Raw genomic sequence first — 144,179 nt, 5'->3', positions numbered from 1 at the left:
GTTGAAGCCTTACAACAAAATACCATGGCAGATTCCATTCTTTGTGTGTTATTTGGAGAAATCATAAAGATTTCAAAATGTTTTGGTTCATATTCTTTTATTCATGTTTATAGGAATGGTAATATGACAGCTCATTGTCTTACCCGTAATGCTTAGAATGTAGAAAATATTGAAATGTGGTGAGATTGTATTCCAGACTTTCTTTCTCAAGTCATTTGATTTGATAAATGTCTGTAATCTTTATAATTAATCATATTGTTTGTTTCCTATAATATATATATATATATATATATATATAAACGTGATTCCAGGGGAAAAAAAAACACAATATTAATTGTGATTAATCTTGGGCTCAAAGTTTTGAGTTTTGAAAAAAAAAATCTTTTCTTTTTTTTTTTTTTTTGGATTAGAAACTAAAGTTTTGAGTTTTAGCAAGAATTTAGTACGTGTACGTTTTGATATTAAAACAAAAACCATGGAGTAATATTGTAGAGATTTTGGAGAGTGAGAATTAGGGTTCTTTTAAAGGATTAGATATATGCGTGCGTGTACGTGCAATGTTTGTACGTATGTATGTATTGTTTTATATATTTTAGAGAAAAAAAATGAATTCTCTGCCATTTTTTATCCGATGATCTTAAAAAGAAGTCTACAGGCAAATGATACACATAATACAACTATTTTATGACTCATTTTATATATCAACTAATGCAACCATCCCGTTTCATTAAAAAAAAAACACTCGATTTTACAATACTACTTTTTATTTAAAATAAAGTTATAAAATAGTTGTTGTTCGATAGATTTCCTGGAAAACACTCGTAATTCTCTCTTCCTTGCACACCCGGTCAGACACCTATTAATTACTAGTTGGACGGTGCTACGTCCACTGCTCTTAGCTCCAATTGGGAGCTACCATAAGATATAATTAGTTTTTTTTTTTTTAATATATATATTTTTTACACTTTAAATATTTTTAAAATAAATAAAAAAAATTATAATATTATTAAAAAATAATTTCTTAATCATTAAGTAAAAAGCAAAATAAAAAATTACAGCAGTAACAGTAACACTGAGCTGTAAGAACTAGTGGTAAGAGTATCATTTTTCTTAATTTTAGAACGGCACTATAGCCACCACTGGTTCCCGCTAATTATTTTGGTGTGTTTTGTTTTTTACTTTTTTTTACATATATTTTTTTAACACTTTTAAATACACTTTTGATTTACAACATTATTAAAAAAATATTTCTTTAATTATGAAGTAAAAACCAAAAATAAAAACAAAAAAATGCCAGCGAGAGCCGGGAGCGGGAGGACTATTATTATCCTTAACTAGTTAAATGGCACAAGAATCTATCTACATGTATCTAGATTAGAATTAGTGTAATGATATCTACACAACATATTTCACAATAGAGTTTTATTACTCATCATCTCTACATATGCATCATACTTTTTTTTTTATTTGTTTTAAATTTTTTTCATTTCTTTTTTTTGTTTTATTTTTTCTAAACTAATTAAATTCTTCTATACATTATCCATACATTATCCATTTGTTAAGAGAAAAAAAAAATTAAAAAATTATGTATGATGTGTAATGTAAGAATAATTAATAGAATTTTTTTTCATTATAGATTTCACAATACATATTTTAAAATGAAAATATTTTTATAAAGTGATATTATTTTTAAAAATAATTTTATTAAATTATCTCTCTTACATTTTATAATATAATTGTGTAAAATGTTAAAAAAAAAAAAAAAAAGCAAGCCGTGTTTATCATTTTTGGATAGAATTATAGTAGTCTTTGACTCTTTGATGTTCAAGACAAATTCATTACGGAGCCACACATACACTAGTGGCGGCAGAATAAGTAGTCAGTCCCTGCTGTCGAACCATATGCATTAATGCTCAAATCATTGACTAAAGATAAGGAATTATAAGGTACGTACGTGTGTTTCCGATGTGATTGAGATAATCATGATGGATAAAGAAGAAGATTGATGGGTCCTAAAAGTAGTGAATCGACTCAAAATTAGGTGCATCTTCTTTTTCTTTATTCAAACGCAGAATTGGATGACAAAATGGGAAAATTACATTTTTTTTTCTTTTGTTTTGCTCTTCTGAATTTGTAAAGGTTTCTGTTTTGAGGGCCTATTAACCTAACCTAACCCACCTATATATACACGTGATCATGGAAAGTTTCTGCAAATTATCAGAGTGAGTCGTGCATTTTGGTATGGTTATCCATATTGCATGAATATTATATGCTTTTCGAGGTGAAATGGATCAAAAGGTAAAAACGTGAAGGCGTAGACGCACAGATCAATTGTTAATTCAGGAGAAATGATAATAAGTTTGTGATAGGGAGAGATCATTGACTACAGTACTAACACTAGAGATAAGACGTGCCTGATGCAGTGAAGTGAAGTGGGTCGGCTTGAGTTGACCCTAATGGTCAATAATTAATTAGAATTTTGTTGGTTTCCTGGTGGTGTTGATAATTATAATGACGAAGAAAACATGGGGACTGAGGAGCCACGCGCAGTGCGTCGGCTTGACACTCCTGAGCTATTATTTTGTTTTTGTTGTTGTTGTTGTTAATCATGATGATAATCAATTGGGTTTCCCTTTCTTTCTTCTGTACAAGACTAAGATTCAAGGTATGATTTGGGTTCCTACAATTCAATGATGCTCCTCTCTAGGGTTTAGATTAGGGTGTGAGAAAAACATTCATCAAAATGTCTTATAATTTCATGTATGACTCATTACTTTATATCTATCTATCTATATCTATCTTGTAAAAAGAAAGAGGAGAAAAGTACTCTAGACGACTAGGAATTTACATGTAATGATGAGAAGATTGACAAGCAAAGTCAGGATTACTATGACATGCCCATCTTCCCAATAATTGAGTTTTATGCACTTGATCACACATCTCGTAGATATGGGGGCAGTAAGTACTGGGTTTAAAGGATAGGGCAGTGTTCTTTCATACGAGTGCTTCATGTTTACCATCAAGTATAATATAAATGGTGGGAAAAATTAAAGAAAAATTCTTATTGCAGTCTCCGAATGGGGAATGCGTTTCAAGCATAATGAAATGCAGTGTTTCATTACTAAATGAAACGGTGGGATTTATATTGGGTGATTTTGTGAAAGAAGCAGGAAGTGTGATTTTGTTGGATTTGGTGTTAGATGCCATGCCTCTCATGGCTTCCATGATTGCTGAGGAGGCACAACCGATTAAAAAACTTGGGCAACAAGTATGGAATACTGACGAGAAAATACATGTCCTTCTAGCGACCTAAATAAAATTTGTTTTCTTTTTCACACTTGGAACACTTTTCTGTGACACCCTACAAAACTTTGTTGTTGTCTTTGCCTTGACAGAAAAATGCAAGTTTTCCTTGGGCGCAGCAAAATAAAAAAAAACCTTGAGGAAAACAATGGAATGGGAGCTGTGCTTTGCTTTAATTGTGGACAAGAAGTTCGTCGGCAGTGAAGTATGTGACTCCGTCGATGGTGAAGGTGGTTGTTCCAGTGATGGTGGAGGAGATTAAGTGGTGGTAGCCGACAATCTCAGCACAACCGATTAAAGAATTTAGGCAACAAGTATGGAATACCGATGAGAAAATTCATGTCCTTCTAGCGACCTAAATAAAATTTGTTTTCTTTTTCACACTTGAACACGTTTATGTGATACCCTACAAAAATTTGTTGTTGTCTTTGCCTTGACAGAAAAATGCAAGTTTTCCTTAGGCGCAGCAAAATAAAAAAACCTTGAGGAAAACAATGGAATGGGAGCTGTGCTTTGCTTTAATTGTGGCCAAGAAGTTCGTCGGCAGTGGAGTTTGTGACTCCGTCGATGGTGAAGGTGGTTGTTCCGGTGATGGTGGAGGAGATTAAGTTGTGGTGGCCGACGATGGTGGGAATCCGCTGGGGCGCGTAGCAGAGGCATCAACAAAAATCTGATTTCAAATGTTTTGGCTTGAAGAAAAAAGAGAGGTAATGTAGTCAATTCAAGCCTAAAAATGGGGACAATTTGGTATTTGACACACTGGGACTGCAATACAGTCCTCTATAACGCACTGCTCAAAAATAAAAAGCACAAGTGAACAAACCATTGACGAGGAATAAAGATAAAAGAGAAGTGTCCAAATGATGTTTGCCAAAAACAGATAAAAGCACAAATGATGGGGAACAATTACAAACGTTATCAAATTTATTTCCACTCAAATAATGGGGCATTTTCCTTTCGGTGAACAACTTCAAGGTGACAATACCGACATTCAAAGTAAAAGCAATTAGCACATCAGAAAAACCTCACCAAATTACAACTTCAATCCTATACATGATCCTCTATGCTACAGAATGAATGTGCACGTGTAAGGGGAGCAGATAGATAATGGAAGAACGGCCACTTTTTTTTCTTTTTTCTTTTTTATCTTCAACTTCGAAAACCCAAACTAGGCCACCTCTTTGTCACTTCTTTCTTTGTCTTCTTTGAGGTGGGATCGATGAGGTTTTTCAGTGACTTGGCTTTTCTGTCTCGGGTCCTGCCTGCTTCTTTCAGGAGCTCGGCTAGCCTTCTTTTCTCATCTTCAAAGTCAGGATTAGCAATTCCAAGCTTTTCTTCTCTTAGTTTAAGGACATGCTCCAACATTTCAATTGCATCATCCACTCTGAAATAGTTTGATAAAATTGTTAAAAATCAAAGAATAATCATAGGAGAAAATAACCACGTTCTTGCTTTAAGCATGAATGGTAGTACTAATAAGAAACAATATTTAGAATTACGACAGTCTGCAATGATGAACCATGGACCTTAAATAGCAGTAGTTGACAATTGAAAAAGAACACGCAGATCAACTTGATGGAAGTACTGGAATAGAGAATGAGCCAAACCCAACCCAAACCAAAAAGAAGGCTATCGAGTAAATCTGATCATCTGAGTTATGAGCATGTAGTGCAAAGGTGATTGAATAACGGAACAAAATTGAGTACTTCAAATATCAATCTATGAGAAAGCCCATTGCCAAGAAAAAAACACAGAGGAAAAGAAATGAACAAGTCGAATACAACTCAAGAAAGGCTTTAAGAACACATACCTAACATCGTTGAATTATTCCAATTGTTAAAACAGCAATCAAACTCAGGAAGTGAAAAACACTAAATTAGACCATGTTTCTAATTTGTGTGGCTATCTGGAACACCCATATCTAGGATTGCTACTTTGGCTGATATGACAGGTAACACAGGTTGCATAACACAATCCTTACTGTTACTCTATTAAAATCAATTCACAAGGATTGCATGCTTTCAGTTGCAGAGAGATGAACCCTTTCTTTTTTATTAGTAGATGAACACTTGAAAGCTCATCATGCCAAAAATTGAAACTCAACTGTTGGCTCAGAGGATCAGGCAAGTCAGCCATGAGCAAGCCGCTTACACCAAAATACAGGAAGAATAAACTGTCATAAAAACATGCGGAAAGAACAAAATAAAATGATTTTTTACCTTCCCATAGCATCGTAGGTTGCTGCAAGATTACTATATACTCCAAGGGTATCTTGATGGCATGGGCCACTCTCCTGTTCCAGAATCCCCCTCGCTTCTTCAAACAACTCAGCTGCCTCATCTATCTTGAACAACTGGACAGAAGCCAATCCCATTTGGTTCAACACAACCCCAAAGAAGGCCGACTTCCTCTCACCACTAGCTCTAAGTTTTGCTATAGAACTTTCAAAAGAGTCCCTCGATTCTTCATACCTTCCAACCATGTAAGACATCACTCCCATTCGTGCTTCTATTCCTGCAATTGTGCTTTGCTGTCCTGGTTTATCCTCCAACATTTTCATTGCCTTATTCAAAAGCTTCAGAGCCTCCTCAGGCTCATCCACAGACTCATAAATGGCAGATATTTCAGTCAACCCCCCAGCAATGTCTTCTGCCGTGGTTCCAGGCACAGGCTTTGCATATATCCTCAGGGCATTTTCACAGTAGGATTTGGAGTCTCGGAGCTTACCTGTTCTATGATATAGGTCAGCAAGGCGAACAAACACAGAGGCAACAGATGGGTGGTTGTCACCCTTTGATGATTTAAAAACGGTAAGTGCCTTCTGGTAGGAAAAGAGAGCCTCATCATAGCGACAGAGAAACAAGTAAATGTTTCCAATGCTGACATCAATAGAGGCAACCTCACTCTCTTGTCCATTTGCAATCATTGCCATGCTGGCAAGGACGAGGTGCTCAAGGGCTGTTTCATAGTCTCCTTTTGCCTCACATATGAGAGCCATCAGCCTTCGGTCAGCTGCTTCTTCAAGAGATGCTGGTTCACTGTGCGCACGATGAATTTCAAGCGTTTTTTTGCACAACTCTTCGGCTCTATCAAACTCCATCGCTTGAACATGGGCCTCAGCTAAGTATCTGCATTTTCAATATCAAATAACATAATTCATCCACCATACCAAGAGATTAGGCACAACACGAATATATTTCAAGAAACCCAAAAACTTGTAGGCATTCTACCTTAAAGCAAACCCATACTATGAACATGATGGACACATGAAGAAATATTAAAATCTGTGAAAGCAATCTACCATTCAAAATCTCTGTAGGGATAACATAGAGTTCCAGTTGGCCACTAAACTGACATGTACATTCAAAATCTCTGAAGGGCTAACTTGAGAAAAGAGCAACGATACGCCTACAACCCTCTTACAACTTTTTTACGACCCATTTCACAATCAACCAATGCAATCATGCCACTCCATTAAAAATTAATTTCAATTTTACCAAGCTACCCTTCACTTAATATAGAGTTGTAAAAGATTTGTAAGAGAGTTGTAAGTTAATCCTTTTGGTACTCTTATAAGTAACAAGACATCTTTTAAAGAAGCAATCCAAGTACACACTAAGTATAAAAGAAATACACATCTAGAAGCAGAAAAACATAAAAGAAAAAAGATTAACTTCAAACCGGGTAGTGTAAAAATCATTTTTACACCATCCAATACAAAACTGGCACGTCATACATCCATGAAAGAAATTTACATGCCTGCCTCACACAATTTTACCTCCCCTCCCCTCCCCCCAACCCCGCATACTGAAAAGTGTAATTTTTTTTCTCCCCCCCACCCTCTCTCTCAAGTGAAACTCCAACATTGGTCTGCACTGTCTCTCCCTCCTCAAGCCACCTCACTCTCTCTCTCCTCAAACAGATCCACATATCCGAAACTCTCTAACCTCTGTCAGTCGATCTCAGTCGGTTGTAAGTAAAATTTATATTTGTTGAATCTAGTGTATTTTAGGGATTGATGTTGTGAATGTGGTTGTGAATCTAGTGTATTTTAAGGGCTGATGTTGTGAATAGGGGCTGGTATATTTTCTGTATTTTGAGGCTGATGTTGTGAATTTGTGTAATTTTTGTGGACATACTTTTAATTTTGTTGTTGTGCAAATCTGGGACCACCAGTACCTAATATGATATCCTTGTAAATAATAATAATAATGACTGGGATATGTTTTTTTTTTTTTTTTTTTTTGGGGGGGGGGGGGTAAAATTGTGAGGCAAGCATGTAAATCTTCAGGGAGCTATGATGTGGCAGTTTTTAAGACTTCATCTGGGCCGGATTTTTTTCCGGCCCGGTCCGGAACCCGGTTATCTGGGTTCCGGTTCCGGTTTTCAGCCCGGGTCAAATACGGGCTGAAACCCGCATTCTTATAACCGGGTTCATCCGGTCCGGATCCGGGTATGAAACCCGGGTTCCATAAAAAACACCCGATACCGCCCGGGTTTGTATAAATTGGAAGAGACGTAACCCTAGCCGCTTCATCTCTCGCATCCGTCTAACTCTAAGACTCTCCCATCCATCTCTCTCTTTCTCTCTCTCGCTGACTCGCTGAAACCGTAGCGTCTTTGCCGAGCAAAGTTCTGTCGCTCACCGAAGAGAGTGAACCTAAGCTCTCTTTCGGTGATTTCGTCTTCTTCTTCCTATTTCTTTTGGGGCTCGAAGGTCTTCCCTCAGTACCGATTGAAGAAACCTTGTCATCCTCGTGACCTCATCGTCGTCGCCGACTCGTCGTCATCCTCTTGACCCCAAGGTTTGTTCTTTGTGATTTGGGTAACATTTGCTTGCTTTCTCTGCAACAATTTTTTTAGGATTTTTTCCTTTTATTACTTTGTTGATTTGGGTCTATTTTGATAAAAATGTTTGAATGAAAAAATCTTTGATAGATATGGGTTTTTTTGTTGTTATTTTGTTAAACATGTGAATAAAGGATATGCTGTTCAACATGGGTATAAGCTGGTTGCAGGGGACTTGGTTGTGTTCTTGAGAGCTGAAAATGATTGACGGTTATGCACCCTCCTGTCTGTGACTCTCTAGCGTAAATCTCTTCTTTGTATGTTGGTAGTGAAGCTGTTAAAACTGATTGTTTTTTATTTATTAAATTGGTGTGGTTTATGGTTGACAGTTATGCACCCTCGTGTCTGTAGCATGTGTATAGCTTTAGATAGCAAAGCATAGCCCTTTGTTTCTTTTACTTGCATTGTTGTGTCTGTCTTTGTGGATAAGGTCGGATAAACTATAACTCTCTTTTGACATAACATGAAACTGACTTCTATTTCTACTTATCGCTTGCAAGAATTGTAATTAATGATAATGTCATAAATTATAATGCTTCCTATGGTCATCTAAAGATAGCATCATCTGCCATGATTCTCTGCTTATGTCCCCAAAGGTAAAAGTATTCCATTTCATTTCTCCATACAAGTACATGGGTTTATTCTGAATTGAGAGTAGATTTGTTTTGTGATGTGTGACTCAGATTTAATGAATTGTGAACCTAACCTGCTGTGTCTATCCTGCATTAGGTGGGGATTCCTTTCACATGCAGGTCTGTGGGTAAAAGCCATTTCTTGCATTTTACGCCCTTCATGTATTTCCGTTCACAGGAACATGTATTTGGAGTATCATGGCTTACTGAATTGGTTTTGAATTGCTTTATTAAATGGTTTGGTTGATAGATTGAGTTTGATATTATGCATTCTCTTGTGCAGACCTTGCTCTTGATTCACATTCGTATTACCAATCTCAGTTCAATGGGACTGCCATTGAGAACTAACCGCAACATTTGAGAACTAACCCCAAAGAGCCACTGAGTTGGAATACTAGATTAAAAGTTGATGATGGAAGACCATGCTACTGATTGTAAAATTCATATTTTGTAATTTTTGTGTTTTATAATGTAATGTATAAATATAAAATAATGTAATATGTAGTGCATTGTGTTTTGCATGCATTTTACATGATGAATATTGTATTTATTTTATTTTGCATGCATTTAGTTAAAATGCTAATTAGGTTGTAACTTTAGTTATTTTTTACATAAAATTTAGTTTTCCATTTTGATACATTTTCATAGTTATGGACAATGTTCCATTAGTATTATGCTTTTTAATAGAAATATAGGCTTTTAGATAAAATTAAAAAAAAAAAAAAAAAAACATTATGCTTTTCAACATTACCTTTTTTTTAAAAAAAAAAAAAAGAAAATTAATAACCTGGACTTTTGTTAAAAAAAAAAAAAAAACCGGGTAGAACCCGGAACCCGGATTTCTGGGTTTTAAAAACCCAAATTCATCCGAGTTCCAACCCGGGTTATAACCCAGCTAGTCCGGGCCGGAACCCGGACCGGGTTTGAAATCCGGGTTCCGGGCCAGGTATACCCGGATACCCGGTCCGGGACCCGGATGAACAGTCCTAGCAGTTTTGTATTGGATGGTGTAAAAAGGATTTTTACACTACCCGGTTCCTAGCGTCACTCAAAAGAAAATCAAGAAAGTTAAGCCCATTAAAATCTATTGCAGCTGACCGTTAAAGTCCATGTTCTAATATATTGTTTCATCGTTCACTAATAATTTCACATGCGTTCAGGTTGGATAATTGTTTTGTCAGAAATCACGTATACACAAAATCTGAAGAAACATGATACGCAAAGTATTCAAACCTCAGAAAGCTGCTACAATCCCTGAATGCAGCCACTGAAGAAGATTGGAGTTTATTTCGCAATGAAACAAAAATCAGTTTAAAAATATTTAAACGGCTCCAGTTTTCCTATTTGTACAGTTATTTTCTTCAGTTATCAGAAGGATAGTATAGAAATTCCAGAACTAAACATAAAGAAGCGGAGCGGGTATGCCGTTTTCTAGTAATTGGCGGATTTCCCAATTTCTAGCCCCAAGTCTCAATTCTCAAGAAATGAAATAGATCAGATACCTCCCATGTTTTGATATCCTAAAAACTAGCAAACAAAATTATAAAATGATAAGAAAGCCAGCGACTGACACTAATTTTTAAGGAAAATTTTCGGGGAAATTCCACTAATTTCGGTCGCATTTACGCTTTCCGAATAGGATTAGAAAGATCTTAAATTCGGCATTTGTAGCACATAATATCGAATTGGCTTTAAACGAGTTTTTTGAAGGAAAAAGAAAACACCATCTATGTGTGTGTGTGTGTGTATATATATATATATAAAAGCTCTCTAACATACAAAGGCGAGAACGAACCTGCAAGTCTCTCCGACCCTCGGATCGGACTCCCCCAAGGCATCGATCTGGATCTTAAGCCCTTCTTCGTAGCAAAGGATGGACTTATCGACCTGTCCGAGCATCGAGTATGTGTCCCCCAGCTGCATATGACCCGAGAACGCAGCGAGCGCGTGGTCCGCACCTCTCGGAGGGTCGGGGACCCGGATCGCCCGCTCCAGGACTGGCACTGCCTCGTCGAACCGCCCCAGGCTGCAGTATATCGCGGCCAGAACGTGGAGGCTCATCGCGAGGTCCAGGCTGGGCTCCCCGTCAGCAGGAGGGCACCGCTCGAAGGACTGGGAAGCGCGGAGAGCGTAGTCCAAGGCCCTGACGGGGCCCTCGCCGGACGCGATGGCATCTCGAGCGAGCTTGAGGAGGAAAGGGCCGAGATCCGGGTTCTCGAGAGCAAACTGGGAGTTGGGGTTGAGATCAGGGTTATGGTTAGGGTTGGGGCTGGAGGACTCGGGCGGGGGCTTCCTGGGAGAGAATTTAGATCGAGAAGGGGAAGGAGAAGGAAGCCTCCTGGGGAGCGGGGAAGGAGGCTTGGAGTTAACGGGCTCGGATCTCTGAGGTGGGGTATGGGCATCGGGGACGGAGATACGGAGCGGCGCAGAGTCAGGCGGTGTTTTAACGGATACCAGGCCGGGCATCGTGACCGCCAATCGTATGAGTAGTGGGAAAAGCGAGAGGCGGTGACTTGTAGAAACGGGGAGAGAGTGTGATAAGAGGAGGGAAGGCAATGGTAGTAGTGGAGGAGAGGATTAGAACAGATTTCGTTCAGCAGTCTGGAGTTTCAACAAAGCCATGGATACTGATTATTCAGAAGCAGAGTGGGAACTTTGGAAGAAGATGAGATGTCTCAGTCTCTGTGTGGCTGGCAAAGTGGGAGGGAGGTTTCAGAGTTCCGAGTGGTTCTGTAAAGGACAAAATGGTAGTTTTGGGGGTTCGGCTAAAGAGAGAAATTGGGAGTTTGGAAGGAAGGGAGGGTTGGGTGGGGGTTGGATCGTCAACTCAACTTACTCCGATGCTGAGTTTCCATCTTTTCCTCTAAAAGCAAAAACCATAGGCTTAACTGGATTTTGATTCCGTATCTTTTTCTTTTTCCCTTTTGGTCCTCCAAACATTCAGTATTCACCTCGAATGGTCCTTCTCATCCAATGAGAATGAAATCTTCTCGCACGTAATGTTGGATATCGTAACATTACCAGAAAGAAATGTTATATTTTATCCTCTATTTGATTTTTTTCATCATATTGATAAATCAATTATTTAAATAAAAAAAATTAAAAATATATACTAATTAATATCATTGAAAATTATCAAATTTAAAATACATTAATACTTAATAACAATAGTCATTAAAGATCATGAGCATTGTGTAATTTCAGTCCTATTAAGAAAAAAAATTCTACTCATCATTCTTATACCATACACTACATATAATTTTTTATTTTTTTATTTTTTTTCTTAACAAGTATGTGGTGATTTTACATATTCTACAGGCAAAAATTAAAGAACCCTAAAGGATATTAATCTGATTATTAATATTCATCTTGTACGTGAATATGGCTATATATGGCTATGACAAATATTCTAAATATTACCTACAAAAACCCGGCTCGATGTCTTTAATTTGCACTATTTTGTAATAAGATGAAACTATTTCGAGAATACATTATAATTTTTTATGAAAATTATTTTTTTCTTTAGATGGTACAGGAGTAGGAGCCAATATAGAGAGAGAGAGAGATCAATCTCTCTAGACACACAAGTTAAAGAGATTAAAGAGACCATATTGGTATAATAATGGAATGATGGAGTCAAATTAATGTAATGGTATAATGGTATAGTACCTCACCTCCTCTGGAGGAGGAGAATTGTTTAATTTTGTTTTTATATAGCGTTTATAGAAGTTAAGATAATGTCCGTTACAAAAAACTTTGTGATCAGAAACCCCCTAACAGATGAGTAGTTTGGTTGGTAGTCTGGATTTTTTCTGTGTTGATTAGACGCAATTGTAACTTCGGATTCATTAAATGAAATGAAGTTTATTTCTATAAAAGAAAATTAGAAATCTTAACTAACAAGATTGCAGTAATATTAAATATATAAATATATATTTGAGCAAATTAAATAAAGGATGGGAAAAATATATAAATAAGTCATAAGCTGAGTTTGAGGTGGATCATTTGATATAGGTGAAACATTTCAATCCATAGTTTGCATGAATCAGACCTCTCATCCAAGCCAAAGATGCCAAAAGAGAGTCCTTGATCTTGATCTTGATCATTCTTTCTACGCGCGGGACTTATCTTGCTTAAACTGCATGCTTCATTAAAACAAGCATTAATTAAGGGGTTTATATATAAGCCATTGTGTCTCTCAATATCACGTACAGTTCTTCCATAGTTCCATGGATGTCGGTCAAACTGTGAATTCAGGATATATATAACATTTGAACGAGATTTCACCATTTCTGATCAGTTGATCCTTGAACGATGGCCTGGTTTCAATTTGCATGCACTGTATTTTAGGACCATTAATGCTGAAATAATTGGATCTCTTTCTCTCCCCAAAACCAAGTTTAGAAGCAGAGCTTCAGAGTTCAAAAAAGAAAAACCACTTCCCTAGATGATTAAGATTTCCATATTTATCAAACCTCGAGACTCGGGTTCTGCGATTAACCCAAAGTACTACATATATGCAAATGATTTTCGATCCAAACTTTATTTATCTGTTCATTCTTTTTCAATGTGTTCATGACTACAATTTATATAAGCACTCGTTCTATGGCCAAGTACTTTTAGGGCAAGAAAATTTTCATGCCATTCACAGCTATATAATATATATATATATATATATATATATTTATAGATGACAAACCCTTCAAAATAGACTCGATCACGTGCATCTCAAATCTCTCTTGATCAGCGACACCATTCTCACAAAAGATTAAGGGCCGTAAAACGAGCCTCGAGTTTGTCAAGGATTATTGCCTCATCCTTTCCCACCAGGGCTGCCTTTCTTCGGTTCATGTGCAGGATTGGCAATTGGATCTTGATAATCCAAGTTATCCAACGGTGTATGATCAACTCGGATAAGCTTTCTCGCCTTCATTTGGATCATTGCCTGAAAAGTATGGCATCCATGAGGTGATTATTTTTAACTCGTATATAAAGAGCAGAGGTACGTATATATATGCACTTCCATGCCAGCAGCTAAGCTTACCTCCAGGCTTGAGTATGTACTCATTTTCATTCCAAGTCTGAGGCCATGATCAGCAGTACTGCCTACAAGGAAGAAACATGATGATATATGTTAACCCGGCCAGCTCTATCCATGTTTTTTTGGAATTATTTATGTTGTGAAACCTACTTACCTGAAGATGAGGAAGCCAGGCCGAGCAGGAGAAGGATGAGGGTAAAGGCCTTGATCCAAGAAAGCATTGCTAGCTGATTTCGCTCTTGCTGTTGATCAACTTGCGATTTAGGTTTGAGGGTGGATTCAAGTATATATGGTTTATATTCTCAGTGGGAGAGAGTGCAGCCAAAAGAGCCTGTCATGATGAACTTCCCCTACAGCTTTGTGGAATAATTGTAAAAAATGCAACACCCATTGTCCACAAACTCAAATAAGTCAACTGCACTCAATTATATATGTGGTATCAAAAGTTCAGCCTCTTCTTTTATCTGCAGAAGCAACAGTACTGTGATCTTGGGATGATTTTGTTCACTCACACCTTTCAGAATTCAATCCCTCCCCCTTTGATCGATATCTATATATCTTCTTTCTCAGTCTCCTTTGCAATTCCATGGGCCAGCAGTTTGGCAGTACTTTCTCAGCTTGTTAGGTAGCATTCAATTTAAAAGTCTCCATGCACTCACGTCCTTCTCAATATATATAGTGCACCTTGAGATCATCATATACAGTACAAAACACCCAACCATATCAACATGAATCAATCGAGAGGCAAACATAAATTATTATTATTATTATTCTGCAAATGAAATCATTATGAATGCACGCACTAATTACTTGTGAATTAATCTGGGAATTATATAATAGAATATGATCGATCACAGATATTAAATTAAATTAAATCACCTTCCAGCTGGAGGAATGTCTGTGGATAATGTTAGTGTTGTTGTACAGCTAATTTGTTCAGGATAATTGAATGATGAAGATTCCGTTCCAATGCTTGTACATGCAACTTGAGGTTGTCGGCAGACAAAATAATTACGGCCTACTAAAAAACTCTATTTGACAGGACTTCTTCCAATACCGAATTTCATTGCATCCAGAAGCGATTTAATGTAGAAAAATTTTTGAGATTGCAGTGCAAACGATTGGAATTTATTTTGCAGGAATGAGTTCGAAAAATCCTGTCTTAAAGAAGTTTCCAACATCCAAAAAAAAATATATATATATATATATATATATACACACACAAATAGGGGCTGTCAAAATTAGGGAAGATTCAGGCTCTCAGGACGCCATAGATATTTATCAGAAACAGACTGAAAAGTTGTTTAATTTGAGTTCAAGTAGTTGGTTTTCTGATTATATTAATCTTATATAGTTGTGTTTCTTTCGATATTATAATTAATTGTTCTCTCTGGTACTTTGGTACTTTTCGGGCCTCTAATATATATATATATAAGAACTCATTGTTGTCATTTTCGCTTTAAAGGCTCTAGTTTCTTTAGTATATATATGCATTCTGATCAATGGATTACATAACACTGATCAGATCGAAGAGGTGCGTGAAAAAAGGAAAAAAAAAAAAGTGAACGAAAACGTCTTGTCAGTAAGTAAATAATTGTACGTTGTTAAGCAAAGACATACTACATTAATTACTTGCAAGCTGACAATTAAGACGATGAAATTTCTTTATTTAATTTGTTATAGAATTTCAAAAAAGTAATAAATATATATATATTGGTAATGATCTTAATCTTGATCTATCGTCATATTTGGCTGTTAATGAAGGAGCTAGCTAAGCAAACCCAGTCTCCATAGATGGTGGTGATTGGTGTCGCTTTGGCTCCCTCAATAAAGACGTACGTACGTGTCCCCTTTCATTGTGTTGTTAGACAGAATTGAGATGGTGATGGGAATGGACCCAAATTTGGCACTGATCAACACTGATGAAAAAGTAGTACTGCATTCATGCATGCATGCAGTTCCTGCTTGCATTCAGTACTAATTAGCTTCTAGTGCCTAATAATTCTTGTGAGATTTCTTTGATCGATCTGCAACAGATATCTATGATTTTGGGGTGTGTGTTCAATATTGATCAGGTCCTCATCATGACCTCTAATTTCCTGATCTTATATTTCTCTTTCAAGTAAAGAGGAAAAGAAACAGAATCTGCTGATCATGACCTTGAGAGTGCAATATCAATATTGAAGGGTAAGTACGAGGAAGATGATGAGAACAAATTAAAAGTTCTGACCATTAGGCCGATTCATGGTACTAGGGAGGTGTGCTTATTCTAGGTGGGAGAGGGTGAAATAATGAGAGAAGTTTTCATGGTGCATTGCATGGACTCCCACCCATCAAAAAGCTATGTGGAATTGAATGGAATGATGAGGAATAAACAGTACCCATTACTGAGATCGCTGCCACAAAGTCAATTTAAACAAACTAATTCTGTGCATCGAACCTAATATTGACTTTTAAGCCATTGATAGCAACTTTGAATTTGGATGGAAATTAATAGCCGTCTCCAGTGCCTTTGCATGGCCCAATCTTTTCATCTTCTGCTTTGGCTTCTACTCGCAATCTTGTCAACCTAATCCTTATCGATGATGACATAAGCCATGGCACGACCCAAGTTTCAATATCCCCCACCTTCAATTATTGCTCTAATTTCTAACTATTAGGAGTAATTTATGATAGAGGAAAGAGATATAAATAAATAAATAAGAATAAATATAGATAAAAATCACTATTAAGAACATTCATTTTGCACACATGATGTGGCATCATCTAGACCACACATCTCCCCAAGTGAATATTGAGAACAATCAACTAGAAGCAGTCACGCAGTAAGTGCAAAGTGTATACTGCTATAATGACTTCTCTATAGTATTACTCAATAAATAAACTGAAAAATTGTAAGACCTATTTTTTATTAGTGCCGCACTTTGAAGGGATTGCCACCCTTCAAAGGGTTAGGTCACACAAAACGGGCCACTTCTATTCATATTCATATTCATAGCTGAATATGAACACACAACACACAAATTGATTAAGCTAATAAGATCAGCATGCCTTTTTTCTCTCTATGTATTAATAATTTATGACAGCTCCTTCTACATCTATAGTATGGACAAAAAGAAATGAGTACAATATATGTATCTAATCCAAAAGGATTTATGGCTCCTAAAAACCAAAGCAGTATCATTTCTATCAGGGCCTACAGATAGGTTTTGGCTCTCAAAAGACCAGCAGGAATTGGTGGAGCTGGATTATAAGGATGAATTGCCTACTGGTGTGGGTCATGTTACAAGGAAGCAGAGTCATGATAATATATCAGATAACTATAATAATTAAAACACCAAACAATTAGCACCTATATATATATATGCTACTATTAAAATTCATGGAGCAGGAAACCATCACACACAATGGGGGATAACCCACTTTCTTGCCTGCTGTTGAATGTATATATTCTCATTGCAATTTCTGAGTTGTTAGTGTAGTTCAACTAATTAGGTGGGAAGTGGATCATTCTTTGATCGGCTCCCCCATGACTTTCCAAATGAAATGAGCTCAAAAAGAATAGAATACAATGGAGATACACAAAATTCCATTCTATAAGTGCTTTCCCTTACTAGCAACATTTGTTTTAAGTGGTGAAAGCATGACATTATTGAGAGCAACAAAAGTCACCATCTTCATGCCACAGTCAAGTACAAAGAAGCATAAGTTCACAATAAGCCCACCATTTTAAAAAATATGGAAAGGCAATAATGTATCATGATACACTAAAATAGCTCTTTCAGGGGAAAAAAAAACTAGGAAAAAAATAATTTGAAAAATAAGGCATCACTACACATTTCACACCACTGGATCAAGGCTCATCAAATTATGTATAGGTTATTAACATCAAATGTGGTAGAAGTATTTTTCTTCTTTCGCCTTGATGGTGCAAAGAGATGAATCTTGTTTAAGAATATGCAAAAGTCAGTCCATCTTTCGTAGCATCCAACATGGAAGACAGGTTAATATCACCTCCTGAACCTAGCTTGGATCCAAAAATATTGGCATCAGACATTTGTCTCACAAAACGAGTAAAACGAACCCAGTTCTGATATTCGAACATGTTTTTGTCCATCCTCATGAAGTTAAATGAGAAGGAGGGCTTTTCTAGACCATTCGAATACAACTTTGACATCTTTAGCACCTGTTGAAACGAATCATCATCCAAACCAGCTGCAGAGTTCTCACCTTCTAGGGGTATATCACATACCCTAGCTGCCAAGAGAAGCTGTCTAAGAAAACCTTCTGGGCTGCTGTCTGGGTTCATCTGTTTTTCTTCTGTATCTCGCATTTCAAAACATGTGCAACACATAGAAAATCCATACCTACCAAACATGCGAGCGATTAGTAGATATCCATCTCTGTTTAAAGTATTGTAATAGCCAGCTGTTAACTCTGATGGATGGGATTGGGTGCCATAATGCCAGTGGATCCCAGCCACTTTTGCTGATGTATTAACTTGAGTACCCCTGAAAATAGTTTCAGCTTCTCTACATATCCTCTCTCCATGCAGCAGCAGCAATCCTGAGTACCATTCAAGAAAAAAATTACCATATGGCGTGTTCCAAGATCCATCACCACTTCTGAAAAACTCAGTGTGTTCAGGATTCTGCATTAGGTTGCCTGCACCTATGGGGCCCCCATTTCCCCATTCACGCATCCCAATCTTTCGTGCACAAGCATTCAGAGATGCAAGCATATACTGACAAGAGCAATTTGGGAAAAAAAAATAAACGAATCAAATCAATACGACAGTTGATGATATAATCTTAAACATACAATCTGGGTGTCCAATCTTCTCCCAGTTACAGCAAGAGATTTTTTTAATAGGTAAAGTTACAGCTAGAGGTTTCAAGAACAAGCTTGTAATTAAAGCTGAACTTTCTGGATACCTTATCATAGCACTGAAATTCTCCAAGTTCACGTGAGCGCCAAGCCCATTGTAGCTTCTGGGAAGGGCATGAAGGGTATCTTAGTTCACCAGCAGGACCCAGCCCAACTTGAATTCCCTGCCAAGTGAATAGTCAGTATATTGAGCACCTTTTTGGTTTCAAGGGACCTATACGACTATGTCAAGCTTTCATGGTAACATCTTACAGTTATGATAACCCCAAGAAATGGTCTAAATGTTTCTCTGAAGTTCCTCATAAAATCTGTATATGCCTGAATTGGTGATCGGCCCCGTAAAACAGGAAGAATGTCACAACCAAGGGATATATATTCCATGTTTCTTCTTCCAAATCTGTCAGAATATGCTAAATCGGGATCTTTGTCAATCTCTTCAAGTACCCATAGAGGAAGGGGAATCCTTTAATATAAGGACATGTTTCAGAGTTAGTGGCCATAGATAACAGCATTTGAAGAAATAGATCAAGAATGACGCCGCCAAAAATTTAAATCATATCAACCAAACACCATATAAGAGCCACGAAAAAAATACAAAACAGGAAAATGACTAACAAGGAATCATCATATTGACACCTACCATGAAACGAAATATCTATAGCTCGTGCAACAAGGACTTGAAGACCTCCTCTCAGAATGATAGACTGATGACATAAATTATCTCAAAAAGAGAAAAAAAAAAATGCATAAATTCGAGCATGAAATTCTGAACATGCAGAAACTGACCAATTACCAAATGAGATCAACCAAACAAGTTCCAAATGATGCAATGCCCATAACAAGTGGCAAAATACAACTTCGAGTTTTATGACGAACTTTGAGAAGATATGGCATTGCACCACCTGTCTTGACCACTACGCAACACATTTTAGGTTACTAAATTCATAAAATGGCTCAACTCTCCAGTTATGCAAAGCAATCAGTGCCCCGTATTCCTTACCTGCACTATTTGATACATTAACATCTCAAGGCATCATTCTAGCTATTACAGTTTTAAATAACGGCAATATCAATATAGTCATTCCTTGCATTACAGCCATCAACAAGGACAGGGAGAAGATCAAACGGTACAAGGTTCTTAGAATATGAAAAGCATACTTCAATTTGCAACCTGATCTCCAAGCAAATTGGAATGACATGTATATATATATGAAAAATTCTAAACATAAGACCCACACTCCTCATATATGAAATATAAGGATAAAAAAGTAAAATTATGTGTTTTTAAGTGATGTGCAGAGCGTGGGGCTTCTGTGTAGCACGACTAGATATATATATATATATGTATGTATATACACATAACCCTAAGCCAGTATGGGGATAAGAAAAAATCTGGCGCTGAATTCATTTCAGAGGAAGCAATCTAACTAGCTAAACGAGACCTGAAGCTTCAAAGCCATTCTGTCTTGCGGCTTTAAAGTAGACTGCCAAGGTCTATTATTCGAAGCAACATCTGAAGTAAACTCCGTGATCGGTTTAAGCTTAAGAGTCTTTAATTCATTAATATCACACTAAGTAATGCGAATGAGGCCGCAAATTTTGAATCATTTAACTGAAAACTGGTTAGAATTTAAGAACTCGATACAGCGAAAATTTAAAATCCTATTCCGCCAAAAATTTCGTAACCTAATCCGTACAAAGAATATCACTATCTTCAACAGCAATAAATTAAGCCACAGATTGAAAAATGGAAAAGACTATAAATTAAAATATAAGCATAAAAATCAACCAAAAATGAAATGGGACCGACCAGTAAGGATCGCCGGGGCCAGTACCGCACACATGAAAAGCCATGACGGCCCGAACCTTCAGACCGGACCGCCTAGCGAGCGCCACGAGCTCTAAGTACCCTTGCCAATCGTAAACCCTAGGTTCTTCCCTTTCCACCAGGCCCCACCATACCTCCATGACCACGCCCTCAACTCCGGCCGCCACGAGCGCCCGAAAAGACTGCGACATGGCCTTGGGCCTTCGTAACTTCCCGGCGGGGCCAACCGTGTCCACGGGGAGCGTGACGAACACTGGCGGTCCTCGCCTCCTTAGCTGCGGGGAAAACTTGTGGTAGAGCTCATACTGGTGGAGGTCCCCGTTGTCAGGAGAAACGGAGCCTCCGGGACCGGAGGGCTTGGACGAGTTGAGCCGGGAAGAGACGGCAAGTCGAGGAGCTAGCGGGTGGGGTTGGACCACCCGGTGAGCAAAGGAAACGGAGGAGAAGCGAGAAAAAGGAGGGGATTTAGAACGAGCGCAGCAGAAGGAGGCCGAGAAACTTGGCGTAGAGGGAGATGCGATCGCCATTGAAGGAATCTCACGGCCTATGTAGCTATTTGCAGAGCTGTGTTTGAGAGTGAGATACGAATTAAGGTTACTTTCCGAAGAGGTTAGTGGTCTCCACTATCCAGATTGGCAGATTCTCTATATTTTTTTTTCCTTAAATCCTAAATAGTGAATTTATATTTGTTGGAATTATAAAATATATTTAGATAAAAATTAATAAAAAATACTTTTATACAAAAATATTATATAAAAATAAACTTACAAATTGATATGACTTGATGTAATATATTAGATTATGAAGTCATTTTTATTTTAAAATAAATTTAATAGATTTCATAAAATTATATCAATTTGTAAGTTTACTGTTCTCAAAATTAATTAAAAATGACATATATAGTTCACTCATTATAAAAATAAAAATAAAAATACTAAATAGAGATTAATAGTAATTAATTGATTAAAAATAATGAAAGGTTGTATGTCCAAATAATTACACCGACTCACAAAATTATTCCTTTTTTTTTTTTTAATGCAAGTTTCATTAGCATAAAACATAACTTGGGAGTTTGTAGCAGTTTAATTATACATTAATAGGGAGATTTTTACCACCATGAAAATCAAAAACACATTTAGGAATCCAATTTAGGGGTATGCTTCCATACACTTGGTTAGAAAGTTAGAAACTGTCCATTGTGCCAAGTTTTGCACACATCAATTTTGTAATCGATCAATTTTTTTTGCAGTCCACTGATCGAAGTTGCTAAGCAAGTGTTGAATGTCTCTAGTGGTTGTCTACATTGCCTAGTCTGTTGCTTGCATATTGTTAATGGCTACTCTTGCTTGAGCCAAATCCCCAACATTTGGATTTGTATTGTGGATGAATTCTGCTTGTGCAAACACTAGAGTGCCCTTGTCAGATCTGTATAATATAGCTATGAAACTTCTATTTTGTCTGACAGCTACATCGAATGAGAGTGAGAAAACTCCTGCTAGTGGGGGTTGCCACTCAGGTTCCTGCTAGGTAGATTTTGTACTCCATGTTGTGAGGTATTCTTTGAATTTTTGTATGACCTTTGTTACAAACCAGTTAATGAAGGGACACCATGAGTGATTTGATTCCTGAGGAAACAAATGTTATCCATGGCAAGGATAGCAAAGATTTGAAAGGAATGGTTGTCTTCATGGATTATTCCTAACTTGTGGGATTAAGGATGACAGAGGCACAATTATGAATGGGAAGATTTGTAAAAAATGATATGTTTATTGGCCATCTAACTCGTCTCCATAGTATTCTTGAAAAATGGTAGTTAAAAAATAAGTAGGACAAGTTTTATTCCTCAATTTTACACGATGGATAGAGATCTTAATTTTCCTCAATTGAAATTAATCTTTTAAGATTTGTCTTTGTGGGGAGAATCTGATGCATTACTTTCCGAAGGAAATATTTTAATCGATCTTGGATTTTTATTTTCTATAATTTTTTTCAAATTTAATCAGAAAAATTCATTTGATTGTGATTTTGAGAGTAGACAAGAGCTGTATAAGCTGATTGTGACTGAGAATTTGATACATGACTAACAAAATTATTAACCAGTACAATAGTGTGTTTTTTGTTTTTAAATATTTGAAAAAATTACAATTTAATGTATTTTTTCTTAACATTTGAAAAAACAAAAAAAAAAATCAACTAGCGGTCAAACCCTGCGTTAACTTTTGGACGGCAGAATAGTACAAGTCCTGAACTTTATTAAAAGGTAAACATCACTAAAAAATAATAAATTTTTTAAAAATAAAATCCACTTCTTTTACAAAAAAATTGCGTGCAAAATTTATCTTTTTAAAATTTATAAAAATCATTTTTCATATTTTCTTATTTCTCATATTTAAATCGCTTACAATATTAGCATTTCCTACTTTTTAAGATGCAGTTTCGATAGAATGATTAGTTTGATCAATCCCACGACTTCAAATAATTAAATGCTTAATTAAAAACTATAGGAAACATTGACAAATTCAATATCTAATACATATGATTATAATGTCATGTTAAGGTTTTGTTATGTTAATTATATTTCATGTCTCTATCTTTTAGGCTGCATTTGAATACTGAAATAATTTTAAATGATATGAATCGATTTATAAATAATAAAATTTTATAAATCTCATTGAGATGTATTTAAATATAAATAGATTGAAATATATTTAAATGTATAAAATAGATTGAGGTATGTTTAACAATTTTATAAAAAAGTTAAAAAAATAATAAATCTCATTAATAATTAGATTGAGATGAATTGAATTCAACAACCAAATAAAGCCAATATAAATAATAAGACTGTGTTTGGATGTTGAATTGAGTTGAGTTGAGTTAAGTTGAGATGATAAAATATTGTTATAATATTATTTTTAAATATTATTATTATTTCAAGATTTGAAAAAATTAAATTATTTATTATATTTTATATTAAAATTAAAAAATAATAATAAATTGAGATCAGTTTAAGAACCAAATCAAATCAAGTCATTTTACTCATTATTTTTATATAAAAATATATAAAATATAAAAAAATATAAAGGAAAAATATAAAAAATAAGAATATATATGATTTGTATCTTAAATAATACGTGGGATTTGGATTGTTAAAATGAAATGATTTTGGATGATGTGAACGAAAGGGTCAAGCAATGGAACAGAAAGATGGGACAGGGCATGATGGGCACAGGAACTGAGGAATACGTTTGACAGGTACTACACACACGTCGACCAAACCAAAGGAATGGCCTGTCCATTCGAAGCTGAGCCGCTTCATCAAAGCCTTCTCCCACGCACACAAAATAGGGGTGCCAATGGGCGCGTGGATATCGCTTCTTATGTACCTGCCTAATCAATGAGGAAATATCTCTGTCACAACGCTTCCATGGCTACAAGAAATATAATAATTAAAAAAAAATAGAGTAGGAAACGAGGGATCTAATAAACACTCCAAGTAAAGATTAAGGTTTCGTTTGGTTGATGAATTCTTCTTAACTCATTTCAACTCATCATTACAATTTTTTTAAATTTTAATACAAAATATAATAAACAATTTAACTTTTTCAAATCTCAAAATAATAATAATATTAAAAAATAATATTCTAATAATATTTTATCATCTCAACTCAACTCACTTCAACATCCAAACACAACCTAAGACAAGACGTAAAATTTATATTTTATTTTTATATAATTTTTAAATTTTTAGATAAAATATAATAAATAATTTAATTTTTTCAAATTTTAATTTAATTTTTTTAAATTTTAAAATAATAATTATATTAAAATATAATATTTTAAACTTTCAAACAAAATATAAAATTCTCATCTCACATTTAAAACCTGCTATTATTGTAGACTATTGCATCATAATAGGCCAGAAAAGGGAGACATAATCTCATGCTATTGAACAAAAAATAAAGAAGAAAATTTTTTTTTTCGAAAAAGACTACCCCAAGCGACAAATACCCTCTCTTTCTACTCTAGGTGACAAATCCTCTCAGTCGTTCTCTGTAATTCCAGCCCGTTCACTGGAAGAAGGGGGGCTGGAGTGCCATAGCCAGCCGTAGCAGCTTTCTTCCATTTCACGTTTTGTCAATTTTTTCTATTTTCTGCTTTTTCTCCACAACATCCAAACAAGTTGATCTTCTGCCTTTCGATATTCTCCGACCAACACGCGCCACCTTTTTTGCATCTTCAATCACCGATCTTCAAGTTCGTAGAAGGATTCCGCTCTTTTACTTTGCGCGTTTGTTGCACGAGTGACTTATGCCGTGTGCAACAACCACGTGCCACCACATCCTGGAGCTGCTCCTGATGACACGCGTGGCCTCCCTGACATAAGAGGCTTTGTACCCTCCAGATCTGACCCTTTGTTTCACTCTTAATGACAAGCACGGGGCGTCCAGCATACATCCATGTATTAGCCCGCGCATTGACATGCACGGGACGCCCAGCATGTGGGTAGGGGTGTAAACTCAAACCGAAAAATCGATCCGGACCAAACCGGACCGGTTTTAAACCAGTCCGGTCCGGAACCGATTTTTAAAATGTAAAAACCAGTCCGGTCCGGAACCGATTTTTAAAATGTAAAAACCAGTCGGTTCCAGTTCCGGAATTTTTTGGCCCGGACCAAACCGGACCGGATCGATTGATTAAAAAAAATAAAAAATAATATTTTTATATATAAGTTTTATATAAAATATTTTTTATATATTAAATATTAATATATATATATATAAGTTTTATAAATAATGTATAACTATAAATTTTAATGTGAAATTTTATATATAATATATATATTCATATATGAAATAATTTTTTATTATAATTTATAAATTATTACATAAAATGTTAATACTAAATCACTAAAAGTTTATAACAAATACTAATATATAACTTATAAGTATACCAATATTCTAATATTAATACTATTATATAGTTTAATATATTAATAAAAGTATAAAACAATTTTTTTTAAATCAAAAATTTTTTTTTATAAACAAATTTTTAATGACAAATTGTGAAACTTACATTTTAAACAAATCGAAAAATCGGACCGGACCGGAAACCGAAAGTACCGGTTTAGGAAGGTAACCGGTGCGTAATCGGTTTTGAAAAATATAAAACCGGTACATACCGGTTCGATCCTAGATTTTATCCAAAATCGGACCGGACCGGACCGGTTACACCCCTACATGCAGGTCAACGAGGTTAGTGACCTTGGCATGCACACGCCTATGCGCATGCCCAAGCGCGCAACACTACGTCGCGCAAGGCAATGCGAGCACCATTGCGTTGCACGCCCATGCGCGTTGCAATGCGCATGCCCCTACGCCTTCCTATCTGTCTCGTGGCCCTACGCGTGCGCCCTTGTCAGCGCCCAGGCTGCCACTCAGCAGCACGCCCCAGCCCACCTGCCGCACACTAGCGAGGTTAGTGGCATGCCCTCACAGGCATGCCATCTAGCGCAAGGCTCCAACCCATGCCTAGTGGGCATGTACCTTGCAGGCAAAGCCAGTCATACCATTAGGCATGCCATCCAACGCATGGCTCCAGCATATGTCTTGCAGCCTCAACACCCAAGCCACCAGCTTGGGCCATGCAAAGCCAACGCTCAGGCCACCTGCCTGGGCCATGCAACACGCACACATGACTCAACACCAATAGGCCTTGTATGGCACCAGGCCATGCCCAACAACAAGCCATGTTGTGTCACTTAGTCATGGATTAGCCCGAAGACCACCATGCACCATCCTAGCCCACCATGGGCCCATGCATGCCACAGCCAGCTTGTCTAGGCTACTATCATTATTTATTTTATTTTATTTATTTATTTCCAAGGGACCTATTTATTTCCAAGGGACCTATTGGGGTTTTCAATTTGTATTGTTTATAAATAGGACATCATTCACTTGCTTTAAAATCTTTTGGCAAATACCCTAGAATGAGGATTATTGTTTCAGAGATCATAAACAGTGCCTTTGTATTTGAGCTTTTTGGGTGAAATTCTTAAATCTCAAAGAGAGGATCACACTTTGCAATTCATTGAATAGATGTAATTCATTTATCTTGTTCTTGCAACTTGGTACAATCCGTGAATCCAAGTTATTATCTTTGTTTTTACCATTTGATCAATATATGAGGTTTATTCAACTCTTGTGCAATTCGTGAATCATTTGTTCATTCAAGTTCATAAGTATTTTACTTTGTTATAGAGTGTTCATCATTGTGTTCTCCATTCATTTGCTCTTCCAATCCATCCAAACCACATTTTCGACCAACCCAATTGTTTGTCCACTTTTCATAAATCATTTGCTCCATCCATTTTGCCCTAGCCGAAACACACTTTTCTTTTTTATTCAAATTCAAATTTCGACTATCATTTGCCTTATTTGAATTTGCCTAGCCGCCCATCACACTTTTCATATTAGTGTTCCTACATTTTGGGAACCTTAATTGCTCCATCTTATTCCCCATAGCCAAACATACACTTACCAAATTGAGATCCAAGATTTTAAGAAATCTTCCTAAAATCTTTCAATTATCCAATCAAGCCTTATCTCATTGTGGTCTTCCAATCCATTATTGTTGTGCGCCCCTTTCACCCATTGGAGCCCATACACTTCATCACTCTTTCCATCATTCCATACACCAATTCCTAAACACATAACCTCACATTACCAAAGTTGTCATCTTTGCTACCATTGTTCGAAAATCAAGCAAGAGAGAAATGGGCATTCGACCATTTCAAATAGATCCTAGGCGTGGAGATCATAGTGTTTTGAGACTTGACTGAAGTCCCTAACAACATGACCTGCATGCGTCGTCACAACTTGTGTTAGTCCTCCGCAGCAACTCGATTTTGTTTGGGGCTACTATCCTATGTTTTCGCTTTCCCGAACAAAGGATCTAGTAAAAATGGATGTGACAATCTCTTCCAACCAGTCCAAATCAACAAGTCGCAACACACCTCCCTTTACTGAGACTTTTAGTCGTAATAATAGTTTGTTTTATCAAACTATACAAAAACCACTTAAAGCAGCATCTCCTAGTGGGACATGGATGGAAGCCAATTAATTGGTCCCTCTTTTTTCTTTTTTATGTGATGTATCTATTGATTTTGGAATGATTATAGAGGATTTCCACCCCACTGAAACTTGTATCCTGTAATCGTTTAGTTTATCTATAAAATGTTTCCTTTAAAAAAAAAAAAAAAAAACAGAGAAGAAAGAAGCAGCAGCTAAGATTAAATAGAATGATGATGAAATATGACCAATGCATGATATGAAGCTAATATCATGCTGTTCTCACAAATCCCACATAATGACCAAGTATGCGTGAGTACAGCACAGGCAAAAGATACAGAAGAACTCCATGAAAATTAACATGTAACAATGCAATACTTGAAGACACCGAATTTTGGTGAGGGAAGAAAAAAAAAAGGCCGAAGGACTAAAAAAAAAATGCAGGCTTTTACATTGCTGCTAGAGTACCCCCAACCCAACTCCCAACTAACTCCGGCACCATAGACTCCAAACAAATAGAACAACCGTAACTAAGCCCGTCTGATGAGGCAGGGTGTGATATGGGATCTAATGTATCACATTCCTCCCATAACAAACTAAAATGAAGACAATTACAGAAAGTGACTTCGCGCTGCTGGGTGAGAATACTGACACCCGAACAACCCAAACATCTGGCTCCCAAAAATGGTGACGTCCTGACTCATTGTATGTATGCAATCCCAGACCCAGACCCCGACTCAACACACCCAACTGCATGCAAGTAGATTATATGAAGTAGCAGTAGCCTCAAATAGAAATGGCTCGACTGATGGCCAACTTGGCCCATTCAGCAGATTCTCTAATCAAATGGTCATCAGACGACAAACATTCACTTAGAAAGTCTCTGCTTGACACAGATTGCTGAATTAAGGGACCTGCATTACCACCCAGAGTATCAGCTAGGTCTCCGAGAACCCCAATTGCTGTCTTAGACACCGCATCATCCCTAAAAGAAAAAACACAAGGTCAGAAACTGCCCATTGTAATTTACAGATAACAAAGATAAAATGGAAAATTGAGGTAAAGAGTCCAGCATATCTTACATGTCCTTCTCCATATACAAACTATCCAAGAACTGTAGAATGTGAGGTGCATAAGGCATCAATAGCTGCGTGTTTGAAGAGCCCTTAAATCCCTGGAAGATCCCTGAGTATGCCTCCAGTATTCCATTTCTCAGAGAGTTGGTGTACTCTAACATGTCGTCATCAGCACCAGATATATGGGCAGACAGTTCTGCTGCACTCTGAAGCATGGGCATAGCATACATCAAGTACTTCTCAAAGTTTTCCCCAATTGCCAAAGCAATGTCACCAAAGCATGAAAATATGGGAGGCTTCACAGACCGGTGTAACTGATTGCTTGACAAATCCTTGAGGAGCTGTGTCATTATTCCATCACAGTACGGCAATATCTTATCCTCCAGCGCCCTGCATATATCCCCGACTACACCAACTGTAATGGCACAAACTTGGTAGTCCTCAAAATTTTGAAGACCCATTTCCAAATACCTATAAAATTCAGGCATGTATTTTGCAAAGTCAGCACCCGCTGCATAGGCGAGAGCTCCAATGACAAGCATAGCCTCCTCATGAGCTGTGGCACTTCGAGAAGCAAATACTCTTAAGAAGAGGGCCATCATCTGGTCAGCATACTGCATGAAGACATATTTCGTTGGCTCCGCTGACCCCAGCTTCTGTATAATGACCTGCAAACAACCACAGAGCAAGCCTTGCAATTCATTTTGCTTCTCCCTTTCATCAGATGAAAGCTTCTGTGCCTCAAGAGTCTGGTGGAGCTCCATCATAATGAGAGGAACTAGTTGCAGTACCATTGGAGCTGTCTCATCAGTAGAACATCTCACAACTTCATTCAAAGTCTCATAGGCAGCAGTGCGGAGGCGTGACTCTCCAGCATCTTCTCGGTGAGTCGCAGTGAGAAGAGCTTGAACAATTTCCTGGAAGAAGGGAGTCAGTGGAGAAGATGAAGACCCCGCATCCTCATAACCCTGGGCCAAGAAATAGAGAGCACCACATGCTTTTTCAGCAACATTCGGTACATCTTTCATGCTCTGAAGCAGAACAGTAATAATCTGTTGAATATTTGTCTGGGTAATTATGGGTGTCTCCAAAGCTGACCCATGCAGAAATTCAAACATTCTTCCAAGAGTCCAAGCAGTAGTGTCCTTCACATGGTTATTTGGATCTTTCATTAGGGCAGTAAGCATGAAGTTCAAGGCTATGTTAACAAGAGGAATGAGTTTGTCAGGCGATGGTCCTTCCAAAATGGAACCAAAGGCATAAGTAGCAGCCTCCCTTTGCCTCCAATCTGGTTTTGTTATGTTCTCTTCAATGAATGGCATTACAAGCGGAACAACATCATCTCCAACCGTCCGTGCAACTAAGCCCAAGCAAGTACCTCCAGCCATTGCAATATTCCATGCCCCCTCGTCTTGATCCTGATCCTCTTCCTGCTTAAGTAGTGTCTCTAACAACAAGGGGATAAGAACAGGGAGAGCCTGCTTAACAAAGTAAAAGCAGGGAACATCAGAATCTGCACTAAATTCACCACCATATTCCTCTAATATATCTATCTCCTCATCACACACTGAACTCCAGAACTCAATGGCTTGAAGAGCGACTGGCTCCTCATCTTCTTTCACAGCCTTCGCAGTGATGTTAAAGATATCTTGAATATAAGGGGCCAACTTCTCATAGTAGGTCGAAGATATAGCAACCAAACACTCAAAAGCAGATTGTCGAATCTTCAGCTCTGGCGAAAGAGTAGACTCACAGACAACTCTCATGATGTAATCACGTTCCATATCATTGGAAAAGTTTGCCCGAGCAAAACCTAGAGCATTGAACAAAGCTCGAGTAGCAGCAAGCCTGACATCATTGTTACTCTCGGAAGAGTTCATACCCTGAACTACAGCAGTAAGTATCTTGTTTACTTCATCCTGCTCTACCACATCTGGGGAAACTTCTTCACAAATGTACCCAAGAGTTTCCAGTGTTGCCTGCTTGGTATGAGCCGGAAGCTGATGAATATTAGACAAGAATGTTCCAATCAGTTCAGGCCATTGTTTATGGGGCAACTCAATGCCTGCAACCTTTGCAATGACTTGAGATGCAGTTGATCGAGCATCAAGAGCAGGAGAAGAGAGCGTCTTTAACAAGCATGCTTTGATCTGCGACTTCAAAGAGGTGTCTAATGACAACCATCTCTGCACAAGCTCATGTTTCCTGTGCTGTTCTTTGGCATCCAAGGCGTTCTTGAGGATCAAACCTGCTAATTTACGGCTCTCAACAGGCTTATCATCATTGGATAATTCCCCAGCAAGAGAAAGCAAGAAACTAGGAAGATTTTGCTCCTGAAATTGTTTTAGATTTTCTTCTGCCTGGTTGCGCAGAGTGCTATCTACTGCTTGTGCATTTAAAAGAATTTGAGTGACCTCCATTGCCATTTGAATCTGGGGTCAACAAATTGAATCCATAATAAGACATAATTATATGTTATCAAATACCAGCCATACATTAAACCCAAAAAAAACACATTCAAAGTAACTTGTCAAGTAAACCTAAACCCTTAACTGATTAACCAATATTAATTTGAAACAAAATCAAATAACTAAAATATATGCGAGGTGGAGGAGGAAGAAGAAGAAGAAGGATCAGAAGAAGAAAGACTAAACAGTCATGGCCAAAGAATTAAAATATAAGAAATCAAGAACACTAATAGACTCAACTGGAGTTACGAAAAAGCTCTTGCAGAGAACATGAAGAAAGTAAGACATTTTCCTACAAAGAAAACGCAAAACAAGACCTATTACACCGTCCATACAGTGTCGCAACAGCCATATGCCAATAAAATTGGTAACCCCCGAACACTTCTATATATGAATCAGTTCCATTTCTAATATAGCTGGAACAAACACAAGCTAATTTGAACTTCATTTATAGACACACAACTTCTGGTGAGGCAAATGAGGAAACAAATATTTTCTATCTTAACTTCACATACTCTTCTATATTTTTAAGTGTTGAGCCACAAAGCTTGAAGCAGCTTCAAAAAGTTCCCACGATATCGCAGCAATAATTACTGAAAAGAAGTTACTCGATATGCGTGATAAAAAGATCGTTATTACTCCAATAAAAGTACACCAACCAGCTCTCTTTGCATGCCTTCAGTGACCATCAGCAGCAGCAAGTCACAAGCGATAAGAACCCCAAAAAAAAAAACCGACCCGGTAAATCACCGCGATCAAAATTGAAGTGAACCCAAATCCAACATTCTGTTTGTTTACTAAGTAAACGGTATGATACAAAGGAAAACCACGTCTTAGATGGTCATTCCCAATTTCTCCACAAGTAAATCACTCTGGGAGTAAGCATCAGGGCACAGTAGCGTACCCAAAAAGAAAGAAAAAGCACACAAGGTAAACCGCAAGCTTTCGTGTGGATTTGTTTCTCCAGGTTCCCAGACCGAAAAATCAGATATCTAAGTTTCCAAAATCTGAACTTTCCCCAAACTTTTCTCACCAACCGAAGAAAGCAAAACTAATTCGACAACACTCAATTAAAAAAAGCAGTGCAACACATAAAAATGCTTCTGATCACGAGAATAAACCAACTCACCACAAAACCACACAGATAAACCCTAGATCAAACTTTTTCAGATCAGGGATTTCGGACTGTAATCAAAGCACACGACACTTCGTATGAGATTGAATAAATTTCTTACCGAGCTCGCGAGTGATCAAAACGATAGGGGAGGAGGATGAAGAAGGAGAAGAAGAAGCGGCGAGTCCGAAACCCTAGCAGAGAGAGAGGTGAGGGTAATGCAGAAACGCCAATGTAAAGCTGGGGACCAAAAGAAAAAACAATCAAATTTTCTAATCGGTCTTCAGGTGCTACCACGCGAGATTAAGGAGCGTGGGAGCGTGGTTTAATAAAGGGTGGCGATTGATCCGAGTAGTGGGGCCAGTGCGATTCGCGAGTCTTGATTTTCGGAGGGGATGCTATGATTGGTAGGATGAGCGACTTCAGGCTGCGTCGGTGTGGGTGGGTGTGGTAGTCCGAGGATTATTGTCACCGTTACCATTACAATTCAAACCAGTTCAAACGCGAGATAAAATTTAAATGAATTCAAAAGAATAATTTTTATTTTTTTTTCATTTTCTTTTATATTTCCTTTTTTTTTTTAATCATTCGAGTTACTTGAATTAGGCCATCCACATCCGGGTCGTCACGAATTTATCAAAATACGAGAAAAAGTAATTAATTTTGGACAAAAATAATTTCAAATCCGACTAAATTTAAGTTTATAAACAGTATGTTCTTAAAATTGTTCATTATTGTATCTCCTCAAACCTATTTATTTTAATATTTTATCAACCCAACAAAATTATTTTAAACTTTTCAAAAAAAAAAAAATTTCTCAATAAACTTATATGAATACAAATAAAAGTTGTGTTTTATTAAGAAGAACGAGTCCACTTGTTTATACATAGATTATGATTCTGTTTGGATACAGAAATACTTTCAATCCATCACAATTCACATTTCATCTCATCTCATATCATTATTATAATTTTTTTAAATTTCTATATAAAATATAATAAACAATTCAATTTTTTTAAGTCTTAAAATAATAATAATATTAAAATATTCTAATAATATTTTATTCAACATATATAAAAATATCTCATCTCATCTCAATATAAAAAAGTCCAAAGATTTTAAAAGTTTGACCATTGAAATAAAAGAAAAATTTTGGTTAAAGTTTAAAATATGACTATTAGAAAATGGAAAAAAAACGTTACTATTAAAAATGTTAAATTTTGTTATCGTTGGAATTTGACAAAAATGTTACTTATGAGATGATTCGATTTTTCCTAAAACTTGGTCATTTTAGAAAAAATATATATATTTTTTGAAAATATTATTATTACAAAATTACATATTTTAAAAGCATTATCGTATGCAATGGATAAAGAAAAATTATATACATAAGTCTCACACTCCTGCACACCACTTAAAAGTATGTGAATTTATTCTTTTACCCTCATGTTTCATGAAATATGAAATATGAAATATGAGGATAAAATAATAAAATCACATATTTTTTAAGTGATGTACAGAGTGTGAGGCTTACATGTAGCATAACTCATAGATAAATAGTTTAGAGTTCTTTTTAAATCGTTGGAGATGAATTGTTGAAAGCATAAGGAAGACAAATAACTGAGTAGTTAAAAAATGTGAAAATAAAACTTAAAATAGAAAAATATGATTTTGAGTAAAAATTGGTAAATTTTAAGGAGCCCAATGTCATTACTGTTACATACTATTTTTGTTTCTTTGAAAAATCTAGATGCGGGTGATTCTCATGGGGAGCTCTTGTGCCCAAGTCAAAAATAGTGGTTGCACAAAAAATTGTATGTATATATTATTTTTTTTTTTTTATTATTATTATTGCATTTTAGAGTGAGAAGGCAAGATTTGTGCATTTATGATGTTGTCCTTTTATATTGAGTGAAGAGTTTTAGGTTGCATCGAATTGGTATTTCAAGTTTCATGTAGTCATCTTGAGAGTTTTCATATAAGAAAAGTGTTACAGTCATTAAAAAATATCATAAAAATAAATTTATAAATAGATATAATTTTATATGATATATTAAATATATTTTATAACAAAAATAAATTTATAATCTAACATACCACATCAAACTATATCAATTTATAAATTTATTTTTGTGAATTCTTTTTATATCTAAAGTATTTATTTTCGTATGAATATAGTTTTTATAAGATAGGGTAGATGGAAACCTTTCGAATCCGGTTTATTCTACTTGAAGGCCTTCAAGGTGGGTGTCCCCATCCGGATGTCGGGGGACGAGTTGCCGCCGCCACCACAGTCCAACACCACATTCTTTACCAAAAAGTCCAACAAAATCGCATAATGCAAAGTTACTAATCTTACAAATCAAAACAAAAACCAAATCAAACTTACAAATAAAAAATATATATATCACAAACCCAACAAAAAACTAAAACAAACTTACAAAATTACATATCAAACCAATCAAATAAAAAAAACTAAGTAGTAATCACATAGATTTTCATATTTGTGCACATATCCTCGGAGATATATGGGCATATTTGTATGGCCCATGGTCACAACCATGAGTCATAAAATTCGCAAACCTGTCACCCATAGTCGTAGTCGTGGGTCTCTAACTTATAGATCCATGGCAGGGACCATGGTCTTAAGTTGTAGAGACCCATGGCCAAGCCGTTGTAGACTATGAGCTATTGTAGACTATGGCTTGGCCATGAGTTGTGACCCACGATAACGAAGAGAACTCAATAGCCAACTTAGAGAAGGATGAGAAAAAGAAAGGAAGAGGGAGTATAAGAAAAATGAGAGAAAGGAGACGATAATGGCCACTGAGTTGTGAAATATTGGAAGGAAGTGGGAGAAGAGAATAGGGGTGAAGAGAATAGGGGTAAAGAGAAGAGAAGATAAGATAAGAGGGGAGAAGAGAAGAGCAGTGGAGGACGGTGGCTCGAAATGAGAGGAGAGAGAAAATATGGTATTTATAGTTAGGATTTTGTTATATATATATATATATATAGGGTTGGGCAAGCCCAATCCAGCACCCACCCCGGGCTTTCAAACATGCAAATTAAAACCAATCCGCCCGTGGTATGTGTGCAAATACCTCTGCCCGCCCCAGGTGGGGGCTGAACTAGGCCTGCAACTCTACCAATCCAGTCTGTGTTTAGGCCCGACTCGATTCAGCCTGATAGCCAAGGAACATAAACCGACCCGACGCAAGTCAACCCATTATTATTTTTTTCAACAACGCCACATTTTCCTTTTCTTACACTTTCTCAGAAACCAAACAACAATAAGTATCTCTGGTAATGAATTTAGATAACATCTTGAGAGATTCGACACACTTTCGCACAAAATAATTTTAATTGACCAAGACATGACCCTAATTCTAAGTCATCTATAATCATAGAAACCCAAACCTCCTTAGCCCCCAAAGCTGTAGACAGTTTTGCCCTGCCGCTTCAAGCCGTAGACGATGTCCATGGCCGTTACAATCTTGCATTGAAGTACGATGACATCAAACTGATCGTAACAGAGATAGGTTGGCCTTCTAACGGAGACACGAATTAGATAGGTGCTTCAATACAGAACGCCGCTGCTTACAATGGAAACATGGTCTATAGGATCCTGAATGGTGGAGGAACCCTGTTGAAACCCAAAGTGGATTTGACCGTCTGTCTCTTTGCTCTGTTCAATGAGAACCAGAAAAACGGTCCCACGTTGGAGCGAAACTATGGGCTTTTCTACCTGAACGAGCAGAAAGTCTACGACACACCATTCATCGTGGAGGGGTTGAAGAATTACCACGACAACCGGTCACCTCTACTTGGCCAAGAATGAATGACGACCCCACCGGTGAGCGACAGAACATGAGGAGTGTCGACGAGTTCGGCAGGGAATACTTGGTGCATGGTGAAGGGCGAGGTTGGGAAGGAGAAGCTACAGGTGGCTCTAAATTTCACTTGTGGCGAAGGTGGAGCGGACTGCCAGCCGATCTAGTCGGGTTCCACGTGTTACGATCCCAACACGCTTAATGCCCACGCCCCATTCGCCTTCAGGAGTTATTACCAGACGTAGGGTCGTGTGGGCGATTCTTGCAGAGAAATGGGGAGGGATGGCAGCTAGGGTTTGAGATTTGGGGAGTTGTTAAAACTTGTTAGGATCGAAACTGACATTTAGCTAGTTCGACCCACAAGTTTGTTCAAACCGTTTTTTATCAGTCGGGTTGGGTCGAGGCTAGGAGCCGGACCGAGTCAGCAAATTTTTTGCACCGGCCTAGGTTGAACGCAGACCTTTCTTGCAGCCATATTTCTACTTACATTGAATATGTGCAATTATCCACAAATCAATACTCTCTAAGAATAGAACCATGGAATCCCAAAATCATTAAAATTAGTTTTAGATGCCTATTGCAATTTGCGACTGTAAGAGCACTCCCAACCGATTATGTAAAACTCCTATTTATGTATAATTTGAAGAAAATGATCCAAAAGTTGCATCCAATGAATTATCTATTTCATCTCTAGTTTACATTCGACTACAGTGTTATCGCTACATCTAGCAGTAACTGTTCATAGTTGTAAATTATTTTTTAATGATTTCTCTCTCATCTACTCATCTCCTACGCATTGATCTGCACATCCAATGTTAATTTTAATATGAAATATACTTCAGTATCTCCCACTCTCCTCAGCAAGGCAACATTAATTTTAATACCAAATATATATATATATATTTTGGAATTGCTACATATTATACAAAAATATCAAATATATATATATATACTCTCATCGAAAGAAATGACCCTCTAATTTTGATTAATTTCATTATATAATTTTTTTTAATTAATTTATATTTAGTTTAGTTTATAAATTTAGATTAATTTAAAATATAACATAATTATATGACATTGTATATGGAGAGATATTACAAATATCAAAAGGTACGAGGATATCATTGATAGTTTAGAGAAAATATTTGAAATAAATAAAAAATATTAAAAAATATAATATTTAAATGATATGAAGAAAAAATAGATAAGCTAATGTATAGTATATTGTAAAAGTTATTATGTAAAATAGAAAATAAGAATTTTGATAATATATTTTAAAGAATATGATGAAAAATCTATTGAGAGTACTCTAACAAACAAATCCTTCATGTCTAGACTTATATACACATCAGATGATATTTTGGTAGGGGAAGCAATGGCAGTCAAGAGCATTAAACCTTGGTGTGGACAATTTGACTATAAAAAGGCAATCAAGATATGTAAAAGTGTCGAGTATGACCTCGTTAGATAGGCTGTATCCAAAAATGTTGCTCATCATTCCCGTTATATCTATTTCCCTCCATATTTTCCACCCTTCTTTCACGACAATACTTAGATTTATGATTTTGGTCTTTATTCATGTTGTTTTTCGTTTGTCCATCACAAAGAACAAAATCCAAAGTTTAGACTCTGTTTTAATTGTGTAGCCACTTACATTTATATTGCAATGAGAATTTCCCTTTACCAATATACAGTCTATTGTGTCATTATACTTGGACATGACTATAATCCTCATACTAATTAAAAATGAGAATTAATACAGACACAAAGAGATTATATAAAAATAAACTTACAAACTGACATGATTTTACGTAATGCGTTAGATTTACTTTACTTGCTCCGTTTGGATTCAGAGTTGATCTTAACTCATCTCATCATTACAACTTTTTTAAATTCCTACACAAAATATAATAAACAATTTAATTTTTTAAAATCTCAAAATAATAATATTAAAAAATAATATTATAACAATATTTTATTTAACTTTCAACTCTCATATCAACTCAATTCATCTCAACTCACTATTCAAATCTCACCTAAAAGTAATTTTACAATTTAACATATGGCATCAAACCAGGTCAGTTTGTAGATTTATTTTTGTGTAATTCATTTATGATTAAAATATTTCTCATTGAAAATAAGTGAAAAGTATTCAGTTCACGAATATATCTTTCAAAATAAAATTTATAACTTGATGTAGTTAAATATAATACGTTAAATTTATTTTATAATAAAATAAGTTTTACAATCTAATATACTATAGAAAAATTATATTTATAAGTCTCATACACTACACACTACTATTTTTATTATTTTTTTTAATTTTTTTTCTTACTAAATGTGTAATATATGGATAATAAATAGAAAAATTCAATTATTTTAAAAAAAATAAAACTAAAAATAATTTAAAAAAAAAAAATTACGGTGTATGGGATTTATAAATATCAAAGCTATATACTATAACATACCACACCAGTTTGTACCACTTGTGAGTTACACATTAAAAAATCTCTTTACACATCAAATGTTCATCTAATATAAAAGGGGCTTAAAGGGTTGGTGAGCATTGCAATTTGTACAGTGTATATACCATTCTAGGATTGTCGTTCTTGAAGGGGCACGGACCGACCGCCGTATCAAGGGTCTTAAATAAAAGAAAAAATCTACACAATCTTTTCAATTTTTATATATTATATATTTTTTAATTATTATTATTATTTTTTTATCAAATATTTAATATATAAATAATAAATTAATAAATTAAATTATTTTAAAAAAAATAAATTCAAAAAAATTATTAAAATATTTAAAAATTAAAAAAAAAATATAATATATAAAAGATGAAGAAATTGTGTAACATTCTTCTAAATAAAAATGATAGAATTGTAATTCACGTAGGAAAGTAGCAGGCGAGTGGGAACACCATTCTAAAAATGAACGGCCAAGATCGTCCCAACACGAGACCTAATCTCATTGGCCAGGTGAATACATCCTCGAAACGTGATTGGTCCACATCACCAAGCATGACATGTTCTCACAAATAGCCTTGGGTTTGCGTAAGAGACGGGTGCAGATCGGTAGAAGAAATCGGAGGAGTCTAGACGCAGAAGCCACTCTATAAAAACGCTCAGACCTCTCATGCCCGGTTACACTGAGACCTAGCAAAGGCAAATAAGCATAAGAACGACCCGGCTTGAACACCCCTTTTCTCGAGAGAGTTCCATTTGGATCGCAAAAGGCGAAAGAGAGAGTAGAGAAAGACAGAGAGAGAGAAAGAGGCTACTTATGGCTGGCTCTTGGCGAGCGCGCGGCTCTTTGGTCGTCCTGGCAATTGTTGTCTTCGGTAATTGATGCTTCTCATGGCTCAGATCTGATTTGGTTTTTTGCCTTTTTTTCCTCCCTTTCTGATTTTTGGTATGCTATTTGAGTTTGGTTGGAATGTAGTGGAACCGAGTTGATTTGATAGTTTTTTTATTCACTTAATGACTCGGAAAAGGTTGAAGAAACGATCATGCCGTTAGATCTGATCAGATTTTGATAGGAAATTGGTAATTTAAGAGATCTTAGAAGCGTAGAATTGATAATTATGTGAGATGGTTGGCTAAGTCTGTAGTTGGGACTTGTTGATTTATTCCTATTCAGTTTATTGTGAATATTGGTCGTTACGTTGTTCTCATTTTTAATAAAGGGAAAACATACACTCTTCTGAAATTGTAGATCACATGCGTAATTGCTTGAATTTTAGTAATAATATGTTTCGTAGGGAAGACACTTCTGTTCCGTGTATTATGGTTGTCAATCAATCCATCAGGTTCTCGTAGGTATCGGCACCTATCAGAATCGTGTAAACTAACGATGATCACAATCATGTAAAGGAATGATGCCGGGATGGGCATACATATTTTACATTTTAGGTGGTTGTGTTCAAAATACAGGAAACCTGGTTCGCATATTACTTATATATTTGCGTTTGATTTTGTGCTTGTGTTTGTCTCGCACCATGATGAACGTTGCATTAAAACCTAGACGTCGAGCAGTCTATATCACATTATGATGATTTTTCTTTTCTTCAATTCCCTCCTAGACTGAATATTTTCGGAAGGCCCTTTTACTAGTAACTAACATTGAAAACGTTAAATGACAGGATGTCTGTTTGCAATTTCCATTGCGAAAGAGGAAGCGTCCAAATTGGGAACAGTCATTGGCATTGATCTTGGTACAACTTATTCTTGTGTTGGTGTTTACAAGAACGGTCATGTTGAAATCATAGCCAATGACCAAGGAAACCGTATCACCCCTTCATGGGTTGCTTTCACTGACAGTGAGAGACTGATCGGTGAGGCTGCAAAGAACCAGGCAGCCGTCAACCCTGAAAGAACCATCTTTGACGTCAAGAGGCTTATCGGAAGAAAGTAATTCATCCTTCTCAGCTTGTTGATTTCTGATTATATCCATTTGTTTGGAAATAGTAGTGACAGGCTTTTCTATTGACAGATTTGAAGACAAGGAGGTTCAGAAAGATATGAAGCTTGTTCCATACAAGATTGTGAACAAGGATGGAAAGCCTTACATTCAAGTGAAGATTAAGGATGGTGAGACCAAGGTTTTCAGCCCGGAGGAGATCAGTGCTATGATTCTGATTAAGATGAAGGAAACAGCTGAAGCATTCCTTGGGAAGAAAATCAAGGATGCCGTTGTGACAGTTCCTGGTGAGTAAAGAAAGTAACAACTGTGTACCTAATTCTTTTACTCCATTGGTATAGAGTAATTTCTAGTTTCTCAAACCCTGTCGTTAATTTCAGTTGTACTCACAGTTTTATTTGTTCCAACATGTAGCGTACTTTAATGATGCCCAGAGGCAGGCTACCAAGGATGCAGGTGTCATCGCTGGACTGAATGTTGCCAGAATTATCAATGAACCAACTGCTGCTGCCATCGCTTATGGTCTAGACAAGAAGGGTGGTGAAAAGAACATCCTCGTTTTTGACCTTGGTGGTGGGACATTTGATGTCAGTATCTTGACAATTGATAATGGTGTTTTTGAGGTTCTTGCCACTAATGGAGACACTCATCTTGGAGGTTAGAACATATATTCTTAGCCACTATATTATATCTGTTCTTGAATGTCTATTTAAAATTTTGATTCCGTCTGAAAGTTATCCTGTCTCCCTCGATTTATTCGAGTGATTCGACTACTTTGACTGCAACAAACCCTAGAGGGTTTGAGATTGTGTACTAAACACTGTTGACTGATTCAGTATATTTTATTTATCAAAAGAAAGGCAGATGGAGTATTTTGCAGGCAGCGCAAATGCCAAGTATCTGTTTTTTATGAGACGAAAGTGTTTGTATTAAGCTCCCTATAAGTTAAAATTTCGTGCTTTAAGGAAGGTCTATTTCCTTGCAGGTGAGGATTTTGATCATAGAATTATGGACTATTTTATCAAATTGATTAAGAAAAAGCATGGCAAGGACATCAGCAAGGATAACAGAGCTCTTGGGAAGCTGAGGAGGGAAAGTGAGCGTGCCAAGAGAGCTCTTAGCAGCCAACATCAAGTCCGTGTTGAGATTGAATCACTTTTTGATGGTGTTGACTTCTCTGAACCACTGACCCGAGCTCGATTTGAGGAGCTGAACAATGATTTGTTCAGAAAGACCATGGGGCCTGTTAAGAAGGCTATGGAAGATGCCGGATTGGAGAAGAACCAAATTGATGAAATTGTGCTTGTTGGTGGAAGTACTAGGATTCCAAAGGTTCAACAGCTTCTTAAGGATTATTTTGATGGTAAGGAACCGAACAAGGGTGTGAACCCAGATGAGGCAGTTGCTTATGGTGCTGCTGTACAAGGAAGCATCTTGAGTGGAGAGGGTGGTGAAGAAACCAAAGGTACTACTTTTCTTTTCAAATTATTATGTTTGCAACTATGTTATCCATGAGGTGGTGCTACCGTAATGTAGCTGAACTATATGGGCAGCACTGACAATGTGTCTTGTGGGATTCTTGATGCAGATATCCTTCTCCTGGATGTGGCTCCACTGACCCTTGGAATTGAAACTGTTGGTGGAGTGATGACCAAGTTGATCCCAAGAAACACTGTTATCCCAACAAAGAAATCTCAGGTTTTCACTACTTACCAGGATCAACAGACTACCGTGTCCATTCAGGTATATGGTACTTGCCATGCTGTTTATTTTTCTTCCAGCGCATGAAGTATGGACAAATATTTTCCACAGTTATGTGTTGCTTTCTAAAACTGTTAATCTAAAAGTTGGGATGCTCCTATTATGAAACCAGGTCTTTGAAGGTGAAAGGAGTCTTACAAAGGATTGCAGGAACCTTGGGAAATTTGATCTAAATGGAATTCCTCCAGCTCCAAGGTTTGTTCTCTGCCGTTTTTAAAATGTTTTATTAATAGGGTTTTGCATCAACTGCTAGCCGGGACTTGATATTAATTCATTCCTCGATTCAACAGGGGAACCCCACAAATTGAAGTGACGTTTGAAGTTGACGCAAATGGTATTCTGAACGTTAAGGCAGAAGACAAGGGCACTGGTAAATCAGAGAAGATTACCATCACAAATGATAAGGGTCGCCTGAGCCAGGAAGAGATTGACCGAATGGTTCGTGAGGCAGAAGAGTTTGCGGAGGAAGACAAGAAGGTGAAGGAAAAGATTGATGCCCGTAACAGCCTCGAGACCTACGTCTACAACATGAAGAACCAGATCAACGACAAGGACAAGCTTGCCGACAAGCTCGAGTCTGATGAGAAGGACAAAATTGAAACCGCAGTGAAGGATGCCCTTGAATGGCTGGATGACAACCAGAGCGCCGAGAAAGAGGACTATGATGAGAAGCTCAAAGAGGTGGAAGCCGTTTGCAACCCGATCATCACTGCTGTATATCAGAGGTCAGGGGGTGCCCCCGGTGGTGGATCAGGGGAGGAGGATGAGGAGTCCCATGACGAGCTGTAGACATCTTGTTATTTTATTGAGCACTGCTGAGAAAGCAGGAAAAGCTAAGTGGGGGATATGAGGATATAGACTTTTTTAGGCAACGAGACTTCTGTAATTTTTATGATGGTTGGGAAGTTACGGGAGAAGAATTTCCCTTACTTCGCATGCTTTATTTTTGGGGGTGAAGAGATACTTTTTCCAGGTCTTTTATTATTTACTAGTACTATGTTCTTGTTTATGTTAAAATTTAAAACAAATACTTTTTTTTTCCCCAAACGCCTTGCTTGTGATTCTATTCTGCCTGCTTTGCTTGAATTCCTTCGTATGTGCATGCGTGCTATCTGGCATATACATGAGGTGAATGGTCTTGAAACTCATTTTTGGAGCGCTTTGTATTGAGCTCCATTTCTACCAAAGAGCGGTGCAAAATTATTCATTGAATCTCAACGAAAATATTAGACCTCTCAGCATTTTCTTATTTTGTTTAGAATTTTATTGTTCTCTTAATTACAACACCAGCATTTTCTCTTTCACTTCTTCAATTTTTAAAGTGATTTTATTCATTCTATAAAAGACCCTTCAAATTTTAAAACACTTTCAGAGCTTTTGGCTAGAGTCCAAACCAATAGAGATATAGTTTCCATATTAGACTATCTATTTAAAAGTTAAAATAATAATATAAAATTATATATTTTAATAATAATATTTTTAATTTTCCTTTAATATTTTGTAAATACACATTTAATTTCTACAAAATACCTATCATAAACCATTCAGCAACATTCAGCAAATACACAATATATTTGCACCAACATTCAACAACCTTTGATTTTATTTTTGCAAATACACATTCAGCAAAATTTCCACCAACATTTACACCAACAAAACAGTTCATAAACTAGTTGTTACCCAACATTCCAACCAACAAAACAAAACATCTATACAGATTTTCACCAATTCAGTATCAGTACCTAGCCAAATTGCTAGCAGTAGCAGTACACAATATACCAGTAGCAACAATTCTGTCCACAATTTTCACCAACTTCAGACTATACATTTCAGTCTATACAAAACATCTACTGGACATAAAAAAACATTTCCACAAAACATTTGACACCTAGTTGCTACTCAGCCACATGTTTCTCCAGCCCACATGTGGCTGGGTAGCCACTAAAATCAAAACAAAAAATAACCTCTATAGCCAGTTACAAACCTCCATAAGGTGTTGATGGAGATGTAGATGAACTTTCGGAATAGGACTTCGATGTCTCAAAAATTTCCTTTTGAATATTAAGGAAGTATTCTTGCTGCATGGCATTCATGCCAGCAAGATCCAATCTCATCATCTTTGCCTAAAACTTTTTCTTTTTTAGTTCAATTAAGCACATCTATCACAATCTGCCTTCAACATAGCTGCTTTCAGCTCTACCATGCACCGGTGTCTATCGTATGCCATTCAAGCTAAGACCATGTTAATCTCGACATCATGGCCTTCCCGGGACTTTCGCTTCCTCTACCTTTCTTTCTCAGTTTTTTTGCCTAGAGGTCTCTCACGAAAAACATCCACGTTCTCCTCCACAGTGGCGCCCACAACTTCACTTTCCTACTCAATGGTTGAACGTTTATCATGTGGCCATCTTCTCGTACCAAAGGTGGAAATGTGTTACTGTCATTTTGGTTGGTGTCTCAGAAGACACCAACAGTGTTCCATTGTAAAGCTCGCCTTCTTAATCTCTTTGTATATAAATTTTGTCTTCTCTATTTACAAAAGTGAATGAATATTGTTAGTTCATAAATTAGCTTTACATAATTGCATAATTAAAGGAAAATGCTACATATCTTGTCTTGCTCTGTTGCACCACTCGGGTGCAATGATTTTACATATGCTAAAATGCACAAAACTTATTTGTGCATTTCTGAATTGAGGACCACCGATTCATCATTGCATCAAAGAACCCACAAAACGGTTCATTGTGTTTGGTTTTTTATATTCATGATAAAATATAAAATTTTGTCTCACATTTGAGTGGATTTTTTTATCAGTACCCTTTATACCCTTTATAGCATCAATGCTAATATTGAGCTAAACTAAGACGAGGTGGTTATCCTCCTCTACAGTGAAATATGCACATTTTTGAACTTTTTTTTGTAGGTGGCCTCTTTTCACAGTCAATGAGAGTTGCTTGAACGACAATATTAGAATGTTGCGTTGAGGGTGCTATTACAACTTTCTCCTCCACTTTGTAAGAAAGTAATGAAGAATGGGTCATCATCGAATGGTCTGTCCATCATTGAAAAATATTAAAGTTTTAAGGTGTCAACCATGAACATTCAAATTCATCACATCTAACTCATTGCAAATATATGCCTAGTTCAATATAAAAAACCAAACCAAGTAATAAAAACTGTCTAGCCATGAGCATATACACATCATCAAAACTGTCTAGCCATAAGCATATACACAAGTAATAAAAATTGTCCAGCTAGATCATGATCAATGAGGATCAGTGGAATGTATGAGTTATAGGCAATGAGTATAAGAAAAAATCCAAGCCACGTTTAGTATAAAAAACCAAACTTAACTCAGTGCAAATATATGTCATTTCCAAACCAAACTAGTGCAAACTTAACTCAGTGCAAATATATGCCTAGTTCAGTATAAAAAAACCAAACCAAACTTATACATGTTATTTCCAAACTCAGTGCAAATATAAAATAATAGAGAACATAAATCCAACCCACTATACATGCCAGCAAATCAAAAATCAAAACTAAAATCAGTAAACCATCACAAATTTAAAGCAAGAACACTTTAACAAAACATATATATATATATATACATAATTATTGGTAAGTTTGTGTTTTATATATTCTTTTCTATCTGTATTGTTATTTGGTCTTTGATGCCATGGCCATCAGGAATTGGATTTTTTGGTTGAGGGGAAGAATAGCGTGAAATGCTTGGATAACTTTAGGAAGCTGTCTCCTCATATTGCAGACTATGTATATGCACAAAAGGTATATTGGAATTTAAGTACTTCAAAGTTATTAACCATGAAATTTATGGATGGTGCACAAATAAATGATGTGAAGATCATTCAAAGGCTTGGAATTCAACCAAATGAAGTCGCAAAACTAGTAAGTTCATGGGTCTTATGAAGAAATAGACAGTGTTTGAAGAAATACACACTAATGTACTTTATCAGGTTAGTCAAAAGGAGCATTCTAGGTAAAGCTTTCTTGTTCTAAAAGTGGAGGCATATTTTTTGTTCTAATATACTGTTGGTTTAATATTTTAGTTGTGATAATCATGAACCTGCCTAGTCCCAACCCCAAACCATTGATTGGAACCGTTTTAGGCCCCTTTTTGCCTTTGTGGGCATATCATCTCATCTATAGTAACTGTTTAATGAAACATAATACAACATTATATGACCCTTAAAGCTGTAGTTCTTTTGGATGATAAACAAATGCATCAAACATATTTTCCCTGTGAAAATCAAGTGCATCAAAGTAGTAGTAAGGGGCCTAAGGGCATATTTTGGTAACATATCACATCTAGTAGCAACCTGCCCCAAGGCACCCAACAAGAAGTTTACAAAATATGAGGTAAGAAACAAACCATCTGAACTCATGGATTTTGTATTTGACAAGTTAATCATAATAATAACCATCTCAACATTCTTGCTATACTGTGCACACTGATATTCACTTCTCTTGCAATTTGAAAACTTCCTCTTATTTTGAACTTTGACAAATCCAAAAAAGATTTGTTTGGAAATATACTATAAACTAATATGTTCTTCAAACGTACAAATTCAAATCACTTATACCCCACGACTATTTATATAAAAACCACTCGGCTAGTAATTACATTCTTGTTCTTTTTGGTAGAAAATTAGTTTTGCAAATATGGACATGACATATTCAAGACAAATCTCTGTAGAAAAACATGGACATGATAAAAAAAATCAAAACCTAAAACATTGACGTGTTTAGGACAAATTTTATGTTTTGATCACAAAATCAAAACCTAAAAGAAAATCACTAAAATACAACCTTTAAAATCAGCAAAATACAACCAACAACAACAAAGATCAACACAAAATCAAGTAAGATCAAAGAGAAATTTTAGAAACTTTTACCCTTGCATATATTGAAACCGAAAAACATAGTCTCGGAGAGGTAGTCTAGGGCTTTAGACCAAAGTTCCTCGGAAGGCGTCATAGCATAGGCCGGAAGGAAGCTAGCTGCCGATTGTTGGTGTGGAACAAACACAAAAGGCTACTGTTTGGTCCTTCACCCAGGCTAATGAAAGGACAATGGTTGGATGGAGAGAGAAAGGGACAAAGAAAAAATCCAGAGAAAAAAAGAGAAACCCACTGCCAGATGAAGCTTTACGAGAAAAAAGGAGAGAAAGTTGCCGTCAGGCTCGAGAGAAGGGAGAGAAACAGAGAGAGAGGGTGTTAGGCTCGAGAGGAAGGGTGGGAAAGGGAGAGGAAAAAAAACAAAAAAGAGAAAATGAAAGAGAAATCGTGGGAAATTGATTTACCGTTATTGATTATTTAGAAATAAAATATGGGTTCATATATGAACAATATCTCTTCAAATTTAGATTTGATTTTAGAATTACTGTAGTTCAAAACTTAAGCTAAACGTTTTTCATGATTTCAATGCAGGTCATTTTGGCAAAAATTATCTATATTTAAGATTTTATTGATATTTAACTAATCCAATACCGTTGTTCTAAGGTAACCTAGTAGCAAAATGGTTCTAAACATTTAAAGAAGACCTTATCGGTTCTTGGAAAAGCAGAGATGAGAATTAAATAAGACATTATAATTATGTGAATAGTAATAAAATAATTTGTGAATAATAGTAAAATGATTTGAGTTAAAATATTTTATTGGAGTTTTGGAAAAGCAGAGAGAAAAAATTGAATAAAAATATTATAAAGTTAAAATATTGTTAGAATATAATATTTTAATATTAATTTTGTTTTAAAATTTAAAAAAGTTGTATTATTTTTTATATTTTGTTTAGAAATTTGATAAAATTGTAATGATAATATGTAATAATTAGATGGAAAAACTGTAACTTTGAAATTGAAAAGTGTCTTTATTTGAGTGATATTTGAGAATGCATTATAAAAAATTTTGAAATAAGAGGAGATTCCATTTTATTTCCAAACAAGCCCTTAACAATGGGGCAGAAAGAAGAACAGTCAGTCCCGCCCCCACTGTGTCGCTCAATATTTTTGATTCGAACTACTTGGTTGAGTTGAAGAAGAGTTCTCTGGTCGATCTTTCTTACCATCCTTTTTTTTTTTTTTTTCCTTATAAGCTGTCTTTTTCCCACTTCTTAAAGCTGCGTCTCATTTTTCATTTTTCTGTTTTTTCGAGTGTTTCGAGAGTAGAAAAAGAAAAAAGAAAGAAGAAGAAGAATAGAACCCAATATATAGGCAACTAGATCCCAAATCCACTTGTTATTAACTACATGAACTAGAACTATGATATGTTAGCTTTAAGATGCATGAGAGAATGGCTTGAATGTTTTTTATTTGAATTATTGAAAGAATGCAGAGTAGCCTATACATACATTAGGCAATACTGATAAAGAGTGTAAGGGGTAACAATCATCCATGATATATGGATTTGAGAGGTCACAATGTAATTACATAACCCAGCTTGATGAGAAATAAATTGAACATATCTAATTTTCACCAATTAGGTTCACATGTAAGGTTGTATTTATGTCAATTAAAGACCAACATTTGGGTTGCCTGAGCCTGCTGCAATAACTCCCAGACCTCCACCATGTGACATAGGTCCCAACTTTTCATGGTCACTTGATTCTCTGATGGAAACTTGGTCACCATCTAATTCTCGCACAAGTTCATCAATCTTCCGGAATTGATATGGCCATCTTGTATTGTACAGGAATTGGCGAAGATCAAACCTATTATCCTCTGGTGAATAACTCTGCATATAGTTCAGAATAGTGTCAGCTCTTACTGGATTTAGATATATAGAATACAAGATTTATAAGAAAATCATGCTCTACCGACCCTTCAAACTATCACCCCGTTTGCAACATGACCACCAAACTATCAAAGTTGTCATTTTCCCCTACAAACTACCACATCACTTGTAATTTGCCCCCTCCTTTAAAATCTAATCATAAGATTGTGTTTTGTCACCTATTTTTTTGATCCAACGGTTAGATCTTAAAGAGAGTAAATTAATACTTATGATAACTTGGTAGGTTAGTGCTAAAATTGCAAAAATAGTTGTAGTTTGGTGGGAAAAGTGTAATGTTCCGAAGATTTTTACTAGAAGTTTCCTAGCTGCACAAATATATGATTTTGGTGTTGGCTTTTTGAGTTCAACTTACCTCAGCATGATAGGAAGGTGTCAATACAGTCATTTTATGTCGATTGATGGAATAATACTTGAAGAAGTGTTTTACTTTATCAGCCACCTCCGATGGAGTTAGTCTTGCACCCCATCTGTAGCAGAGATTCTGCAAGGAAAACAGTATGGAAATAGAGAGGAGTTCTTAATTCTTATCACTAAATGAGCAACAAAAATGCGATAGGATCGAAGCACCAAATACGTTAGTAATGCAACAAGTCATCCTTCCTCTAAAAGTGCATGTAAAGAAACTGAACACATACCAACACAATTACTCCAATAAGTTTGTTCTATACTTTCTTTAACAAGTAAATGTACAGAAAGATGATAAGGAGGCATAGCCCAAGTATACAAGTATTATATAATGGATAACCACCTCAGAGAAAAGCCAAAACTAAGAATAAAATTAAAAAAAATTAAAAATGAGGCAGTGTCAAATCTACCATCTATGTGAAAAGACTTCATCTAAACAAGTGAGCTGAAGAATGAAAAACACAACCCTTCATAGGCGTCAATTTATTTATTTATTTACTTTTCATGCCAAGGCATCAAAACAAGCATACGGGAGGGTTTCTGCAAACAGCCAATAACAATTTTCAGCCAATAAACACCTAAAGCGACAAACTGTTCATGGTAGAACCTTAAAAACTCGAATGAGATTTAACGAGTCAATCTCACACTGCAGGATCCAGGTAAACATGCCCCTGCAACAATTTTTAAGACGCTTAACTTATACTGCTCCATTCTTTTATCTATTGCCATTATGTTTTAGTGGAGATCCATTCTTTTGATATTGCAGATTGGATGAAGTTTAATAATTTCTGCTTTCCCTACAGATCACCATAAAGATCTGTTTAAAGAAAAAACTCAAATAAGAGGCATTCCAGAAAGAGTATTTCTTGATCTTCTGAAGCAAGCAAGAATAACAAGACATAAAAGAGACCTTGAACATAGATACTGGACCACATCGGAAGATTTTCCGCAACCTTCCATAGACTGAGAGTTCCTCATATGTCATTCCCATGTCCACTTCATCCAGCTGTTTTACACAACAAACAATTAGGCTTCCAAGCAAAAACATAGCATTGACACAACTTATGATTTGACCCAAAAATAGAAGACAGAGATAAAGGCCAAGGATATGAATGAAAATTTGAATACGTTAAAGTGAAGAATATTAACGAGAGTAGCACACTCAAAAGCATACTATCAACTAGTTGATGACACAGAGTATTGATAATAATAATAATAATAATAACAAAACCTACAAAGATTTTGCTACAACAAAGTTGACAGTCCTTATAATCTATATTGGCATGTTGGGGGATGGACATTTTAATGCAGATATAAACAATCTAGAAAACTAATTATAAGACGTACACATCCTGACAGTTACACTATGATGGAACAAAGAATGTTTTGTGGTTATTCCTATCATGCAACTCTGTTTACCAGGAAACAAAGGTATGCGGATGAAAGAAAATCCATTACCTGACTGTAGTCAGAACGTATAGGCTCCAGTTCGGCAGTTGGTGGAGCTGATTCAATATCTGCCAAGGATGAGTAACCAAGATGGGTGGCAGCCCATCGCAGAAATGCCCGGAGATCCTGCTTACTAATACTTCCGATTGGATTAATATCGGCTGCGCTGCAATCATACTGCATGAAAGTGAAACACAGGAGCTCTAATTTAATTAAAATATAACAGAATAAGATCAAAGATAAACATGAGTTCCAATATAGTTAGCGATAACATATATATATATATATATGAATTAGAGAAATCCCCTGCAACGAACTCAGTTTTAAATACAGGCAACAAGTTGAAATTAAAACTTGAAAGAAGTTGAGGGGATTTGTTTCTAAAAGCAAATCATATACACACTTCGTAGACATGGATCACCATTGAACATATAGAAAAAAATATTATTATACAGTACCTTTGTTAGATAACCACGCAATCCTTCATCCACATTGGAGCTACCCAAAACAAGATAAAATCCAGGTTTGTTATGCACCCAAGGCAAGAGTGATGCTAACATAAAAGCTAGCACCATTCTGATTCGAGCTTGAATGTTCTGCAAACCTAAGTTCTCGATGTTAGATCCACCATCTACCTGTGGAAATAAAAACCAGATTGAAGAGTAGTTACTTGAACATTATTCTGTACTCCTCTGAATCTTGTTACTTTAGGTAAAGTAAAACCCAAGGTACCGCGTGAAAAGCATAACACAAGATCCCAGATAATTGCCCCCTTCCCCAACAAAAAAAGTACTAATTTAAAAGGAGAAAAGAAAACACAAGCCCTCTATAGGATTAGATCATATTTGATAACCAAAATCACTGTGCATAAAACAAATAATATACTTGGGAGGCACCATAGCATGCCATGAATAGCATATTTTACCTTATAGCGCAGTCGCTTTCCTGTAAGTGTTTGAAACAAAGATAGAAGAGAAGAAATAACCCCATCTATGGAAACATCAAGATGCCACGAGCCAATCTCATCTGCTAGTACCTTTGCACGTGATTTTGTGGCTTCAGAACTGCCAGGAAACAAAAGACCCTGTTAGGATTATAGTGGATGAATCTTGAAATGTGACATGTGCCGCAACAAACAAGGGAAACTAAGAAGTTAGATCAAAATTAATTGTTGTTTTGCCTAATAGTTATGGATGACATGACAACAATTAATTTATATTGAATTGAACTACAACAATCTCAGTGTTTAACACATATATTACTGCAAATAACTTTTGTGGTCTGGAGGTGTAAGCCCATTACTATCACAATCTTTTCTGTATTATCATTTATAAGAAATAAATCCCAGTTGTCTGTCCTTGGAGATCTCATGCAGCCTGATCACAACCTGTAGTTTTAGAAAGCATGCATATGCACTCTTGGATGGGCCTCGAAAAGGTAACATGTTTCGTGGGCCAGCCAATGATAATCTGATTTTCTTGTGATATATTTGGATGGGCTTTGAGAAATATAAGCCAAAAATAAGATGGGTTTTGCTACACATCAGCCACTATTCACCCCCACACCCCACACCTGACAGTTTTTTTTTTCTTTCATAGGGTTTGGGGTAGTGAATAATGGCCGTTGAGAAGAATTATTCAAATAAGATTATCAAGAGCTATGAAACACAGTGATTTCAAATATAAGCAACATGAGAAGTTTATGGGACTTCTCTTCAAAATGTCTTTTTTGTAAGTAAAAAAGAATTTCTCTTCAAAATGTTTTGTTGTCAAATGTATGATCTGCAAAAAATTTAAAATATTTATAGTAAGAACTCATGAATGATAAAGTTGTTAATTGTCCTTAACCGTGGAATGCTTAATGTGAAAGTTAACATAATTACAACAGCATATGAAAACTATAAGAGCATTGGTTTTGTGTACATGGACCCACCTGTTCTCAGATCCCATAAATACTGTGTAAAATATGCGTTTAGCAAATTCTCTGCTGTCGGTAGGAAACTGTCCATCAGTGTAATTTCCAATTCGTATTGCATCAGCTTTGACTTGCTCATCTCCATTTGCAATTTCTGCATGCAAATGTGCATCACATTTAATGATTTATAATCAAACCTTTTGACACTTGATTCTGGGTTGTAAGATATGTCGAGCTTTCTTCCTGCCTCTGCTGAACCCACCAGTAGTTAAGGAGGTAGGCAAGGAAGTGACCACCTGGAACCCCTCAAAAGTTAAACTTTCTCAGTCCTAGAACAATGGTTTCAAGCTCTGGAGAAAGTTGGAAATCGACTCGATCAATTCAACACAAATTCTCTCCATAAAATGGGATGACTCCTAACGGCAACCTGTACTTTCTGTTACACAGCTTCATATTACCAATCCTCGCTAAAATAAACATACAATTATTATCTTTCATATACACCCTTTGTAAAATATTTATAAGCTTCACTTCCTTACGCACCTAGTTGAGTTCTGTAGTTTGCACTCAGTCATCTATGGGTATTAAATAGCCCTGGCCACTGATTGGCTCATTGAAACTCTTTCTGGCGTTTTAACTTTTGACGAATTTAGGTATGATCAACTGTAACACGGTATTATGAGAAATGAAATTGGAAGGCTAACAAATAATAGATCTAATCTTTAACAAAAGCCTATTAACAGTCACCTGCCCCAGCCATTCATCTTGAAATAATGGTCCCTTTTCACATCTAATGCAGCATATAGCCCGTCTAATTTTTAAAATGAAAGTTGATCAAGAAAAGAAATAAGTAATGTACAATACAAGATTACAGCATCGATACGCTATGTTCACTACCACTGACCTTTGACAACCAGCTGGCACATGCAGCCAACTATAGCAGCCACAGAGGAGCTATCTGCTCCACCAGAAAGAGGAAGCAAAAAACCAGAAGCTCCACTCCTTCTTAAATAATCCCATAACCAGCAACTGGGTCCAAAGGCTATTTCTTCCTCAGGACAGTGATACTTGATCTGAATCATGTTAATTTTAGTAAGAGCTTGGTGGTTAGAACAGCCATACAATGACATTTTTTATTCTTGTTAAAAGAATGCTGCCCATAAACTACATAATCGCCTATAAAACCAAATTAAACTCATTTGTAGAAAATCTCCTAGTCAAAACAAGACTACTAAATACATGCCGTTCATTCAATTCTAGTAAATCCTTGATCCCATGAGCATTGAATTGGTTAAAGACCTCTTTCTGGACCAGGAACCAACCTCAAGTGGACTGGAAGGACACATCTTTAGGTTAAAAGGTTGAGAAAGCTTGTATGGTACTGCCACTGAAGGAACTTTGGTTTTGCAGCTTGCTTGCTCTTGAAAACTACTAATAGATCCTCTAAGACTAGCAACCTGCCATTAAGCAAACGGGTTAATGAATCAAGTCAATTACTTATATTTACAGCACAAGAGTTAAAATCACAAGAAATGCCACGAATTTGAACTGATAGAATGAATAACAGACTAACAGCATGAGTATCCAAGAAGCCAAAGCAGACCAGTTAAGTTGTTTGCATTGAAAAACTTGCTAATAAACCATTAATAAATCATTTATTAAAAGGGTGATTGGTAGATATAAAAGTTCTTAGTGTTGATGCAATACATAATTGCCATTAAGGATGGAGGAAGAGCAGCAATGGATGATTCATTTTCCAAGCGGCAAATTAAGTGATCAACCCAAATTGCACATTCATGCACTAGTGGAAAGTATTTTTGTGCATCAATTAAAGTAATTTAGAAACTACATAGACACAAGGACCTGTACACATAGACAAATGCACCTGTACATGCAACACAAGGAGTGCAAGATGTTTCATACCGCATCTAGATCTACTTGAGCAACCGCAATCTCAATATCCTTCAAAGAAAATTGTGAGCCTTGAGCCACCACATCTCCATTTACAGCAATGCAAGAACATCCATCTATGAGAGTAAAATGTTAACCAAATTAGATAGAAGGAAATTTTCACATAAGAGGAGAAAAGAAAAACTATATCGAATAGTGGGATTAGCAGAAGAGGCAAACCAATAAAAGCACAAAGCACAAGGTAAGGTGTCCATGATTGGAAAAATAGAAAGCTGGAGGTATTCCATACTAAGTAGAGAAACTGCAACACAAAAGTACAAGTGAAATTTCCAGAATAGTTAGTATGTACCATAGTAAAGGCGGGCACCATCACATCCCTGCTGATTGCTGTACATGTAAACCCCTCCGCGAGTATGAGTAGCACCTTTAATAGCACTGAGTCGAATATCAAGCTTTCTTAGTTGGTGGTGACTTCCACTTGCATTCATGAACACCTCAACTCCATTCAATGCAAGTTCAGCATGAGGAGGAAGAGGAGTAAAAAGCTCTTCACAAATTTCAGCCGCAACAGCTCTAACAATTGGAAAAACGCTTGAAATTTAACATTTCATCAAGTGTCTGATAAAGTGATAAATCCACGAAAGTTATCAATTTATTCATGCATCCTAACATGCATAAAAGCATACAACAGTGGCAAATATAATGTGGAAACTACGGCAACTTGCATCCCCACTAAAACTTCTTTTATATCGTCCATGGGTTTTGCAATTAGGTGATGATTTGGTGCATACAGGATATTTTTTACATAGATAGAAGTAGATCGTGTGTCTAAAGGAATTATCTGCAAGAAAAATTTCATCTGAAGAATGAGGATTGAAATCTTGAATCTATTATCATGATATGAAAAAAATAAAATAAAATTAAGGGCTATTTGCACTGACACAATTTCCTATATTTACACTCGCACATGCCAGTCCAAACTTGCAGTGCATGTAACTACAAAAGGAACAGGAGGTAGAAGTTCCTAGAAAGACCACACCTAGTAATCTTGTTACTTACGTGTCCAAAAACTGAATGAATCCATAGCCAAAAGGTACTGTTTGCTGTGATATATGCTCAGAAATTTCAATTGGGAGCTGAAAGTCCACAAGTTGGTCTCTTTGCTTCCATGCTGTGAACCATCGAAGCTCCCTGTAATTTCCATCATTTGCAAGCCACATCTTCGGGCGTATCATAACAATTTTTCTGTTAAAACACAGAACTTGACAATTGTAACGCTCGGACCCTTTTATAATGGGCATACCAATGCTGCAAAGGATGCCATCAGTCCAATCACCAAGTAATATGTCTTTCAAACACTCCCATCTGCAAGCACATCAAACACTGCAATCAGGAAGTAATCAAAATATCCTCTTATGAAAAAAAAAGCGTTTTTCGTTTAAGCTTATAGCATCTGAACCCAGCTGTTGAGGTGTCATTCGTTCAATCATTCATCCATAAAATTCAATAACGCCCTCTTCTATTTATGTTTCTTCAAGTAATATAAACACTTGCAAACATAAAAATTCTGATATAGATTCAGTAGAATCTTTTTTTTTTTACCTCTCTTACCGCACCAATTAATATATCCATTTCATTTGACAAATTAAAACAAAACAATATCTTTCCACAAATTTTATCATATACCAAAAAAAAACACAGAGAAAACTTACGCATGAGTAACGGTATCCAGCTCCAAAAAATGGTCCTCGCAGCTATAACCGGTGACCTCGAGCTCGGGGCCTAGCCGAATCACTGCCCCGGCTTCCTTAGCCATTACTATGGACTCTTTGATGTGCTTCAAGTTGGAATCAAAATCCATAGCCCACTGGTTCAGATTACATGTGGCCACCTTCAACAGCCTCATCTCGAATTTGCCTTCTTCTCTGAACTCAAAACCAAACAACTAAAAGCACAAAAAGATGGAAGGAAGAAAGAAGAATTCAGAACCAGCGTTGGCTAGTTGAATTACGTGTAAAAGGCCGAACTTTCTTTCACGCTCTGTTTGGTTGATGAGAAAAGATTAGGACTTTTGCTCACCTTGCCGATGTTTGTGAAGAAATCGTGCAATGTGGAATTGGTTTCTGCTCGAAGTTTTATAGCCTTTGAACAACGACTTGGGTAGTACTTGGGAAGCAGAGTGCCCGACGGGTTAGATTCCTGGACCCTTTTACGGGTAAAACATGGACCCTTTTACGGGTTAAACATGGAACTAGCTAGGCGATATTTTGGAGTTGTGACGACAAAAGTCACAAAACAGTCGATAACCCAAAACGCTGTTGCTAATGAACTCGAAACTAACGTTACGAGAGTTGTTATTGTAGCGAAGCTCTTATTTCAACGGCGACATTTAGCGCCTCTATAAGCCTCGATGGAGGCCACTTTCTTTCCGTAAAGAAATTGTGACGCAACTTTCTACGTTTATTTGGGTCAATTGGCTTTACAAGTTTGGAAATTCAAACAATATATTTTATATAATTTTGACCGCGACATATTTGTTATTAAGAAATTCTTTATACAACCGAAATGCATACCCACTGCGGCACCGGCTGACGTGATAGCATGCCACATCATCGGGTAATATTAAAAAAAAATGCGCAAAAAAGGAAGGGAAAATCAAAAACGAAACCAAAAAGGGTGATCAAGAAAAGCTGCTTTGGGTTGGATGCGTTAGTGCGAAACCAGAGAGGGAGATCAAAACTGAAAGAGGTATCTGTCGTGCATTGGAACCGTCTTTTATCGTTGTAGTGCGTTGGAGGGAAATTGAATTAAAAGAGCTACTTTGGGTTGGATGTTGTGGAGGGAAACCAGAAAGGTCGCTATCGTGCGTTGGATCCGTGTTAGACCCCCACGTCGAGTTGCCTCTAGAGTTGTCGCACATGTTTTAATCATGATGGGGACATAGCCCTTGGCTAGCCCACAAGCGTGTCTTGGCTCATGTCGTGACACGCACGGGGCGCCCAACATGTATGCATGCATGCCTTGGCCTGAGCGGTTAGTGACCGGGCGTGTGCATGCCCATGCACGCAGACATGCGCCGCATGCCTATGCGCACTCTTAGGCGCACTCTTAGGCGCCGCGTGGCCCTGCGCCGCACAACAAACATTCCTGCGCCCATGCACTGCGCTGCACTATCGGCGCCCAGGCCTCCGTGGGTCATGTCGCCCAGTAGAACGCCCCAGCCCACCTGCCGCACACTAGCGAGGTTAATGGCATGTCATCCAGTGCACGGCTCCAGCCCATGCCTTGTAGGCAAGGCCAGTGGCATGCCACCATGTATGCCATCCAGCGCATGACTCCAGCCCATGCTTTGCAGCCTCAACGCCCAAGCCACCAGCTTGGGCTATGCAAAGTCAGCGCCTGAGCCACTAGCCTGGGCCACCATCAGCAAGCCATGTCGCACCACTTAACCATAGACCAGCCTGAAGACCACCATGCACCAACCTAGCCCACCATGGGCCCATGCATGCCACTATCATGTTTATTTATTTTATTTATTTTTAATGGACCTATTAGGAGTTTCCAAATTGTATTGCTTATAAATAGGACATCATTTACTTGCTTTATGATCTTTTGACAAAATTTATAGAGGGAAGACTATTGTTTAAGAGATCATAAACCGGTGTCATTGCACTTGGACTTTTTGGGTGAAATTCATGAATCCCAAAGAGAGAATCACACCTTGCAATTTTTTGAATATGTGTAATTCATTTATTTTGTTCTTGAAACTTAGTGCAATCGTGAATTCAAGTTGTATTATTATTGTTATTATCTTTTTATCAATATATGAGGTTTATTCAACTCTTGTGCAATCCGTTAATCAATTGTTGAATTATCAATCTTTGTTCATTTGTTCATTCAAGTTCCTAAGTATTTTGCTTTTGTTATTGAGTGTTCATCTTTGTGTTTTTAGTGTTGTTTATCCATTTGCTCTTCCAATCCATATTTCGATCAACCCTAGTATTTGTCACTTTCCATAAATTGTTTGCCTTATCATCTTTTGCCCTAGCCGAACACAAGACCCTTGCCATCTTCAAACCCATTTTTGGCAATCACTTGTCATATTGGGATTTGATCTAGCCGCCCACTTCCCTTTCCAAATTGTAGTTCCTATAATTTAAGAACCCTAGTTGACCCAATCCACTCCCATAGTTGACCATATGCAATTCCTAAAATCTCTCAATCAATCAAACAAGTCAAACCCCAAAGTGGCGCCAACCCTAGTTTCACCCATTGTTGTGCACCCCTTTCCACCATTGAAGCCATACACTTCATCATCTTTTCTACCATTCCATACACCAATTCAAGCCTAAACACCTAACATCACCATACCAAAGATGTCATCTTTGTGATCATTATTCGAGAATCAAACAAAAGAGGAATGGGCTTTTGGTCATCTCAAAGAAATCATAAGCGTGAAGATCATAGTATATAGGGACTTGACCGAGGTCCCTAACAATTCGTCTTTGGTCGTCGTCATGCGTCTTTGGTCGCTGTCGTTCATTCCACTTCATATCTTACAAAAAATAGATTTTGTGATGCACCCTACTGTATAGCGAAATCAGAGAGCAAAACCACAATGATTCGGTTGAAGACCCAGTCCACCAAACATTATCGTGAATTTCTTCAGACATTGATCAGATTTCATTTTAAAAGTTTTGTCAATGAGTAGCTTTTGTATTGAACAAGTTGTTGGGGCTTTGTGGGAAGGGGATTTCAGATATGGGTGGAGAAGGAAAAAAAAAAGGGCTTCATCAATTTGTGGGTGTAGCTCTATAGTTTTGTGGATACGACGACGAGAAGAGACCCATTGTAGGTTCGATGGTGTTTGTGGTTGTTTTTGTGAGATAGAGTGATGAAAGTGACAAGAGCTCATGGGTGGATGTGGCTTTCTCTAAGATGAAGGGTAATCGTGACAGAAGGGAGAAGAAGAAGATGAAAGAAAGAGAGAGAGACAAAATGTGGGGCGAAATGGGGAGACAAGATGCCCTTCTATCTTAGAGCTGTAGTATTGTTACGAAACGACACTGTTTTTAATTTTTGCTACGTCGGATGCAATGCTACAACGGAGACACATGGTAGTTGTATATATATACTTTTTTATGTTATATATAGTTCTAAAGTATGCAAGTCTCATGCATTATATTTAAAAAATTGTGACAAATTAAAAAGTTCATTTTTTTAGAAATGCAACGTAGACAAAGATATTTTATAAAAATAAATTTACAAATTAAAGTGGATTCAAGTAATATATTTGATCTACTTTACAATAGATGTAAATTTATAATATGACATACCACATTAAATCACGTTAATTTATAAATAAATTTTTATGAAATATCTTTATATTTAAACCATTTATTATTTCATGTGAATTCTAAAATTATCATTATTTTATGACTGCGCCGAGCTTGCAAATTGTTTTTGTAATGAAACTTACAAAGGGGGTAACTATAGGGTTAATCGCTTTGTTTTTTCTTAAACTTTCCGTGTAAAGAAAAAGAAATTGCAACGATGGTTCATACGTGCTTGTGTTGAATTTCCATATAAATCATGAACTAATACGGAAGAAAGATACACAACTGCTACAAGGGATAATGATAATTCGAATAACACATTTTCGTATCAATAAATAAACTTATCCCTTGCATTTTGCCTTACAAGAACAAGAACTGTGGTTTTGACCTGAGACTGCACGTTTGCTAAACACACACATGGGCGTAGGAAATGTCGAGATCCCAAACGGTACACAAATTGATGCCTCCACTCATAATATAAACCAAATCACTATAAAAGGCATCTCCAAAGGACCAAAATAATAAAATTATTATATTGTAGAGTATATTATTTAAATAATAAAATTTTATTTATATAGTTTAAATTTTAAAATTTATCTTTCAAATCAAACTCCTCGTTTGTATTCACAGTTCATCTTAATTCATTCACAACTATTCACTACTATTCAACAACTTTAACTCACAAATCTCACTATTATTCATAACTCATCTAATTACTATTCACTACTCATCTCAACTCATTTCGAATCCAAACGACAAAAATTGTATTATATGAAAAATTATTCTCATCAGTTACTGTTTATCACTCCACACCTTATAAAAAATATTTTTATACCCTATAAAAAATATCTCCATGTCATATGAAAAAAATATGTGTATGAGGTGTGAGAGTAAATAATAATCGATGCATAATAAATCTTTTATTATATATATTCTATAAGATTGTAATGCGACTTGAGAATATAATTTTTTTTCAATAATTTCACACCTTGCAGTAATACTCTGTGCGCGGGATGCGTATATCAGAGAAATTTAACAAGAGATAGGGAGGGAGATTGTGTAACACAGCAAACAAACAGTCCCCTTTGATCGAACGTCGTCGTTTCGCACCCCCTGTCTGTCTCCACCTAGGGCTAGAGAGAGAATCTCGCATATAGCAAAAGCCGAGCTTTCTCGTTGCTCCGAAACTCTGCCATTAAAGAAAGAAATCCCCCTATATATATTCATATATCTATCTATCAGAACCGTCATCTGGGAGGTCGAGCCAATGACGGAAGTCGCGAGCTCAGTGGTGCACGAGGTATTGGGCCGGAGGGCCCAGGACGTGGATGAGCCAATCATCGACTACATCATCAACGTCCTCGCCGACGAAGACTTCGATTTTGGCGTTGATGGTGAGGGCGCCTTCGACGCCATCGGAGAGATCCTCGTCAGCGCCGAATGCGTCACCGACTTCACCGAGTGTCGATCGGTGAGAGTTTTTTTTTTTTTTTTCTCTTGAAGCTGTTGGCTATCGTCCCCGTTTGGTTGCTCGGAAAGTGCATTAAGATACAAGAAACTCTTAGGGTTTGTGAATACTGGATTTCACATTGTTTGCGCAGCTAAAGCATTGTTTTTCTTTCCGCTTTTGGCGCCCGTTTGGTTACTCATGAAGATTTGAGATTTCAGGCTCTATGTTGTTAGATAAGTTAAAAATTTTGGATTCTAATTTATTTCTCAGTCTCTGTTTTTTTTTAAAACTTCCATTAAAATCTAATTTGTTGGCACAATTGCTTTGCCGAGGCCATGAAACAAGCTCTATGTTTTTCTTTGCCTTATTGTAATGTCTGTGGAAGTCTATGATAGGTTTGCAGCACTTTGTCTGAAAAGTTTGGAAAGCATGGGTTGGTTAAAGCTAAACCAACTGTGCGGAGCCTGGCAACTCCATTCAGAATGAATGAGGGAATGGATGAGGAGGAAGTCCCGAAGAAGAAACCTGAGGTGATGGATGGTCCTGTGCTATCTGAACGTGAGCGAGCGAAGCAAGCAAGAGACAAGCGGAAGGAGGAACGTCAAAGAGAGGTGAAATTATTATAATAAGAGGTTTTTTTGATCTAGTATGCCTGGCTGCAGCTCTTATTGGCAATGCATGAGTTTGGTGTCGTAAAGGCTGTATTTTTTCCTCATCATTTAGCCTTGCTGAGTGCTGATATTTTTAGATCGAGGCTGTGATTGATCCGAGCCTATTCGGTGATGACATACATTGACCAACAAATTGGGTATTTAGTTTTTCTCTTGTTCTGAGTATTATCTCCTAATTATCCAGGTACAATTCCAAATGCATTTGGCAGAGATGGAAGCAACAAGAGCAGGGATGCCTGTTATATGTGTAAATCATGATAGAGGTGGTGGACCAACCATCAAGGATATCCATTTGGAGAACTTTGATATCTCTGTGGGTGGTCGCGATCTCATTGTGGATGGTTCAGTCACACTATCATTTGGAAGGCACTATGGTGAGTTCTCTTTCTGTTACTCACTAAGGTCTTGTTTGTTTTCAGAAAACATTTCATCTCATCCCATCATTACAACTTTCCCAACTTCCAATATAAATAAAATAAACAATTCAACTTTTTCAAATCTCAAAACAAAAATAATATTAAAAAATATATTCTAACAATACTTTATTCAACTTTTTAACTTTAATCTCAACTCATTTCATCTCATCTGCGAAAACAAACGAGGCATTAGTGTCCCAATAAGAGAGAAGGAAACTGAAATTGTGTAAGAAGAATAAAAAAGTATGCATATTTTCAGTGGAGTGTTTAAACTAAAATTTATTCTAGCATCTACATTGTTGATAACTTTTTCATTCTGCTAGTTGACACTTGACATCATGTGTAGAGAATTGTATAAAATGTTTGTTTGAGTTGGTGATTTCCTTTTTGTCTCTTGCTACCATCGAATCCACAATAATGATGAGTCCCATTTAAGTGATTTGTGTTCTCTGTGACACACCTCCTGCCCTGTGCCTACTCATCCAATTGGTGAAGTTTCTGTAGGGATATGAATTTAGGCTTAAACCTGAAGCTTGTGAATTTGTGATTGAATTGTGTGTTTACGTTTGGTTTCCCTTCCCATATAATTTAGCTTTGAATTAAACCCTTATTATCAGATTTATCATCACATGGATTCCTTAAAAAGATGAAATTCACGTGAGAACATGCACCTTATAATCCACTTCAATATTTTTAGACAAATTTGCTTATCATAAAAAAAAAAAGATTTTGAGGCATTCCAAAATCTTCAAACTCAACCTATTCAATCTATATATATAGCTTTTATCTGTGCTTTTACACACTGCGATTTGGATGTAGGCCTTGTAGGAAGAAATGGTACAGGGAAAACAACCTTCCTTAGGCACATGGCTCTGCATGCCATTGATGGTATTCCTAACAACTGTCAGATACTGCATGTTGAGCAAGAAGTGGTTGGTGATGATACTACAGCATTGCAGTGTGTTCTTAACTCTGATGTTGAGAGAACCCAGCTTATAGAAGAAGAAGCTAGTCTGCTTGCCCAACAGGTTGAATACATGCTGTTTCATCTTGAGAACTGCATAAGTTCTGAGATTTAGCTTTCTAACTGCCTCCTCTTTGTTGTTCCGCTTGTGTTGAGGTTTATGTTTTTTAGTGGACCCTGCTGACAATTTTTGTGGTTTTCCTGAAGAGAGAGTTGGACTTTGAAGATGCAACTGTAAAGGAAAATGGGGATCTGGATAAGGTGATTGACAAAGATGCCATCTCACAAAGGCTTGAGGAGATATACAAAAGGCTTGACTTAATTGATGCTGATTCTGCAGAGTCACGTGCTGCCTCTATTCTTGCGGTCAGTTCATAACTCTTTTGTGTTATTGGTGGCTTTTTAAATATGCTTGCTTAAATTTAGCTTGAACAGGTATATAGCTTAAATTTAGCTTGAACAGGTATATAAAGTGTTGGAGCTGCAAATCAGAACTAAATTCAGCTTTACCTTAACTTAATCAGAGGATTGAGCACTGAAACCAAATTAATAAAGTTGGTTTACTGTATGGGTTGATGATGGATAAGAAAAATAAGTGGGATGTGGTGTTTTACGTGTATGTTTTCATGAGAGAGAGGGTGGGGTGGGGCGGGGCGCACCAAGTGGTTGTTGCTTATTTGTGGTGAATGAAACTTGATTAATATACAATTGGGAGACTGGTAAAAGAAAACAATAATACTTTTTAGCTTTAATATCACATTATCTGTATTAATGTCACGGTGTCCATTTCTGGTGTGTGTTGATTCACAAATTTTCCTCTTATACAAAGTTTATTTACTACAACCTCTTTTTAGCTTTAATATCACATTATCAGCTCTTTTATGAGGTATTATTGTTCTAATTTTGACTATTTTCAGGGCCTGAGTTTCTCTTCAGATATGCAGAAGAAGGCCACTAAAACGTTTTCTGGAGGATGGCGAATGAGAATAGCTCTTGCTCGTGCATTGTTTGTAGAGCCCGATTTGCTGCTACTTGATGAACCCACAGTGCGTTCTGTTTTATGTTTTCCCTTCCAGATTTTTCATCCTGCTCTATAGGATTTGGTACATACTTTTTTACTTGTATTTAATCATTGAAATTCAGAACCATCTCGATCTTCATGCGGTCCTATGGCTGGAATCCTACCTGGTGAAATGGCCAAAGACAGTTATAGTTGTTTCTCATGCGAGAGAGTTCTTGAACACGGTAGTACCCATCACACCTTGCTGTAGTAATTGAAAAAATTAGAATTACTAATTAATCTGGTTACTTTCCTGTGACATGTCAAAACATTGTTTGAGGTGTCTTTTCAACTTCACTACATTCTCAGGTAGTCACAGACATTCTTCATTTACATGGGCAAAAACTGACTGGGTACAAGGGGAATTATGATATATTTGAGAGGACGCGAGAGGAACAGCTTAAGAACCAACAGAAAGCAATTGAGGCAAATGAACGTTCCAGAGCTCATATGCAGGTGTTTTTTTCTCTATAACGATATTAATGTATGAGTTTATGTTTGTGGGCTAATGTGTTCACTGTCATTTTAGTTATATTGTTAGAATCCATTGCATCTCTCTCTCTCTCTCTCTCTCTCTCTCTCTCTCTCTCTCTCTCTCTCTCCCCCAAGGCGTTTCCAAACCATATTAACTTGTATTTGCATGCAAATATTTTTTCTTTGCTATTGCAGGCATTTATTGATAAGTTCCGCTACAATGCAAAGAGGGCATCTCTTGTTCAGTCTAGAATCAAGGTACTTATTGTTTATTATTTTTTTTTGTCTTTAAATCAAATGCTGGAGACTTATGACAGCTGTGAATCCTTGATGCATTTTGTTTGGCCTGGTGTATATCAGTTAAAACAATTTCGAAATTAGTGTGACAAGTTTTTTCTTATGTCCTTTAAACTATAGCTTGGTTATTTGCATCTTGTGTCTGAAGAGAACTCATACGAATATGCATTTCCTGTTGCTTTCTTCAGGCATTGGATCGGTTGGGTCACATGGATGAAATTGTCAATGACCCCGAGTATGCACAGATTTTCTTTTATGGTTAAATTACAATGGCAGAATTAATACTTTCCATGAGTTTGCTCTATGGTTTACTTATAAAAAAAAAAGTTTGCTCTATGGTTACTTTTTACCTATATATAGTTAAACTTATTTGACATATTTTTTTGCAGCTACAAATTTGAGTTCCCAACTCCAGATGACAGACCAGGTCCCCCTGTGATAAGTTTCAGGTCTGCTGAGCTCAATTAGCAAAAGAGATTTTTTCAAAACTTTATGGGTTATAGTCCACTCTTATTATTTGAAATCCTATGCTTTAATATTATTGAAGTGTAGATATTCGCTGCTGAATACTGATTACTGAATACTCTTAACTAACTTCTAATTATGTAGAGAGTTGGTATTATTATTATGATTTTTGCCTCTGCACACAATGTACTGTAGGGCCTAGAGTAAGAGAGATAAAGACACATGAAATGGACTCCAGAACATTTATAGTTGCCCGAGTGAATTTCTCGGGCAGCATTAAATGCCTAACAATGCTATGGAGCCCACTTCATATGTCTATTTCTCTCTCATTCTAAACCCTGACCGAACTCTAGGGGGTCTCTCTCCGTTAGATAATGTGCTTTTTGAATTGTTTTGATGTTTCTTAAATGTGATTGCAGCGATGCATCATTTGGCTATCCTGGGGGGCCCTTATTGTTTCATAATTTGAATTTTGGAATTGATTTAGACAGTCGTGTTGCAAGTAAGTATGTTCGTCCCAAAGAATGCTTGTGTTCTTACCCTTTATCTCATAGATACCTGCCTTTTTGGTTTATACCTTAATGCATAAAATCTTCTGTATTTCTGGTGGAAAACAGAAATTCCATTCCATTGTTTCTCTGTTACTCTTTTTGAATTTTTGGGACAACTCTTATAACAGCAAATATAACTTTTTAAAAAAAAAAGGCAAATATAAGCATTACTCGTAATTGTATAAGAAATAAGCCCCTTCAGAGCATTGCTAAGCACTCTTTAATCTGGTATATTGTTATTCCTCATTTCACATTCGGTATTTCCTTTTTCAATTCGTTTTGCAGTGGTTGGCCCCAATGGCATTGGCAAATCAACTATACTCAAACTAATTGCAGGGGAACTACAACCAAGCTCAGGGACTGTTTTCCGTTCTGCTAAGGTACCTTGCATCGTTGTCTTTGTATGACCAGTATTAAAGAACAATCTTACATTTTACTAATTTCAGATCACAAACAACATGTAAAAGGTTTCAAACATGTAACTGCATTCTTTTCATCTATATTACCTTCTTTGTAAGAACACAGAATGCCTATTGTTCATCTCCTCAACTAATTGCAAGATTGCAGTTGGGTTTATCTGCTTTTATCTGATAGGACTTTTGTTGTTGTCCACAGGTCCGAATTGCTGTTTTTAGTCAGCACCATGTTGATGGGCTTGACTTATCTTCAAATCCCCTTTTGTATATGATGCGTTGCTATCCGGTAAGTTCTCCATGTACTCTTTTTTTTCTCCCCTTCCTGGATGAGTTCGAATCCACTTTTGGGTAAGGAAAGATTTACATCTTGACATCTTTTTTTTGACAAGTAAAAAGAGATATATTAAATCATGAAAATATGCAAGGCCCGAGTACACAGGGGGTATACAAAAGAGCCTAGATACAAGCTAAGGGCTGCGAATAGCAGCGTAGAGATCATTGAAAGAAGTGCCATTCAGTGCAATAGAAGAAGCCCAAAGTAATAAAGTATGATAAAAAAAAGTCCCTAAACCCTTCCGGTGAACGCTCTTTCTCCTTAAAACAGCGACTATTCTTTTCGTTCCAAGTGCACCACATTAGACAAAGAGGCACCATCTTCTAAGTAATCGTGATTTGCCCCTTACCCCGGATTCCTCTCCAACACGCCAATAGCTCTATCACCCTTCTAGGCATTACCCATGGCATACCTAGCCTTGTGAAGATGTCATCCCATAAAACCTTAACTACTTCACAATGAAGGAGTAGATGATCTGTTGACTCACTGTAGTGTTTGCACATGAAGCACCTGTCTGTTAGGTAGAGGCCGCGCCTTCTTAGCTTATCGATAGTCAGAATACTCTCGTGGGATGCTAGCCAAACAAAAAAATCCACTTTTAAGGGAACCTTATATGCATTTCCAGGGGAATGCATTGGAGGGGTGTGTCGATAGTACCTTGTAAAAGGAACGCACTGAGAAGCTCTTGTTCCTTGAGGCTGACCAAAGCAAATGATCCTATAGATCCAGCGCATGTAACGCGCTGTAAAAATTGGAGGAGCTCTCCTAGCTCCCAATCCTATGCCACTCTAGTGAATCTCACTGACCAATGGGTGAAATTGGAGGAGATGTTCAGATTGTTAGCAACTGTAGCTTCCTTATCGAATGCAATCTTGAAAAGAGAGGGAAAAGTGATCTTCAGAGCAACCTCGCCACACCAAGTGTCGTGCCAGAAACTGACTTGAGTGCCTCTACCCACTGCAAACCTACAATTAGCAAGAAAATCTGCCCAGCCATTGCGTATAAATTTCCACAAACCCACGCCATAGATCCCTCCTACTTCATTGGAGCACCAACCTCCCCGCATGCTTTCATACTTAACGTCAATAATTTCCCTCTAAAGGATGTCTCTTTCCCTGTGATACTGCCATAACCATTTACCTAATAGAGCCTTGTTGAAAGTTCTCAAGTTGTGAAGCCCCAATCCACCGTTAGGCAAAGGTGTACATACCTTTTCCCACTTAAATCAAATGGAATTTTTTCGTGTCCTCCAAATTGCCCCATAGGAAATCGTGAAAGGTCTTCTCCAATCTATGTGCCACACCTGCAAGCAAGGGGAATAAGGAGAGAAAATATGTGGGTAGATTAGAGTGTGCTCTTAATAAGAGTGACTCTACCACGTTTGTATAGATAAAGACACTTCCAACCCGCTAGTTTGTGCTCGATTTTCTTGACAATCCCATCCCACATTGCCTTGGATTTATGAGGGGTCCTTAGAGGGAGACCAAGATACTTCATAGGCAAGGATGACACCATGCAACCCAGAAAATCAGCCAATTCGCTTAGATTATCAACCGCACCAACTTGTACAATTTCAGATTTTGCAAGATTGACCTTGAGACCAGAGACGACTTCAAAACAAAGCAAGAGAGCTCTTAGGGAGCGAATTTGATCAGGATTTGGCTCACAAAAAATCAGCGTCTCGTTAGCGAAGAGAAGATGAGAAATTGAGAGATTACCATGAGTGAAGCCACCTACTGAGAAGTCCGAGATGAAACCCCCATCCACCATTCCATTCAACATTCTACTTAAGACATCCATTACTAAGATGAAGAGAGGAGGTGATAAAGGGTCTGATTGCCTCAATCTCCGAGAACTTTTAAAGAAGTCTTTAGGAGTGCCATTCACCAAAACAAAAAATCTGCCTGTAGTGATACAATGCTTCATCCATTGGCACCACCTTTCCCCAAAGTCGTACCTGCCAAGTATGTGCACCAAGAAATCCCAATTTACATGATCAAAAGCTTTCTCCATATCCAACTTGCTTAAAATACTTGGAAGCTGGCTTTGACTCGACTTTCCAAACATTAATTAGCAATCAGGACCTGTCAAGTATTTCCAAACATTCATTACAATTAGGATGTAATGACATGTACGGTGGTGGGGGTAGGCGAAACTTTATCTTCATACCTGAAGAAAAGGAGGGCAATAGATAGAGATGGAAGGGGGAGGCCTTGTGGGAGTTTATTTACGAAGGGAGAAACACCTACAAAAGACCATTGACTGTGGTGATTCAACTGCAAAAATGCTCATACAGGGAGGCGCTGATTTTGAAGCAACCTTGTGAAACAAGAAAAGGGGACAGTGGCATGGAAGCTTAGAAAGGAGCCGCTGCAAGAAAGGGCAACGGACATGGTGCTGGCAAATTTTCTCGTACTGCACATTGGCATGGTGGCGGTGGCAGGCCTTCTGTTGACATGGTAGTGGGGGACGTACATAGTATGTTGATGGACGAGAAGGCACAGTTGGCTGGCCTCCAGTTTAAAGTAGATTGGCTAATATGGTGCGTAGAGGATAAAGGAGAATCGAGGGTGGGCCTGAAAAGACGTGGGCTTAGTGTGGGCCTGGGAGAGGAAGAAATTGGCTTAATTGAAACATCAGATGGGCAGCGTAAAAAGGGCTTGTGTTCGGAAGTCATTGGACCCAGGAAGGCTTCAGCAGCGTGGTGGGACAGAGCAGCTTGTGCGGGCCTAGCAAGGTGGGTCAATCGTTTGGGCCTCAACCCCGTGGGGCACAACTCGGGAAAGGAGAAACTCGGGGCCCAACTTGTGTGGAGAATCTGAAAAGGGAGGGGGGTGAGTGAGGCTTATGTAGTGGGAGTTTGAAAGCACATTAGACGAGGGTGGGTTTTTATTCGCCATACCAAAAGGACTCTAGAATAAAATCTCGGAGTGACATATAGTGTGGAAATAATGCCCTAAAGGACTCATTTTCTTCAGTTTTTTCGAGTTGCATGTGATCAAGCTTCTGTGGTGGATCTCATAGTGTTATCGAGAGATCAAGTCCAATGAAACATCACTTCAGTAGGGCGGCACAAGAATGAGAAGTTGGCAGCTTCGAGGACTTTTTTAGCCTATTGTATTATGCGAAACTAAGTAGACAACGAGTGTACACGTTGTGGTGGGTACCTGCAGGTAAAGGTACATTCTCGGTTCGATCCTTGTACAAGTCCTTCACACACTTGCCCCAAAATCAGTTTCCATGGCGAAGGATTTGGCAGAATAAGATGCCTCCCAAAGCGGCATTCCTTACTTGGACAGCTTCCTTGTATAAGATTTTGACAACAGATAACCTAAGGAAGTGCAAGGTGATTATACTAGATTGGTGCTATGTGTAAGAAATCCAGCGAGACTGTGGATCATCTCTTATTACATTTTGAGATTGCTAGAGCGTTGTGGAATGATGTTTTTGGCCGAGTTAGCTTGGATAATGCCCGCCACAGTGGTTGAGTTTTTGGCCAGCTGGACACATCTAGTAGGTATTCCACAAATCAAAGTTGTGTGGAATATAGTACCTATCTGTATTATGTGGTGCCTGTGGTAGGGGTGAAATGATCGGATGTTTGAAGATAAGGAGTGTTAACTAGCATTCCTATGGGCCATAGCTGTAGACTTTAATGGTCTTGATTTTCATGACTTTCTTGTTTCTATTGCTGCGACCTAGATATGTCTTATCTCTTATATACCATCTTGTGTATTTCGGCTATGCCTATCATTATTAATACAATTTTTTACTTATAAAAAAAGTAATATTGCCTCTCTTGCAGAGTTGTTGGGTTGTAAAATCCCTTCCCTCCCTATGAAATATCTTGGACTTCCCTTGGGGGTGTCATTTAAAGCAAAGAGTATTTGGAATGGGATGGTAGAGAAGATTGAGAAAAAATTATCGGGGTGGAAGTGACTCTACCTATCAAAAGGGGGAAGGATAACACTTATCAAAAACACTCTTTCCAACCTACCCACTTACCATCTTTCTCTCTTCGCAATCCTGATGGGAGTGACAAACCAAATCGAAAAGTTTTGAACTTTCTTGTGGGGTGGCATGGGGGAGGATATTAAATTTCACCTTGTTAGTTGGCAAAACGTGAGCTGTCTGATTGCGAACGGCGGGCTAGGGGTGAGAAACTTGAGCATCTTCAACAAAACACTCCTAAGAAAGTGGGTGTGGAGGTATCATATGGAAAGGAATTCGTTCTGGAGGGAGGTTATTGACCATAAGTATGGTAGTGAGTTGGGGGGGGGGGATGGTGTTCTAAGGAGGGTAAGGGGTCTTATGGAGTAAGTCTGTGGAAATTTATTAAAAAGGGGTGGAACACATTTGAAAAACATATTAGGTTTGAGGTTGGGGATGAGGCAAGAACTCGTTTCTGGTTCAATACTTGGAGTGGTGAGAGTCCTCTTTCCATTGCCTTTCCAGCTGCATTTAATTTGGCTGGAAATCAGCAAGCTGCAGTTTCAGATGTTTTGTGTCGTGCGAATGGGACGGTTACTTGGAATGTACGTTTACTAGAAATGCTTAGGATTGACAACTTGATAAGAAGGAAGATTTTTAGTTACTTGTATGCAACAAAGTTAGGAGGAAATGAGGGTGACCGTATGTTGTGGATTCACATGGGGATAAAAAATTTATAGTTAAGTCCTTCTACAAGGCTTTGTCAGGCCAACTGTCCACATTCTTTCCGTGGAAGAGTATTTAGAAGGTCTCGTCTAAAGTTGTGTTTTTTACTTGGACAACTGCGCTTGGGAAGATCTTGACGATTGACAATTTGAGGAAGCGGGGTATGATGGTCACAGAGTGTTGCTATATGTTTAAAAGGAATGGGGAGTCGATAGATCATTTGCTTCTACATTGTGAGGTGGCTGGAGAGTTATGGGATGGTATCCTCAATAGAGCCGGGCTGAGTTGGGTCATGCCTAGGAGTGTGGTGGAACTACTAGTGTGCTGGAACAAGAAGCATAATAGCGCTCAACAGGCAGCAGTGTGGCGAATGATACCTTCGTGCTTAATGTGGCGTATATGGTCGGAAAGGAATGATATATGCTTTAACAACAAGGAGCGTGCAGTGGGGGAAATCTGGAATTCTTTTATATTTTCTCTTTTACAGTGGTTTTCTGCTATTGTATTGAAGTGCAGGAATGTCCATGAGTTCCTATCTTCTTTTCAGCTTAATAGAATGTAATTAGGTGTCTCACTTTATATATTTCCTGTATACTTGAGCATTGCCTAGTTTCATCCTACTCAATAAAGATTCTTATTTACTTATCAAAAAAAAAAAAAAAAAAAAAAGATTTTAACCTTGCGTCCAAAAGATTCAATCTAACTAAAAGAGATACCAAATTGCTTTCCTCCTCTAGTGTCTATGGCATTGTTAACAGGATACTTGAAATTAAGAAAAGGGGTAAATTTTCTCTTATTACTGTTATTCAATTAATTACAGGTCAATGTTAAAATTCTTAGATTCAGTCCCACCCCGGAGTTTAACATTGAGTTTGACTTAGGCCCGGTTTGGATATAAGAAGTATTTCATCTCATTATTACAATTTTCACAAATTCTCACACAAAATATAATAAAAAAAAATTCAACTTTTTCAAATCTCAAAACAATAATAATATTAAAAAAATAATATCATAATAATATTTTATTCAACTTTTAACTTTCATCTCAACTCACTATCCAAACGACATTTGTGGAGTATGACCTACCCTTATATGCTCCAGAGTTCTTAACCAAAACATATTTTGGTGGTTATCTTGCTGTTCAGAATAGCAACGATTGCAATTAAAAGTCGATATTCTTATTTGAGGGTTCCTTCTTGCAGGGTGTGCCTGAACAGAAGCTCCGAGCTCATTTGGGTTCTTTTGGTGTAACTGGAAATCTTGCACTTCAGCCGATGTACACTTTGTCAGGTATCTTTTGTTTACTATTTATGTTTAAGAATAGAAAAAGATGCTTTAGTAGAGATCTGAATTGTTCTTCTAGATCTAGAACTTGACATAGACCTCAAGTATTGAATACTGGTTGGTTATTAGGAAAAAGAAAAACTGTTTGGTTGAGTTGCATGGTTGCAAAATGACATGTGAACTTAAATACTGATTATGGATGTTAGTCACAGGGCCAATCTAAATTATGTGCTAATGAGTTCTAGCTCAATTGGGTGTTACGTAACTTATCGATCACATAAAAGAGAGCCACTATCAATTATGATCTATTAATTGCACATACTAACTCTTTATTTCTAATAGCTCTTTCTTTCTAAATACTAAACTCTTTATTTCCAATAGGCTCTTGAAATACTAACCTCTCTAATTGCACCGAATGAAATATTAGGTGGTCAGAAAAGCAGGGTTGCATTCGCGAAGATAACATTTAAGAAACCTCACATAATATTGCTTGATGAGCCGTCCAATCATCTAGTAAGTTTTCAGCTTTTTCTCTTGACTTGATTATTTTTTTGGGCAGGGGTTGTTATTTAATTGATGTCACATGTAGTTGTTATTGATATTTGAATTTTTCAGCCCATTGCTTTTTCCTAGAAATGAAAGTTGCTTCTTGTTGAAATTTTCTAATTTTTTATTATTAATATTGCTATCCTTGTAATCTTTTTTCTTTTCGTTGGGGGAATTAATTAAAAATATCTTACAATGATGCAATTCATTGTAAGATCTTTTTAATTATTTTTTTTATACATCATTTTGTATATCATTGTGCAAGCTTTACCATAATGATTAGTCATGGTTACGACTGAAGTAAATCTCCCTCCTAGACAATGTGGGGTCCCAATTCATCACCCTTCTGTACTTATATCTAGGGCGTTTCGTTTTGGCCAAAATCTAAAGGCAATAAGCAGTATTCCCATCCTTTGAAACTACATCCTTAAGATCTAGACTAGTCCACTATTCCATGAGTCTTAATTTGCGGTCTGGATCATCTCATGATCAAGTTTTGCTTGTTATGCCTAATGTTGCGATAGACTGGTATACCCATGGGATTCTCAATGTAGACTCCATTTTGTCCAGTTATGCTTCTTTTTTAACTTACTTTGAAACAGTCAAGAATTTTATCATTCCATTTTGGGAGCACAATGTTATGATCACATTCTCTCTCTCTCTCTCTCTCTGGCGTAGTGGGTGTTTTGGATATGTTGTTTTTCTTATTTATCACAAAACATGTACTTAGACATGATGAAATGGTTGATATAAATTGAAACCTTTGTCGTTTTTCTCTGATATAAATTGAATTTTATTGATACGTTTTCTTGAGGGGAAAACTTCATTTTAGAAGCAGGGAAAAAAAAAAAAAAAATTCATTTAAAAGCAAGTCCTAAAAGTTCCGCTCTAGGATTTTAAAAGTTCCACTCTAGGATTTTGCAGCAAATGGAGATTGATGCTTTAGGGAATAAAATTTGCAAGATTTTTTCTGCTTTATTTTGTGTGAACTTAACTATTTGAGGACTTTTTCATGGCTACAAGCTGGCTACAAATCTCGTTTCATATACGGAAAATGATCAATAATTTCTAACATACCAATGGCCTTTTTTTTTTCAACAAGTAACATTCCAATGGATTTATTACACCTCACCAAAGAGCACATTTTGCACTATTTCCTTCTGATTTGTAACTCTGATGTAATATGTAAGATCTGATTGATTTGATCTGTATTTCTGGCGAAACAATAAAAGAAATATTCTTGATTCCAACTTTTGTCTCAAATGAAAATGTCAACAAACTGACTGGGGATTCGTTTTCTTCATGCAATGTATAGGATTTGGATGCTGTGGAGGCACTAATTCAGGGCCTTGCTTTGTTCCAAGGAGGCATACTCATGGTATATTACCTCTGGCTTTTCATGATTCCCATTCATGACAGCCCAATTTATGGAACATAAATAAGACGCTTAACTTGTATGTGTTTTCCTTGATTCCAGGTTAGCCACGACGAGCACCTAATATCTGGTAGTGTAGATGAACTATGGGTGGTATCAAAAGGCAAGATTTCACCATTCCATGGCAGCTTCAATGATTATAAGAAGATACTGCAGTCTTCATAGAAAAGCTGGTCAAATTCACTCTCTTCGGAGGTGTAAGTTACCTTGATTGCAGTAAAATTATTGGGATGTGAGCAGAAGACTATAGAAACATAGCAATATATTATAATATTGGGAGAAACTTCTGCTGAAAGGGTGAGTAGTGAGAGATGGCGTGGTTTCTTGGAAAATCTATTTCGATTGTACAATATTTTTTTTAATGATATTATAGTTGGCTAGAATTTTGATAAACAGGCCCCTCAATGAGCCATTCTTTATCATTACATAAGGCAAAAATGTGAGAATAATCTTTATCAAGAACGTGTGTGCATGTAATCTTTTGTACAAGCAAAAACAAACACTACGGCATCTATATCTCAGAAATTAGATAATTTTCTCTCTAACTCATTTATTCAAGCTGGGTTTTGATACTTTTTAAGGTTTTGATGATGTTATACCTTGTGTAATTTATTTAGTTGATCAATTCAAATTAAAGAATTATGAAATCACCACGTCAAAGAAATGATTTTTAAAACATAGAAATTATATTCTATAAGTCTTTTTTCCTTTTTTTATTTTATTTATGAGAATCGAATAATGCTTCATTCATTATAAAGAAGCAAAGTGTATCAGAATACATGAATACGAATCACACTTAATAAATGCATTACACCCCTAGACAGCTTTCATCTTCTGCTTCTAAACTAGATTGAATAAAGTCAGGAGGATGAAATCACCATTGAAGAGTATTGTCCACAACCCTTGCATGAATGGTCAGTTTATGTGCCGTCTCATTTCCCTGCCATCCAACATGAAAAACATTATAGGGCATAAGATAACAATAACTGAATCTCCCTAATAATAGGGCATAAATCTATTCAAGTAAAGTATTTGGTTCGCAAAGAAATTTCACACAATATAACTCAAAAACAAACTAACTGATGTGATTTGTTTGTAAAGCATTTTGGAAAATGATATTTGGTTTCATAAGTTTGTCTTTTCAAAGTTATCGTTTAGGTATTTTATTTTATTTTTTATTTTTTTTAATAGTTGAGGATGTTATTATTAATGAAGTGGGGTATTTTTTTTATTTTTTAAAAAATGTCTAAAGATGTTTAAAAAATATTTGAAAGAAAAAATAATACAATTGCATTAGTAATAAATTTGAGGCAAGCTCATGGGCTGAGTAGTAGCACCTAAATTATGTTGTGAGATCTCTTTATTTTGCTTTGAAATATTTATTAAGGCTCCGTTTAGATGTTGAATTGAGTTAAGATCAGTTAAGTTTTTTATGAATAATAGTGAGTTGAAATGGAAGAGTGGATTTTGTAGAGTTCACTGCTCACCTAAGACGAGTTTAGATGTGTTTGGCTATTACTTCCAAATGCCACTTCTTCTCGTCGCATCTGTCTTCAGGACAACCTAATCACAGGTTTTCACTTCTTAGTGAGTGAAAGATTTGTCCCCGGGTGTATGTTGAAAGCTTCTATAGTAGAACTCATTCGAGAGGGCTCGGTGGTCTTAAGAATGATTTGGGTGGGGGGTTATCTTGAGAATAAAGAAGACAAATAGAATCTAATTTATGTTCATGCTAGCAAAGATGAGTTTAGATGTATTTTTGAGAAATTGAAAAGGATTATAGGTCTCACGTATAAAGAGATTTTGAGTTGAGATGAGTTTAATGATTTGAGAATTGAGTATTTGAATGTTAGACTCAGTTTAAAATTAGACTGATTTATCCAAATTCAGAACGGGACCTAAATATTGAGGTCGTTAATAGTTATCAACAAAGACTAACAAATTGAATTTGCCTTTCAATATTTTGACATTCATTTCATCATTTGATTCTGTTTTGAAAATGATAAATGTTAGATACTATGAAATCATAAAAGAAAAACTTTTTAAAATCAGGTTCTGCAGAAATATTTCGTCATGAAAACATTCGACTTCATCTTGTTGACCTAAACCATCTTCAACTTGTCCATTTAAAAAGATAAATTAGAAAAAAAAATATATTCATGTTTATACAAAATTACACGTACCAAAAATATATTTATTTTCCAGATAATAAATATTTTTTATTTTTTGGAATTTCCATACAGAAGTCGTATGTTTATTAAAAAGAGGAGAGGAATAGAATTTGCAAAAGCGCCGCGGTTTCGGATTCCAAAATGGAGAATAACAACAGTACGGTATCGAGAGAGACACTGGACCAGGTGGCGAGCTGGTTTGGTTCCACCGTTGTCTCCGCCTTCTTCTCCTCCCTCGAGCGCTTCTCCTGCCTCAATCTCTCCACCACCGACCCCGACGACGATTACGACTACTACGACCACGACGTCGCCAAGCACCCCCCCATCTGATTCTTTCTCCCTCTCCGGCCGTCGGTATTCTCCCTCTATGTTGGTGTGGAACTTGGTGTCTTCTTTAACGTATTATCGTCGTTGATGTGCCCTGTGAGACGCTCTCGCGCGCGGGAATAATTGAATTATAGCTTCTTGTTGGTGGACTCCAGATCATGGTCATGATCAGATTGTTGCTTATAAAAGTTTTCTTTTTTCTTTTTCCTTTTGATTCTTGATCGATGATGACTAAAGCTTGATTGAACAAATTAAGAAGCAAAAGCTGAAGACCTTTTCTAGCTCTCTCTCTCTGTTTTTTTTTTTATTATTATTGTATTTTACTTGTAAGGCTCAGATATGGGGATTTTGGTTTTGTGATCTATCCCACCAGCAAAGGGGAAGTTCGCTGCCTTTTTTGTTCTTAATTTCGGAGTCTTTTACTCGTTATTGTCGAGAAATAAACATGTTTGTTTTGCTTCTTCAACTTGAATACATTAGTTATTAGAATATAAAGCCGATACACATTCTATGCTTGGTAAGATTTTATATTATATTATGTTATACTATATTGTGATATATATATATATATATATGGCATGTTTTGTATGTATGTGATTATCGTATTTGTTATGTAAAGAGTTATGTGTTGATTACCCCCACTTTATATAATGTCAGTGGTGGAGAGGAATGCGTACATAATAGAGCTAAAAATATAACTGCACCAGGAGAAATATTTTGCATTGATTAGGAAGCTTCAGCCCCCATCCTTTTTGTTTCTGATATAGAGAAAGAAATTGACAAGATAAAAACATGAAGAGAAGAAAAGAAAAGAGTTCAACCCTTTTTGTGGTGATAATATATATTAATGTTCCATTAATGGCCTCATTAGCTAGGTTTGCAGTACTTCAAACATCTTCTAATGGTACCTGAAAGTTTCTACGGTTGCTTCCACCTTATTCAATTACTCTTCCCAGAAATCAAACTTGAAATGCTGCGCTTGAGAAAGGGGAAGAAATAAAGGTGCTGCTTTCCAGAATCTGTATCACGCTGATCTTACTGTATAGAAGAAGAGTATCATGCACTACTTATGGCAGTAGTTTGTTGCAAAGAGCATATTCAATCTGGTGAGTTGTAGTCATTCTTATATCAAATGCACCTCTTAGTTCAAATAAGCTATCATCAAAGACAAGTTCAATTTCCAACTTCTCTGTCTAAGTAGCATTGCTGGAGAAGAGCTAGCTCCAATGTGAAATGCTTTCTTTATGGCAAGGAGTAATAGCTGAAAACATTCTGATTCCTAAAACACTCAAGAGTCAAGAACATGGTAGCTAAAATCTTTCCTTCTCATATATGTATTGCTCTAGAAAATCCTTAAGAGAACGTAGAAAAATGAGTCAAGAGAAAATAATTGATGCATCGATCTACAGATTTGCAACTTGCAAGGTGTACAAGTTTGAATTTTGCATTGCCTTCAAAATTTTAGATTAAGTGCATCTCTCTCTCTCTCTCTCTCTCATGGAGATGTATACACTTCAGAATTACTTATTATTAGTCTAAAAGGACCATATATAGAACAGGGAACATGCACATGAAGTGCTCAACTTTACCAGCCTTGTTAATCTTCATGCTCTTTCCAACAAAGCAGCATGGCTATGCAACGTCGGATTATGTACAACTTTGTTCTCTTTTCCTTGAAGGTTTTCGCCTTTGGCACTTGAACCTTGGTTTGCCTTTGCTGTGAAGTAGAAAATTCCATGAACTTGGTTCTGAGACAACCCCAGCTTGGAACCCCTCGTTTGTTCTAGATTGTTAGGACTTTGGAGTGGTCTTCCCTCTAGGAATCTTTTTATATGTAGGAGTTACTGCAGTTTCTTTCAGTTTTTGTTTTAACAAGTCAAAAAACAAAATAATTGGTAAATTAAAAAAAAAAAAAAAAAGGTCTGACAAAGCAACTCTACTGTTCTACTAAAAGAAGCCTAGAGTTCAAGTTCTTCTCCTACATGCTGCCTTAATTTACTTCTCTGCTTCATAATCCGGAATTTCAGGTTAATTGTATTTGAACACCTGAATTACGGTTTTTTTGTCCAGATGATTTAAGAGCAAAATGACAAATTGAGCACATGATTACCCTTAGAGTTCTAGAAACATTAATTAGGAATTGTGCGGCTACGGTACTTATATATTTTCTGAAAATAAAAAAAGATACAATAATTAATCAAGTAACTGAATCACAACTACCAACCGCATCAGAGGTCGATGGAGATGGCTAATTTTGAATATTAAAATAGTCTAATGTATAAGAATAAAATTATTATTTATTTATGTTCATCATTTATTATGAAATTTAAATTATATTAAAAATTTAAATTAATTAGATAATTTTTTTCTCTTAATAATATACAGTAAAATTTTATCATTTATTTAATGATGAAAAATTATTATTTTATAAATTAAAGTTGATTTTTAATTTATGATATAATATTATTCTCTTTAAAATGTTCAGTAAAATTTTATCCTTTATTTAATGATGAAAAATTAGTATTTTATAAATTGAAGTTAATTTTAAGTGTATGATAGAATATTTATATTTTAATTATCTATTTTATGTTAGTTTAAATCAATATTTAAACTTCTACCGTTAGATTAAATCTGAAAATTAAAGATGAATGGTTGTAATCTCATCATTACAACTTTTTCAAATTCACACAAAATATAATAAACAATTCAATTTTTTTAAATTTCAAAACAACTTTTTCAAATTTTCACATAAAATATAATAAATAATTCAACTTTTATTCTACTATTCACAAACCATATCAACCCATCTCAACTCATTTCTGAATCCAAACCACTCCTTAATCTGCTGCTTTGTTCAAATTGTGTTTATTTTATTGCATATAATAGTTGGGTTAAGAAAAATTAAGAGGTTGGTTTATATATCAGAGGTGTTCACTCAAAACATCCGAGGAGAAGTAATGTTATATACAGTTATAAATTATGCAAGTATCGTGTATTTATTTTAAAAAAAAGTGAAATTTATTATTAAAAAATTAATTTTTTCATGTGACTCTTATATTTATTTATTTATTTTTTTCAATAGTAATGTGTATGTAGCACTTGTGCAACCAAAATCTTCAATATAAATTTTAATTATTTTCAATTACATTTCCTGTTAAAACTTTCACAAAATGACTACTTGATTTGATTAATGGGAATATTTTGCTGCTCAGAAACTTCCTTTTTCCACAATAAATGAGACTATCGGTTTCTTGCGTTGCAAATGCAGACTGGTTGTGGCTGGTCAAAAGGAGTTATTTTGGCTTTTTGCTCGTAGGGTTTGAGATTTTGAATGTCCCTAAGACCAGAAGATTGATTGCTGACGCCTCCAATCCTTGTACTACTACACCTTCATGAGTAAAGAGCTTCACCTGAAATCACCTCTACAGAAGCTAAAGACATCGGATAACAAGGCTCAAGAAGAAACAGTACCTACTTTGTGTCTCACCTTTGAAATCATCAGATGGTTTTCTTTGTGATTTTATCTATGTGCTAGCAATTCGAGTTCCTTTATGATACTTTTTTTTCCAGAGACAGATCAGAGTTCCTTTATGATACTAACTCGTTTGTCTTTATAATTCATCTCAACTCATTTCATCTAATTATTATAATTTTTTTAAATTTTAACATAAAATATAATGAATAATTCAACTTTTTCAAATCTAAAAACAAAAATAATATTAAAAAAATATATTCTAATAATATTTTATTCAACTTTCATCTCAACTCATTTCAAAAAACAAACGAGGCTTAAGGGAAAGTTTGGATTAAAAAAAAACATTTTAATTCAGCCCATCTCATCTCATTATTATAAATTTTTTAAATTCTCACAGAAAATACAATAAATAATTTAATTTTTTCAAATTCTAAAATAATAATAATATTAAAAAATAATATTCTAACGATATTTTATTTAATTTTTAACTTTCATCTCAATTTACTATCCAAACCTCCCTAAGACTATGTTACACTTAACTTTTTGAATTTAGATCATTTAAAATTTTTATTGTGAATTTTAGAGTCTAGGATGGTAGATAAATCGATGTAAAATGTATAACCTACAACATTTAAGCCGTCCAAATAAATTTCTTGACTAGTATTAAATACTCAAATAATATTATAATATGATAGAGTGAGAAATTCACTTCTTTTTTTTAGTGAGCCCCACATTTTTACAAAAATCTTGCAAAATCTTGTATATTTAAGATTTATATCTAATATTACTCTTATAATTTAGTTTATATGTTTATTTGGATCTAACTTTTTCATTGATTGAGACCCTAGTGTCGGGATAAAAAGAGAACTACTTACACGTGAATACAACAAAAATAATCTTATAGGCTGATGAATTTGTCGATTTTATTTTATAATTTAGACGATTTTGGAAGTCCAAAGACATCAACATTGAACATTTCATAGCTACTTTTGAAACTTCAAAAATGGAAATGGGTAGGTAATATCAACGGCATCCAATTACAATGAGAAATAATATTTATAGTCTTATAGTATATAAATAATGTATATTCCTATTGAAAAAAGTGAATAAATTTAAGACTTACATGAAAAATTATCTTTTTAATGATAGATCCTATTTTCTTTCAAAACGAATATGCAAGATTTGTATACCATAAAACCGTATATAATATAACTTAATATTTTTCTTTTACGAGTTCAAAATAAAAACAATTAATTAATTTGTTTGTAAATAAAAGATTCGCTTGGTTTTCTTGTTCTCCTATGTAAAGATTTATTCCATAGTTCGCTTTGTACAAAATTCAGAATAACAAAGATTGATATAAAAAATATACTGACAGAACCAACAAGATTCGAAATAATACAAATCTCATAACAGAATCAGAAAATAACAAGAAAACAAAACAATATCAAGAATAATAATTAAAGAAATAAAGAACAAAGGAAATAAAGAATCAACACAACTGATTTACGTGGTTCGACCCTAATGGTCTACATCCACAGCAGGAATGGCCTCAGAGCTTTATTAATAATCGATGTCATTCACAGAAAAACCTCAAAACCACACATATTTACAAAGCTCTCATCTCACAACAAAAAATCGCATAAATTTTCTTCTCAAAATGAAACCCTAAGCAACGCCCTCTCTCTCTCTCTCTCTCTCTCTCAAAACCAGAATGACAAACATAAAATGAATTAGGGTTCCACATATTGGGTTAGCAATGAATATATATGATGAAACATATGCCAACACGTGTCATGATCCCGCGGCTAGAGTTTGATTCTTTTCTGGTGCAGCTTACGAGTCATGTGCAGGTCACTTGATCAACCAGCTCAGTGCATTATTCTTCAAAGATTTCAGAATCAGCCACTTGTCCACCATTCAAAGGTCACAAGAAAGAGGATTAGAGATTAAAAGCGACAAATAAATAAATATATTGACATAACATTTACATCCTAGATACAATTTTAAGGTGTATGAGTTTCGCGCACTTCTTTCGAAAAAAAATTGGGTCTATTATTAAAAACTAATTTTTCATGTGGGTTACAAATTTATCTATTTTTTTCAAAGAAAGTGCGCATGACTTGCACACCTTGAGATTGCAAATATTATTGTTTTGAAAGAAATCACACATGAACACAATATTTATGTAGTTCGGCAACGTGCCTACGTCCACAGAATTGTAGAGAATCTTATTTTCTTGAAAGTCGAATACACAATGCGGCAACACATGCACGACCATACGAAAAATGCAATATTTATGGGGAAACCTTAATTAGGGTAATTAGCACAAAACCCTAATTAGGGGTCACGTCGGACGGTTCAAGAGCTAAAATTGGATCAAAACAATTTTTTCAGGGGTGAAGCCCTAATTAGAGCAACTTTTTCCACATGACTTAAGCTTCATTGAAAATCCACTCAAAAACTACAACGAATTTTTATTGGGTGAGTCATCAAATTGTGTTGACACAAAATAAAATTAGGCTCCACACAAAAAATTACGTTCTAAAACTATATCTAGCATTATTACTCAATCTTTATATCTAAAAATTTAAGATAAAAATCCAATACAAAAATTTTCACGTTTGTCGGATCACGTGAAAGATTTTGATCTTTTTTTGTTATGAAGAGAAAAAACACTATTATTTGTTTATTGTGCCTATTTTACTATTATTTAATGTAATTCAATATCTTCAAATTTTGATTAACGTGCACTTGTTAGTCTAATTAGTTTAATTTACTTTGTTTCATTGACGACTGAGCATTCATTAATCTTGACCATTGTACTTAACAAGAAGAGAAAATAAAAGAAAAAAAGAATTGATTATTGACGGTTGACTCCAAGGCAATGCATCAGTTGACTCCAAAGCAATGCGGCAGATAAACGCAAACAGTTCCAACCGTCCAACCTCGGAACCTTTTTCATTGCCAAAATGCCCTGCCTTTCCCAGATGCCAACTTGTCTTCTTCCTCGCCCTCATACTCAGCCATGTCTGCTCCTCTTTCCTCTCGCTCGCATCGTAATCCTTCGATCTTCTTCTACCATGGCGAGCTTTCAAGCTCTTAGCTTTAGAAACTTCTGTTCGATATCTTTTGCAATATTTTTCGGAGTACTAACAACCATGAGTGTCACAGACTCTCTGAAAGATTGCAGTTCCAACACTGCAGGCCTTGTGATCCCCACAACCCCTTTGGTACACTTCCTTGAGCGTGTCCAGGAAACGGCTCTGAGCACCTTCGGAGAATCACAGTTTGACCCTAAGCCTTACGTTGACATGTCACTGAAGTTCGACTTGTCAACGGCTGAGGCTGCTTTTGATAAGCTTCCAAAATCCGAAAATGGGTCAATTTCAGTCGAGGATCTAAAAGGGTTTATGGAAAAGTACCTTGAGGGTGCAGGGGATGATATGGTGTACGTTGCGCCAGTTGATTTTGTACCGGAACCGGAGGGTTTCTTGCCAAAGGTGGAGAATGCGGAGGTGAGGGCCTGGGCTCTGGAGGTGCATGGTTTGTGGAAGAATCTCAGTAGGAAAGTCTCCGATGAGGTCCTGAAGCGGCCGGAGTTGCATACTCTACTCCCTCTGCCAAAGCCAGTCGTGATTCCTGGTTCACGATTTAGAGAAGTCTATTACTGGGATTCTTACTGGATCATCAGGTTAGCTTTATTTTTGTTTTTTTTTTCCCGTGTTTTGTTTTTAATTTCCAACCAACATTCTATACATAATTGATTTTTGGCGGGCTTGAGTTTTTGCTATCTGGGTTAGGTGGTGCTTTTCGTGATTCAGATTACAATCCTTAGCAATTATAGAAAGCTTCTGCATTTTTTTTTTCCGAATCGCATGCTCAATCAAGCTCCTTTGGCATCTTTGTTTTCACAGATGAGACGAGACCAGTTGAAATAAATATTAAAAATTAATAAAATATTATTAGAATATATTTTTTTAATATTATTTTTGTCTTGAGATTTGAAAAAATTAAATTGTTTATTTTATTTTACGTGAGAATTTGAAAAAATTGTAATGATTAGACGAAATGAGATCAGTTAAGAGAAGGTATCAAAACAAACGAGTTGCTAATGCTGGTACCAAATTAGAAGCAAGAGTCGTTTTCTTTCTCGTTTTTTCACCTGGTTCTGTCCAATTTGGAAACTACATGATCTTTTCTTCTTTATTTGGTAGTTTTTTTCACTCTCCATCCAACTTGTTGGGTCATAAATTATCTCTATAGAGCATTCCCTAATGGGGTCAAGGTTGATTTATATCTGTGGTGCAGGGGATTGCTGGCAAGTAAGATGTATGAGACTGCAAAAGCAATTGTGACTAATCTTATTCACTTAATAGAAGAATATGGCCATGTCCTTAATGGTGCAAGGGCTTATTGCACTAATAGAAGGTGATTATTTTTTCACTTTATGCTACTGTTGCTTTACTGTATTTTGGTGGTGCTGTAGCCTGTATTCCGCATTGATTATACTTATTCTTTTCCTCATTGAATATATAACGTTTTTATCAACATCTACTAATATTTTGGTTTTTCTTATCGTTAGCTTTTGCTCTCTTACATGAATTAACTGTCGTTTTTGTTTGTATTTTTGAGTATGATATATTGAAAAGATAGTTCTTTGTCATGCAGTTTCTTAATAGGCAACAAAGGTTGATGCATGATGCACTTCATGTCTCGTAACCATTCTAATGCAAACAGTAGTGCAATCAGATTGTTATACTTGAGGATGTGATGTCTAACAGCTTACAAAGTCATCTATATGTTATAGTCTTGCGTGGTTATCAACATTACATTTTCCTAGTCCATTATAGTCCAAACCTGAAATTGAACTATTTTTTGCTCTCTGTTTATGGTAAATCAAGCTGTTATTGAAAGATACGAGGACGGTACACAATATGCATTTTCATTCTGGCTTAATAATCTGACTCTCAAGTTTTCTGTTGTGATCTTCTTCATGATTTTGTTATAAAAATATCCCCGTGGGGGGGAGTAAATCATTTACAAAAACATATAATCTCATTCAAGCAAATTTCCTTCTCATATGCTGTTCTACTTTTTAATTACTTCTATAATTGGAATTAAACAACAAACTTGGGGGGGGGGGGTACATTTCACAGCCAGCCTCCTCTCCTGAGTGCTATGATTCATGAAATCTACCGTCGGACTGGAGATGTTCAATTGGTTAAAAAATCTCTCCCTTCTCTGGTCAAAGAGCATCACTTTTGGAGTTCAGGTACTATCTGGTATTGTTACTTAGAGGGGGCCTCACTATTGCCTTTCTTTATTGTTCAGATTACAATCCTGTTTAAATTTATTTCTTAATTTTCTTGGCCTATGGTTCTCTAAATCCTTACTTTTCTGTTCTTGTAGAAATACATAAGGTGACCATTCGAGATGCCCAATCTTACAATCACACTTTAAATCGATACTATGCAATGTGGAACCAACCCAGGCCTGAATCTTCAACCATTGTGTGTCCTTCTCTTCAGCTTACTTGCCTTGGCATAAGATATGTCGGATATATAAATCTTGGATAACACTAGAGGTGTGTTCTGTGACCTATTTTTATCTCACAGGACAAGCAATCTGCTTCCAAGATCACAAATATTTCTGAAAAGCAGAAATTTTACCGTGAAGTGGCCTCGACCGCTGAATCTGGCTGGGACTTCAGCACAAGGTGGATGAGGTAGTACTTAGTCCTTGAGAATTTGCCTGTCCAATAATCCATCATCCTGATTAGAGTTTCAGCTCAAGTTTTATCAGTCAAAATTCAAGCCACTTTCCAATCAATATCTATACAAGACTTTGATTATCGGGAATAAAGGTGACCATCCAATAAGGGGAGCTTCTGAAAGCAATGACTAACCTAATTTGTGGAAAGGAGTTAGTCTATTTGGGATGTTCTGTAGTCTATTTGGGATGTTCTGAAAGCAATGGGTAAAGAAAAGAGGGTTCATGAGTGGGTTCTCATTCATGGGTGTAAGCATGAATTCTAGCCAGCAATTATTTATCAATGAAGAGAAGAAAAAGTGAGGGAAATACTTGCAAATAATGAGCTTGCAAACGAGCTCACCTAAACTCTGTTGAATGACATGGTCTGTCCCGGTCTCATGAGATTCAAATATCAAAACTATAATGTTCCACTGACCACATGCTTGGCTTGTCTAATTCGACTTTCAAGGTATTTGGAAATTGATTGATTGAAGCTGTAAACAACTAGTTTTCTTGTTGCAGGAATCACTCGGGTCTCACAACATTGGCTACAACATCAGTTTTACCTGTTGATTTAAATGCATTCATACTCAGGGTATTACTTGGAACACTTTGACATAGAATCCTTGGGATTTTTTTACCAGTTAACACGACTATCTATGGTACTTGTTGATTCAGATGGAACTAGACATTGCCTTCTTGGCAAAAGTTACTGGAGATGAGAGAACTACAGAGCACTTCTTGAAAGCTTCTCAAGCCAGAATGAAGGCATTCAAATCTATTTTCTGGAATTCAGAGATGGGGCAATGGCTTGATTATTGGCTTAATGATAGTACATGCCAGGTAGTCCTGATCAAAATTTTGCAGAACAGGATTAAATGCAAAGTCCAAAAACTTGGGGGTGTTTGTAGTGTCTGACAGTTACTTGTTCTTAAACAGTTATCCTGATTCTTCATTTTGATACTTCTAGGAACCTCAAAATTGGGAAGCCTGTAACCAGAATCAGAATGTATACGCTTCAAACTTCATTCCTTTATGGATTGAATCATTTTATTCAGGTTTGTCTTTTAATGTCCGCCAGGGCTAGGCTCATAAAGGGACCAAATAGTGCAACTGGCTGTACAAGCACGGCTAATAGGCTTGGGTTGAGAACTTGGTTGAACATTTATATGCAAGCCTGAGCTCCAAACAATCTCAGCTGTCCTAGTCCACACTGGGATCATGTTGCTCAGCCGAAGCTTCTTTTTGGAGTTAATATAGATAAGGCAACATGATAGGATAATTGAATACACTAATGAAAACTAACGGACTGTTCCTAATAGGTCGTACTGCACATTGATAATACTAAGATTGCTTTTCTTGTGTTATATATATTTGAAGATACTGCCCTGGTGAAGAAAGTCATGAAAAGCTTCCAAAGTTCTGGCCTGCTTTTTCCTTCAGGGATAGCAACTTCTTTGGCAAATTCAGGACAACAATGGTTAGTAACCAGCTTTAAATTCCACATGACTGGATCTTATGGGAGAAAAAATTTAGATACATTGGAAAAGGAAGAAAGAGAAGGAAGAAGGGGGGAGGGGGATTCTGTGAAGGGGAGGAAACATTTGCATATTTGAGTTCTTCTTTCTTTAATTTAGTAGTCTACGGTCTTAAGAGATTTGCATTACAGGGACTTTCCAAATGGTTGGGCCCCGCTTCAACACATGATAGTTGAAGGTCTAGCAAGATGTGGATCAAAAGAAGCAAGGTCATTGGCTGAAGACATTGCTGTGAGGTGGCTCAGAACCAACTATGTTGCCTACAAGAAAACGGGCACAATGCATGAAAAATATGATGTGGAAAAGTGTGGAGAATTTGGAGGTGGTGGTGAATATGCACCCCAGGTACTATGCCTTAAAAACTTTTCTTGGAAGAATGTTTTTTCATTGATGTGGATTGTTTGCTACCATGAATATTTCTCTTACATGATAAGAAATGCTCAAAAAGTGTGTTTTCTTCTCCTTCTGATCTAAATGCTTGTTGGGTATGTTGCAATATAGACTGGTTTTGGCTGGTCAAATGGAGTCGTTTTGGCTTTTCTGGAGGAGTTTGGATGGCCTCAAGACCGGAAGATACATTGCTAATCATCCATATAGCAAGAAGCTAGCCAGCAGATAAAAGCCTTTAAAGCAACAAATACCAGTGATTTTGTTTCATAATCTTGAAATATTTATGCTATTGTGAAGACTGAATAAAGTTCTCAAAACTTATTCATGAAATTCCACAGGATCGGAGCTTCACTCACAGTGGAGAATTTAAGTTCATGCATGATTGTTTTTTTACAAGTGATTAGATTGGTAGGTGAAATCATCTGAAGGATATTTTCTTGGCTGATCGAAACTAATTCACCTTTAGCAGAAATAACATCCAAAGATAACTAGACCTTGGCATATTTATCCTTTGGGAAAATTCATTTCTGTAGGGACTACCCGGGATCGATTAGAAATTTAGAATTCACGATCTCACCCTCTCCTTCGTTACTAGAAATATATATATATATATATATATATATATATATATGGGACTTTTAATTGGTGCATAAGATGATTCAAAGATGGTCAATTTTCTTAAATGACCTTTGTATATGAACTCTAATATTATTTCCGTGAATATATATATATATATATATATATATATATAAATGCTTTACTTACAATTAAACAGATCATATAAAAGTAAATTTACGAACTGACGTGGTTTGATGTGATATATTAAGTTGTAAAATTATATTTATTGTAAAGTAAATCTAATGTACCATAAGAAACCATATATATGGAACACTTCACACACACGTGTATATATATAGACCGTTAATTCTAATTATTATTAAAATCATGATGCAACATTAATTAGGATTCCGTTAGGAGAGAAAAATATTGGATTAACTACGTACGTATATATGTACAGAACTAAAGAAGAAGTACGTATTGATTAATTGGAGCTGTGATTGCACAATAATGGCTATAAATGCATGGTGGGAGTTTGTACGTACAATGCCGAATACTTAATTAATTTTGATGTCAACATCCACACTAATGAAGTGACAAATTAAAGAGTAAATCATAATGAATTAAGACCAGATTTTCAAATTAGCTATTCATAATCCAATAGATTGGCATCTTTATGGATTCATTACCTCACAAAAAGATTTCAATTTCTTGTTAATTAGTGGGTAGTGGTGGGTCAGCTCACTGATAGATCCCTTTCTTTTTGCTAAGCATGAATCGTTTCCGTCGATTGAGATCATTGTGATCTTAAAAAGCCTAATTATATGCAGCGAGCTGATGGCACCATGACTCATTTCTTTTGTTTTGTTTTGTATGCACGAGAAATTATTATTTAAAATCCCAATTAAATTAATTCAACAAGTGGTTTTATGACACAAAGAAACGGATTCATGTTACTCATCATCTCAATTATCATCATCCTCTCATCATCCTATATTGATGTGACATTAAATGATTAGAGATTATTTATTATATTTTAATATTTGTGAACATATCATCTAATATTACAGCATGAGATGATGAAAAAATAGATGACAAATAGATTTTTTCCTATAATATTTGTTGATATTGTCGAAAATACATATACTAGACCGAGCAACAATAAATATTGTAAGGCTGATAATTTTACTTGTCTATCTCTTGTTTACTTGAATTCCTTAAAATTCGAAATAGAATTTAAAGGAGTCTTGATCCAATTTTCGGTATTTTAAGAGGCTTCTTCGTTTTTTGTATTCTAATATATATTTTCAATCCTTTTTTTTCCCACTACTGGGTTAAGGGAATGCTACTTTTTAGTTCATATAAACAATTCATGTATATATATCGAGACACTTTCTTTTGGAACTAAAGGGTGATAATGCGAGGTCCATGACAACCTTATTCTACAAGAAAAGTACTAAAAAAATGCCACACCATTATTCATTAAATTTAGAGATATTAAAAGCATGCAATTAGGAGGTGGAAAGATGATTAATATCATTAGCGCAATATTAGTTTAATACTTTAATTAGACCAAGATATTGGAATCCCTTATAAACCAGTACCCTAGCTAATTGAATGGAAAAGGGTCCCCCTTTAGGACTAGTTAGGGGGCTACCATAAAAAATAGTGGCAATCATTGAAGATTAACCCTAGTATTCAAATCACACCCATTTTTTAAATATTAACAAAATGTATTTTTTTTATAAATAGATTTGCAAATGGATTGTGGAAAGTATGACTAGACGTCCTAATTAATTATTTTTAACATAATCTATTAGTCTGATTCTTAATAGTCAAAGAGAGTTGGCGAACCAAACACCCAAATGAGAGCAAAAGAGATCAGTACTGTTATTGATTAAGATAATGGCGAACAAAATCCAAGATTTGATACGGTGGGGGGTGTACCATATATTGGAGACAAATTAAAATGAAAGAACTTTAGGCTACAAATTAAGCTCTCTCTCTCTCTCTCTCTCTCTCTCTCTCTCTCTCTCTCTCTATATATATATATATCCTATAATTAAGCTGGAGTAAGGATGTCTTTATTCGAGTTATAGTTTTAACTTACACTAATACAGACTTGGTTGTTGCTTAAATTAAATCCTAAAAGTACAAACTCTACTCTTTGTGCTCGAGCAATTTTTCACACACTTTGGTGCATATATGGCACAAAACGTGTTACAGTACGCATGCATGGTTTATATGTGGGACTGACTCGACCTAAGCTTGCTTGCATGCTAACGTGAAATATCAAACATGTCCTTTTCTTTGAATATTGAATAATATTGTCTATATATATATATATATCTTATTTCTTATTCTCAACTATAATGATGATAATGATTATTTTTTGTGGGTATAATTAATTGAACTTAAAAAAGGAAAATCAAATATCTTTGATCAACCTTCGAAAGCCTTGCTGTACTCAACAAACAATATTGCTAGCCAGATTCATGTCCCGGACAACTGATCTTTTATCTTTACCGAGCCGTGTGCCAATGGCAAGTTAAAGATTAATGGTGGTTGGAGAATCTATCTAGCTAGCTGGAGACGATCTGCAGAGGTTAAATCCATTATTAAGGATATGCATGATTACAAAATTTCCAACCTCTACATGATGATCTCTCTCTTACAAGCTGGTGGGGAGGCCGGAGGAGAATGAGTAATTAAGATGTGAAGGTAGAAGCCGTTTTCTCCTGCATGCGAGCGTCTTTTTCTCCTTTATTATACAACAAGTTACTACGGATCGGATCAATATTGAGTGTTATTTGTTTTTTTTTTCCAGCTTTATGGATGATTATGCACTTTCCTTTTCTTGTGTTTTCATGCACCTTGTACGAAAAACATGAGTATCCTATGTGTGTAATGAGACGAACATAGCTTTTGTTGCTGTCACATGTCTTATCTTGTCGAATAAAAAAGAGCCTGAATATATTTTTCTTTTACAAAAATATTTTCTTTCCCGGCCATGCAATTCAAGCAGATCGATCATCAAAAGGTTGAAAATTTTGGGTGAACTGAATATATTTTTTCATTTTTGTTTTCTTAATCTATCTCCATGCATGGACTAGCTACAATGAGCAAGTGGGATGTATCTGTATATCATCTAAAAACACCATGCACGAACGTACAAGACGAACTAATTCAATCAAAATATAATGTCTCGAAAGCAAAATCATACTTTTCTTTTCTTTAATTTATGTTTTGAACAATAAAGTTCTCCTTCTTTATATGATCCCAAGCAACAAGATAAACGACAGATATTAAAACATAAGTCTGCCAAAGCTAGTGTCAGTGTGACAAGGATAAGAACATTTTTTTCGTGCCCTAGCCTACAGTTCATGTACTGGGGAAGGCTAAAGAACAAAATAGAAGATGACCAGGGAGACAGAGAAATTTGGAGGGCCAAGGTTTCTGATTATTACAGATGGCCAGAGATAACGTCCTTTAAAGTTTAAAGCTGTAATAGAACCCTATAAAGTCCACATGATCTTTCTCTTTTGATATGTGAGGGATTTGATGAACTACTGGGATTGCAGGCCGGGCGCTAGCAGATAGGATCGATCTGAAACCCCATGTACTTCTGGCCTCTATATATATATCTGCATGTTCTTAATTGCCTGGAGGAATCTTATGGGTAGGTCTATATGTTTCCCATGCATGTGCTAATTAAGAGGAAAATATTCGTGGCATCCATGCATGTATATATATATATATATATATATATATATACATGCATATAGCACTGTAATTTTGGTTTCCAAGAAAGTCTCTCGTTAACTAAACCAAGATCTTCATGTATGTCAACACATATGTTGTCGATCGGAGCCACAAGCATGCATGGTTTCATACGGACTCCATTCATGATTTGACATTAGAATTAATCATAACACTGATCATGAAGAATTTATCAAATTTTGAATAACATTTAATGCGGACTTCGTTTGGATCATAAACTCATCTCAATTCATCATTATAATTTTTTTAAATTTTAACACAAAATATAATAAATAATTTAATTTTTTCAAATGTCAAAATAATAATAATATTGAAAAAAATTCTAATAATATTTTATCATTTCAATTCAACTCAACTCAGTTTAATATCCAAACATAAGTCTATGTTCCAAAGAACTTAAATTAGTGACCAAGACAAGTACTTTGGGTTTAGAGAAATGGCATTTTTCATTTAAATGTATTATCCTTAAATTGTACTTAGTGACGTGTTGAATAACGTACGTAAAAAGCCATTTAATTAAAATGTCAACACGTATAACTATATAGATCAGACAATGTATAAATATATTCTAACAATATTTTATTTAATTTTTTAACTTTAATCTCATCTCATTTCCGAAAACAAACGAGGCTTAGTACTTTGATCTATAAGAAAAATGAATTTTTGTGACCAATTTATTACAATCAAAAGATTATTTGTAACAAATTTTAATTATAAATAGTCATTTCATTATAATTAATTTATCACAAATAAATAATTTTCTTGTAATTCCACGTACATACAAGTTTTTTATGGCCATATTATATTAATCTTGGGTTTTAACATGACCCAATAGTTATTTGGTGCATGTAAGAATTAACAGATATAATCGTATATAGGTGTGAAATAAAAGCCAATAAATCAATTAGAAGTATGCATGGATCTGTACTGTGAAAATGCTGTTTGATCTCGAAATCGTGCGTGTTAAAAAAGCATATCCAAATACCAAAATTACGTGGGTACATTTAGATACAATTTTGACAGTAAATTGAGATAAAAATTAAAAAATAAAAAAAATATTATTGTTAAAATATTATTTATTATTATTATTATTTTAAAATTTTAAAAAATTAAATTATTTATTATATTTTATATAAAAATTTTAAAAAAATTATAATAATAAAATAAAAGAAATTTCTATAAAATTGAATTTATTTTTAATTAAATTATATAATTATATTGGTTGATTGAATTTTTTTTTTTAAATTATACAAGAAGTTCAATAAATTTTTAATCTAGATTTAAAAGATAAAATAAAAAACAATTAAATAATAAAACAACAATAAATAAAATGTAAGCTTATCATTAATCTTATCTCTTAACTTATCATATTATAAAGGAACAATCCGGGGTTTGACCGGGAATTATTTGACTGTGTAATAACTTAATTATCCCGACGAAATACAAGATTCGAGGCCGTGGGATTGACCGATCTGGAACAGTTTGAAACCCTCACGTGCAATTCCCCTTTGACGATTCTTACATCTCGCCTCGTCACTCGTGTCCTACATTGATTCTTCCATTTAATTAATCGCCGACTCATCCCGTTCCCAACCAACTATCGTCCCACGTTTGCCGATCATTAATTTACCAGTATCATGATCGGCATTGTGCTAAGCTGTTCATTCGTCTAAACGTGGGGTAAATGTTCCTCCGACGGATACGGTCAAAACCGGAGTGGTTTTTCTTACTTTAGCCGTGTCTGGTCTAGCCACGTTCTCTACAATACCGCCATTTTTTTTTTCACAACTATTTTTATCATCTAATAATTATGTGTTTTTTTTTTTAAAATTTTTATATAAAATAAAATAAATAATTTAATTATTTAAAATTTTAAAATAAAAATAATATTAAAAAAATATATCATAATAATATTTTATTCAACTTTTAATTTTTATCTCAACTCATTTTATCTTATATACAAAAACAAACTATGCTACCCATTCTTTCTTAAATTTAACATTTATTTTATAAGTGTATATTTTTATTTAAAAATCTTTACACATTATTTATATTATATAATTTAATTTATAAAATTTAAAATTTATCTTTAAAATTAAATTATATTACGTAAATAAAATTATTAATTCAAGAAAGATGTTTACATTGAGATTTTAAGAAAGTGAAAACTTGAATTGACTTAGTTTGATTAAAATATCAGATTGTAAATTTGTTCTTTAATTTTAAAGTAAATCTAACATTTTACATCTAGCCAAGTCAATTTATATCTAACACTTTTATTTATTAACTTAAATATTTTCTTATAATTTAAAGAAGTGTTACATGCAATTTTAAGATGTTAAAATCTGCATAATCATTTTAAAAAAAAAAAAATTTGAGGTCCCTTGTAATTATAAAAAGGTAATCTTTTCATGCGGATCTGTCTCACATAAAATTGTTTTTCAAAAAATATGAATCTTTTTTCTGAACCAATAAAATCTTCAGATTTTTTAATCAAGAAACTCTTTGGATTAAGTGATAGATAATTTTATTTTTAATTATTTCATCAAGTCGGATGATGTAATATAGACAAATGTTTATGAGACTAATATAGCATGATTATCAAGATTTTATCATTTTCCTTGTATTTTCTAAAATAAGAAAATACAATCGGATAATATTTAGAGATATTTTTAAACCCATACCATTAAACAAGAAAATCAGACATATCTATTAATCTTGGATTATACCGACTAATAAACAGCTTTAAACCCAATCATGCATCAATTTTTTGCCAATCAATCCCTGACAAATTTATGTGATGGTGATCCTCTCTCTCTCTCTCACTCACGGATTCTCCACCCAGCTATGCATCATAAAATCCCACAAAAAGATTCCTTCCTTCGTTTGTCCCTGCAACCTCTCTCTTCCTCTCTAGATTGATCGCAGACGCACGGATACAGAGTAACAGAGTAAATGCAGAGCGGCGTAGGCTGCAGAAGAAGCCTGGCATAGCACATACTTCAGACTGCAAAATAAGCCCAACACGTACTGGGTTTTTGTGACAGTCCCAACGCCTTTGTCCCCACACACCAGGATCCTTGGTCAACGACGAGCGTCCACCAAACTCTTAACTAGGAAACTTGGGGAAAGAAAAATGCTTGACACCGTGAAATACCTCATAGGTTCCGTCGGAGCGAGCGGCTACGGCTCCAAGTCCACCGCCGAGCAAGTCACTAAGAGCAGCTCCGATCTGCGCTCCGTCACGGCCATTATCACAGGTAATCTTTTTGTACATCCCACATTCATAGCCGTCGAATCATCACAACCGGTGAACTCGGCCTATTTGCGTTTAACGTGTGGTTTTTCTGATTTTTGTGTGCTTCAACTTTCACCACAGGCGCTACGTCAGGGATCGGTGCCGAGACGGCTCGTGCTCTGGCCAAGGGAGGGGCGAGGCTGGTCCTCCCGGCTCGAAACCTCAAGGCTGCTGAGGAAGCCAAGGCTCGTATTGTGTCGGAGTGTCCCGAGTCGGAGATTGTTGTCATGCCGCTCGATCTTAGCTCTCTTGGTTCTGTCCGAAACTTCGTCTCCGAGTTCGAGTCCCTCGATTTGCCTCTGAATCTCCTCATGTAAGTGCCTCAGAAGCCCTTCTTTTTTTTAGTTGCTTCTTTTCTTCTTTGAATATTGTATACTTGCCGAGAAAACAGAGGGATCGAAAAGAAACTCCTTTTGTTTTTTCTCTATTGGGTTTCGTTACATTTTACATAGTTTATCGGCAGCCTGTAAGTACTGAACTGGAATAACCCAGTTTTGTACTTGATCTCAGAAACAACGCCGGCAAGTTTGCTCACGAGCATGCAATTTCTGAAGACGGAATCGAAATGACTTTTGCCACTAATTATTTAGGTAAGCTATTAAAATACATCATAGGCAATAATATTGTAGATTTTAGCAATGAATTATAGCCAACATAACGAAATATTTTTCGGTGAATTCTTGCAGGTCATTTTCTGTTGACGAAGCTGTTGCTGAACAGAATGATTGAGACGGCGAAAAACACCGGCGTTCAAGGCCGGATAGTGAACGTGTCCTCGGGCATTCACGGCTGGTTTTCCGGTGACATGATCGGATATCTTGGTCTGATAACACGAAACAAGAGGTGAAGAACTAGAAAAAAAAAATGGAAAATGAAATATTGGTAACTGTAAATTATCTGTAATAATAAGACCGATTGTATACACAAGTTGTTGTTGTCACACAGTACAATAACTTCTGTTTTTGACTTTCTGTATATAATTTGCCTCGGTTTATTCAGCCATTACGACGCGACACGTGCTTACGCGCTCTCGAAGCTCGCCAACGTTTTGCACACCAAGGAACTTGCTCGGAGACTGAAGGTATAGTTAGAGATTGCTTGATCAAGTATTATTAAAGACAGAAGAAAACAAATTAAAGGAAAAAGTGAATATTTGTTCTTTTCTTTCTTCTTGTTCAGATTGTCTTGAAACAACCATTTCTTGAATCTAGTATTATAATAATAATAATAATAATAATTTGCAGCAAATGGAGGCCAACGTGACTGCGAATTGTGTTCATCCGGGAATAGTGAGAACCGGACTCACTAGAGAACGCGAAGGCCTAGTCACAGGTTGAAGAAGATTATCATCACGATCAATCTCTTTTAAAACCCAAAACATTCAAACTTTACTGTTTTCGTCTGAAAATTCCTGAATTTCTCTGACATATATATGCAGATTTGGCTTTCTTCTTCGCTTCCAAGCTCTTGAAGACAATTCCTCAGGTACGTACGTAATTGGAGATGTTATAAGATTCCAAAAAAAACTTACCCTTTGCTAGCTTTACAGTGGCTTCTGGGAAAACCATGTATATATATATATATATATGTATGATGGGTGGGGTGCGATATGTATTATATTGTAGGCTGCTGCTACGACTTGTTACGTGGCGACTCATCCGAGACTTTTGAATGTGTCCGGGAAGTACTTTGCCGACTGCAATGAAGCTTCAACATCGAAACTGGGATACAACTCAGCCGAAGCGGCACGGCTATGGTCTGCTTCCGAGATCATGGTTTCTAAAGACCCTAAATTAGTTTTTGATCCACTCAACGCCCTAGTTTAAAAGCATATATAATATATATATATAAGAGTAGAGCAAAGATAAGTAAGGAAAAAGAGAGAGAGAGAGAGACAGAGACAGAGAAAGGAAAATACACACTAGAATCTAGATCAAGAAATATATGTTGTAGACAGCTGTGTAAGGTATAGATAATTAGACACGATCTTTCATTTGTATGTATAAAGATATATATGTATATATATATTATATATATATGTGGGCTTCTTATTTGGTAGCTCTCCATATATGTTAAAGCTTATAAGGTTGTTTAGGTTTATCATGAAATGGGTTTGGGTTAGAATAATAATAATATTGATGGTGTTAGATTAGATCATTGCTATAATGACACAATGATTATGGGAGCTGTATATATATATATATATATATATAGAGAGAGAGAGAGAGAGAGAGAGAGAGAGATGTTAATGGTTTTGGTTGGAAAAGGAAAGTGCTTGGAAACCCTAACTTTGTTGTCAATAATGCAGAAATAGTACACAGATATTTGATTCTTGGAAGAAAATATGTTTTCTAAATGGACGGTGAAAGGAAAAAAGAAAGGAGCAATAAGAAGGATGGGGTCGATTAGTACCATGTGGTGGTTGAGTTTTGAAGAGTATCTTTGGAGGTGTTGCCCTTCTTGGGGTCCTACTTATAACGTGCTCCGGCGGGTGGGGGATGGGAAGAGCCACGCGTTTGAGGAAAGGAAAGGAAAATCAAAGAGCATTTGGTTGTTTGTTTGTGTACGTACCTCTTGCGTGATACTCAATTATCATCACAACAAATTGTAATTAATCTATTGTTTTTAATGGTAATTCTCCGCACATATACCATCTAATTCATTTAATAGTAATATCTGATTTGTAAGATTTAAATTTTGAAATCTATATTTTATATTAAATTATGTCTTATTAATATTTTATTATGTGTACTCTATACACCGGTCTAAGAATATATATATATATATATATTTTAATGATATGAGTTGGAGAATTTGGATTATAAGAGACGAATAACTTTAAGAATGGAGTTTTAAAAATTATGATTTTGTATTATGTATCCTTTACCATTTTCAGAAGATGTTAATTTTTTTTTATTTAATTGTAATCACATTTTTGAATAGGTGCGATAAATCAAGAATAAAATTGAAATAAAAGTTAAAAATAAAATAAACAACTAAAATCAACTAAATTTGAAAAACCACTTAAAAATGAAATTTTAAAAAAATGGGTTCCTTTTTTTTTTTTTTTTTAAATATAGGAAATCAACAAACTTCATTCGAGATAACAATTATAGACATTTACCAAAACAAATGGCTTGAGAAAAAAAAGTCTAGAATTCAATCCCACAACATCTCAATACTATCAACCCTCCAAGAATTATGGGCAAGCTGATGATGTGATATCCCATATGATAAAGATAAGTGTTAGGTGGTGAATGAGATCTTACATTGCTTGGGCTACGTTGTTTGAGAAGGAAAAATTATTGTTCTTCATAAGGTTCCAATGGAACTCTAATTGTATTATTGACTAGTCATTTTAGAGTATAGATCATATGGTTTTGCCATTCTATTGGGGCGTTACAAATGAACTGTCATATTCTCCTCCCTATACACATGATTAAAAGAACAAGTACCAAAACAATCCTTAAAGTCTTTGAACTTCTCTAAAAAGCACACCAAGAATTGAATCCGCTATATTATTTTGCTTAAGGACTCCACCAATAGCTAGCAATCGCTTTCAACTATAATACTTGATATGCCCATAGTTGAACACAATTGTAGTCCTCGAAATACAGCTAATAGTTCAATAGTTTCTGACTTTCTGGACTCTCAACTTCATTTTCAACCTTCCTTGCAGCCATAACCACATTTCCTGCTTCATCTCGAAGAATCACTCCAATTCCTGCCTTATGAAGATCACCAAACATAGTCCCATCCATGTTAAGCTTTAGCACATCACTGGAGGTGGTTTCCAACTGAGATGGTTTTTAAGCTGAACATGAGATTTTACTTTAACTTCCTTGCAACTTTTCATTAGGCCCAAAGCATAATTTGTCACATGTCTTGAACTCAAACTTTACTTTTCAAACTCCATCTTGTTCCTTATGTACTAGAATCCCCAAGCCAAGTTGAAAAATAAACCCAATCTGTTATACTCCTTCCCCTTAACAAGCTGCAAAGCCAAATCAAAGACCTTAAGGCTTGTATTACTATCCAAATTAGGGAAAAACTCTTACCATAATTCTCTAATTTGAATGCAACTAATGACAGCATGATGAAGATCTTCCACCGGATGCAAATAGAAACTGCATTTCACATCTAATATAACCTACTTCTTTAGCAAATTTTCCTTAGTAGGATGTCCTTCTTTACAAGCATGCCATGCAAACACTTTAATTTTATTGGGTACACTCATCTTCCACAAGGCCTTCCACAAACCCTGCTGCCTACTTATATTGGAGGATTCTGCTGAGGAATTCCTCTTCTGATCAGTTATGATAAATCTGTAGCAGTTTTTAACAGAAAACTTTCCAATAGAGATTTGCTGTGTTCCCAATATCAAACTCAAAGATTCTAATCTTAAAATTTATGAAATAATCTTCCTAGTAAAAGGTTGTTGAAGAAGGCTAACAAAAGAAAAAGTGATAATTAGTTCTTAAAAAAAGAAAGTGATGGTTTGAATTTCCCACTGATTAAAAAAAAAAAAAAAAAGTGAACCTAAATCGGGCCTGTGATATTTGTGATTTGAATAGGATTCCTTGGGTCGAGCTGAGGAATCTGGATCACAGAACAAGCCTAGCTTGGTTGACCATATATTCGGCCCATCAATAAAATATCGGATCCTCTTCCAGCCCGAAACCGCTAAAACCCTACTCTATTCTGCCCATCATCCAGAAGAATTCAAGAACAGCAAAAAAAGACCTGCTCTTTCTCGCAGCATCACCAAGGACTAGGAAACTCCTCGATCCCCACCAAGAAAATGACGAGTTTTTTACCCGAGACCTCCCGAAAAATCTTCACCCCTGAAGCCCTCCGCTCCGCTGCCAAACAGTCCCAGCGCTGCCTCGTCGTCCCCGTCCACCTCCGCCGCGCCATCAAGAAATACCTTCGAGGTACACTCATTTCCTGATACGTGTACGAATACTTACACTTATCTGTAATTAGAATCTAATTGTTTTTTTGGGCGTGTGATTTGCAGAGCAAGAGGAGCCGCACGTGAAGAGGAAGGTGCTGCGGCTGTCGGAGTCGCTCAATGCAATCAAGGAAGTGAACTCGCAGCTGGTGACGACGTCGTCTAGAGAGCTTGTAGAGGACCCACTTAAGTCTTCGGAGCAGTCAAAGCAGCGGTGGAAGATCAAGAGCTCCTACGGCGACATTGGGTTCAAGTACAGGGACGATGAGACCATTGCCTACGTCGCGTCGAGAATGCCCGCCGTGTTCTCCGCTTGTTACCGGGTTCTCAAGGAGGTATATATTATCGTGTGGTGCAGAGTTAAAGAAAGAAGATTTATTGAAATGGGTGGTTATGCGGGTAAATAGTTGTGGTTCTTCATTTTTCTGTTTGGTTGCTGAGAAAATTGTGAAATGAGGAGGGAAGTTTGGATTTTGATACTTATGTACCTGCTTTCTGTTTGAGAATAGTTAAGAGCGGAACTTTTTTTTTTAGGCTTATCTGGGTGAAAGGTTTTAGTTGTTTCGAGTTCTATTTGTTTTGGAAGTCAATGAAGCTTTTGGGATTTGAATATTTGAGTTTATTCGTCTGTTATAATTTTGTGTGCCTTTTGTTTTTTAGGTTCGTAGAAGGCTACCGGGTTTCTCTCCGGCTAGAGTGTTGGATTTTGGTGCTGGAACGGGTTCAGCTTTCTGGTGAAAAGCTCGTTCAGTTGTTTCCCAATATGGTTACCTGCATACTGAGATGCATATTAGTTTAATTTCATCTTTAGTAGCTGAGTTTGTGGTGACATCAGACATGAACAAACATTGTTGCAGGGCACTGCGAGAAGTCTGGCCAGAGTCTCTGGAGAAAATTAATTTAGTAGAGCCATCCCAGTCGATGCAGCGTGCCGGCCGGAGCCTCATACAAGGTAACTGATGCTTTTATCTTTTCGAATAGTTGATGTTTCTTTGAGATCATTATATTATTTATATTTCAAAGACGGCTTTGGAAACTATGACAAATCAATATTCCCATAGTGAATAACAATAAAATTTAATAGCTTACAATGAAATCATGAATCAGAATAGGTCATAACGATTTGCACTAGGTGTGCATTGCGTGTAAAACTTTTATGTAGTCATATTGCTTATTATTTAATGGATCCTGATTTCTTTTTGCTTCCAATTTCAAAACTTTAAATCTCCAATAATGATGATGAGGATGAAATTATCTAACTTATCAAAAATAACAAAATAATGATGATGGTGACTCAAGAGTATGGTACTGAAACCCAGAATGTCATTCTTGAATAGTTTTGCCTTTTTCCTAAAAAATGTTAAGTTGGCGATATAAGCGGGTTTCTTTTGATTAAGGTGGTTTTACTAGGTTTCTCTTTGTGCCAATTCTATATTACTAGAACAAAAGAGGATTCCCTGGAAGTTCATTTAATCAAGAGGGTCATGTGCCCAAGCAAAACTCTGTGATTTATATGTTAAAATTCTTATAGGTCTGAAGAACCTGCCACTTATTCATGGTTATGATAGCATTCAAGCGCTTACTAAAAGCATCAAAAAGTCAGAGAGAGAACATGACCTTGTAATTGCTGTAAGTTCTATTCTTCAACTTTTCTTCCTGGTAAAGTTTTAGCAAGTTATTTGTATTTGCCTTGGCATGACTATAGGAAGCAGCATGTTTGTATTTTAAGTACTGTACTTAGGTAATCTTTCATCACATGTGGCCATCTCCTGCTTCTAATTCATGTTTAATGTCCCTTACTCGGGTGAAGTCCTACGTGCTTGGGGAGATACCGTCACTGAAGGATAGAATTACTGTAGTACGCCAGCTTTGGGATCTTACACAGGATGTTTTGGTATGATTTCTGGCTTATGGAAAGTTTCATATTTCATGCATGCATGGCACATATTGCTTTGGTTTTCAGCCATTGTGCTTAATGGAAACAATGCTCATGATTTCCTGTCTTTAATATATCGATCCTAGAATGTATTAGGTGTTCTTTTGTATACTTTCTGTGGACACGGGTTATGCCGATTTCATTCGTATCAATAAAATTTACCCTACTTATAAAGAAAAAAAATGCATGCACGGCACATAGATGGCGATGATGATCTTACATTACTGATGAGTTTTTTAATTTAATTTTTTTCACCAAAGTTTTTTTTTTTTTTTAAATTTAGTTTTTATTTTGGAACTTGTCACTTTGTCAGCATTCAAGTCTAATTTTCTCCATTTTTTTCCCTTCAAATCCAAATGTGAACAGGTTTTAGTTGAGCCTGGAACACCGCAAGGATATAACATCATATCTCAAATGCGATCTCATATATTATGGATGGAGAATAGGGTAATCTGATCTCATATAGTTAGTTGTCTATTCAATATTTGTTGCATAAATCATTTGTTTCCGATTTGATACTGTGCTTCTTTTAATCCCTGCTCATGTATAGTGGCATATTCATGACTTCTTAGAAATGCCGTAAATCTAAAGCTGCAAACATAGCTTCAAAGGACTTGGTGGTGGCTCAAAAAAGTAGTGCATTTATAGTTGCTCCTGTGAGTATGATAGTTCTATGTGTCTCTGTCTCTGTTTCTCTCTTTCTCTCTCATAAAGTCCTCTTGATGCAGTGTCCTCATGATGGGCCATGTCCATTGGCAAAAACCAGTAAATACTGTCATTTTGTCCAGCGCTTGGAGAGGACATCATCACAACGTGCCTACAAGGTTCCTCCCTAAATAATCTTTATGCTATACACTCTTTGCCCCTGAAAGATTTATTTGGCTACCATTAATTGAATGTCAATACAGATGTTGGGGTTGGCACATGTTCAAGCATCACATCTAGTCGGTTTCCCAGTTTTGTTTTCCTAAAAAAGTTGTTCAAGTGTCCACTTTTTTCTGATAAATCCTAGGATATCTCTATGCACCATATCATGCCCAATATGAGTGGGTACTCATTTTAAATATATGTGAATGAGAAAGAAACTTAGAACAAACTAGGAAGTCAGTCCTATGTTCCTTTGCTTAGTTAAGCTATTTGATAAGTGGGCCAATCTGTCACTTCATTTTTTCCTAGTATGAGATGTCGTATTTTGGACACAGCTTCCTAGCACTTCTCAAGTTTTTAGTGTGAAGTTGATTGTGTGGTAGTTGTAGATCAAGAGCTGTCAATGGATGAGCTCAGAAACTTATTTTTCGATAATTTACTCCATTGGTCGATTGTAATTGATTTTCATGGCATGGCGTTTCATGAATTCCTTGTATCACTAAACTAGCATGCTTTGATGTTGCTCTTGTATGTGTCCCGTATACTTGGGCACTTGCCTATTCTTATGATCAATAAAATATTGTTTACCGGTAAAAAATAAAGATCTATGTGGTAGTTGTTATAGATTCATCCGAGAAATTGGACAAATTGTATTGTTCTCTCCCCATGTGCAAGTTGTTTTATACTTATTTATGCAATGCTTCTAGTTCTCAGAAGCAATACCTTTCTTTTTAAAAAATTAGGTAAACTGAGGGCATTAAGGGAATCAATATGTCACTAATGTTACCTTCTTTCTTATCAATGACTGTTTTTGTAGCGTTCCAAGGGGGAGCCACCTTTACGTGGCTTTGAGGATGAGAAATTTTGTTTTGTTGTTATCAGACGAGGACAAAGACCAAGGTGACTACGCATATATTTATGCACAATAAACCATTTAGCTAATGATTTTTTTCCTGAGAATGAAAGAAAGTTTTATAACATTTTTGTACCAAGTTGATTATTGATTACAGGTTCTTTCTGTAATCTGTATGTGAGCGTATCTACACGGAATTGTGCAAATCCAATTCCTCAATTTTTATTTTTTTTAATATGTCGCCCACCCTGCAGCTCCTTCAAGGCCTTAGTATTTTATGTGACTGTTTAATCTGATTAGGGAACCTTGGCCTCTTGATGGCACGGAGTTTGAGACATTGAAGGAGCAGCAGGCGAAAAGAAATCCAGAAGATCTTGAAATTGAATATGGTACATCTGGACACTGTATTTCCCATGCAAATCTCTCTAAGAACTTCATAATCAGAACATGTCAATCAGAACCTGTCTTTGCTATGATGTGATTACTAATTTACTGCATGTGTTTATCAACTTGCATACACAGTATTGGAGTGCATTCTGGGAAATTTTGAATTTTGATTTTGATTTCTCTGACGGTTTTTTTCTTATCTTGATAGAGGACCTAATTAAGTTACAACAAGAAGCTGATGATAATCCATATGAACAAGTGGATCCATCTACGTATGATTCTGATGCTATGGAAAGTGATGCTCAGGAAGAGGATGAAGGAGAAGAACAAGAGGAAGAGGAACAAGAACAAGAAGAAACAACCTCTGCTGATCTTGGGGGTGGATGGGGCAGGATTATCTTTCCATCTGTTCGACGGGGCAGGCAGGTTACAATGGACATCTGTCGATCAACCAAACGAGATTGCTCTGAGGGTTCATTCGAGCGTTTGGTCATCACAAAGAGTAAGAATCCTACATTACATCACCAGGCCCGCAAATCTCTCTGGGGTGACTTGTGGCCCTTTTGAAGTTATGAAGTGTATTTACTTTTTTGACTCAGTAATCACTAAAGAGAATGCAAACCAAATTTTGATGTTGAGTTTTATGTTCATTTTCTAGTTGCCCTTTGTATAATAGTCTTAAGATGGGAAACAAAAAAAAAAAATGTATGTAATTGAGGACAGGGTTAGATTAGATGATGATGTTGGAAGCAAAAAGATTAGATGTATCAAACTAAAGGCATACGTCTTACAAGTTTTCATTGTGCAATAGAATTCATTTTTTCTCTTTTTGGGAAGTATTTGTGTTTCTGGCTTCGATGACAAAGTTTAAAAGGCTGTCCCAGCATTCCTTCCTTTGGCATATTAGTGCCAAAACAAGATGCTTGGTTACAACTCCAAAGCAATCGGGATATTCCAAGTTTGAAGCCTCAAGATTTTTCAAAATCAACCAAGTGTTGGGTAGCTTTTCCTTGGCATGCAGTTTCCCACTGTTACCGTATAATGGTCCTGGTTAAGATTTGAAATCAGCATGTGGTATGATTCGAGACTGAGGCCGGACCATTATAAATCGGAAAGAGAAATGTTACTCATCATCTTCACACCACACACTAATATATGATTTGTCATTTTTATTAATCTATTTACACCAATATGTTCACATAGCTAGATAGCTCGGTACGTCAGCTAGACAGTGATATCTGTCACAGAACCACCACATCAATACGCAGAGGGCATCTAATAAATGTAACAATATCTAGGTAGCAATCTTATAATAATTTTCCTTGAATTGCTGATCTCCTTTGTTTCTCAATGCCTAAAAGTTGACTGATCAAACGCCCCTCCCGACAATTGCATCGAAGGAAATTATAACTTCCATCAACTCATGTGCGCCCTGTAATGGCTTATAACTTCTACGCGACAAAAAGCCATCGATCGTTCACTGACTGTGCAAAGCTCAGAAAAATTACCCAACAACGCGTATGCAGTAAGTGCAAATAAAAGACCTACGTACTGGAGATTTCAGCAGCTACCTCTCCCAAAACAGTAATCTATAATAATTAACCAATTAGAATTGCAGCGCAGGATTCATATTTTAGGTGGCAGTTGTCAACCCCAATAAATGAATGAGGTTAATTAAAGACAATACGTCTTGTGTGGCTGATCATATCAATGTTGCAGAACACATACAACTAATCTGCATGAAGTTGAATATTCATGCTTATATTAATGATAGATGCATGAACATGATCACTTTGACAAATGGGATAAAACCCTTACGTTTTAAGATCATGTAAGCTTTATTATTTGTCAAGTAGCTGCATGCATTAGCATGAAACACGTACGCATAACTCATGCTGCACGGTAGGTTAGGTACTTGAGAAGATCGATGATGTTAATTAATGATCATGATGGGCCCATGAATGAACATGTTCAACCTTTGTTAATGTTAGAGAAAACCAGGTCTAATTAATCAGCTCAAGTCATTCTCGATCGAGCTCAAAACTCAACTGATTTATGTCACACGCTACGCATAGACGTACGCTCAAGCTTGCTAGCTTGCACGATAACACATGCAGTAGTTGAGACATGAAGCGGTAGTCATCCATAGGCTCATAGCTTTCTTCATTAGTACGCTTTGGTTGCCCTAATTAATCTGTTCAAGTACTATGCTTTTATAATTATATGCAAACTTACATTACATGATATTATTATATATGTTTCCGGAGATGAATGAGTGATCTTGAAGTGAATAGAATGGGAAATTCAGACCAATGACATATATACTGACAGTTTATGATTAAGGATATACACAATGACGGAACCAGTATATTTTGTGAGGGAAGCCAACTTTTCTATAGCGTAACATATTTATGTAAAATTAAAAAGAGATTAAAAAATTAAAAAAACAAACATAACTATATATAAAAATTAAGTTTCCTATAAAATCTAGATATTTTCATGTCACATTAAACATATAATGATATAATTAAGATCTTAAATAATTCTTTTCGTGCTCAATGAAGTCTAGATAATAAAACCTCTAAACTATTTTTCATATAGATCATCAACATCCTTAAAATGATTTTTCTTGTATGTTCACTTTGGATTCTATATTAAGAAACCTAATATTGTACGATAAAAAAATTTGGGATCCATATTAATAAATTTATTATTTCTCCGAAACTTAGTTTGAATTAATTTTAGTGAGACCATATTCTTGAGAATAAATAATGCATAGAAATTCTACAAAATTTTGGGATGATAGGAAAAGAATTGGAGAGACATTTCTAGGTACATTAAAATTTTAGAGAATTTTAAAGAGCATATGAGGATTATAAATTTTTTTGGGTGCTATTCTCTATATTTATAGAATTATAAATAAAATTTAAGGGGCATTTTGAAATTTCAAAACATTTTGGGGGGAAGGCCAACGTAGGTCCGCCACTGGATATACAGTCCTCGGCCGGGTAAGTGTGTGTTACCCCTTTAGTATTTTTTTTTTTAAATCAAGCTTCATATATATATTAAACAGTTACAAGATACAAGAATCTAAAGGGTGGGAGACCCTAACAGTCATCCTTAAACTAGCTAATACAACAAAAGAAAAAAAAAAGAAAAAAAGAAAAAAAAAATATATGAAACCAATGGCTCTTACTCATTTTCTACTAAGGGAAACTGCTTAAAGCGATTTTTTTGCAATTCGATAAACGGACTATGACACTAGTACTACGACTAAAAATCGCAGTAGATTGTGTTGTGCTGCATTTTGTTGGTCCAATTTGGTTGAAAGAGACGCGCGCTTCATTTTCCTCACGATCTTTGGTTATGATAAGCGGTAACATAAGAAAATAGCAACTGACAAATGGTCCGATATGCTGGTGAATAGTCTTCAATGGCTGTTAAGGCGTGTAGGAATCATGTGCCACTGCTAATGAAAAGACATTTGTTGGATCTACAAGATCCATGGCTGTGGATCACATTTCTACCGCGCGTGGTGGCAAAAAACACATCGTGACGCAGTGGCACATTGATCTCACACGCTACTTGAATGGAAGCGGTTCTTACAGAAGCCAACAGATTGGTAGTTGGAGAGTCTTGTGGAGCCACGCATGACAGTAAAAGGTGGCCGAAAATTAGTAGATCGGCCCATCTCCATGCTATTTCTAGAAAACAAAGGGAAAGGCAGAACAAAAGCCAAAATTGAAAAGTACTGAAGGGAAATAGGAGAGGAGGAGCCGAAGCTCCCATCGCCCTCTAGACAGCAGAGAGTGGAAAAAACAGAACTTACCCTTTTACTATTAATTATGCATGATGCCCCTTTTAGTCCATAGCAAGCATTTTAATTATGCAATGAACTATGATTCATTAATTTCTGTCCATTACTCGTATAAAATATCTTGTACAAATTAACCACTAGTTATATATTTACTGCACGTGAAAAAACTTGGATGATATTATGGTGATGATCGGATAGTGAATTGATATGAAAGTTAAGAGTTGAATAAAATATTGTTAGAATATTATTTTTTAATAATATTATTATTTTTAGAGTTAAAAATTTTGAATTATTTATTATATTTTGTATAAAAATTTGATAAAGTTGTAATAATTAGATGAAAATTTTTTCAACCAGACATAAAAGCTCTTTTTTATATATATAATAAGATAAGTTGGGAGTAGTCCCATACCCAATAATTATTAAATAAAAAAATGCATGATATATAGTAGAATATAATGCACTGATCAATACCAGAAATATTATTGCATTAAATGCATGCCAGTAATGCTTGTGTAAACTACTAAGAAGGATGGGAAGGGTAGCGATGACACTTCAATCTCCACAGCTATTATAATCCAAGTAAATAATAAGCCAAATTCTAACACGTACGTGAAGGACTTGTTATTGCAGTCAGATCAATAAGGAGCCCATGCAGCATGCAATTACTTCGACAAACATATATTGCTGTTATACAATAATCAAATCAACAAGGAATCAACGAATGAGTCCAAAGAGAGTTGATTTTCTGCTTCGAGAAGCTGCTGATATTCCTCGAAAATCTTGTCCAGCAGGTGATCATCTTTTGTGGGTTCAGAAATCTGGCATGAAGGATCAAGGCCATCATAATTATTATCCGCAAATTTACCATCTTTGTCACAAGCCAGCTGATCCTCCTCTCCACCATTAATGACATCTTTGAGATCAGGCCAACACTTCAAAATCTCAGCATGATAAATTCCATCGTTTCCATCTGCATGACTGGATGACCGGCCACTTCCCATACTATCCATACTATAATAAAATTTCCTTGAAATTGAAAGTGGTGAAACTCTCATGGGCTTTGGCAGATGAACTTTGGTCTTTACTACTGTTTCCCTATTTGCAGTACTGTCTTGGTTATGGTTCTTTTGATTCTTGGGATCATCATATCTACCGCGTTTCGGCTCTCTTTTTTGGTTGTTTTGGTTGACTTTTCCTGCGTTCTTGAACCTTTTGCCTAGATGAGAGTTCCAATAGTTCTTTATCTCATTGTCAGTTCGGCCTGGCAATCTTCCGGCGATAAGAGACCAGCGGTTGCCAAGGAGAGAGTGAAGCCGGATAATAAGTTCTTCCTCATCAGATGTGATGTTACCTCGCTTGATATCTGGACGGAGATAGTTCATCCATCTTAGCCTGCAGCTCTTCCCACATCTAAGTAGCCCTTGACCAAGCACAAAACCAAGTATAGATCATCACAACAACACTGAAAGTTCAACTTGCAGTTGCATGCATGCTTATCTCAAAATATTCAATATACATAACAAAAAATGCAGACAAAGTACGAAATTAACAGAAACATGAATACTTAGTTCATGTATTTGAGGTCTTGACTCAGAGGAATACCTGCTTTTTTAGGTAAAGATCTCCAGTGGCCTTCACCATGAGCCTGGATATAGTTAATAAGCAAAGTGTCTTCAGTGGCAGTCCAAGGACCTCTTTGCAAACCCACTTTTGAACAGCATGGAGCTCTTCCCATTTCTCTCCCTCCCCTTCTATGCCATGCAGATACTATTGGTTCGGAATATATACTTAGATCATTAGCTTTAGAACCATTTTCTTTTTAAAGATTTGGTGTTTAATCATGTAATTGTCAAAGGTCGATCGCATGATGCGTAATGGATAGCATTACGTACTATAGTTACGAAAAGAGTTATGTCATATATATATAGTTATTTATATATATATATATATTTTTTACATTTTATTGATTTGATTGGTTAAAATAATTATTTTATATTAAAAAAAAATGCAATCAATATCAAATATACAAAAAATGCTTAAAAATGATTCTACGGTAGAATTTTTATCAGGTGAAAATCTGACTGAACGTTTGGAATCGTCGCGGGAAATAACGTTTCTGTCGGTGGTGTTTATTTTATTTTTTTTTTCCCCTCTACAGAATCTCATAATTTGTATCGAACGAATAAACATGTACATAAGTTGCTAAAAAAAAAAGCCATGTACATAAGTTACAAATGTGGGGCCGGGATATATACATAGAATCCTAGTAAAATATTTTTTTACACAATGCTCTACCAAAATGTTTTTTAATTCAAACACATCAAGTAAAATAAAAAAAAATAAAAATAAAAAAGTATATTTTTATTAAATAATTGTGTAAAATGAAAAATCTAATAAGAGATAAAGCCATTAAAAAAAAAAAAAAAGTGATGTGATCATTCATGGGTGAGAGAGAGACGTGAAGGTAGTGGCCATAGCTAATGTATAGGTCCTAATATTAAAGCTAGTACCATTAATACTATAAATGCAGCTTAATTTCTTACGATGTAATAATATCTCAACCACTCCGAGGAAAAAAAAAAAAGTTTTGTTATTTATTATTTCTATACATTATATACTATATATTATATTTATTTTAATTTTTTTATTTTATTTTTTTAAAATTAATTAAATTTTTTTACTTATTATTTATATACTATATATTTAATAAAAAAATTTAAAAATTAAAAAATTATATGTAGTGGGTAAAGTATGTTTGAGGGATTGCTTAACATATGGTCATCATATAGACACGTCATCATATGTTTCTTGCTTCCATTGGAGCCACAAAGTCCCCCCAACCCCCCCCGGCGGCGCGTACTGTGCCAATGGGAATGTATCATTTTTACAAGAAAAATGATAGTTATAAATGTAAATGTATAAATATTGTGTAATTATTTTGATAAAAGTGAATAATTATAAGATTTACATAAAAAAAAATTAATTTGTTAATAATAAACTTTACTTTTTTTTTAAAGCGACTGTAAGATACTTGTGCATTATACGACTGTATGTAGCATTACTCTTTTCACAATCCAGTATGCGACAATTCATTTATAATGATGTTATTTGAGTAATACTACTCATCATCTCAATTTTCATTATCCTTTTATCATTTTTATGATGTGATATTTAGATGATTAGAAATTATTTATTATATTTTATTTATGAACTTATCATCTAATATCACATTATAGCAGGGATGATGAGAAAATAGATAATTAATAGATTTTTTTCATGTTCTTTTTGTCACACTTGGTAATTCAAAAATTATGTATTTGTTGCTAATTATTTCATGTTAAAATGACTATTTTTGACAAATTAAGTATATTTTTATTATAAATAATCATTTTTTTTGTTACAAATGACTCGTTATAAATGCTTTTTTTTTTATAGTATATATTGTATTAAAAATATTTGCTTTACGAAAATACTTTTTTATAAATATATATAAATTCAAAAATTGATATAATTTATTGTGGTAAATCAAATTGTTAGGCTTTTTATCGATTTATTTGTAAATCTATAACTTTTTCATTAAAATTATCTATTATTAGCAACCTTATGCATTGATTGAAAGAGACAACATCTTTAAATTAATTATGAAAAATTTTCACTTTTGAAGTGTATTAATAAAAGTTAGTCTTACATTAGTTAAATGCATCTACATTGGAATTTGTAGAGCTAGAAATGCAACAAAAGCTGCTTAGCGGCGACAATGCCATGCACCCTTGTTACGCAATGCGCAAGCAATTCTAATTAGTTTTAGGCTGCGTTTGGATGTTAAACTGAATTGAGTTGAGTTGAGATGATAAAATATTATTAAAATATTATTTTTTAATATTATTATTATTTTAAAATTTAAAAAATTTAAATTATTTATTATATTTTGTATTAAAATTTAAAAAAATTATAATGATGAGTTGAGTTGAGGTGAGTTTGGTAACCAAACATACACTTAGATGCAATTCTAACCTACACATCGTTATGAACAGTACTCTCCATATTTAGAGAGTCATTGTTTAAATCCCAAAAATTTTCCAAAAATAGTCAACCCTTTTGTTTTTTTTGTCAAAAATTAAATATGGCAGCCAACTCAGCTCCCTATCCTCTGCCGGATGTAGATGTTCTAAGAGCACTGACATCCGGCGCCCTATACATTCTTCTTCTCCAAATTTTGAGATGCGATTTGGGGAAAACATGCATTTCTTCCTCCCATTTGATTCCCTATTTTAGGGATGATGTTTATGCTTGCTACAGTGGTTCCCCATCTAGTACATCCATTTTCCCATTTTTAAGTATTTTCCCATGTCCCTCTCTTCCCCTCCTGTGTCTTCGATGTCCCTCGCGCCCTAGTTGCTATCGGCTCTCTCTCGCACTCGTCCATCGACAACAACCCCTCCAATATTTTTCACGACAAGTAAAATTTTGTCTCACACAAAAACCTCACGATAACCATTTCATCTCTCACAGACACAGTCCCTGTCTCTCATGCCGTTAGCTATGAGAGAAACTTTGTTTTTGATTTCGTTTGTGTTCTACTACTTTGGGTCTCTGTAATTCCATTGTTAAATATTGAGGTAGATCTCAAAAACCCTAGCCCATTAGACCAAAATGGTTTCTGTGTATACTTCTCTAGAGTTTCTATAATGGTGAATTTTGTACAGGTTTTGGAAAAAAAAATTGTAACCCATCATGAAATACTGCTTATTTGATTTGTGTTTTGTGAAATTGAAGTGTTCTGTTATTCAATCTAGTTTTATCATTTCAATGTACTACGAATTTGACATGTTGCTTTGTTTCATTGTCAGTGAGCATTCCGTACAGAGTCATTGCTTGTTTGATTTCTATTTTGCAAAATTTATGTATTCTGCTATTTAATCTAGCTTTGGCATTTCAATGTGCTTAGAATTTGACATGGCAGATGCTTTGTTTCACTGTCAGAAACCAACCCATACGGATTCACTGCTTCATTTCCTTTCTGTTTTGTGAAATTTATGTTTGATTTATTAAATCTAGCTTGCCATTTGATTCCTATGAAGCATTTCACATGTAACTCTAACGTGCTTTGTTTCACTGTCAGTTACATTACCATTGACATTGTACTACTTGTTTGATTTCAATTTTGTGTAATTGTTGTGTAATTTATTCAATCTAACTCAGCATGTATGATTCTATGAAGATTTTTACATGCTTATATGCTTGGATTTTCACATGAAAGTGTTTTCTGTTTGGATAAATGTTCTGTAATATATTCAAGTGAGCTTGCCATTTTTTTATATTAATAAGTTTGGTAACTTTTTCTATTTTCAGAGTTAAAAATCCTAACTTTTGTGAATTGTAAACTTTGGTAACTTTTTTGGATCTTTAAAGTCAATCGAATAAGGAAACAATATAATCTAAAATTTTATTTATATATGCTTCTTTGTTTTCTCTTTGGGCAAGCTGATACTTCGTTTTGCTCTCTTATTGCAGTGTTGGTTGGCTTTGACTTTCTAGTTCTTGATGTTGATTCCTTATTTGCTTTTTTTCACTGTCATTACTTTGTTCTTTGCAATTTTAATTCTTGACTTAGTAGAGGTTGTCATTGGGGTTGTATGTGTAATTAGGCTATGATGATGGTTAGGTTGTAATTAGGTTGTGATGATGGTTAAATTGAATATGATACATGTGTAAAATCACAACTTCTGTGAATGGAGCGAGCTTGATATGACAGGGTAACCCAGATGGTCATTTTTTTGTGAAACTTTCACAAAGTCAACCGTTTTGCAGCCATTTGAGCATGTGTTATGTGCTTACCTATACACAAAAAGGGAACCGTTTGAAAAAGAAAAAACATGGTAGTTAGAAAAAAGTTCAAAAATATTACCAATACATATAAGACAAAAAATATTACTATTAGACAAAAGACAAATATTATTGTTTATTCGAAAAAGATATGTTACCATTGGACAAATGACAAAAAATATTACCGTTGCAACTCGAAAAAAATGTATTACCGTTGGACAAATGACAAAAAAATATTACAACTGCAACTACGAGAAGATGTGTTACCATTAGATTAAAGACAACAACTATTACCGTTATATGAGAATCAAAATGTTACTACCAGACAAAGTACAAAAAATATTACAGTTATATATTGGACAAAATTATAAGCTTCAATTTTATTTATCCGTTACAAATACCATTGCATTGAAAAATACACATATTTAAAAAAATTATTATTTTTAATACCAAAATAATAACAAACTATTATTGTACCCAAAAAAAATTTCAGATTTGTGTTTACAAAATAGGTAGAAGGTGATAGCTGAAGACAAAAGGAAAAAGATAAAAGAGTTAGTAGTTATGTTTGTAAATGAAAGTGAGAGAAAAAAGTAATAAGAAAAGAATTGAGAAATATTATTTTAGAGAAAATAATATTTACAGTCATAAAGTGCACAAGTATCACGCACTCTTTTAAAAAAAATGAATAGATATAGGACCCACTTGAAAAAATTCATTTGTTAATGGTAGATTCTACTCTTTTTCAAAAAGAGTGCATGTTGCTTACACAACTCATGACTATATCTAACGTTACTCATTATTTTAATAGAATAGAGATATTATAAGAAATGAAATGTAAGAGATTTTTAAAAGATAAAAAAAAAAAAATTTAGAAAGTGAATTTTTTAACTATTTTAGAGAAATTAATAAGTAACCAATGTGAATGCTTAACTCACCCAAACTCTACCTAATTGTGTTTTCTGTACACGTGACAGCAACTTCTTCAGTAACCACAACAAGAGAGGACCCGACATGTTTTTTTCTGCCCTCGATTACAGACTTACAGGCTTGCCTTTTTTTCCTTCTTCTTCCTCTGATCTCTTACTACTGTGTAAAATCTCATTTAGAAAACGTTTACATTCACAACTTATCTCAATTTATCTCAATTTATTTCAATTTATCTCACTATTATTTATTATTATTTATTAACTTTAATTCATAAATTTTATTATTATTTATAATTCATCTCACTATTATTCACAATTCATCTCAATTCATTTCAAATTATCTTCGAATCTAAACATCTCTTAATGTTTGTAAAAGGAAGTTGAACCACCTGCAGTTTTTATTATTTCAGTTTCCTCTTTGGAAAGACCCTACTTTGCTAGTACGTACGGGATCTGAAGATTCTGAACCACAACCACTAGCTATAGTGACTTTTTAAATAGTAAATAGTTCATCTCATGAGTGAAGCTACTATACCGCTGGACGTAAATATACAAAATATATCAATACAAAATATAAATAAAAAATACATATCAATACACTTAAAATTACTTTTTTAATTATTAAATAAAAAAAATAAAAAAATTAGACCAACGGTCAACTTGAGCGGTCAAATGAAGGAGGCAAAGTAACTTTTCTCATCATCTTATTTTATCTCATCATTATAACTTTTTTAAATTATTAATATTAAAACATAATAGTCTAACAATATTTTATTCAATTTTCATCTAAAACCGTCACATCTCATCTCATTATCCAAACAACACCTAAACCTACACTCCAATCTGATAATGAGATAAAAAGGAAGACTACACATCTACTTCATGAGTCCTATGCCATTCTCATTTTTGTTACAGATTTAAATCTTATAATTTATAAACACAGCTACTTTTATGGTTTTTTTTTGGTAAACATCTAAAGCTATCTTCATTATCAGCGGCGAAGCGCCTACCTGTATCTGCAGGGTGCTGCAAGAGTTAGAGAATACATGTGACTTGTGTGGGTGAGAAATTAAATCCCATGTCGGATAATAATTTTAACAGTGAATGGTATTGAGTCCAAACTCCTAAGCTTCTCTCTTTCATTGGGAGATTCTCAATAACTAACCAATTTTTAATAAGAAATATTATTTCGAATGACTTTTCATTTAAATAATTGACTTCTGAAACGACCATTTTGTCTCCACAGCTTCACTAACCATTTCCCCCCCTTTTTTTTTTTTTTTTTTTGAATAAAGGTTACATGGCATGACAATCAGCGTGGCCCTAACTAATGAACACCCACACAAATAAACATCAACTCTGCCAAAGTCATTGGGTCTCACCAGGCAGGAACAATGAAATTAAGCCTAGATGCCTTCCACATTGAACTACAACAAATAGTTTTTTTTTTTTAATTTTATTTTCAATAATTATTACAACAAATAAAATCAAATTAGCTGAGAGAAGTTGCTCCCATCTCACAAAAACTCCCTTTTCAATGAACAAAACTTCAGCTACATCACTCTATAAGATATAGGTCCATAAAGGAAACCACAGAGATGCTGGTGACAACACCAGCAATCTAAAAAATACATCATACTTAGGAGACCATAAAGCACGTGGAACTACATAAATTTGGACCGACACTACTTAAAAAACAAATCAAAGAATCGTATAATTTACCTGTATATTAGAATCCAACACAAAAGCAGTCCTTAGGCTCCTTTTGGCACCTAGGCTGGACTGCAGTCAGATCAGAAAAAGCTTTGCCACATAGCATGCCCTGACTGGAGTATAATACACCTAGTAATCTGTGAGAGCCCATAATTGATACCCCCAAAAAAAATTCAGAAAACCATATAGCTGTCATCTATATACCACAGAACATGCAAGAATCATTTGTTTCAGTTGTTGGGCACTTTAAAGACAAGTGATTCTCCTTGTTAAAGAATTGCAAGGGCTCTTCAAATCTTGTCCTCGGATCTTCAACAGCACGTTGCAAATCTGTATGCACGGCCCGTCCGACCATCTTGCCAAACCCTATTTTCAAAGACGCATAGGCAACCCATAATTGTGGTACGTTCTAATCCGCCCATCCCAACCTGCAGTCACAACCACAAGACCCCACATGTGGGGAGAACTGGACATGCTCTGGCAAGCACTCCTCAAGATTTTGTACTCAGATTTGCACATTGCAGGAGAAATAGTTATTGGACCTGAATTAGAAAGTTTCTCCTCAGGCCAAGTGGCAGATCCTTTTGGTACAGACTCCAATAAAAAGCCACGGCCAAGAGAGAAACAATCGGGAGAAGAGAGACTCAAGTTTTCACTTGAATGCTCATCCAAGTTGCGGAGTTTCCACCCACTTTTTATACTACTTCCCCAAATATCTGCACTCAATCTTGGGGACAGAAGTGTTCCAGACATGGTTTGAATGCCACTCCAAGGTATAGCAATGGATGCATTGTGGGACTGGAAACTCTCACTACACCAAACAGTCCTTGCTCGAGAAGAAGTCCTGTCCTGGTGTGTAAAGTTCCAGATGTAGACATTTGAATCATCACTTGCTGATACAATATGAGTTCCATCTAAGGTGAAAGAAGCAGACATCTGGCTTCCAGCATTTCGAATACCTAAAAATGGAGGACAAAAGAACAATTAAGATTGAAAGTAACGCAAACTCATCAAAATCTCATCAAAATCAGAAACATGGCGTTCAACAAATGCAGATTACACTGCAAAATTATTGAAAATAAGTGTTTTCCAAGCACCTAAAATAACCTTTTCAAATTGAAGAATAAAAAGAAGTGCAAGTTCTGCTAAAGACACAAAGCCTACCCCTGAATTTGCAAATGACATCAACTCCCGAAAGAATACGGACAACTGAATCAGCAGAAGCGACCATTACCTTGCTCGGGTCACTTGGGGAAAACTAACAAGTCAAGTTGTAATAATTAGGTTAGTATCGTAAGATAAATGAGTGAAAATAGTAGGAATTATACGACAAAAACATGACCATAATTCAACAACCTGAAAGCCAGTTATCCTCTTTCCTGGTGACTTCTTTTTGCCCTGTAAACATATTTGAGCATCCAGTTGCAGACGAGTATCTGAAACCAAACAAAAACAAGATAAGCTAGCACTCGATGACGTAATCTTTTTCGAACCAGATAGAATTCGTAAATTAATTGTGGTACATCAAAAATAAGTATATCCATTTACATCGAGAGAACCTATATTTTTGAGGTTATAAATTTTCAAAATGTACGATTCTGATAGAGCACCAATGTCCTGCAGTTAAAAACCCACCAAGAAGCATTTCAGCCTATGAATCCTATCAACCAATTCATCTTATCTGACGCAGCCTTGAAAAAAAAATTGACATGCATATACTGAACTGACTTCATGCAAGGCCAAAAGAGGGTATCTTCACCCTTTCCATACATAATTGGGATTACTGTAACATGTTTAATATTATGCTGGTCAGAAACTGTCTCAGTATTCTCATCTCCCAATATTTTCAAGTTGAACTCCATAACCTTTTTCCCAAAAAGCATGCTTAACAAGAATAAATGAAGTCACTTTGTACAACCCAATTTTGGTAATATAGAGTTTTTGTTGCATGGAACCCGTCACAATGTCTAATGGATGTGAGATTTGTATGAATTTATAGATTGAGCCACGAATAGTGTGGGGTTGAATCAGTTTTGACGTCTTGTTCATTGTAAAACTTATTGTTCGTTTTGAAATGAAGGACGGATAAAGAGTTCTTCACAACTCCAGTAAATCGAGGGTATTTTAGTGAGTTGAGTTCAGCACTTCTAAGGAGCTTTAAAGCATCTTGGGTTTTTGTTTTGTTTTGTTTTTGTTCTTTTTCTTGAATCCAGGTTAGTCTATTATTGCTTTATTGGAACTGTAGTTTAATAATAAAATTAGAAGTCCAACTCCTAATAGGTCAAGGGATAGTCAATTAAGTCTTTATAAATAAGCTTGATGGGCTTTTCCGTGGGATCAAGGAATGCAGCTGAGCTTTTAATCTCTCATTTGTTGTTTGCATATGACACTTCAATAGTCGGAGATGCAAATGCTGACCATCTCCAAAATAAGGTTTATGTTCTTATGATTTGAAGCCATTTCTCATTTAAAGATCAATCTGGCCAAATCTAAATTGCTCTCTGTTGATCTTAATGAGAATGTTAATAGTTTTCCTAATGTTTGGTGTTCTAATGAAGCACGGGGGTTTATGGTACGGGTCTTTGGAAGTTCATTAGAAAGGGCTGAGAGAGTTTTGCTAGCCATGTTAGTTATGCTGTTGGAATCTAGGATCCGTTTCTGGTTTTGACATTTGGTGTGGTGATCGAGCTCTCAATAGGGTGTTTCCGGCTATTTTTCGGTTGGCTTCAGATCAGTATGCTGCTGTATCTGATATGCTTGTTCGTCGTAATGGCTCGCTTCAGTGGGATGTTTACTTCACTAGAGCTGTTCAGGATTGGGAGATTGACGAAGTTTCAGCTTTCTTCAGCTTTTTATACTCTTTTGAGGCTTGATGATAATGATGGGGATAGGATGTTTGGAAGTCCAAGGGGAGCAAAAATTTCACTGTTCATTCGTACTATAAGCTGTTAACTTTTCATTTGGAGGTCTCATGTGCCTTCCAAAGTTGCTTTTTTCATATGGACTGCCTCTCTTGGAAAGATCTTGTCGTTGGAAAATTTAAGAGGGGGGTATTATAGTTATGGATTAATGTTTCATGTGTAAGAAGCATGGGAAACTGTGGATCATTTACTTTTGCATTGTGAAGTGCCAAGGGCTTGTGGGATGGCATTTTTTGTAGAATCAGCTTGGCTTGGGTGATACCTTTGAGAGTGGTTGGTCTTCTTGCGTGTTGGAACGGGCTTCATCGTTGTTCTCAAGTGGATGCGGTTTGGAAAATGGTTCCTTTGTGTCTTACGTGGTGCATTTGGATGGAAAGGATCATCGGTGTTTTAACAACAAGGAGCGCACTTTGGAGCAACTTTGGGACTTTTTTGTGCACTCTTTATTGCTTTGGTTTTCTACTTTAGTGATGAACAAAGCTTCTGTTCAATGATTTTCTGTTGTCGCTTTTTGTTTCTTAGAATGTATTTAGATGTTTTCTTTGGTATACTTCCTGTGTACATGGGCTTTGCCTATACATTCATTTCTAATAAAATTACTTATTAAAAAAAATAGTTTTCCTTAAAAGGTGCTCCCACAGAGACCTAAATAGGGGTCATGTGCAACAAGGCAACCCACCGCCCTTGGTGGGAATAGATGCTAGTTTTACTAGAGCGGCACAAGATTGGAACATGGGAATTATTAGTTCGTTTTGAATCGCTTGTATTTCATTCGGTTGAGATAGGGTGGTGAGGTCAAGCGTTGTTGGGCCCCTACAAAACTTAGGGTGGTTGAAGTGAAATCATTCCACAATATTTCATCTTCCTATAATGATCTCTCGATCCCATCGAAGACCATTTGGTTAAATAAGGACCTTTTGAGAGTGACTTTCTTTGTGTAAACAACTATTTTAGAGAGGATCTCACATTGGATAATTTTTTCTTTGATAAGTAGACAGTAGTTTTATTGATAAGAAATAGACATCAAGTACACGAGACATATACAAGAGCAATGCCTAGGCATGACTGACTCATATTGGATAATTTTAGAGAAAGATTATTATTATGGATTGTTGGTTCACGTTAGGGGTGAATAGGAACCGATAGAACCGGCCGGCACCAACTAGAACTGGCCGGAACGGGTCAAGATGGGGTTGGAATTTGACGAAACCGACACCGGTCCTGTTCGGTCCCAATTTGAACTAGGTTCAAACCGGTGAACCGACAGATATAATTATATATATTTTTATATCTATTTAAATAAAACGACGCCGTTTCACTTATGTTTCATAGTAACCGTAAAGAAAAATATTAAACCTAAGTTTGAAACGACACCGCTTCAGACTTAGGTTTAATCCCCCCCCCCCCAAATCCCCATGTCTTCTCTTATTCTTCATCTCTCTCTCTACAACAGCAGTGGTGCATCTTCGAGCCCTCCAAGTCCAGCCTCTAGCGGCAGCGAGCCCAGCCTTCAGCAGTAGTGAGCCCAGCCTCCAGCCATCCCTCTCCACCGTTCCTAGTTCCAGCAAATAGCGTCGTTCTCTCTCCCTCTCTCTCCTTCTCTCTCAGATTTGCCTATTGTTTTGTATTTTGTTGATTTTGTTGTGAATCAATGATATTTGTTGTAAGATCAATGATATTTGTCGTAAGATTTCTAGTTTTTTGTTGTGAATCACTATGTTTCTCTCCCTCATTGCCACCAACGACACCAGCGAACCGACCAGAAAAAATCGAGACCGACGTTGACGGTTTTCTTCTCCTTCACCGGCCAGTTTCGGTCGAGATGATCCCAGTTTCAGCAAGTCGGTGTGGTTTCGGTTTTGGACCAAAACCGCATCGACACCTTCAGTTTTCACCCCTAGTTCACGTGTAGAAGAAATGGGTCAGATTGATATCTTTTCTTGCATTGTGAGGTGGCTAGTGTTTTCTCAAAGCGAAGCATTGTGGAAGATTGTCCCGTCTTGTTTGTTGTGATGCATTGGAGAAAAAGAAAAAATCAGAGTTTTGAAGATAGAGAGAAGACAGTGTATGAGCTCAAAGACTTTTTTTTTTTTTATAAGTAAAAAGTTTTATTAATCCATGTAAATAGGCAATGCCCGAGTACACAGGAAGCTCAAAGACTTCTTTGAAGCCCTTTAATACTGGATTCTTGCTCATTTCGATTTTTCTATTTTTTATGCTCTTTTCTCTTTTTCTACCACGGTGTATCTCATGTATACGTCTTGTGTACTAGGGCAACACCTCTTTCGAGCATAAATAAAGTTTAAATTATCAAAAAGAATATCATTGATTTTGCTCAAATGACAAATAGTTGATTAATCTCTCCCTCCCTCCCTCCTTTTCTTCTACTTCTTGGCACACCATTACCATTTACATGAGTTCACATAGCCCCTGGACAGCAACAAACTTCTCTCCTTTTCTCCTTTGCAAACCCCAAATTATATCCTTTTCCATATATTTCAAAATAAAAAACTCCACATACTTCCTCAACCAAACAGCTGCCAAACAAGCCTTAAAATCCCAAACATCCCGGCAGGTCTTATTCTATCTTGAACTGGGATTAGGAAGAGTGCCCTTAAAGTTCTTTGTCTGAAAATAGGTTTGATTTGCTTCACCCATGAGAATTTCTACCAATTCTTCTTTTATTCATCAAAGCTCATTCTAATCTCCGTCGAGATTACTGGACTTTGGGATGCCCGTACAGTGGCTTACAAAGCTGCTTACTAGTGCTTTCCAGTGGCTTAGGCTTGCTAAAGGATGGCCATAAGCTGGCTCTTTTGGAGCTTAGCCTAGGATAGTACCAGAATGGATACCGCCGTCCAGAATTTCCCAACATAAACTCTCCAAAGAAACCGCTCTTATTCTTATTCTTCATGTTTTCAAAACCCTAGTCCACACATCTGCACAGACAGATTTCCTAAATCATCCCATGTCTTGGTCTCAACAATAGATGGGAAGTGAAACAATTGATTTAAAGCAGACAATGTTTTTAAAATAATCACGACAACCAACATGAACATTTTTAAGGTTTGAATCCTCTTGGGTGCAAACAATCTCTAAGGGCTATCGGACTAGGGGATTTTCCTCTTGAATTACCCAAGGTGCACTTGCGAGAAACTCCTTGCCGAGAGAGCCTGTGCAATCTCAAGATTAGTCGGGACACTGTTCTCAGACACCCGGTGCCAATAAAAAAAAAACATGAATATTTCTACATGTTGCCACTAATGCAACTTAAAAAATAAAAAATGCTAGAAATGTTAAGGCGAGCCTCTTGATAATTGTTTGCTAGTATCTTTTAGATATACTAGCTCACCACTGTGGTTTGTGTTGGTTACTCTATATTGGTGTGATTTCAGTCTGTTCTCCTATTTTAACCCTTCTTGTTTCCCCAAAAACTCATGATGGATCACTAAAACAACTTAATAAGCAACATAAAAATAAAAATAACAGAAATAATCAATAGTGCAACATTTCCTTAATCTGATATAGAGTCAACCATCCTGTCATGTAGTTGTTGACAAAAGAGTAAATAAGGGTTAACCAAATAAACTTCACATCTCATTTTTTGTGCAAACATTGTTTCTTTCTCTACCCACAGACTACAAAGCTTAATAAGCTGCAGAGATAAACAAAAAAAAATCATTTTCACTTTTTTGGTATATCCAGGAAAAGAAAACGGTACATGTTAGTGTCTAGTTTTTTAAACATTAGCATCTGTCTTGTGTAACATGTTTACTACAGTTAGCAATTTCTAATAGCATTTTCCCATCCAAGACATAAGACTTATAACCATATGTGTCATTATACACTATTGAGAGAGAAATAGATTTTGCTCAGAAAAGAGAGAAAAATTAAAAATTAGCCTGGTCTTATACATACCAATGATATCATAAAAACGACAGTTCCCAGTCATGGTGCCCACAATTCCTCCCTGTAAAAGTCGGTTGCTTGAGAATTTCATGTTAAATATTCATAGTGAAAAGTTAAGAGAACACAAAATATAATCGTTACTTGTAAAAAAAAAACAGAGAGAACACAAAATTCACCAGACCTTTCCATCAGGCCGATAACACACAGCAGTGACTATCTCCCTGGTATCAATATAATCAACAACCTTACAGCCAACAGTTTCCCAGATGCGAACTTTTCCATCAATTGAACCGCTTATGAAGTAGTCATCATCCACAGGGTTAAAATCAACACATGTTACTGCATCAATCATAGAAATATAAGGATTAATGTGAATAATTCAAACCAAAATGGGAGAACAGACTTAGATCACACCAATATAGATAGCTAACACCTGCAAATCGCAGCAGCATGGAAAATGATTCCTACATGCCTACTGTGGTGCATTTAGCAGGAAAGGAATGACCGGAACTTCGAAGATAAGGAATGCTCAATGGAAGAACTCAGAAGTTTCTCTTTCGACACTTTATTTCTTTTTGATAGGTAAAGTAAAGTTTTATTAATAGAAGAGAATAGGCATAGCCCAAGTATGTGGGAGTTATACAAAGTGAACACGTATCTACCTCTTTCAACACTTTATTTCTCTAGGCAATTGCTATGGATTTCAATCGGCTTAGCTTTCATGATCTACTTGTATCTATTTTTTCATAACTAATTTTCTTGTATCTATTTTTAACTAGATGTTCTTGTATAAATCCCGTGTACTTCGGCTACGCCTATTAGTCTACACGTATTAATAAAATATATTTTACTTAAAAAAATAGAGATTAGCTAACACAAACCACAATGTTAAACAAGTACATGTAAAAGATACTAGTAAACAATCAGCAAGACACTCACCATAACTATTATGAGAAAAGATCCGTAGGCATCTGTCACATCCCACTTGCCATAGACGAGCTGTCCTATCAACAGAGGAGGACAGCAGAAACTGTGGCAACCATAAAAAAGATGAAAAAGGCTTTAATATTCATCAAGTTCAGGAATCCAATATGCTAGCAATATAACAACAGATGATGAAGAAGTCCCAAGTATACTAGCATAATTCCAAATCATACTAACCCCTTTTGTGGACCATGAGAGATCCAAGACATCTCCACTATGTCCTTGGAACTCATGTAGAGGCTTCTCTAATATCTGGAAGACCTTTGGTGGGAAAATGACACAAACAGAATCTGATGATTTCCTCAATTTCTCCATCTTTCCTAGTTTTCCTCTATCCATCTCAAGAGGAGCCAATTCAGAAAGATTATTCATTGTGAAGTATACACACGAAGGATCCATTTCTGGAAAATCGAAGTTGTCTGATCTCTCATTTTCAATCACCTTCCACACACGAACAATTCTATCTTCCCCTGCACTTGCCAAGTACTGCCCATCAAGACTGAACTTCATTGTCAATATTGATCCCTCATGTGCTAGAAATTCCTGTCCAGCAAAAAGGGAAGACAGTTCCTTGGAACGCTTTCTACAAGGATGAACTCGAACTCTTCGCATCCCCGTCTCTAATGTTGGTTCCAGATCACCAGGATTTAAAGCAGCAGTATCAACAATACAGGCTGCTGCACCTAGTGTCCTTAGCCAATCCCTCTTCACTTTCTTTTTTGCATTAACCAGATATCTTGCCTCATCAACTTCTCTCTGCAAGTGCTGCTGAACCAAAGGAGATGGCCCGAAAATTCTCTGAAATTCTTCAAAACTCACTGATCGATTGGAACGCACTTCACGTAGTCTGCTAAGCATTCCATTGCGATCCAATTCGTCCACAAGGAACTCGGTTCCATCATCCAAATTCCTGATTGTACACATAATACTATCTTCTGAAACACCATTTTCTAACTTATGTGACACTTCATCTGACATGGTACACTTACTTAATGGACACCCTTCTTCAAAACCTGAAGTTCTCAGTACCGCCCCACTGTTTTCCACGACTCTATCAATACCCATTTCAATTCTGTGGTCTGGTTCACCGCCCAAATCCTCTCTCATAACAGAATCCCAATCTAAGCTTAAGCCCATCCATTTTAAGAATCTATGTCGGCGTTCTTGTACACTTTCCGGGTTCTTAGTCCAAATCTCATTCCAAAAACTACCCAAAACACTATCTATGTGCCCAATACCGGAGCTACTGTCCTCGGAGAAATCCAGTCCCCAATCCGATACAGAAGAGATCTCCTCGCGTGAATCATAAAATTGATCATCTTCCTCTTCAGAGTAACTCCCCATATTTTGCTTTCAACCCATTACAACCTAATTCCCACCAAAAATAGGAAAAAAAATTTAGACTCGCAATTGTGTTCTAAATTCAGTATATGGAACAAATGTTTTCAAGATAAAAAAAGAAAAAAACTAGAAGCTAAAAATCTAACACCACTCAGACTCTCGACTCCGTGAATTAGAGAACAGAATTTCCCAGCATAGGTCTCTTGCAGCAATCTAATATTTTCAGCAGAAAAATATGACGAAACTACGGAGACTAAGCATAACAACCGCCCATTGACTCTCCTGCAAAGGCTTTAACTTCTAAAGCACGGTATTCAAATCAAATCCGCAAAAGATTGTTTTGGAGAAAACACAGAAATCACCTCGCAAACTACCCTTGCAATCAAAAAGGGAGAGTTTGTCTCACCAGGGTCACGATGAAACCTTGGTCAAACTCCAGAATCCAATAGGGATTTCCCCTTTTGCTTCGCAATACACACACTCTCTCTCCCTGCCCTCATCCACAGAAGTTCCCATTGGGGGAGGCAAAGAATAGTAGAAAACACCATAAACAAAAATCAAACAGATAAAATAAACAATAAGAATAAAAAACAAACAAAAAAATAGGTGAACTTTGCCTCGGTACGAGCGTTGGTACGAAGAAGAGGCACGGTCCGAGAGTGGAAGTTGCCTCTCGTTTCTGCGCGCGCGCGCGCTCTCTCTCTCTCTCTCTCTCTCTGTTCGATTCGTAAATTTGGTCTTTGTTCGTACTTGGTTTGGGTGCCGAGCGCCGACGACTTCATAATTACGATTGTACCACCTACTTTCGGTTGGGCCAACGGAGCGCAAGTGTCACTGTCCCCAATGAAAACTAGCCACAATTTTTCGTACAACATATTATAATATTTTTCATATATGTGGTAAAATTTATTGAAGTAATATATTTTAAGTGAATTTATTTACCTTAATTTATTTTCACAAATAAAATAAGATAAGATAAATTAAAATAATTTTAAAAAATTAAATAATATATTTATTTTTATTATTATTATTTTGTAATTAAAAAATTAAATTATTTATTTTATTTTATTTAAAAATTTAAAATTATTAGATGATATGAGATTTGATGTATTGTAAAAATAAACAAAAATTATATAAATATTAGATAAGTGATTGATATATAAAATTACTTATAATAAATTATATAAATATTACAACGAAGGATGATAAAATTAAAAATGAGAAATATCATTTTTTTTTAAAATACATTTCATTTTTTTTATTGTATCATTATCCAATAATCTTAATAATGTCCAAATTAAAATCCATTGATTTCGTTTTATATATAATTATCAAAGTTACAAATGTCATTGTTATTCTTTATTTTAAATTTGTTTATCCTCAATTATAGTTATTAATATTATAATTTTAAGTGACTATCAATTAAATACAATGTCACTTAAAATATATTACCAACAGGTATCACTGATAATGACAACATTAATTGTGAAAATATATATTGTAGCACTTTATATGTAAATATATATTATTTTATTTCTCTTTTTTTAAGACTCTCAAGAGACATTACAAAAGATTCCACGTCTTTTCTGGAGAGTTCTAATGCCAAAAAGACACTCTCAAGCACCCAAAGTTGACTGCAACTTCCTGTAAAAATACTTTTCAGTGCAATCATCGCTGCATCCCACTACCCTATCATACATCTAATCATCTTTTTTGTCTTTATATTAAATTTTAATAAATATTATCCTAAGCTCTGCCTAAAACCAAAGCACACTTTACTCGTCATCTTACGATACACACTGCATTTATTTATTTATTTATTTATTTTAGTTAAATTAAAATAAAATAATAAAAATTTAATTTAGCATATAAACTGTTAACAAAATAGGAAACTGAATAGAAGAATGAAAAAGCCATTGTCACACTGACTAAAATCGATCGAGAAGTGATGCTAATCTACTGACACTAATCTCAATTGTGATCGACAAGTTGCGGTCGATTTGGTGAGATTGATCTCCGACATTAATGGAGACAAACTCGAAGAAATCCTAGAATCAACAACCAAAGTTCGATGTAATTCTAAATTTAAAAACCAAACCCGAATAAAATGAGAGAAAGAGAGTGATGAGAGAGAGTGGAATATGATTTGTGCAGGCTTATGGTGTATAAAATTTGAATAATTTTATATACAACTGTAAAATACGTAAATGTCATGTAATCGTTTTGAAAAATAGTAAGATTTACTATTAAAAATTATTTTTCATATAAGTCTCATATTTTATTTATTTTTTTCAAAACGATTACGCGATAATTATACAATTTATGATTGTAAATATATTTTCACATAAAATTTATACAAGTCTTTTAAAAAGAAGTGTGATTCATATAAAACAAAACTCATTTAGTTTTAAATAATGTATCCCATATTTTTTTCAAAGATTCGTACAAGACTTGCATAAATTAAGATTATATTTAGCAATTACACGGGAGAGAATACTTGTATAATATGGAGGACAATTATGATAAGCAACAAGCATAATCGGTCTCGTTTAGATTGTAAGATCCTCTCATATAATCTCAACATATCTTATTTTAATATTTAAATATTAAAAGTACATATACTTTTAAATTTTTAACTTTTTTATCTAATCATTACTTAATCAATATAATTTTATCAAACTTTCAAACAAAATATAAAAAATAATTGAACTTTCTCAAATCTCAAAACAAAATTATATTAAAAAATTATATTCTAACAATATTTTAACTTTATAATATTTTTATTCAATTTTTTCTCTTTCATTTTATAAAAGGTTAATGGTATCCTTACACCTAATTTACTATTATTTTACTATCTAATTATTTTTTTTCCTCTCTTTACTCTTTAAATCTGGATTAAAAATCCCAAAACATAAACTTCTTGAATTTATAAAAATCGAGTCAATTTTTATAAAATTAAATTTATTTTTAATTAAATTACATGATTACGTTGGTTAATTGAATTTATTTATTTTTAGATTATACAAAAAGTTCATTTCTTCATATTTTCAATCCAGATTCAAAAAGTAAAAGGGAAAAAAAAACTGGATAGTAAAGCTATAGTAAACAAAGTGTAAGGATATCATTATCATTTTCAAAATCTCATAAAATATATTAATTCAAATAATTTTATTATTATTCACAGATCATCTCATCTGATTATCCAAACGAGGCCTAAGAAGAAGGCGGAAGGTTGAAGAATGAAGAATAACCAAAAATAGAGAGAGAAAATGGCAAAAAAAGTTAAAGAAAATTGAAAGAAATCCTATGTCATTATTACGGGTGTACAAAATTCGGTCCGGATCCAAAAAATTGACTTGACCAAATCCTTCCCCGGTCGGTCTCGATCCTATACATTGTGGATCAAATAAATTTGATTCGGTCTCGGTGTCTATAAATTTTGGACCGGACCAGGCTGAACTATGTATATTTTTTTAAAATATTTTTAATAATTTAATATATTATTTTTATTTAGTAATTATATAATTTTCATCTAATCTATTATCATTTACCATATAAAATATAAAATAATATATTATATCAATTAATAATATATCATAAATAATGTGATAAAGTTTAATGACAAATTGACAATTATTTATTAATAATATACAAAATGTAAAAAGCTTAACATAGTCCATTATGCATTAACTATCATAATACACTAAATTAGTAACAAATTAACAATTAATATCATAAATATAATTATAATTAATTATTTTTTAATAAATTAAATAGTTAATTACATAATTCACATTAAATAGTTTACTTAATTATAATTTTACTAATTTAAATAATTTTTTTTATTAATGTATGTGCAAAAAAAGAAAAGAACGGACTGACCAAACCGTCCATTCGGGAGTTCTGTCCGATTCAGTCTAGGATAGGAAAAAATCTGAAACAAAGGGATTCAGTCTGGTCTAAAGTACACTCTCCACCGGACCGGACCGAACCGAATTCACCCCTACTCGTTATGTAGTAATATTGTAATTTCTTTACAACCTGTTGCTCATCCTCTCTTTCTTCTCCCTCAACCTTATTCCCTTATCTCTTTCCCTCGCCTTTTTTCTTAACTCGCAGTAGGCCACTTTGCTTATTTGCGTTGTTAATCATACAAAGGACAAAGCAAAGATTTAACAAAGGCAGTCAAAGGAAGACTCGACCACACGGATTTTCCTCGTTACCAAACACACGCGCAATAAAAAAGGATAAAAAGGCGTGCCGTCAAAGGAATCACAGGGAGTCCGGCGGGGTCTGCAATATTAGCAGTTTCCAATTTTGTATCCTTCCTCTTGTTCTACCGTTGACCGAAATGGAGTACTAATTCGGCATTGACCAGACAGACAGCCTTTTTCTGGGCATATCAAACCATATGGGGAATCAATTTCGACGTGTCAACTAATGGAGTTTGACTTTGAACTTCTCCTTGTCATTTGTGAATATTTTTTTGACCAACAATAGTCCAGACGACCATGGAAACAAAACCAACCCACCCAGTTTATTATTTCATTGATGGGGATTATTCCGTTTGGACGTTAAAAGTATTTCAGATTATATGAATAATAATAAATGTATTTCCAAATAAAATATAAAAGAAAGCTCATGAAGTCATGATCACTAAATTGCGTTCATTTTATCATTAATAATTATATTATAATTTTTTTAAACTTCTAAATAAAATATAAAAAATAATTTAAAATTTTCAAATCTCAAACAAAAATAATACTAGTAAATTATATTATAATAATATTTTAAATTTATAATTTTTTTATTCAAATCTTTTTTTATTTTCTCAAAATTTTATAAAACATCTTAACTTAAACCATCTTGCTACTATCTACAAACTATCTCACTATTATTGACATATTTTTCATCATATCTCATTTGTGAAACCAAATGAGATGTAAAACAATTAGATGGATCAAATGGGTTAACATGAAAGGGTTTCAAACATCTTACTCCGATCCCTTTTTGTGTCCTATATTAATATCGTCTTATTTATAAGATGTGTAATCTGGAAGTAGGGGTGCTACCCCCACAGGCGGGGGCGAGGTTGACCCTTCCCCGCACCCCGCTCTCGCCCATGTAGGGGATAGGGTTTGCATCCCCGCACCCAGCTCTTGGGAGGCTGGGGTCCAGTGCCGAGAGCTAGGCTCGAACACCTCATCTCCTTCCCTTCCAATCCAGTGATACCCATGACCCATTGGGTCTAAAAACTATTTTTGAGAATTATCACATAATTTAAATTGTAAATTAAAATTTTTAAATATAACCATAATTTTAAAACTAAATTTGTTAGAGTTGTATTCACTTCATTGCATATAGTGAGTCTTATATTACTTAAATAAGACTATTGTATTACTTTGACCTCCTATATAAATGTTGGCCTAAGAGACCAAGATAATGCAATGAAATGAATACAACTCTAACAAATTGTATATACAATTTATTTATATAAATATTTATATAAATATTTATATAAATATGTATTTATATCCATCCCAATGAGGCGGGGGGCGGGATGCGGCTGCCCACCCCTACCCGGAAGAGAGTAATAAGTGGTTGATAACCTTTCATTTCAAGAAAGATGTTTACTACTTACAAGTTTGTTGTGACATTAATATAACATTTATGAAAAATAATAGCTATATAATATTTTCACAATCCTTTACACAATATATATTAAATAAAATACATTTTTATAAACAATACTGCTAAAAGCAATCGGGGTGCTAAAACCCCAAGGAATCGGTTGACATCAGTCGACATATATTAAAAAATATATATTTACAATCGAGAATTATACAATCGCCGCATAATCGCTTTGAAAAAAGTGATTAAAACATAGGATCCACATGAAAAAAATTAATTTTTTAATAGTAGACCCCACTCTTTCTCAAAGTGATTACACGGCGTTTAGTACTTCACGGTTGTATGTAGAATTGCTCCAATGTTGAAAGTCTTCTCTCCTCATTTTTCTTTTATTTTCGCACCTCTCCTCCTCTCAATCTTTTGCTCTCAATGGTTGCCTTTCAATTTTCATTTTCGCATTGATCCTTCAGGGAATCTTAGACCCAGACATTTTCGGCTCTCCTCCTCTCAATAGGAGACCCTAACATAGGAAAGAAAGCAAAGGGGAGAGAGAGAGAGAGAGTGGTCTGGGCTCGGGTTGGTTTGCACTGGCTGAGCAAATCGCAAGGGAACACAAATTGCTCACAACCCATTTCAGAAGACAGAAGATAGAGAGAAGAAAGGAAAAAAAAAAGATGAATGGGTAGTAAAGCAGTTGTTGGAGGTTGCAAGGATATCATTTTCCCTGAAACTTTTCCAACATTTCATCTGCTTGTTGCAGTTGTCGTCGTGGCTAGAGCTTGTTGCACTCGCTTTCGTCTAGCGTCGTCTTCATTTGCAGTGGCAACATTCCGTCTGTGCTCGTCGTCGTGAGTAGAGGTTGTTGTGGTCGTCAGATCTCCCCAATTGCATATTATTCCATATCTCCTCGACCGAAGCATTCCATTACTGTATTTCTTCTATTTTATGTTTTTGTTTTCAAGAAATTGATTTTCAGCATTTGTGTCTATTTGAGCATCTGTCTTGTAAACTTGTAATGCATGAGCCACATTTTTCTCTCAATCTTTTTTGTCTATTAGCAAGCATTTCAACTTGGTGTTCTAAATTTGAGAGGCAGAGATGAAGGGGAGACTAGAGTGAAATTGTTGAAGACGAAGGGGAGGGGCAGAAACGCGCCAAAACGGGGCCAAAAAGTGCAATTTCATTTGCCCAGAGGGCAAGGGTTCCCCGCGGTTTTCCATGGCGATTGCACATAATATTTTTCTTTTGTAAAATAACTTATGAAAATAATATCTTTTTACAAAAACATTCGGATCAATTTAAAATATGGTTGTATATAAAGTTGTAAAAAGGGATTGTATACATATCATTAAATTTATTGCGAGACTCATTACAGTTATAAAAAAATTTTAAAACATTATTATTTTTTTATTATAGAATCCACTTTAGTGTTGTATTTGTTGTGCATTAAAAATCAGATCTGTATATAGATAATTTTTTTGGAAGACTATCTTATTACTATTTACAAAATCCTTATCTCATTTTACTCCATAAATGAGCCCTAAGTGCTTGTTTGGACACTTTGATATTCTCATATATTCTCAAAACTCCTCATAATTTCTTTTCTAAACATCACTCAAATAGAAAATATTTATAATTTTAAATCTTTAACTCTTTCATCTAATCATTACCTAATCATTATCAAAACACAAAACTCAATATAATTTTTCCAAACTTTCAAATAAAATATAAAAAATACAACTTTTTCAAATTACAAAATAAAATTTATATTCAAACATTATTTGAATTTTATAACATTTTTATTCAATTTTTTTTTCTCTCATTTCCTAAAATCCAATAAAACATTTTAACTCAAATAATTTCATTGCTACTATGCAAAATTATGAGATATTATGAGCCTGATCTTTTATTTTAATACCTTTTTTTCGTTGTTTTTCTTCTAAAATCAAGTGACATGATAAGGATGTGAGAACTACTAATATTGCATATGACAAAAAATCAGACGAATTATATCAAGGCTACAAGACATTAGAGTCAACTGATGATCTCATAGTTTAGGATTTAAATGTGCTTAATGAACTTCTTTGTGACTGTGCATGGAAGCGATGTTTATGTGTCGACTACACAAACAAATGCTGATATCAATCAGCTTTTAGCGATTAAGAAATTATTGCCTACCAACCATCCATTTCTTTCTCTCTCTCGACAACTATTATATTATATTATATGATCTGAAAGTGGGGTTCACGCAATGAATTAAACTATATAATATAATTATTCTATGTTCTACCCAAATATTATTTTACCTTATGCGCATGACATTTACCATCATGTGCTGGTACAAATGTGTTTTTGGGCATTTTATTAATCAATGATAAGCTCAAAATTCCATGAGCAACATATACCAGCAACTTTCTTCGAGGAAAAATTATATACATATATCATACTATCATTCCATTAAGTATGATGTGACATATTTATCACTATTAAATGATAGTTTATTACATATTTTTTTATCATTTAATGGTGATGAATATGCCACATGTCATTTAGTATGATTAAAATAGAATGAGAGTGTGGTGTATAACATTACTCTCATTTGAGACCTTCGCCAAGCAGCTATAACGAGGAATGGAGAGAAAATAAAGTGGATCCAACTTATTAGATTTATTGCACGTTTATTTATTTTATAATGTTGAAATTTTAGTTAGGGTTTTCACACATTCTCTTATATTTTTGTATTTAATATAATAAAATCTTATTTAGGGAAAGAAAAAAAAATAAAGAAAAGAAAGTTAGTAACGTTATAAAAAAAAAGCACAATAATTTGCTGATTTTCACGAGATGCATGGCTTTTCTTTTCCTTTTTTTGTTTTTTTTTTCCCTTCCGGGTTGTTGAAAGAAATTGATATAAAGAGTTGGGTAATTTCGATGGATGAAAATGGCGATGGAGATAGGCGTGGAACAGGGCTCATTCAATTCAATTCAAAGCATCACAATGATCTTGAAATTAAGTTGGAATAGTTATTAATTTGTCCAAAAATGGTGTGGCGTTGACAGCTTCAAATGCAATTATAATAAGGTGGGTCTAACTGTCAAGGTTTTTTAGAACAGATGACATAAGGTCTGATCTCTAAGTAGGAGAGCGATGTTCGAACCTCTCACCCCTATAAAAGAAAAATGCGGGTTTTGGTGGTTGGACCACTCTCAATATGCTAATTAAGTTCTATTACATTAAGGGTAGGTTTGGTGGGTGAGATGAAAATTTTGTGTTTTGTTTTGAAATTTAAAATATTATGTTTTAATACTATTACTGTTTTGGGATTTGAAAAAAGATGTATTGGGATTTGAAAAAGTTAAATTGTTTATTATATTTTGTAAGGAGATTTGAAAAAGGTGTAATGATGAGATGAGATGAAATGAGAATTTTATGTTTTGTTTTGGTTACCAAACCTGCCCTAAGCGTCGTAAATTATGTATCATCCACACTGACTTACATATTCATTAAAGCCATTAACTTTAGACCACCAAATTGCAGATAAAAACAGATAGAAAAGCAAGGAGTAATATAGATTATGTTGAGTGATAATGAGGAACATCGTTTTCTTCTTGTACTATGGATGTGAAGCAGGGCAGGAATAGACCATGAACATGCGAGTGTGTGATAGCAATTGGGCATTGTAGTGGTTGTAATGGAACCTATTGATCTGGACCAGATTAGACCGGACAAGTAGCAAGTCATATCTTAGAAATAGTACTGCTCCATTCACAAGTAATAATTATAATTCGAGATAGATACAAATAAATTATATAAAAATTAATTTAATTTTTTAAAATTTAATTAATTAATTTTATAATGTTAATTTATAATTTACAATCTAATATATTTCATTAAATCATGTTAATTTTTTAATTTACTTTTATATAATGGGCGCCGCCAACTGCACTGGCTGCCATAAGGAACACGAAAATTAATTATGCAGAGGCAAAACTGCAAGGCCCAGAAGACAATTAACTTGTGCAGATCTATCAAAAGCCTGATTGATAACCATTGATAACTATTAGAGGCCCAAGAAAATTAATATCTCAACAGCAGCATGATTCCAAACGAAATCCACGCGGGAATAGTATTCTTTAGATTTTGTTATTGATTGATGTGACATATTTTTAATAATTTATTTTATTTAAATATCTGGCTTGACATATTATTTATATGAATATCGAGTCATTTCAACTGAAACTGAGATATTGTATATAATTAATGAAATTTATTATACATTAATTATTATTTATTCTTATATTTTATATTTATAATTTTTTTTATAAAATATAAGATGGTAAATTATGATTAATAAAAAAAATTTCATAATTAATTTCAAATATAAGGATGGAGAGCGATACTCTAAGAGTAATACTAGAGAGAAGCTACAATAGCAGTGCACATTTTACATTTACTGCGTAGCTGCTTCTAGTTGATTGTTCCTAACACTCACTTGAATATATATATGATCTAGATGATGCCACATCATATATATAAAATGGATGCTTCTAATAGTGACTTCTATCTATATTTATTCATACTCTAATATATCCGGAGTTATTGAATGCATCATTCTAGTGCTGGAATCAAGATTATGATAATTAAACATAATTAATTAGAACAATTACACATCCTAGTGCGGTATACTTAAGTTAATAAAAACGTGTTAGCTAGAAATGTGTATATATTGGATTGGACCACTACCCACGAAACTTCCTTAATTTCAAATGTAGGAATTATTAGGAGTTATGTTTCTCATTGTAATAGTGGGAATTTCCCGAGAATTCCATGTCACTATCTATATATGCCATGTTTTTTTCATCGATGTACTTATATGGTTACATAACCTCACCAACGGGAGTAAACTTATGCGGTGGCTCCTTGTAATATTTTAGAACGTAATTTGTAATAAGTTTGGCTTGAACTCAATTGTTTTTAAAATTAGTTTTCTTGGAGCATTTTTCAGTCACGTTTGAATGCCAACATTATGGTCGGATGGCTCTCTTCTCACATTTTGGTGATGTGCTTAAAACTCTCATTGATGGCTTGCTTAATCATAAATAACTAGAAATAAATTAGGCACTGGCACTAGTTTACATGGGTCGGCATTGAGGCCTGTTGAGTTTGGCTTGATTTCTTGCTGAAAATGCCATTTCAGAGGCTTGGTTTGACTAGTGCTTGACCCTGTTCGACTGTGGCTCGACCTTGGCTCGAGCGACCCTAGCTTGACACTTAGCTCGACAGTTCGCTCGAGCGAGAAGCTTGTTTGATCGACACTCACTCCACAGTCCACTAGATCGAATGAATGTTCTGAAATTAGAGTTCTCACGACGTGGACTACTAATATATGTTTTTCTCATGAATTTTTAAACTCATTAGCAACTGTATACTAGAGAGAGAGATCATTCTTTTGTTTTGTGAAGAATCCAGAGTATTCATTGAGTGTATTGGGGGCTTTGGGATTAAAGATTTTGTGATTAGTGTTCTTTGTGTGATTGTCATTATTTCTTTTATTTGCTTCTGTTGTTATACTTCAGATTAGTCTTTAATAATCGGTATATCCTAACAAAGCCTACGTCCATGGGTCTTGGATGTAAATCCACTATAAATCGAGTTTGTTACAAGCTCTCCATCCTCATCAAACTCTTTACAATTACTCTCATGGAGTTCTGAAGAAACCCTTTAAAACTTTATGGCTCAATTTTTCCCCTAGCTCTCCGATGTTCATTTGCCCCAAATAGTAATCCGATCGACCCCCTTCTTTGTTTCCACTTTTTTCTCTTTCAGTCTCCCTCCCAATTTTACATTCTATCTCCCTTATTTTATATCTTGTCTTCAAGATAATTTATGTCCCAATATCATTGTTTTACTCTTTGCACTCATTTGACATCCAACAAGTTTTGTTGAATGAAATACATACGTGTTTCATAACAAGCTATAGATCATCACTCAATTCTAACTATAAGAGATGGAAGTCAAGGTGCTTTGGTAATAGCAATAAATGCTTATAATATGATAGGAAATTGTTCTATTATGGAGCAGCTAGCTAGATACTTTTGGACCAGGTGGAAAAGCAAAATACAGCCACCTTTCTATATATAATGATTAAAACTACAAAACCAGAAAGTGATCCGGCCAGATGTTTCAACCATTAATCCCAGGACTGCAAACTAGTTAGTTGATCGATCAATTAGAATAACATTTTTGCCAAAGAATGAAAACATGTGCATGACTTTCAAAATCATACCCAGAAAAACCAGCCTGAAAGTTGAATTTCCTCGGTGAACTAGTACGCTCCTTTTGGGAGAATATTAGGTGCTGTGGTCCCTTCTACCAGCCACTAGGCGCCGGCCTTCCCCTAGTGTAATCAATAATCATGCCCACTCCACCACGCTGCAATCCCGCCTTTGGCTTAATAATTCAAATTTGTGTGCTGCACAACTCCCATCTCAAACACACTTATGAGTTTAGGGGTCAATTATGTTGTGCCAATCATCTGTATTTTTTTAATTATCATCTCTCAAAGCGTAGATCGATCATATGTACTTATACACGTGGTAAAAATAACATAGGAAGATTATAAGTGGGTCTATTTTTTATTAAATAATTTGTATGACTTATACGCTCTAAATTTATATTTAACATTAATTTTAATTTTATAATATTTTTTTTATCTTTAATTATAATTTTACATGTATATTTTAACATGCTGATGTGACAATTATTGAGAAAAACAAAAATTTTAATGACACTATTATTGAATATGAGTAATGTTATATGCAGTCATTATACAGTTATTTTAAAAAAAAGTAAGATCTATTATTAAAAATATATTATTTTTTATATATATTATATATATATATTTTTTTTAAAAAAAATTAATTATATAATATTTACATCCTCACTGATTATATGTAAAATTATGCGTTAGCACTTTCTTTTATAAAATACGTGAAAAAATAATGTCTCTCCTGTGTGTCAATTCTCGTTATAAAAAAATGAAAATGCCACGTGAGTATTGTGTTGGAGTCAATGTAATGGAACAGCATATCTCTGTTCTGGCCGGAGGAGATTTGGAAAGGAATATGATGCCCTCTCGAAACAAGACACGACAAAAGGAAGTGGGCCACGCAATTTAAACTGAGATTTAGTGGGTCCCGGAACCGAATTTCACAAGAGCCGAACCAACCAAGCAAATGCAAAACCCAACTCTCTCCCCCAATCCAACGGCGGTAATCTAATCCGATCAATACTTCACACTCTTCATTTTTATTTACAATCCATTTTAATTTATCTCAATTTATTTTATTTTATTATTATAACTTTTTTAAAATTTTATATAAAATATAATAAATAATTTAATTTTTTAAATTTTAAAATAATTTCTTTTAAATTTTTATACAAAATATAATAAATAATTTAATTTTTATTTTATTATTTATAAAATATCTCAATCTATTTCAACTAATTTAAATCACTGCTTATGATTTGACTACAGGGCAGCCAGAGAAAGGGGGGGTTGACAAAGTCATCCAAAGTTGCTACGTTTTGCTGACGTGTCAAGCACAGGCACATGGGTTCCACGTCAAGCAGAGAAGGAGAGAGCTCGCCACGTGACGTCATCGGCTTCGGTAAGGATTTAATATAAGCCGTGCGATGATGCTGATCGTACGGATAAGGGTTGATTGAAGAAAAAGAGAGCTGGAATGCGCGTGTTCTGTTTTGTTATTACGGCGGGGCCCACGAAACGACCCCATAAAGCCCGCATCTCCACCGCCCCCACTCATTTGGTAGATGGTCGCATATGCCGGTATTTTATTTTTTTAAAAATAATGTTATATATATAGTTGTAATGTAAGTGTTGGTTGCTGTAATAAGGATAATTTAATGAGATGTTGCTTTTTTTTATCATCTAAAATTTATGATATTATTTTGACTAATTTTTTCAAATCATTCTTATTCGTAATGAATGTTAAGTACGCTTGAAATCTGTTTTGTTGAAATCTAGTTTATCATGCATATAGTCGTTAAAAAGAGAATAAATTATTATTAAAAAATTAATTTATTTATTATTTTAAAAAACTATTATACAATTTACATATAATTTTTATTTTCTCGGGAGAATTCAATCGGGCTGCAGCTTTTTGGTGGATCCTGCCCGGTAAAGATGGCAACTACATCTGAACTGACGGCGTCCGATCGCCGCCAATTCTCCACTTCTACAGTTCTTCGTCTTTTGATTGCGCATGGCGGGGGTCTCTATATGCCAAACAAGATACATTCATAATAGTTGATTTAGGACGGAGTGAGGTTTCGTTTGCTTCGTAAATTTATCTCAATTTATTATTATAATTTTTTTAAATTTTAAAATAATAATAATATTAAAAAAATAATATTCTAAGAATATTTTATTATCTCAATTCTACTCAACTCAATATTATAATCATAATCATAATCATAATTATAATAATATGTGCGCGTGTGTATATATATATATATAGTTTGATTTAAGTAATCTCTTTATTTTGTTATTTCAGTTTGACTATTCACGTATTTAAATTTTTTTATTATTTTTTTAATAATTAAGAAAGTGAATATCAATATATATATTTTATATATTTAAAAATATTAAAAAGCATTGAAAAATACAATAGGAACATACCCAAAAGTACATGTTGGGCAGCCCCTAACATTGTCCATATATATATATATATATATATATTTCAAATGTGTTAATTATTATATATAGCTTGTGCGCGATTTGGAATCTTGAATAGAAAGGAGATCAGTAATTAAATGCAAAATGAGAATAGAGCAAGCTGGTGTGAGTGATAATTAACTCTTTCGAGAATTTTAAGCATTCTTGCACATTAAATTATATATATATATATACACACACTAGGTTAGGACCACGTGCAAAACACATTTGCCTAGTTGGTGCCTAGTTGGGTTAAATAGGTTTTTTATGCAAATAATTTGGTTTTTTAATAAAAACTTGATTAATGAATAATTTACAGCATAGAGAAAAAAAGAAGCAAATTTTAGCAAATATTTTTAGATAATGATAGGTCGGTCGGTAAGTATAATAATTACATATTTGGATACATTAGAAAACACAAAAATTAATTCAAAATTAAAGTCAAGATACATTAAAATAACATAGGCAAATAAAAATAGCATCATTACCACCACAATAAATACTATCCACACACTCAAAGAACGCATAATCAAGATTTTAACATCCAAGCATAAAGTAATTACATAAATATACAAAATAATTACAACATGTTCATAAAGTAATGGGGGAGTTCGGCCATGGCCTATTGAGAGGAAAGCCGCTTGAGTGACAAACAGTACTCCGTGATAGCTTTCGTGCAGGTGGAGGCGACGCAAGGTGCAACACATAGTGAGAGGCCGACGAAAGGGAGCACGGTGGGGGACTTGAGCAAGAACTTGCTCAGTTTTTTAGAAGCAAAACAGATGTGGTTTTTGGGTGTTAAAGAGAGGTTGTGGTTGGGTTTCAGACTGGTAGGGCAGCGTTCTGGCAGCTATGTGAAGGAGCCTTGGCAGTGGGCTGCATTATCCCCTGTATTCCCATTCCCGAAACAGAGCAAACCATCGCTTACCAGTTCCATCGTAGCCTTCACGTCGAGATCGACCTCCGTTGATTTCAAACTTGTTGGCTGACGTTCTTAGCTGAGCTTGGAAGTACCATAAACTCAACCTCCATCGCACGGTGTCGTTGCTTCTTCTTCCTTCATTGGGTAAGTTCCGGCCACCCAAAGCATTTCTTTCTCTCTCTCTCTCTGCTCTCACTCATCACTCTCTTTCTCTCTGTTGTTCAGCCACTTGCCACCGTCACTCATCTCCACCGCACGCCTCTCACTGTCTCACGGTGAGTTCCCTCTCTCCCTCACGCTGTGCTTTCTTCTCTCCCGTAGTCTCTCTCTTTCATTAGTTGGTCTCTCTCTCATCACTCTCTCTCAGTATTCAATCGCCACCTCACCGACATAATCTTCTCCCCCCCCCCGTTCTTCGCGCCGCTCCTCCACTGTCGTTGAGTATGGACGTCTTTGTTACATGATTGATCTCAGTTATGGGTGCACTGGAAGGGTAAGTAATGGACTTAATTACTAATAACGGACTTAATTACAATATAAACGGAAAAATAAGAAAAAATTAATGTAGCAGTTAGATAGCTACTTATTATAATAAAATAGATATATATGTATATATATATATATATTTATAGAAAGAGATTTTGAGGTGTTTTTTGTGTCTTTTGTTTGAGAGAGTAGTACTGCATGCATGGTTGGCTTCATTGAGATTTTTGAAAAAATATTTGAAAAGAAATTATTGAGATGGTGTATTTTTATCGTTAAAAGTCGTGGGACCCGATTAAAGTATACAAATTTTGTGAGATTTTTTCTTTGGTTTTTATGAAGATGGCTTCGATGTTTTTAGGAACTTTTTGTAAGTGGCAGATAACTCACACGATTAGATATTGTTTTCTTTTACGGAAGATGATGAAGTACGGCCTGCAGTATTAAAACATGTTTGTAATGAAAGTTGAAGGAAAATGACTCATAATTTTCTTTGCATCGATCGGCAAATTAGTCATGACATCTTGAAAGTATGTTTAATTTTATACACATGTTGATTAAGACGTACTGTCTTTTATTATTGTTATTATTATTTTATTGCTTGAGACTCATCAAGGTTTGTTAGGTGTAATATGATCCCTCTATAAGATCAGATAATAAAAAGTAATACTTAGATGGGACGTTTCGGGAGCAATTATATATAGAGAAATGCTATGCATCAATCATTATTTACTCTTACTTCTCACATTTGTAATCTTTTCATAAAGTATGAAAGTATTTTTCATAATATATGTGAATATTTTTTTATAAAGTGGGATGTGAGATGATGAATAGTAATTAATGAGAAGAATTTATATATATATATATATATATAAAACAAGCTATAATATTCCACTATTTAATTAATTAAAGCACTTTTTGGATACATGAATTACATATTGTAAAATTATTATTTATCTTAAAAGTTTAAATTGATAGAAATAAGTACATATAATTATTTACATTTTTTAACATTTATCCTCACTTATATGCTAGACTTCTTCTCAATAAATTGGCTGGCATCATGTGAAATATTTAATTAATTAAATAAAATGTAGAATCGATATTTAAATTCAAAACATCTATTCTGATAGCATGCATGCGATATTTAAGCTGATATTTATGTGTCTGTATATATGTACGTGTGTCATGCATGTGTATGTGGGGCAACCATTTCAAACACTATTTAAATAGGAATGTAAAATGCTAAAATCAATATCGTTAACTCACTATTATCACATTTTGATCCGATAATTATTAAATATCGTCACATTAAGAAGAGTACGTAACTGAGTAAGGAAAATTATAAATTATAATGATGTAATGACTTTGTCACGTTTTGTTTTCACTGACGTAATTAATGAGAAAATATATAATGATCGATCAACTCGAGCCATCGGATGCTCTCCACGTGTACTATTATAATCATAGCACACCAAGCAATAAAAATTGGGAAGAGCATTTGGTGGAGCTGTGGGGGAGATCTAGCATCATGATTACCAGGTTAGATAA

At 35.3% G+C, this 144,179-nt stretch overlaps 11 protein-coding genes across 13 annotated transcripts; 5 read left to right on the top strand and 6 right to left on the bottom strand.

The window, feature by feature from the left end:
* Positions 1-4,119: 4,119 nt before the first annotated feature.
* Positions 4,120-11,643, bottom strand: LOC109002075 (protein KINESIN LIGHT CHAIN-RELATED 1-like). The gene is made up of 3 exons (XM_018979661.2): positions 10,579-11,643; positions 5,523-6,431; positions 4,120-4,687 (listed from the first exon to the last, which is right to left on the bottom strand). The coding sequence occupies exons 1-3, from the start codon at positions 11,247-11,249 to the stop codon at positions 4,453-4,455; spliced, it is 1,815 nt and encodes a 604-aa protein (XP_018835206.2). The 5' UTR covers positions 11,250-11,643; the 3' UTR covers positions 4,120-4,452.
* A 5,764-nt stretch (positions 11,644-17,407) lies between these two features.
* LOC109002073 (beta-amylase 3, chloroplastic-like) lies at positions 17,408-21,187 on the bottom strand. The gene is made up of 4 exons (XM_018979660.2): positions 20,522-21,187; positions 18,964-19,174; positions 18,759-18,875; positions 17,408-18,568 (listed from the first exon to the last, which is right to left on the bottom strand). Exons 1-4 carry the CDS (start codon positions 21,064-21,066, stop codon positions 17,774-17,776), a joined length of 1,668 nt encoding a protein of 555 aa, XP_018835205.1. The 5' UTR covers positions 21,067-21,187; the 3' UTR covers positions 17,408-17,773.
* Positions 21,188-27,822: 6,635 nt separating this feature from the next.
* On the bottom strand, positions 27,823-32,492 carry LOC109002072 (importin subunit beta-1-like). The gene is made up of 3 exons (XM_018979659.2): positions 32,386-32,492; positions 28,689-31,114; positions 27,823-28,591 (listed from the first exon to the last, which is right to left on the bottom strand). Exons 2-3 carry the CDS (start codon positions 31,106-31,108, stop codon positions 28,393-28,395), a joined length of 2,619 nt encoding a protein of 872 aa, XP_018835204.1. The 5' UTR covers positions 31,109-31,114; positions 32,386-32,492; the 3' UTR covers positions 27,823-28,392.
* A 6,678-nt stretch (positions 32,493-39,170) lies between these two features.
* LOC109002071 (endoplasmic reticulum chaperone BiP) lies at positions 39,171-43,347 on the top strand. The gene is made up of 8 exons (XM_018979658.2): positions 39,171-39,437; positions 40,239-40,506; positions 40,589-40,803; positions 40,931-41,173; positions 41,502-41,981; positions 42,105-42,259; positions 42,390-42,472; positions 42,568-43,347. Exons 1-8 carry the CDS (start codon positions 39,380-39,382, stop codon positions 43,064-43,066), a joined length of 2,001 nt encoding a protein of 666 aa, XP_018835203.1. The 5' UTR covers positions 39,171-39,379; the 3' UTR covers positions 43,067-43,347.
* A 5,242-nt stretch (positions 43,348-48,589) lies between these two features.
* LOC109002069 (glutamine-dependent NAD(+) synthetase) lies at positions 48,590-56,988 on the bottom strand. Of its 2 annotated transcripts, none has more exons than XM_018979654.2 (14): positions 56,848-56,988; positions 56,481-56,713; positions 55,828-56,133; positions 55,118-55,341; positions 54,781-54,884; positions 54,180-54,314; positions 53,762-53,930; positions 52,876-53,011; positions 51,869-52,007; positions 51,402-51,578; positions 50,953-51,120; positions 50,405-50,500; positions 49,442-49,570; positions 48,590-49,029 (listed from the first exon to the last, which is right to left on the bottom strand). In XM_018979654.2, the coding sequence occupies exons 2-14, from the start codon at positions 56,672-56,674 to the stop codon at positions 48,808-48,810; spliced, it is 2,199 nt and encodes a 732-aa protein (XP_018835199.2). In that variant the 5' UTR covers positions 56,675-56,713; positions 56,848-56,988; the 3' UTR covers positions 48,590-48,807. The 2 variants fall into 2 exon arrangements, with proteins under 2 accessions (XP_018835199.2, XP_018835201.2); XM_018979656.2 differs by having other exon boundaries at positions 56,481-56,693.
* Positions 56,989-61,265: 4,277 nt separating this feature from the next.
* Positions 61,266-75,637, top strand: LOC109002067 (ABC transporter F family member 3). Its single transcript, XM_035686954.1, has 18 exons — positions 61,266-61,575; positions 61,950-62,165; positions 62,410-62,599; positions 63,461-63,669; positions 63,813-63,971; positions 64,523-64,651; positions 64,749-64,850; positions 64,975-65,121; positions 65,335-65,397; positions 65,625-65,671; positions 65,826-65,885; positions 66,321-66,403; positions 66,738-66,832; positions 67,068-67,154; positions 73,061-73,148; positions 73,570-73,655; positions 75,004-75,066; positions 75,166-75,637. The coding sequence occupies exons 1-18, from the start codon at positions 61,372-61,374 to the stop codon at positions 75,286-75,288; spliced, it is 2,151 nt and encodes a 716-aa protein (XP_035542847.1). The 5' UTR covers positions 61,266-61,371; the 3' UTR covers positions 75,289-75,637.
* Positions 75,638-84,005: 8,368 nt separating this feature from the next.
* LOC109002066 (probable trehalase) lies at positions 84,006-89,157 on the top strand. Its single transcript, XM_018979651.2, has 11 exons — positions 84,006-84,790; positions 85,408-85,527; positions 86,256-86,371; positions 86,509-86,609; positions 86,715-86,824; positions 87,373-87,445; positions 87,529-87,693; positions 87,821-87,908; positions 88,231-88,330; positions 88,520-88,733; positions 88,890-89,157. Exons 1-11 carry the CDS (start codon positions 84,069-84,071, stop codon positions 88,971-88,973), a joined length of 1,893 nt encoding a protein of 630 aa, XP_018835196.2. The 5' UTR covers positions 84,006-84,068; the 3' UTR covers positions 88,974-89,157.
* A 6,732-nt stretch (positions 89,158-95,889) lies between these two features.
* On the top strand, positions 95,890-98,437 carry LOC109002065 (short-chain dehydrogenase TIC 32 A, chloroplastic-like). The gene is made up of 8 exons (XM_018979650.2): positions 95,890-96,376; positions 96,496-96,727; positions 96,925-97,004; positions 97,101-97,257; positions 97,414-97,495; positions 97,659-97,746; positions 97,853-97,899; positions 98,040-98,437. Exons 1-8 carry the CDS (start codon positions 96,253-96,255, stop codon positions 98,238-98,240), a joined length of 1,011 nt encoding a protein of 336 aa, XP_018835195.1. The 5' UTR covers positions 95,890-96,252; the 3' UTR covers positions 98,241-98,437.
* A 2,698-nt stretch (positions 98,438-101,135) lies between these two features.
* LOC109002063 (methyltransferase-like protein 17, mitochondrial) lies at positions 101,136-106,167 on the top strand. Its single transcript, XM_018979649.2, has 12 exons — positions 101,136-101,348; positions 101,435-101,703; positions 102,029-102,102; positions 102,226-102,320; positions 102,900-102,997; positions 103,179-103,262; positions 103,671-103,751; positions 103,877-103,960; positions 104,033-104,128; positions 104,989-105,071; positions 105,325-105,413; positions 105,620-106,167. The coding sequence occupies exons 1-12, from the start codon at positions 101,216-101,218 to the stop codon at positions 105,976-105,978; spliced, it is 1,545 nt and encodes a 514-aa protein (XP_018835194.1). The 5' UTR covers positions 101,136-101,215; the 3' UTR covers positions 105,979-106,167.
* Positions 106,168-109,739: 3,572 nt separating this feature from the next.
* LOC109002060 (transcription repressor MYB5-like) lies at positions 109,740-110,966 on the bottom strand. Its single transcript, XM_018979644.2, has 2 exons — positions 110,834-110,966; positions 109,740-110,651 (listed from the first exon to the last, which is right to left on the bottom strand). Exons 1-2 carry the CDS (start codon positions 110,964-110,966, stop codon positions 109,930-109,932), a joined length of 855 nt encoding a protein of 284 aa, XP_018835189.1. The 3' UTR covers positions 109,740-109,929.
* A 6,712-nt stretch (positions 110,967-117,678) lies between these two features.
* On the bottom strand, positions 117,679-127,606 carry LOC109002062. Of its 2 annotated transcripts, none has more exons than XM_018979648.2 (8): positions 127,472-127,606; positions 125,691-126,881; positions 125,469-125,559; positions 124,711-124,868; positions 124,539-124,590; positions 119,056-119,135; positions 118,864-118,957; positions 117,679-118,658 (listed from the first exon to the last, which is right to left on the bottom strand). In XM_018979648.2, the coding sequence occupies exons 2-8, from the start codon at positions 126,855-126,857 to the stop codon at positions 118,072-118,074; spliced, it is 2,229 nt and encodes a 742-aa protein (XP_018835193.1). In that variant the 5' UTR covers positions 126,858-126,881; positions 127,472-127,606; the 3' UTR covers positions 117,679-118,071. The 2 variants fall into 2 exon arrangements, with proteins under 2 accessions (XP_018835193.1, XP_018835191.1); XM_018979646.2 differs by lacking the exon at positions 127,472-127,606 and adding an exon at positions 127,261-127,462.
* Positions 127,607-144,179: the final 16,573 nt, after the last annotated feature.

The sequence above is a fragment of the Juglans regia genome, chromosome 2 (genome assembly GCF_001411555.2).
Source record: "Juglans regia cultivar Chandler chromosome 2, Walnut 2.0, whole genome shotgun sequence".
NCBI classification, from domain to species: domain Eukaryota; kingdom Viridiplantae; phylum Streptophyta; class Magnoliopsida; order Fagales; family Juglandaceae; genus Juglans; species Juglans regia.
Note: the sequence above shows the minus strand (reverse complement) of the source record. Positions and strands in the feature narration are given on the sequence as shown.

Bases quoted from the DNA above. Each gene is read 5' to 3' on its own strand.
- LOC109002075 (XM_018979661.2), bottom strand. From the start codon at position 11,249: ATGCCCGGCCTGGTATCCGTTAAAACACCGCCTGACTCTGCGCCGCTC. The intron at 6,432-10,578 runs GTTCGTTCTCGC...TTGAAAATGCAG, and splicing joins AGGGTCGGAGAGACTTGCAG to ATACTTAGCTGAGGCCCATG. The intron at 4,688-5,522 runs GTAAAAAATCAT...AAACTATTTCAG, and splicing joins ACCTACGATGCTATGGGAAG to AGTGGATGATGCAATTGAAA.
- LOC109002073 (XM_018979660.2), bottom strand. From the start codon at position 21,066: ATGGCGATCGCATCTCCCTCTACGCCAAGTTTCTCGGCCTCCTTCTGC. The intron at 19,175-20,521 runs GTCGGTCCCATT...CTTATATTAAAG, and splicing joins GGCCCCGGCGATCCTTACTG to GATTCCCCTTCCTCTATGGG. The intron at 18,569-18,758 runs GTATCCAGAAAG...TGCTCTTGTCAG, and splicing joins AATTTCAGTGCTATGATAAG to TATATGCTTGCATCTCTGAA.
- LOC109002072 (XM_018979659.2), bottom strand. From the start codon at position 31,108: ATGGCAATGGAGGTCACTCAAATTCTTTTAAATGCACAAGCAGTAGAT. The intron at 28,592-28,688 runs GTAAGATATGCT...TTTTTCTTTTAG, and splicing joins TTGTATATGGAGAAGGACAT to GGATGATGCGGTGTCTAAGA.
- LOC109002071 (XM_018979658.2), top strand. From the start codon at position 39,380: ATGGCTGGCTCTTGGCGAGCGCGCGGCTCTTTGGTCGTCCTGGCAATT. The intron at 40,507-40,588 runs GTAATTCATCCT...TTCTATTGACAG, and splicing joins AAGAGGCTTATCGGAAGAAA to ATTTGAAGACAAGGAGGTTC. The intron at 41,174-41,501 runs GTTAGAACATAT...ATTTCCTTGCAG, and splicing joins TGGAGACACTCATCTTGGAG to GTGAGGATTTTGATCATAGA.
- LOC109002069 (XM_018979654.2), bottom strand. From the start codon at position 56,674: ATGAGGCTGTTGAAGGTGGCCACATGTAATCTGAACCAGTGGGCTATG. The intron at 54,315-54,780 runs GTATGAAACATC...GCTTAATGGCAG, and splicing joins CTCAAGTAGATCTAGATGCG to GTTGCTAGTCTTAGAGGATC. The intron at 53,012-53,761 runs GTCAGTGGTAGT...ATTTGCATGCAG, and splicing joins GTGCCAGCTGGTTGTCAAAG to AAATTGCAAATGGAGATGAG.
- LOC109002067 (XM_035686954.1), top strand. From the start codon at position 61,372: ATGACGGAAGTCGCGAGCTCAGTGGTGCACGAGGTATTGGGCCGGAGG. The intron at 66,404-66,737 runs GTAAGTATGTTC...TTCGTTTTGCAG, and splicing joins TTTAGACAGTCGTGTTGCAA to TGGTTGGCCCCAATGGCATT. The intron at 66,833-67,067 runs GTACCTTGCATC...TGTTGTCCACAG, and splicing joins CTGTTTTCCGTTCTGCTAAG to GTCCGAATTGCTGTTTTTAG.
- LOC109002066 (XM_018979651.2), top strand. From the start codon at position 84,069: ATGCCCTGCCTTTCCCAGATGCCAACTTGTCTTCTTCCTCGCCCTCAT. The intron at 85,528-86,255 runs GTGATTATTTTT...TACATTTCACAG, and splicing joins GCTTATTGCACTAATAGAAG to CCAGCCTCCTCTCCTGAGTG. The intron at 86,825-87,372 runs GTAGTACTTAGT...TTCTTGTTGCAG, and splicing joins TTCAGCACAAGGTGGATGAG to GAATCACTCGGGTCTCACAA.
- LOC109002065 (XM_018979650.2), top strand. From the start codon at position 96,253: ATGCTTGACACCGTGAAATACCTCATAGGTTCCGTCGGAGCGAGCGGC. The intron at 97,496-97,658 runs GTATAGTTAGAG...AATAATTTGCAG, and splicing joins AACTTGCTCGGAGACTGAAG to CAAATGGAGGCCAACGTGAC. The intron at 97,747-97,852 runs GTTGAAGAAGAT...ATATATATGCAG, and splicing joins ACGCGAAGGCCTAGTCACAG to ATTTGGCTTTCTTCTTCGCT.
- LOC109002063 (XM_018979649.2), top strand. From the start codon at position 101,216: ATGACGAGTTTTTTACCCGAGACCTCCCGAAAAATCTTCACCCCTGAA. The intron at 103,752-103,876 runs GTAATCTGATCT...ATGACTTCTTAG, and splicing joins TATTATGGATGGAGAATAGG to AAATGCCGTAAATCTAAAGC. The intron at 105,072-105,324 runs GTGACTACGCAT...TAATCTGATTAG, and splicing joins AGACGAGGACAAAGACCAAG to GGAACCTTGGCCTCTTGATG.
- LOC109002060 (XM_018979644.2), bottom strand. From the start codon at position 110,966: ATGGGAAGAGCTCCATGCTGTTCAAAAGTGGGTTTGCAAAGAGGTCCT. The intron at 110,652-110,833 runs GTATTCCTCTGA...TGCTTGGTCAAG, and splicing joins ATCTTTACCTAAAAAAGCAG to GGCTACTTAGATGTGGGAAG.
- LOC109002062 (XM_018979648.2), bottom strand. From the start codon at position 126,857: ATGGGGAGTTACTCTGAAGAGGAAGATGATCAATTTTATGATTCACGC. The intron at 125,560-125,690 runs GTTAGTATGATT...TGGTTGCCACAG, and splicing joins TCTCATGGTCCACAAAAGGG to TTTCTGCTGTCCTCCTCTGT. The intron at 118,659-118,863 runs GTAGGCTTTGTG...CTCCATTTTTAG, and splicing joins TGTCATTTGCAAATTCAGGG to GTATTCGAAATGCTGGAAGC.